The sequence below is a fragment of the Pseudonaja textilis genome, chromosome 1, assembly GCF_049901715.1.
Source record: "Pseudonaja textilis isolate UNSWEBS1 chromosome 1, rPseTex1.2, whole genome shotgun sequence".
Lineage (NCBI taxonomy): Eukaryota > Metazoa > Chordata > Lepidosauria > Squamata > Elapidae > Pseudonaja > Pseudonaja textilis.
The window spans coordinates 148597436-148717106 of record NC_141990.1 but is presented as its reverse complement, the minus strand read 5'-3'; the positions used below and the strand labels follow the sequence as shown (position 1 = coordinate 148717106).

The 119671-nt window shown below is 38.3% G+C and overlaps 2 protein-coding genes across 12 annotated transcripts; one reads left to right on the top strand and one right to left on the bottom strand.

The window, feature by feature from the left end:
• The first annotated feature begins 7273 nt into the window (after nucleotides 1-7273).
• Nucleotides 7274-57769, top strand: TASP1 (taspase 1). Of its 7 annotated transcripts, none has more exons than XM_026710382.2 (14): nucleotides 7274-7504; nucleotides 8852-9065; nucleotides 11470-11537; nucleotides 14666-14734; nucleotides 18787-18907; nucleotides 19901-19985; nucleotides 21813-21892; nucleotides 26729-26835; nucleotides 32703-32822; nucleotides 34847-34925; nucleotides 40900-41010; nucleotides 48752-48862; nucleotides 49562-49635; nucleotides 56905-57769. In XM_026710382.2, the coding sequence occupies exons 2-14, from the start codon at nucleotides 8924-8926 to the stop codon at nucleotides 56995-56997; spliced, it is 1260 nt and encodes a 419-aa protein (XP_026566167.1). In that variant the 5' UTR covers nucleotides 7274-7504; nucleotides 8852-8923; the 3' UTR covers nucleotides 56998-57769. The 7 variants fall into 7 exon arrangements, with proteins under 7 accessions (XP_026566167.1, XP_087775395.1, XP_026566166.1 ...); XM_087919269.1 differs by lacking the exon at nucleotides 7274-7504 and adding an exon at nucleotides 7534-7781 and having other exon boundaries at nucleotides 49565-49635; XM_026710381.2 differs by lacking the exon at nucleotides 7274-7504 and adding an exon at nucleotides 7534-7781.
• A 22843-nt stretch (nucleotides 57770-80612) lies between these two features.
• On the bottom strand, nucleotides 80613-119392 carry ISM1 (isthmin 1). Of its 5 annotated transcripts, none has more exons than XM_087919235.1 (7): nucleotides 117842-119392; nucleotides 100618-100857; nucleotides 93227-93500; nucleotides 92529-92672; nucleotides 86926-87015; nucleotides 81949-84844; nucleotides 80613-81918 (listed from the first exon to the last, which is right to left on the bottom strand). In XM_087919235.1, exons 1-6 carry the CDS (start codon nucleotides 117962-117964, stop codon nucleotides 84327-84329), a joined length of 1389 nt encoding a protein of 462 aa, XP_087775361.1. In that variant the 5' UTR covers nucleotides 117965-119392; the 3' UTR covers nucleotides 80613-81918; nucleotides 81949-84326. The 5 variants fall into 5 exon arrangements, with proteins under 5 accessions (XP_087775361.1, XP_087775355.1, XP_087775368.1 ...); XM_087919229.1 differs by having other exon boundaries at nucleotides 81953-84844; XM_087919242.1 differs by having other exon boundaries at nucleotides 80613-81902; nucleotides 81955-84844.
• Between the last annotated feature and the right edge of the window lie 279 nt (nucleotides 119393-119671).

The window sequence follows — 119671 nt, the reverse complement described above, 5'->3', positions numbered from 1 at the left end:
GTGCAATCCAGGCATCTTTCTGGACCCTCACTAGTTTTGGTTAGCGCACAGTTGGACTACTGTTTGGTTCTGCATAAGGTGCCCTCAAAGACCATTTGAAAGTGTCAGCTGATCCAGAACGCAGCACAAGCAGTGAAGGGCAAGCCTCACTTTATCCATGTAACAACCCTTCTGTGTGAGCTGCACTAATTGCCAATTTGCTTCTGGGCACAATCTAACATATCGGTTGTTACCTAGAAAGCCTTATATGGCATAGGATCCACCTATCTGAAATACCATCTACCTCGCATAATGTCGGCCTATCCCAGGGGTCTGCAACCTGCGGCTCTGGAGCCACATGCAGCTCTTTTGGCCCTCTGCTGCAGCTCCATGTTGGCTAACCTCATCACTGGCTGGTCCCTCCCCATCACTCTTCACCTGGCCTGAGAAAATAAGGGTTATGGCAGGGGATGGAGACTCGCTCCATAATCCAGAGCAGGTGACTGAGTGAGAGTGAGTGGCACCGAGTTAGCCACACACACCCAGTCATACCAGTTGTTAAATTATTGGCTCCAGATGTTTTTTTTCTGTGGGAAATAGATTCAAATGGCTCTTTGAGTGTTTAAGGTTGTAGGCCCTTGGCCTATCCTATGTGTTCTGATAGGATTGTCTTGCTCAGATTCCCTTAATGAAACATCTTCTAACGGAACCTAGAAGGCAAACAATCTATGTTGGGGCACTTCTAGAGATCCACATGGTTCCCACCTTGCCCATCTTTAAGTACTCTTTAAAAAACTGACTTTTCAAAATAACAGAATAACAGGGCTGGAAGGGACATTGGCGTTCTTCTAGCTCAAGCAGTAAACCCTATATTATTTCAGACAAATAGTTGTCTAATCATTTCTTAAAAGCCTCCCGTGTTGGAGCACTGCATGCCTTGGGCTAGACGGGTGGATGGGCACATGCATTATGAGGAATATGGGCAGAGGATTTGTGCTTTCTGAGTGATCACTCTTTCTATTACTGTGGTTGTTTTCTCCTGTATTATTTTAATTCTGTAAAGTTGCCTAGAGTCATCTGGGATGGGACAAGCCAATTCAATCAAACAATAGCAATACAATGCACCTCACTATAATTGAAGGACTACGAACAGCTACCCTACGTGCTTATTCACTCAGCTATTCATCTACTTCATTGGACTGGCAGCTTCAGATCCCCAATCATCACTCATTCATTCATTCGTTCATTCATTCAAGATTTTGTCACCTTTATACTTGGACTGACTTTCAACTGAAATTTCCTTCCAGTGAAGGGTGATTTTCCAATAATCCTTTAAAGGAGGGTTCAGAGAACCAGAGAATTCCAAATCTTGCTTGTCCCCCAATGAAAGCAGAGTAATGATGAGGTGAAAAGGACCTTTATGCTGTTTTCAGCTTGTCTTTCGTGCTTGGAAGCTGTCCTGCTTTTCAAACCCTCTCACAGATCTCTTGTTTATAACTCAGTACTTCAAAGCCTCATTAATCCTGCTTTAACTGAATTGTGCTATCAAAGTTAACCAATATTTGGCAAATAGAGGCAACATTTTGTTTAGCAGGAATGTTGTGCTTCTGTTTCCCTGTTGCTGCAGCCATAAAGCAGATTATTTTCTAAATTGAGGAAATCAAGAAAAAGAATAGCCAGATAGCTAATCAATGTTAAAAACTCAGTGAAAAGTAACTCTGAAAATGTGCATACTTGGGCATTTCAAATGTGATTTAGCATCCAGTCATTTCCTTTCAAAGTTGGAAGCCATGAACAGCGATGACTAAATATGTAAATCAGATGCTTACAGATGTTGTTACGGTTGGAACCACAAGAAGTTTTGATTTATTTAGTAATATAAAGAAAAAGATCAGACAAGCAGAGATAAATAGGCCCAGATGCTTTTTATTATTTCTGCCCTCCAAAATTAAATGTATTATTTCCAATCAAGTGCGACAGTTGGTTTTTATTCCCTATCATATTCTCACAGCCTCCAAAAACAACATGACAAAGCCACACTGACACATAGTTCAAATAAATAAGGCTACTAAAGAATGAAATGTAAAATATAAAGTGCTAAAAACGTTACGGGCCTTGCAACCTGGCTTTTCTGCTTAAAAGTTTTATTTGAGATGACTAAAATGGTGTTGCATGTTGATGTTAAATGTTCACACTTCATTTTTAAATAATTAGAGTAAACACCGAACACTAAGTGAATAAATGATTGCAGCCATGGCAACCAGCTGTAGCCACAGAAATGATATTGAAAGAACTGCATAATTGATTCACTTTAACCATTGTGGCAAGAAAGGTCAAAAATGGGGCAAAACTCACGTAATGACTGCCTTGCTTAGCAATGGAAATTTGGGGCTCAATGGTAGTTGTAAGTCGAGAACTGCCTGTAATTCAAAGAGCGTCAAAAAAAAAAAAAAGTGTGTGGAGGAAATTGAGCACGAAACGGAGCAAAGGTTTTGCATATTTGTTTAGGGGCACATTTCCTAAATAAATAGAAAATAAGGCCAAAAGAAAGACAGAGGGAGTTCATGCCTGTGGGTAAAAATTAAATGAAGAAACAAGACCCAAAAGCTAAAGTAGATCAAGCAAAGGAAGAACATGTGGATGGATTTTCCAAAGGATAGTGATTTTATCAGAGAATTTTTGCATGAATGGTTTGACTAAGCCAGGAGACTAGAATGAATATTCATGCAATGCCGAATCAGGATAGCACGAAAACTCCAGTGATCTATATCTTTCTTTTTCTTTTTAATTTTTCTTTCTGGTTTCTTATTTATTACATTTATATGTTGCCCATCTCCCCCATGGTCAACTCTGCATGGCTTCTTGGTTTCTTTCATTTCACATGTTGCTTGCCTGGCCAGAATGGTTATGCTAATTCACAGGTTACCATTTTGATTTTTAGTCCAGCAAGTCATTCCCAAGGCATAACAAAGGGAGGACTAGTGATCTGCAAGCAGCTTGATTTTGGGGGCCAGAGCAATATCTACCCTTCTAGACTCAACTTCCATAAATTTTTTCATTTGCCAGAGGGAGTCAGACTTTGTGTCACCAAGTTCTTACTTTGAATGAGGAGTATTACAGAAGTTCCTCCTTCATTTTGTCTACTGTATTAGCAATAAAAAATATCCTCCAGGAGCATTGTTGTGAACAAAAATAGTAGCGTGAAAGCTGAGCATTACACGTTGAACTGTTCGTGGTTAGAAGTTGAGGCATATAGCTGCTTTTGCTAAGGTTAGTGGACAAAAATAGAGAATTCCAGCCTTGGCCTTTATCATCTTTTGGGGTTTGGCTCTCATAAAGCTAAAATTGAGAAAACAGAATAAAGAAGGCCACATATTACTCAGAAACCCGCTGCAATGCTACTGAAAAGAATAGTGAGCTGGTGTTGGAAAACCAAGATTAAGAAAGAATGCTATTTTGGCTGATCTAGGGAAGTTTGGATGTAGCATTTTGGTCATGTCAAGAAGGTGATTAGCTGAAGAAAGCATTTTATGCTGGCAGAATATCAGGAAAAAGGCCCTTTCCTGTACTAGAGCATGAACAACTACTAACAGACCTGCCCTCCAGGTTTTTTCAAGTCACTTTAAAGGTTCACTTTTGACTTTTGGTGACAAGTGGGAGTCTCCTTTCCCGCTCTACTCACTCACAGTTGCTGCTTTAGTGTTTTCCTCTTGTCATTTTCTACTTCTGCCAGCTCCATCCCAGGTGAGCTTTCTCCTTTAAAACTGCAACCATTACACACAAGCAGGCAAAACTAAAAATATGTACTACATTACGTTACAATTGTTCAAAGCTTATGGTCGGCCCAGTAGAAGGCAGCCACATATACTATCCCAAAAGTGTTATTTTTAAAAGGCAACTGGACTTTGTTTTTCCATGAACATGTCTCGCTTCTCAGAAGCAAACTGAAGCAGTTACTTGGATGACAAAGTCCAGTCGCCTTTTGAAAAAAGCACCTTTGGGACAACCATGACCTGGATGACTGAGAATCTCCATAGCCAAACATACTACCGTGTTTCCCTGAAAATAAGACCCTGTCTTACATTTTTTGCCACCAAAAAAGGCACCAGGTCTTATTTTGGGGGGATGTATCCACTGACTAACTTCATTTGCGTACGTCATCCCCGGCCTCCTTTTCATGTCAGAGGCCTTCAGAAACTTCTTCTGCGGCTGGCAAGGCTTTCCTGAAGGCCTCGGCAGCCAATAAAAGAGCTCCGGATTGATCTGGGGCTGTTATCAGCTACAGAGGCCTTTAGGGAAGCCTTGCTGACTACAGAAGAAATGGGCCAGCAAGGCAGATTCAGGGTGTGCGAGGTCTGGCTACAACTGTCCAAAGGTAAATAGTAGGGCAGCTCCATCACCCCCATCTCCACCCTGGCTTAATTTTTACCCATGCACTCTGGAGTGGGTGGGATCTTAATTAGGGCCTATTTTGGGTGGATGTGTAAAAATCAAGCTAGGACTTACTTTCAGGGAAACAGGGTATATTTTATGGCAATTTTCTTTGCCTCAATCCAGTATGTAGATGACACATTTGTCACAATAAAAAAGGAACAGCTAGAGAAGATTTATGAAACAAAATTTTCAAAGGAATAAAATCAATCAACATACTATCTTTTCTCGATATTCTCATCAGTGGAGGAAATGGTGGCAAATTAGAAACACAAATCTATCAAAACCACCCAAAATACATGCTAACACTGTAGCAATCCAATTTCCCACAAAAGGAGCTGTATACAAATATTATTCGAATGAGCACAAACTCATTGAAGCAAGCCAGGGTATCAGAAAAAAGGAAAACGAACTGCTTATACACCTTCCAACAAAATACATACCCATCAAAAAGTGCTTACTCACTTAACCTACAAAAAACAACTAGCACAAGCTATGAAATGGTACCATTGCCATATATATCAAAAATATCTCAGAAACAACCAACAGACTATTATAACTACATGGCATCACCATGGCACACAAACCAACTAGTCTTCCAAAACATCTTAAATAAACTAAAAGATCCAGTTGCCTAAGAAGAAAAAAGTGGAGTCATTTATAGCATACAGTACAAATACTGTAACAAGCACCATGTAGGACAGACAAGCCGAAAATTAGCAGAGTGAATTCATGAACACCAACTAGCAGTCAGAAGATACCATGAAAACTTTTTAATTTCACATGAACAGATTTAACCATAATTTCTACTGAGAACTGTGAATATCCTAGACTAGCTAAAGCCAAAAACACTAGGGACTTCCTAGAAGCTTGGCACTCAGACAAATCAGTCATCAACAGGCACATAAAGCAATGCTTACATATCATTCAAAAGAAACAATAAAAAAGTTTAAAAGGAAACAAAAAGATCAGATGCCTCCTTGCCAGCAATCAATACCTGGATAAATTGGAATTAGGCCCAGGACTAACACCAGGCAATCAAGCAGTAAACAATATCCTAACCAAGGAACTACCAAGGAGAAAACAACATTTCACCAACCCTGACAGAACAAGCTACTGTATACAAACAGAGTGCAAACCCCACTTCCTTCTAGCACTGAAGATGTTTAGTGACAAAACATCTACAAACAATCAAGCTTGGTGAGTAGCAGGGACTCCACAAAGTGAAAATAGGATACCAAAGAATTAAAATGGATAATACTATTGCTGCAGGCTGATATGCTGCACATGTTAGCAGGAAATAGTTGGGATTCCCAGCAAAGGTTTGTCCAAGAAAACAAGATTACTATTTCAGTGACTAGGTTTTCAATGCAACTCATTGCAAGGGAGGAAACTGCTTGTAAGTATACATCACTACCTTATTCTCTGGAGGATTCCTTTCAGGTAATTTAGCATAGAATTATAACAAGTTCTGTTTAAGTTTTTTTCCTTTTGTGGCAAACTCTTTATGCAGTTTCAATAAATATACTTTTTCATTTAAGAATGATTGTAATCTCTTGAAATGGGTGTGTGTGCGTGAAATCCTCTAGAATAGGAATGGAATGGAATAGAATTCTTTATTGGCTAAGCGTGATTAGACACACAAGAAATTTGTCTCTAGTGCATAACCTCTCAGTCTACATAAAGCAACAAGTGCTAAATCATGATTATAGTCATCATAAAAATACATTCATCATAAATCATAAGATACAACACTTAATAATAATCATAGGATACTAAATAAGCAACATAAACCATACTAGGATACTAAATAAAACAATATAAATTGTAAGATACAAGCAGCAAGTAATAGTTGTAAGAAGATAAGGAGATAGTAATAGGATAATAGTAGTAAAGCCTTACTAGATACTTTGGCAGTGTTGTGGGAATTAGTTATTTAGCAGAGTGATGGCATGGAGGGAAAACTGTCCTTGTGTCTGCTTGTGCTGGCACGCAATACCCTACAGCATGGTCTTGAGGGTAGAAGCTGGAACAGTTTATGTCCAGAATGTGAAGTGTCTGTAGATATTTTCATAGTGCAGTACAAAGCATTTGAATCACTCTTTCTTAAGCAGACACCATGGGTATAGTCTATACCAGGGTTGTCAAACTCCTGACCCACGGGCCAGATGCATCACATGCTGGCCATGCCCACGCTTGGTTTAGCGAAGTGGGGGAAAAGTCCCGATATGTCACACGACGCTGCTGTGACAACTTTAGTTTTACACCCCTAGTCTACACAATTAACATTTGGATTTAGGGAACTGTGGTTCACTGAATCAATTTGTCTGGGTTTTGAGCACGCGGAACCTCAAACTAAATATCCCTTTTAGTTGTGTATTATGTCCTCCCTCCTTTTATCTCTTGCAAGAGATAGTTTAGGTTGTAAGCCTGAGCCAAGATGAGTTATAGCCGAACTGCTTCCAAATCCCCTTTGGCAAAAGGGCTGGGGGGAAAAATACTATCAAAAATTACTTGTTATCAGCAAATCTACTGACCATGCTGACACTAAACTTAGGCAACGCAAAAGCATGTTCAGCAGAAAGTCCACATGGGCTTATGACCCGAAAAGCAAGTATTGATCTATCTCCAAACTGCTTTCTTTAAAAAAAAAAAACAAATCAAACCCAACCTTTCCCAACAACAGTCCTGCAGAGAACAAGGAAACACACTCTGGAGCTGAAAAATTACTCTCCTCCTCCCTTTTCTTCTTCCTTTGGAAAAGAGATAGGGTCTGTTTTCATATATTAAAAGGGAAACTTTTTAAATTTCCCGCCTTTTTTTTCTATCAAGGAAAAATCGGGCTGAGATTGTTTCGGCTTCCGCCACTCTAGCTCTCGCACATGATGGAAACATTCGATTCGGAAGCGGAAGTGATCGGAAAATAGACTTGGTCGGGTTCCCCCCCCCCAATACAAAAGTCGGTGAAAGGCTGATGATAAATGCGTGGGTGTGCGCGCCCGCCAGCCCGCATCCAGGACGAGACGAGCTTTGTAACGACACCTGACTGGAGCGGATTGCACGAAGGAGCATCCCACGTCGGCAACGCAGCGGGGTATTTCCCCCACTCTCCTTGGGTGGGGCGATGACGTCAAGATTCGGGCAAAGGGGCGCGTTGGTGATGTGGTTAGAGTGCGACTCCTGCTCTTTGCCCGGCTGGAGAGAGGGGAGGGGAGCAGGCGGGACTCTCCTGCAGGATACCTGAGCCTGCAGCCATGTGGAGTCCAAGCATGAGGGTTGGGGGAGGCTAAAGGGTGTGTCTCGTCGCGGGGGATTTGCCTGCCTAGTCAAGGGTCCAACCTGGCTGTGAGAGAAGCCTCACGGAAATGGAGGTAGAGCTGGTGGCCAAAGCTTCCTCGTCTAAAGCCGGGAGATAAGGAGCCTTTCTTCTTAACTTGCATGCATTCTTCTTGTTCAGCTCTTAGATTTCCAAACCCAAACTGGGGATTTTGCGGCTCCGGGTCATCCATGTTTCTGGTTGCTATGACAATATTGGGGGACGAGTCCTTTGCTTCTCCCGTGTCTCTAAAAAAAAGCTTTATGGAGGAAGGAATGCAAAACACCCACCATTTTCTGGTGTTTTCTGATTAGAAGGGAGCCTCACCCTGTTCGGTTCTTGAGTAAGATGCTTATTGGGAACGAGTAGAGAAATAACAGGTTGTATTTAAGGTCTCTTGGGCATGAATGAACTTTCCATGGCCATATTCTGTGGCTGCAGACCATTTTTTGAGACACACTTTTAACACGGTCTCAGCAGACACTATATAGGTGTCTTATCAAGGGCATAGGATTGAAATCCTAATGTTAGGATTGATTTCAGTGCAAATATGAAATAATAGTCTGCTTGAGCTTCCCTAGTGCAGGCTAGTAATCGTTGCATGAAATTATCTGGAGATGAGAATGTTCTCAGCTTCTAAATGATTGCTTAGGATTCCAGTAATACCAGTATAGCAACTATTATTAAAATATTGTGAAAGAATAAAAGTTAAGAGAAACTAGGGAGAAAAGACACTTTTGGGGATAACCTTATTTTAGTTGTTAAAGGAATCATATTATTCTGCCTGGACCTGACTTTTCCTAATCTCTGCCAGTATGAAAAACTAATAAATCTGTGGAGGGTTATAAAAATTTAACATTATCACTAGTTCATTTTAAAGTTAAAAATTGGTTATGCAGCTTAATAAGTAGCAAATTAATACATGCCTATATTGTGTGTGTATATGTGTGTATGTATGAGAATATATGGACTTTTGTTACTGATAGCCATGGATGTGAAAAAAAACCTTACACCTGAGTAGCGTTTGGTTCCAACTCAGCTGCTCTGAACAGAATGTGTTTCTTGAATGGAATCCTTAGTCAGAAGTAAATAAAATGAGAGAGCTTTGCTTGATTTTATTTTCAGGAAGACTCTTTTCCCATGTTTTCCCTTGGATGGAAGCATGCTCTGTTCCACAGGAAACGATAGCCTTGAAGTATGATCATGGAAAAGGGAATAAGCTCAGTAGAAGTTCCTCCTGTGTCAGCTCATGCCACTGCAGTAAGGATGATGGTAAAAGAACACGAAGCCAAACCGGCTCAAAAAGTGAGACGAGTGGGATTTGTACTTGTACATGCAGGTACATGTCAGAATATCGCAACAGTAGATGGGCTGTGTTGTTAATATTTTAGAATCATATACGGTACTTTGGGAGAGGTGGCAAATGTGAAAAACATGTAAATTGGGGAAAGAATGGTGAATATATGTTTATATTTCATGACATGTTTCTTAGGCCAGTTGTGGCTGAACTGTAATCTGCTCATTTCCTTTTAGTTATGTAATCCAGTCAGCTTTTTTTTTTAATTTAAATTAGGCAATACAGTATCTCTGCTTGCTCTCATTTGGCAGGAAACAACTCATCAGAAGCCTGCCTCCTTTTAAAATTTGCCTTTTTGATGGATAGATATATAGCATGATGCATGAAAAACATGCTTTTAGAGAAAAAGACTTACCAGGCATTTAAATTGAAAGATATAATCCCTTCAACAGAAAACAGAGGTGCTGCTCTCTGAAGAGTGAATGTTATTGACAGAGCCAATTTTAAATATTTTCTTCCTTTCCCTTTTATTGAGCAGCATTGAGATATTGCTTTTACATTGCTCAGAATTGATCAGTTTATGGTTTGCTGAGAAGTTTTTTTTTTAATAAATGGTAAAACATTTTAAATCTTGCCATAGTTTGTCTAACTTGCTACCTTTGCTGAACTGTAAGTCATAGTTATCAAATTTTCATCCTGGGGATCATGCCAAATCTAACCATATTATTTTTATAAACCATATTATAAACCATGTGTTTATTTTTATATATATTCATTGATCAATAAAGTTCTTATCAAACAACAGTAAGCATTACTGCAGTTTAACCTTATAAAAAAGATACAATTTTCACTGTCTTTCTTATTTTAAGTCAAAATTAATAGCACAGAATTAAGGTCATAGTCTTTTAAAAAATTCACATTCTCTTTACTGAGATATTTTTTCACTTTGGGCCTAATATTTTGTGCTCATACTTACTGGAAATCTCCCAATACATTCCAGTCCTACCATCTGATTGGGAAAATTTTGTTACTAATTTTTAATTAACACTTTTGCCAAAGAATAAGCAGGAGTTGTTTAATATTCTGGGCAAGTATTATGTCATAAAGTATACTAAATGTTTTGCACTGTTGGGGGCATGAATACAAATATTCATTATAGATGAATATTATAAAGCAGTAGTACAGGAAGTGGAGAACTTAGCCACTAAGAAATAGTTCTGTAATAACTGTTTGTTATGGAAGATACTACCCCTTTATTTTAAACATAATAGCATACCTGGCTGATATTAGCAGTAAAATTTCTGGCATTCTTCCTAAAGCCATAGTCCAGTGAAACAGTCCATCAGATGCAAATGATGTAGTTCCACTGTTAGGTATGGAGAGACAATAATACCACTTAGTTGAAACTCCTCTCAGCGATGGATATGTGAATGAGAAGTTTAAATATATATGCATTTGAACAGTCTGTGAATTGAGACTGAATTTAACCATTTTGCAATGTAATCAAGGACTGGTGTAGATATAAATTGCACCAATTAGAAGGCAAAGTGCTTTACAGAAGAGTATTTTTCTGCTTGGGCCTGCTAGTATGTCTTGATTCGTTTAGCTTTTCTCAAAGGGTAATAGAATTTAAAAGGATAATATTGTATCATCTTGTTAAAAACAACTTCATACATCTATAGTTAATAAGAGATACATGGTCCATATAGTTCTCTTTATATTTTGATGTTTTATTGTGATTGATGTGATAATGAATGGCATGGTGATCTAGTGATGCTCACCTCCCACTTAGGGGATACTCGCCTCCCACTTGGAAGGTTGAGAGTTCAATCCTAGGTAGTGGCAGATGTTTATCATAGTGTAAAGAAAAAAAACATCTGCTGCAAACTCCACATGGAATCAGGAAGGGCAACTGGCTAGTAAACTCTCAGCTCCACCCAGTCACTCCAACTCTACCTTGAATTATAGAGTCGTAAAAAAGGGAGATTGTAATTGAGGTGATAATGACAAAGATATGGGCCTGCATTCAGAAAGGGACACCATTGTTGTCTTTGTTTTGTGCTACTTCAAATCCCATTTACATGTGCAGTTCCTCATTTCAGGGGTAGATTTTTGAACCAATGGTGCTTGCTATGTTGATGTCTAATGTACAGTGACGTATTGGTTGACATTCCCTTGATGAACTGATGATCATAGGGTTGCATGATTCACAATCAGATTCCCATATCCAATATTCCAAGATTATCCTTTGGAAAGACAACTTCGCCCAACCTGTTGAAAATGCCCTTGAAGGGGAGGAATACATGGTGGTTTGTAGACCTTACAAGGTAGATATATTTTTGATATGGGAAGGTTTTATTTTAGAAAAAGCTTTAAAACAAAATTATTCAGCTTACAGTACTTGTTTACTTTTACCTCTCTTCTCCTACATATTCCTTGCTAACAGGTGCAGGTTATCATTCTGAATCCAAAGCCAAAGAATATAAACATGTGTGCAAAAGAGCATGTCGGAAGGTAAGATTGTTAGAAGATAATTTTTAGAAATGTTATCTCTTTACTCCTACTTTTCAGTAATTCTTAAACAATACCTAATTGCACTATTTAAAAAAAATTAGGCCATGTATATTCATAAAATGCAGAAAGTGAATTACTTAATTGAAATGAATTATTTATTGCCATTTTACGTATATACACAGTATACATACAACAAAATTCACATAACACTCAGAGACCAGACTCAACATGCACATGCACATGACAATCCCCAAACACCTCCCCATCTGCCAAAATTCCCCGCCACCTAAAAACACACAAGTAGCCACACAAATTAACGAATTGTAGATAAGAAAAATTATTGTATCTGTATAGCATGAAACATGTCATCAGTACAATAGCAAGTTTGAACTTGTTAATTCTTACTTGTAGAGTTCAAAAGACACTTGGCACGTAGACCAGTGGGAACATCTTTGGCAGATAAACTATAGATTAAGAATGTCGGTCTCTTATAAAGAGAATTTATATAAAATGTTTCTTCTCTGGCACTTACCACCAGCGAGGTTAGCCAAAATGTCCCTTAACATGACACCCAATTGTTGGAAATGCAATTACAATCAGGGAACTGATTTCCACATGTGGTGGACTTGCCCTCATGCATGAACGTTTTGGCAAAAAAATAGAATTTGGATAGAGGAAATAACAAAACAAAATAAAATTCAAACCGGAAACTTTTTTATTAGACATGTTAGAACCAAATATGAAAAAGAAGTACCAATACTTGATTCTGCATATTATAACAGCAGCTAGAATAAGTTTTCCTCAAAATTGGAAATTGGCTATGACCCCTTTGGAAAACATGATAATCAGTAAGATACATGAATGTGCTGAGTTGGATAGACTAACTAAACTGCTAAAAGATAATCAAGACAATATTACAAAACATGGGATATCTGGTATGACTGTTTATAAAGAAAATATGATATCTGATGACCCGGTAACATTTTGAAAATAAGGGTGACATGTAAATAAATGTAAATTAACTATATCTATGCATATATAGAGTTTAAAATGAGAAAGGAGTTATGACAATGTATAACACGCTATCAGAAGGAAAGTACAAGTGTATCTATTGCTCAAACAATGCTGTAAAATTTTGTGTGTGTGTGTATGTATATGTATATGTATGTATGTGTGTGTGTATATATATATATATATATATATATATATATATATATATATATATATATATATATATATATGGTTTTAGTTTTACAAATGTTGAATAAATATTTTTTTTTTAAAAGGAGACACTTGTCACTTATTAAAGAAATACTTATATGTATAATACATATACAATCTTATATGCATTACCTGAGTTTAAGTCCTGCTGAATATAATGAGACTTACAGTCGCATAAGAATATGCAATAAAGAGATTTGCACTATTAATGGTTTTGGTTAATGTTTTTCGTTATGGGTTTTGTGTAATACCAGTATATGTCATATAGTGTGATGTATTATTAATTATAACCTGCTTGCCTTAAATTGTGAACTTCAGTTTTATCAGTATATAACTTGTAATTATTAGATTTTGTAAGATTCTCTGCTATGATCGTTTCATCTCAATATACAGTATTTGTGTAGGATGACAGTCTAAAATCTAGATAGTGATGGACGGAAACTCTCATGGCTTGTGGTCTGGAAAGAACACCAACTATTTAGTCCAACAAATTCTGGCTGGTGGTTGGTTTCTTATTCTTGACTTAGAAATAACTTTGACTTAGTTGTAAAAGTGCTTTCTTTAAGAAGTAATCTTGTATTGCTTATTTTGCAAGTCAAGCATATCAAATGAAAAAATTCCCAAAATGATAAATAATATTTGAAAATGTACTGCTTTTACTGCCTATAATTAGAAGGCTACCCTTTATCAAACTGTAGAAATCCAACTGGATATGGAATAGAAAATGAGTTCCAAGTCATTATCAACATTTTAGTAGTATCTTCAGTTGCATTTTCCATACCCTGGAGATTTAATGAAGATGTTGGGATACTGAAGTAAAATATTCCCAGGGATATCTCTCTCCATTCTATCAACTGTCTTAAAAATTTTCAGCTTCTGTACTTGGAATACAACATAGTTGCCTGCTCAGAAGATAGTACAAACAAATGTCAAACTGAAGAAGACTCCTGCTGAATATTGTGCTACCATAGGTTAATGCAGTGAGCTTGGTAAACCAATCAGTTTGTGAACAGAATGTACTTGAAAAACATTAATAATCAATTAGTAATTTTCTGCTTTGCTTCCTATTTCGAGTAATAGAAAATATTTGCATTTATTTGGTGCAAATACAGGATATGATTATTATTCACATCCTTTTTAAAAATATACTTTTATTAAATTTCTACAAAATATATAAAATATAAAAAACAAAAAAGGAATTAAGGAAAAATATGGAAAGTGTAAGGGAATAAAGAAAGAAAAAAATAGGAAAAAATATAACTTACCTTTCTTCAATATAATTACAAATTAACATACATTATCCTTTTGATCTAACATTCAATAATACCTGGTATCATTGCAATCATGAACAATTCTAATCATCATGCAAATCATCAGATCCCAAAATTACTATTTCTTACAGTTTTCAGCAAAAAGTCCAAAAGTGTTGCCACATAAAAAAAAACACCCTATGTGGGTTAGACAAAGACTTTCCTTTAATCAGGGTAGTTACTTTTGCCTCTTAGCCAATTCCATCAACTTCAATTAAATTAAATTCATTAAATTCAGTTTGATATTCATATCCCAACACAATTTCTTCTTTTAAATAAAGATGTTCACAATGTAGTCACATACCTTAGATCAGGGGTCTCCAACCTTAACAACTTTAAGACTTGTCAACTCCCAGAATTCTGGGAGTTGAAGTCCATAAGTCTTAAAAGTTGCCAAGGTTGGAGACCCCTGCCTTAGCTTACATGACATCACAAGTAAAGTGTGGTTTGCCCAAGAATAGTCATTATCCACTCTTTGAAACTTGGAACAATTCTCTTCTGGGATCAAATGACTCACTGGGTGTTATTGTGTAGAAAAAAAATAGTATGTGAAATATTTAAGAGGCAGTACTTTATACCTAAAATTCTGTCTTCTAGGCAATTGAAAAGCTACAGGCTGGGGCTCTTGTAACGGATGCAGTGACTGCAGCGTTAGTTGAACTAGAGGTACTTACATTTATTCAAGTGTTCTTTTGGTGGCAGTTTAACTGTATTTTTCTATTCATCTTGTCTTTTATTAAATGCATTAATTGATAATATATAAATTTTTAATATGTAAGAAGGTTATTGAGCCTCGATTAGCCCCTCTCTCCAGGGGGTCTGTTCAGGGCTAAATATTCTGACTTTTCAGTGGAATTTAATCAGGAAGAAAGTGTCCTTTAAAACAGCGGTCAATGGAATTTTTTTTGATGAGCTGCAGAGAAATCTCACCCCCAGAGCACCCCCCCAAAGCAATTAATCCAGGCTGCGCATAAACACAAGGCTGTGCCGCCCACATGGCCCGCAGGAACCCACTCACTCCTTACCCAGCAAACTTGCCTGCTAAATTGCTGTGTTTCCTTTTCCCGATTATCAGCTGTTTAGCTATGCCGGGAGATTTAGATTAGCTAGGAAGCAGGAAATCGTTGAATTTCTTGCTTTCTAGTTAGTCTTTAGATCTTCGGCTCTGCTTTTAAGCACAGCCAAACCTCCCTTAGGACTGAAGGTTCTATTATTCAGTGCGAACTCATGGCAAGCAAATTGTATGTCACAGACTGAGCTAGCCGATATCAGATAGATGGATCACTGAATGATTCTGTGAGCAACTCAATCTGCCTGCCTGCTTTGCCTGATTATGGGTAAAAATTGCTCTTTTTTAGTTAAAAATTCAATATTTACATACACAGTGTGTTGTGAGTTAATTTTATAAGTTTGCTTACAAGTAAATTTTATGTGACAGACTGAGCTAGCCGATGGCAGATAGACATCTGAAAGAATCTGTGATTCTGTAAGCAACTCAATCTGCCTGCCTGCCTTGCCTGATTTTGGGTAAAAATTGCTCTTTTTTATAAAAAAAATCAATATTTATATAAATATTTATAATATTTACATACAGGCCATGCCCAGCCAGTCACATGACCACCAAGCCACACCCACAAATCAAGCCACATCCTCATAACTGGTTAGTGGTCCCTGGGATTTAAAATTATGAGTTTGGTGATCCCTGAGGTCCAAAAGGTTGGCGACCCCTGCTTTAAAAAGTTCATGATTTTGTACAGCAAATTACAAACATACTTGAAGAAATGTTTCTGACTATTAAAAAAAATAGATTACCCGTGTTCATTGGATGGATAAAGGAAGAGGAAGAGAAGAATTAAGTTTTCTTGGCCCTTGTATCTTCTAACCTAGTCCCCACACTATTCAGGTGTTAGATAATATTCCAGAAAATAAAAGACTGGACAAAAGATAGAATTTGTTCTTCCTATTTTATTTGTTCATGATATTCTGATATAAGGTAGGTGTGTGTGTGTGTCATTTTTTAGAGTGAAAGTAAGTAACCCCCCTTTTTTTTACAAATGTGTATGTCAGTTGCTGTGCCATTAAGGCAGAGACAGCAGTTACTGTACCAGTTAATTTGAATGACTGCTCTATCTCTTACTGTGAAAACAGTTGATGCTAAAATAATAAATTGACCAGATGGAAGCACAGTTAAAATATTTTACCTTTCATTACATGGGAAAAGATAATATATTCAAATACTTAAGGAAACCTGGACAAAAATGACTCTTCATAATCCTGGTAAGGATTTTATGGCGATTATAAGTACCCCAGGATATATTTCATACTGTAGCTTACTTCTGGGGACAATTGACCTAGATTTTGGAAATGGTTGTTTCAAATGTGGGTTTTTTTCCTTCTCAATCAACACCTGTCAGTAATTAAGGGCCTTGCTAGTATGCAATTAATTATGGATTTACAGCTTGTTGATTTAAGATATTTTCTTTTATTGATCCATCCCTGATGTAAATATCTAGAACAGGAGTGTGTGTTTATGTACAGATATAAGAGACAATGTATAGGGAAAGAGTAGAGATTCTGATTAGGTTCTAACAAGGTACATTCAGTTGTATACTTAATGGCTTGTATTAAATTCCTTTTAATAACATTTGACCATAGGTCAAACTTTGGATGGAAAAAAGAATTTAGAACAGTGGAGTAAATTTTCCTTTAATTGAGGGTTTATATTAACAACAATCTAGACATTTCTTCTGCCTGCTGATAATACAAATTGCAAAATGTAATTTCTACTTCCAGAATCAGTTTCTGCCAAATCTTTGACTTGTAGCTTGTATTTCAATTTTAGTTTTTTACAAAGTTAAGGGAGACAGATTTGAATGCTTCATCTTTTACTGTAAATCTGAATGAACACACTAAACAAAGAAACAGCCTTTTTCATAGAGTTTGGGAGGCTTTGTGCTTTCCAGTGTTCTGTCCTTTGGTTTCACAGTTGTTAACAAGAAACTTTGAAAACCCTAATCTTAATTCAGCATAAAATGGAGAAGAGCATAACAGTATTAAATAGGATGGGTCCAACTCTATCTGCACAATTACTTATGAATCAGGGAGGAAGGATGTTTTCTTCTGGCAGAAGTTGCTCATATCTCATGGGTTGTCTCTCTGAAGGGTTTCAGCCCACTAGGGAAAAAGCAATTTCAGATGTATCTGTATGTGTGAAGCCCAGTGTGCTTTACAAAACATCCTTCTTCCCAGATTTGGCCTATTATAGAATTAAAATCCTTGATACTGTCAATGAAGGTGGAAGCAGAGGTGGGCTGCTGCTGGTTCACACTGGTTCAAGTGAACTGGTTGTTATGATTCTATGCAGTTTGGCGAACTGGCAAATCTCACCACTGGCTGGCCCCGCGCCCACTTGTTTTTCAGTCATTTTTCGGGCCATTTTCAGACTGGTTTTCAGGCCAAAAACTGTCTGAAAAATGGGCAGGGGCGAGGCCAGCCAGTGATGGGATTAGCCCCAATCGGCTGAATCCTACCTCTGCCTTTGAGGTGAGTAGCTGGGAGGCGGGGCTGGGTATGATGAGTGACATCACCCACCCAGTCACATGACCAATCGGCCACACCAGAGAATCAGTTGTTAAGTTATTCAAATCCCACCACTGGGTGGAAGAATAAATTGAAACCCCCTGACGTGTAAATGGAGCAGAATATAAAACAATGAAGATTCTAAGCAATATTTGCATCTTCAACCAAAAATAATCACATTTATTTTGTACAATGCTCTCAATTCCAATTTACATTGGATTCTAACTTTTGAGATATTTTCTTTCATGCAATGTCTAGTATCAGACATGCATTTCAGAACAAATCCGTATACTTTGGCAAATTTATGTATGTAAATTATTTTATGTGCATATATGAAAATTGTTTTCATACCTATATAGATCCAAAGGGGATTGCTTGAATATTTCTGTTTCCTGCTGACTATAAAGAAATTGGGGTTAGATTTCATTTAGCAAAAGCCATTTTTTAATTTTGAAATTTCAGTAAGCAGTTAGAGTTTCCTTTTGTTTTCTTCCCAGGCACTTTCTGTATATTGTAGATGTGTGTCTCATTTAGGAAGGAGAAATTGATGTGTGCATGTGCACACAGGTCTCGGAACTACTTTCTCTATATCCAGTACTTACATACAATTTCTGACTATAGCCACATAGTGGAGTTCATAGGATAAAAGCTTGGATTTTTTATACCTCCTTACCCATCCTTGTTCCTCCTCTTGCTTTTGTGTAGTTGTTTGGCAGTTACTGTTATCATCCGGGAGGCTTTTCACCTGGTAGCCTCTCCCTTAACTTCAATGTGTGACAACAATAGGGATCTCACTATCTATATGGCTTAGATGAAAATGGAATGATCAAAATGGGTTTTTAAAGAAAACTCAGAGCATACATCTGTAGAGTTTATATCTCAGATAAATAAATATGTATCAATTCAAAACATCCTCTCCCTTTACCCTCTTTACAGTTTTGCTTTCACTTGCACTCTGTTTTTCTCTTTTCCGCTTTTTTCTTCTCCTATCCTCTTCTGTTTCCTGTAGGGAATCATGAATTCAAATTAGGGGGCTGAGAATTGGCAACACATTGGCTCAATAACAATAATTTGACCCGTTGTTTGTTGTGATAATATAGACGTTTGTTTATATGTTTTTTCTTTAAATTTCTTTATAGGATTCTCCCTTTACAAATGCAGGAATGGGATCTAATCTAAATCTCTTAGGTGAAATTGAATGTGATGCCAGTATTATGGATGGAAAATCACTCAATTTTGGAGCAGTGGGAGCTCTCAGTGGTATGTAGATTAGGCTCTCAAAGATGTAATATTGATACCAGAATGATCTTTGTGTATCTTTGTGTATTTACTCATGTCACAACCAATCTCACTTTGAGGCCAAGATAAGTAAGTTGATAAAGGATAGAAATATGAGCCAAGTCACATACTAGTGATTGTTATTGTTATTGCCAACTGTTGCTTAATTTTGAATTTTTGTACACTGCCTAGAATCACACTGTTCATGTTCGTTGGCCATTTTTAAAAAACAAACAAACGCATTTGAAATGTTTTTGGCAATGATTCATGGTACTTGAAATTTCCTGAATATGTATGCTATAATGATAGAGACAAGCAGAAGAATATAGCAACCTGAATCTAGAACATGGAAGAAATATTAAATCTGTGGAAAGTTTCCCATTGAAATAAGTGTGACTTTAGATAATCAGGATGGCAATTAGTTTTTCTTTATTTTGACTCAATAAACCTGTTTTGGGAGCATAGTAATATTGTAAAAGGGTCATATTACAGTTTTTTCTGTATATCTTTGAAAACAAATACAGAAAAAAATAGATAGAATTCTTGAATATGTATCACCTGAATAGTATATATATGTAAAACTTTCTCTTATAGCGTAAATTAACATGGGAAACATTCTAAATTGCAGTATTCATTTGAGGAAAATGATATTTGTTCATATGTGTATGATTGTGTGTTCAGTTTGTTTTAAAAAAGAAAATTATGTTCTGATCTTCAGTATTGACAAATGAACCCATCCTTTAATATCTGTTGCTGTTGAGAAAAGTGCCCCTAGTGTGGGTGACATGATTTGAATCATCATTTTAACATAGGATTCAGTCAATAAACTCTTGTCTGACTTTTTTTCTGATTAGTTAGTATCGGTTTCTTTGTAACACCAAAATTGGGGGGGGGAATTAAGGAATATGTTTAATGTATTGCAAATTTGTCTGTAATGCAGTGTTGCAGTTCTCTTAGATGAACTGTGTTTTTCAGGAATCAAAAATCCTGTCTCCGTGGCAAATAAATTATTATGTGAAGGGCAGAAAGGAAAGCTATCTGCTGGCAGAATTCCGCCTTGGTAATTACTTTATTCTGCTTTTTCTTGTTATTGTGTCTTCCTCCTCCTTCATTGTAATGCAATTTTTGAAAATTATTCTTATTGATAGAAGCTTGTTTAAAAAACAACCAATAACATGCTAACTAGATTTAAGGGTTGGGTTACTTTATTGGTCTTGGAACATCTTATGTTTTCACTATGGCTGTAAATAGAATTGAGAATTAAGGATAATATTTCTACTTATCATGTCTTTCATTGTGGTTGTGTGTGTGTGTGTGCGTGTATATATTTACACAATTGAAAAGCAGATGTTTGAGTCCAGCAAATGCCAAAACTAAATATTGATTTAAAGACATAGATTTCTTCATCTCCTTTTGCTTCCAGATTTATAACATGTTAACATATGATTCCATTTAAGAGTATAGACAAAATGGAAAATATATTTCATTTTGAATGCAGAACAAAATAGCCCTGCTGAACATTTCATCAGAACATTCTCTATTGGCTGTGTTTGACACAGTAATGAAAAGGTTCAAGTATTCCACAGAACCAAATTTGAACACCACCATATATTCACATCAAAAATAATGGGTACCAGAACAAACTTACACCTTTCACACCTTAGGGCCCAAAACCAAGTGGATGACAGTTACCCAAACTTGATCAAAGTAATCTATTTAAATTGAGATTGGGGGGAATAAATATTAATAATTCTTTTCAGGAAACAAAAAAAAAAAATCAGTCCGTACCTCAGAATCTTTTAAGAACTTGTGGTGTTTATGCAACATTTTAACAAGGTGAAATAGCTACAATTTCAGCCATTTTCTGTTTAGGTGACACATTTTGGTTTGGAGATAAACAGCCATCTGGGCAGACAGAAATTATATTTTCTGTATTCCTTCCTGTTACATTTTTAAAAATACTCAATCCGTTGGTCATTTTCTCTGTAACTTTAGTGCAGAAAGTCAGCATAGACTCCTTTACAAGCAACAAATTTGGCAGATTTTTTTTTTTAAATTAGCATATTTTACCTTGGAACAAAACTCTTGGAATACATGTTTTTTTGAGCTTGGAACATTCAAAGAGGCTATTCAAATGTTTCAAGTTCAAAGCAAAACACATGTTTCAAGAGTTGGCTGGTTTGACATTGGAGTGGAATATGGTTATGATAATTTTTATTCTGGAAATAATATTTTCAAACTGATTTAATTTTCATAAACAATTGAACATAAACTATATTTATGCCTATTTTCTACAGAGGTACATAAGGAAAAAATTTTCTGAATATCCAATTCTAATGAGACTGCATTACAGATAATCTACAAAAATGCCAGCTATTTTACTGTAGTAGTGGAAAACCTGAAATCTATCTGCTTTATCAATGTATTGAAAGTTCTTGGTAGTCCCAGGGAATCACTATGAGCATTAAGTTCCTAGATTTTCTAGAGATTTCAATAAAGATCTTATTTAAAGATTTTTGGAAAGCCAGGAAGACAAGTCATGTGAAAGCTGCTCTTCTCAACATTAATAAAATTTAATTTGCATCTCAATTAAGTATCTTGGACCTGCAGTATTTCTTCACAGATTCAAAAATATGGCTTAGATTGTGCAATTATTAAAAAGAATAGATGCCAAATGATACTCAGATTACTTCTAAAACAAACCTGCTTAGGATGGGGTTGTGCATAATTTAACACTTTAAAGAATATTGTGTTTTCTGTTGTTTCCTGCTTTGACTTAATTAGAACAATTTTATGAAATAGTTTGCTATTATACTGAAAGTTATGAAAATATTTCCTGTCAGAATGTCTTCTCCCAGCCACTTGTTTGTTCTCTCCTATTTTGTAGTTTCTTAGTTGCTGAGGGAGCCTTCAGATGGGCAGTGGATCATGGGATATCGGCCTGTCCTCCAGGTGTTATGGCAACAAGTGAGTATCTTTTTATTAGAAATTACTATTGAAAGTGTTAAAGGGACACTCAGAAATCAGTGAAATGGAATTGTTTAGGTACAATTCATACCATAGTCACATCAGCCTTTTTATAGGGACATTGCATCATAACTATTATTTCAAAGCCATTATAGTGATATTCATAAGGAAGTTTTTGAATATTAAAATTCAAGCTGCTGGTTGCGACCTATAAAGGCCTACATGACATAGAACTTGGTTATGTGATGGACTGCTTGCCTGCCATAGTATCTACCTGATAGTATGGCCAATTTGATCTGGCAGAGTTGGTTTGTGCTTCAGGTTCCCTCAATTAAACAATGCCATTTTTCTGGACTCTGGAAGCCACCTTTGAAGTAGCATCTGTCTTCTGGAGTAAAGTTCCTCTGAGATCCAAAAAGCCCCAGAGAACTGGTAATTTAAAGAGTCCTGGAGCTCTGGGTTTTCACACAGGGCTTTGATGAGAGTAAGCAAAAACATCTTTCCCTTTTTTCCCATTTGGATTTGTTACCTCACCATCTTCGTCCTTTTTTGTTTTATTCTTTATATTGTTTTTAATGATAGTTAAAAGTTGCCCAGAGTCTTTGGGAGTTGGGCGGCATATACATTTAATGAATAATTAATTATTACAATTATCACTAGTAGCCTTTTATTTGAGCAGAAGTGATTTATTCAGCTTGAAGTTTATGGATAATATAGAGTATACTTTTCAATTACTATCAAGAAAATGTTTGAAGTTCATGGGCTTGCAAGAGTAGAAAGGGAAAAAACACATAAGCTTTACAGTTGTATGTTATAGATCTTTAAAATACTGCAGGTCTGAAGATTAAATGTCTACCTTAAATTTGTTTGATATTATACACCACTTAGAACCCTTTGGGATGAGACAAGTGACAAGTGTTTGGGAAATTTTAACTTTCGACGACAATAATAATGATGATTTATTTGTATATAATTTGTATAATTTATTTAAACCATATATAGAACTATTTTTAAGTTGATATAGAATATATTTCTAATTTATGACTGCATCTTTTCTGAGTATTTAAAAATCTCCCTTGTAGAATGTACCATCTCAATAGTATTTAACTATACCCACAACATTCTGCATAAATAGATATTAGCTGTTAATTTTCTCTTATAACTTCCTTTATTATGTTTGGTCTTTCCACTTTATCTCCTTACATCATGGTAATTGTATTAGAGAAGAGAAAAATAAGTTATTGTTTTAAAGTATTTCTTGCATTAAATTGTATCTTCCCTGACTTTCCACTGTAAATCGAATGTGATATTACTCAAATAGTTAAGAATCCTTCTCTGATTTGCTGCATCAAAAGTTTTGAGATTGGAATCTTGTCATTTTGGAGCCAGCTCACTGAAACCTTAGCAACAAGAGTATCATTATATTACCTTAAAATATTTAAATCTCTCATTGATACAGAGGCATTATGAGTTTATGGTTGCGATAAAAACATTTGTTATTGCATTAATTGTAAAGTAACTCTCATATATAGTGTTTTCTATGTAATTCTATTTCCCCCATTTCCTTTTGAAATAGAATATCATATTATTTCATCTTCAGAGCCTTTCAGTATACACCAAAATGACTGCCAGGGGGTGCTCTATGATTGATCTGCTTTACTGAGGATTAGATATATGGCCCCTTTTTTGTGATTACACTTGATTTTTAGGGCTTCTAAGATACTTTAAATGGTTATATTACACAACTCTAGAAGTGTAATTGCTTTAATGCTGTTAATAAAATATGCAGAGTGATCATTATTTCTAACATTGTTAAATTTATAATTAAATTTCTTCTGTTAGATTTTAGTATACTGCGGATAAATTAATCTAAATTGCATTTCTGAACATTTATTCAGTTGAATGCACTGAAAGTAGAGGGACACAGAAAAGTATATATTGTTTCAAGTATAAATTTGGAAGATAGCACTGCTAAGAAAGATCAAGCAAATAGAAGAAATAGCAGTTGCAGGCTGCATTGGCAGAACCTTTAAACTAAATCTGGGACAAAATTAGGCATCATCGTCTTCCCTTTAAGTAGGAAGGTGCTGAATTCTGTTCTCAAAGCGGATGCCAACTTTTCACACACACATCCATATAGACTGTGATGATCTCTTTAGGAAAGCTAAGACTGATGATATGGTTCACTTCACCTTTTTCCCACAATGTATTAAAAGTCCACCTGTCCTTTTATATTGCCCTATGTATAACGCAGGCAGATCTAAGTTACTGTCTCTCCTTGAAACAGACCCTTCTAGACCCAATGTTAGTAATTTGTTCTTACATTGTCTAGGGGATGGATCCTCATACATCAATTTTCAGGTTTCCAAATTTTTTTTAAGAGCTGTTACCATCAGAGGAGAACGCTGTAATTCTTAGTCAAGTTTTTGGTGACCAATTGTTCATGATTAATTTTCCCATGTTCTTCTTTTGTTGTACTTGTGTTTTGGTCTGTGACCGCAAATAAAGTTTTATTATTATTATAAAGTCTACCTGGCAGCTGGGTGGGTAAACAATGAGAAATCTCAATATAATAGCATCTAGAAAAATAGAAATGGCACCCTAGCAGACACCAATTTTCCATTGAATAGAGTGCAGAGAAGATGACACCTCCTCTTCAAATGAGTTAAGCTCTGTGTATTTGGCATATGAGGCTGGGAGCAATATCGCAAGACAGCCAGCCTTGGTAGGAATGCAACAAAAGCAACTGAAACAAGATGGAAATTTGTTCAGAGAATTTCTTGATCAATTTCCTGAGGCAAAGTAATTGTTTACACAACTCCTCAACCTAAAACATGTTCCCACTAGGCATAGCAAGCTTTATGACAAGGACAGAGGCATTAGATTCAAAGTTGCAATTGACCCAGATGTCAAAATCTGTATATGTACCTAGGCAATACTCTTACAGGACCACTTAGTAACTGCTGAGATCATCAAGAGCTTATTCTCATTCTCATTAGTTACTGATATGAGCACTAGCATTTGCTAGTTATGCACCTCTTCCTTTATATAGTACAAATAGTGTGCAAAAGGATAAATTAATATGAATTGGCACCAGAAACAGCATTCAAAAACTAATGGAAAACGTATCATCTAATGACATCCTCAAGCTGATGTTAATTGGGCTTGAGGATCTTGGAAAAAGATTGCAGCATGAATTAATCAAGACATAAAGTTCCATATTCTGTAGTGAAATAATAGGCTTTTATCTCACTACAAAGATTTTGTGTGATTGTTTATTTTTCACCAAAGGAAAAGACAATTTTCCAAATTGTTCTATTCATTATAAAATAAAATGTTTGACTTGTTTATATCAATAAAGCAGTCAGTGAATACCTGAGTTTAAACAGCAAATCTCTTTTCCAGAGAATCATTCTTTGATGGTGAAATGACAACACTTTACTCATGGGGGGAGGGAATGCTCCTAAAATCATTTAAATTTCATGGTTTATAGTTATTACAGATTAATGACTGTTACTGAAAGTTGCATAAAACTGCAATGTGGTTTGATTGCTTGAGAAAATAGGAAACTTTATAGGGAGCAGCTATTCATGTAAATTAAAAACCTTAAGTTTGCCCCAATTCAAGGACATTGCATTTTAAGGATTTTATTAACACCAGAAGATGCTGACTCAAAAAGACTACACAGGATTGTTCACCTAGATTAAGGGGTGTCATACTCAGGGCCCACAGGCCAGATCTGGCCCACATGGTACTTAGGTCTGGCCCATGGGACTACTCTGGAAACAGCAAAGGATCAGCCCACAGTGCCTCTGCCAGTGAAATAGAGCTCCCTGGGCTCCGTTTTCACTGGCAGAGGGCTGCAGGAGGCCGTCGTGGCCAAAAACTGAGCCTGGATGAGTGAAATCAAGCTGGGCACTCCCACCCTCGGCCCCCCAGATCAAACACAACCCTGATGCGGCCCTCAATGAAAATTGAGTTTGACACCGCTGACCTAGATATTTGTGAGAAAAAACTGAACGTGTTGAGCGAAAAGATGAAAATTCTTATTCAGTAATAAAGAAAACTTTGAAAAGTCTCCACTGATCTCAAGGCAGCACCTGATGATGCATGATGACATATGCTGAGAACCTAGCAAAGAGGGATCTCTTCAGTGTCTAAGTGGTAGACTGCTTATGGTTCCTAGCTAAATTTCTTTGGTTTTTGATAGGAGAGAAATACTTGAGAAAAGATAAACAGTTGCAATGGCATGTACACATGATAATTTTAGTCTAGGAAGGGTTTCTCTAAAGAGGGCAAGGTAGCAATTCAGATCCTTAAAAAGTTGGCAGGCAATCTTGTGTCTAGTGGAAGTGACAATTTCTTAACAGCCCTGTTGAAATTGCAACACTCAGATAAATGTCCCTAGTTAGAGCTGAAAGGGTTATTAGAGATTGTCTTTGAGAACATCCATTTACCATTTCAATGTATGAAGGTTGGAGAAGAAGAATTCAGGGTCTTGCTAACCAGTTCATTTCATTGCATTTGAGGTTGTGGTTATTATCTGCTTAATTAACTTTTTTTTCTTAAGTGTATCAACTACGGCACTGTTCATGTCCTAATTTGATGAAATTACACATATCAGATCACATGTTTCTTTCTCTTTTTTTCTGATAGTTTAAAGATGATGTCTCTTAGTTAAAATTGTGTAAGATTGTATTGCTAGTTAAGGAATATTTAGATCAATAGACAGATGCTGAATATATGTTTGAGTTTGTTGGGTGAAAGACAGAAGAATTTATTAAAGTTAATAGCTTTAGTTCTTCAGAAATGTAAATGCTATTAAATATTTTACAGGACTTAGTTTAGCAGCTTTTAAGAGGAACAAGAGGAAACTAGAGCTGGCTGAAAAAGTAGAAACAAATCTTTTTCAGCTGAAGAAAAGACGACAAACAAGTGAAAAGGTCAGTATCTGTGGAGAAAGATGTTAGTCATTCTTAATACTTTAGCAAAGTTCAAACGTTAACAGCTCAATAAACTGAAACCAATGTTGTAATGTGTATACTTATGTATGTGGCTTTTCATGTACTAGAGTCTTCCGATTAATGTTTCTTTGGAGTGTTTATTTCAGGAACTATCGGTCAGATTGTATTTATGAAAAGTCCTTGCATACCTGGACATAGGTTTAGACACTATAATATGTGGAATAAACTTCCTTATATTCTTATACCTGTGTCAGTATGTTCCCTGTAAAATACAGATACTGTAACAATATGTTGGTTTCCAAAATAATTCCTAGGCTAGATACTTAGTTTGGGATTACACTGAACTTTAGTTATGCTTGTAACCTATTAACCAAAATAGGTCTGACCACTACTCTTTTTACTCAGTAGGAAACATCACAAAATCTATTGTCTAGTCCATGTCACTAAATCCTGAAGCCCAATGCTGCCCAACAGATACCAGCTGTGAAAGTCTATATCAATATTTAAATTTAACTATATTTTCTCATGTCAACCCTTTCTGCACTCTGCATAATACTATTAACCTTGAAAGTGAGTATTGTGATGTGATGTGTGTATGTGTGTACGACTAAATTTGAGTAAGAGAAAAGTGAAAAAAATGAAGGAAATATGCCAGGGTTAAAAAAAATCGTGTATGTGAATAGATCCATTAAAACATGTGCACTTTAATCATAGCTAATTTAAAAGCCATTGTTGCGATTAATTTTAAGTATCGTTGATTTTACTGAGCTGCCATTATGCACACATTTGAATCCAAGCCACTATTTTATCTGAGAGCAAGTCTGCTGCATCATTATAGCTTGATGATATATTTTACTATTTTCACTTTTTCAGAATGTGCATGACAAATGCAAAATGAAAAGATAAATATCTGTTGAAACATTTTCTCCAGTTTAAGATTTTGATGAAAATTTCTCAGTTTAAAGCATATTCTGTGGATCTGGAAAGGGCTGAAACCTTAAATATCAGGTAGGTAAACATGTCTGGGCATTTAATTAGCATTGACTGATCCAGAGTAGTCCTCTAGTCAAAAGGCATTTGTTTACTAAGATTAATTTCAGCAGCCTGGTTTTCTTGTTGCTGAATATAGCTTTTGAATATATATTGAACATATTTTGCCATGAAGAATTAAAGATATGTGGAGAACATCTGCAAAACACATTGCTTTGTTACCTCCTTTTGTGGGGAAGTTGATTCAGAGAAAAAGTTTACATATTAGTCAGGTATTTATTTTGGTGTTGTTGTTTTTAAAAAAACAATATCTTAAAGAAAACAAAGATACTTAAAGTATTCCAGGAAGGTTGATAATGGTATCATTTCATAATATAAAGGGCAAGTCAATGCTTCCAATATGCCAGAACATGAGCTTATCAACCTGTTATTTAAGATTTCAAGTATCTTGTTATAACATTGAACGGGAGAATGCCACCTTCACAACTGAATTGAGAAATGCTATAAAATCTGAGTTCTGTGTAGGATTGCAGTATCAATGTACTTGATATGTCATGATTCTGGTCTGATACCTTATACCAGGAGTTTGAAATTCAAATGAATCTGAGGTCTATATTGCATAAAATGAGTGGGCAGTATTCAAACGTATGCAAAATGCAGTAAATATTATTTTATTAATAATTAACACTATTTTTACAAACAGTTCAAAAACTAAAGGACAGTAAATTGTTGCTAAAAGCAAAACTATGTTGCCTACAATAGTATAGTAAAATGCTGCACTGCCCTGGTTGCAGTCTCCAGGCTGTTTGTTCTCCCATATCTCATTGCTCTGTTCCTCTGTTTACAAAGCTATAGGCAGCTAGCACAGACAAATGGTGACATCACAGGCAGTGTTTACCAGCACAATCATCATGGGCTCGCATGGCACCTGCACATGGGACAAGACAATGAGGCAGGATGGGTTCTTAGTAGTGCCTTCAAAAGACCTCAGTGGTCCAGATGTGGCCCACAGGCCAGGTGTTTGAGACACCTTCTTTATAAAGTACTTCCAACAATGCTTTGGGTATGTCACCTCTTCATTTTATAATAATATCATTATTTCTGGAGTCATAGATGGAGAGATTTGAGAAGGCATCCCGGAAAGCAATAGAAGCCTCTTCTGTAACTTTGCCAAGAACAAGTACTTGATAGCATTTTCACCTCTTTTATGGTTTGATGCCAGATGTTGAAGTTGACATAGAACAACACTCTAGTCATATCGCTATGCTGCATAATTAAATGAAAATCTGGATCTGTTCTGTTTTACTTGAGCAGTTCATAACAAGTAATATACAGTGAGTTTTACAGTGCATGGATTAAGTTTTATGGCTGCTGAAATACAAGTGATTTCTTAGCTAAAAAAATTTCCCCTTCCTCCCCTTTAATTGATATGAGGAAGAAACTGAATTGCTATTCTGCAAAAGGAGTAATTGCTTCCCTTTGCAAAAATGTAGTTTACTTCCCATTACTGTTGAAGAAATTAGGAAGAAATGAAATTCCAGAGAGAGACAGTTTGGCATAGTGGTTGGAAGACCAGACTAGAAACCAGGAGACCATAACTTAGGTCCTTCCTTGTGCACAAAAATAGCTGTGTGAACCAGTCACGTTCTCTCAGCCCTAGGAAGCAAGCATTGGGAAGCTATTTCCAAAACCAAAGGGACTAGTCTAGGCAGTCACTGGAAATTGACACTGAATCAGTGGCTTCCAGAGATAACTTTTGTCTCTGTTCCTTAGGTGAAATCCCCCCGCCGCCCCCCCAAAGATTGGAATCTTTAATACCTCCAGAACATTTTTGTAGTCATTGCAGAGCTGCTCTGAGAGAAAGGAACGAACAAAACCTTCTTTTTGCTGTTTAATGTGTCCTACCTGCCAGAATCCCCATGAGTTCTAATCATGGGGATTTTGGATCTAAACCACCAGATTGGCATCCCTTATTTAGATGTTGACATGGAAAATACATGATGGGTATCTGTATAAATATACATATCTTTTAAATGTTATTTTGCAGACAACTCTGACTGCTAATTTTAGAATGGGTTATGTTGCCTTTTTACTTTCTATTGAGATCCAATGTATTTTTATATAAAGGGTTAGAACAAGGTATGAGAACTGCAAGAAGCATGGCTAGTGATGTCATTGGGATCAACAGGAGATAAATATTGAACACTTTGGAGGATTAGGGGAGACTTTTACAGGAATTTTCAAAAGGGGCAAGAGCTGTGGATGGATTGATACATCTATATACGTCACAAATTGGAAAGTTTATTAAATGATCTAAATTAAAATATTTAATAATTGTATTAGACCATTAAATCAGTATGATGTTAAAAATCACAACTGCCAGATATTTGGCGCAATATTGAATGACTGCAGGAGCCTTAAAAACAGGGCCATTAGATACTTGTAGTTTCAGAATGCTGAGGTTCCACTGAAGGGTTGCAGTTTAATAGCTGTGAGCATTTTTTTGGTGTGTGGATTGGAGTATTCTTATTGTCCTCCCTGCCTCAGTTCTGAAGTTTGGGGATCTTAGGAATGCATAGATTGTGGTTCCTCTTGATATTAGAAATACAAGCATCCCCTTCTCTATTTTTGCTTAGTTCTTTGGTATTAGATCCATTTATTTTTAATTTCCATATGTGTACAATAAACTTGGTGTCCATGGAGTGATTTTTAATAAGGATTTTTTTTTTTTTAGAATGCCATAATGAAAATGATTTTGGAAAAAAGTCACTTGGAAATAAAAGCCACCATGATAGAGTGGTTATAGTGCTAGATTAGGGGTGGAAAGGGACAGGTTCTAGTGCTCCCTTAAAATGGAAAGTAGTGGGATGATCTAAGGTCAGTCAGCTTCAGCCCAAATCTGCATCCAGCTCCAAGCAAGAAGGCTGATAAACAAAACTGTTTGAGGCATCACACATTGGTAACTTTGCCTTAAAAACCGTCATTCTTTTGAATGAAAAAAGGTAGATTTATCCAAAGCTACGACGGCTTTAAGTAAAACAAGGCTTCCAAGAGCTGCACTTAATATTTTTGGGCAGATCAAAGTCTATTAATAGATGAGATATCATTGAAAAATAGATCGGCTCATACCCCAATATTGAAACAAATGTTATTCTCCTTGGATTTCACAGGGAGTTGCAGGGAGGGGAGAAGACTTCCACTGCAGCTTTTATCTGATTCTCAGTTCAAAATGGCAGGAAATGGTGTTTCCGTTTTTATTTTATTTGCGGCATTTTGATGAGAAAGCTAGAGGACTTGCAAAGCAAGAGTTTGAAGGCCACAAGAGCTCCGGTAGGGGCTCCGGTTGTCCAGAATAGTCTATCATTGCTTCTCATATGTTTTCATAATAAACACTTTGTTTTCCATAACTTATTTGAGCTTCTGCGTGGCAAAATGGAATGAACTAGGTTTACAACTTTTATTCTTTCTTGGAACCAAAGTCATTCAGATTAAAAGAGGATTTATGAGGGGCTTTGGTTGCTTCTTAGAGTGCCTTTGTTCTAAGGGCTTTAATCTTCATTAGAATGAAGCATATATACAACTCTTTCCACTGTATTAATTTGGATGGGAAACTCATGTGCAGTGCTTGCTTGTAATGGGAAGAACTGGCAGAAGATCCCTTGAAAGTCCAGCTGATAAATAATTAGTAAAATGATGGTTGGAACATTAGTCTTTGTTTTTGCCAGCAGGCATAGCATCTAAAAATAATTACTTTAAAAACAAATGTGTACTTGATTATATCAGATTTAGGAGTAATCTTAATCTTAAAACAAGGACAAAACAAGATAGAGACCCGGGAATATATTACAACTTGTTCAGTTATTAATGAATGTATATTTAGAAAAACTTAGTCCTGAGTAAAGATACTTAGGGATAAATTGTAAAAAAGCCACTCCTTTCACTGCTGACCTGTCTGGATCTGCATTGAGCAGTAAGTTTCATTTGAGTACAATAGAGCTTACATTTCATTAAAAAATACATTTCAGGACTGGGTAATTTGCACCCCATGACTTAATTTCATTTGATCTTGAGCCTGATTCTGAAAGCATTTTGGTAATGATTAATCCAGACCACTCCTACCTATCTCATCCCTAGTACCCTGTTATGTAAAAAATAGACAGCAAACAATATCCAAAAGAGGAAAAAGAAAAAGAAAAAAGGGCATCAGAAAGAGAATAAGAACATTGCTTATTTCAACCCTAGTCACTACTAGCAGATTTTTTTTGTGCATTGTTGTGATGTACTTAATGTTGTAAAAGGCATTGCATAAGTATCTTCGTGCTACAGGTAACCTCCAGTTTAAGAATGAATTCCCAAAGTCCTGTCCCTTAAGTTGAATTTGTATGAAGGCCGGTACAGTATTAAACTACCGTACAAGTAGTATTGTGAATTTAATTTGAATCTTTGTGTATTTAACTGGAATTTTGCTACATAGACTCCATTCTTAACATACTGAAACTGTAAGATGTCCTTAAATTGGGACATTTTTAACCTGGAGACCTGTATACGTTTTGAGTAAAACCCTGTCTTATTTTGCTTATTCAGAGGAAGAAAATACTTCATTAGAGGTGTTTCGTTGTTAATGAAGTTTTATTCAGAACAAGCTGGTAAAAATATTTCCCTGACTAGCGCCATTTTAGATAAACTTCAGATGCAAAAACTGACCTTAGCAATGATTGGATGTAGAGTCAAGAAAACTAAACAGTCTTGTCCTCCATTTGTAGTTATTTGGCTCTAAGCTCCCGTATGTCTTCAACTGCAAAATATCTCACTGCTTAAGAATACCATTTCAATATCTTTGTTTTCCTGTTATATAGGAAAATGAGTCAGAAACATTGGACACTGTGGGAGCAGTTGTTATTGATCAAGAAGGAAATGTTGCTGCTGCTGTGTCCAGTGGAGGCTTAGCTTTGAAACATCCTGGGAGAGTTGGTCAGGTAGGTTTAATCTGATGGTGCATCTTTACCTTTTTGAACCAAGCTTGTTGTCAAATAGAGAGCACATTCTTCAACTTGATGAAAACAATGCTTGTTCAGGTTAGACATTTATATGATAACCCATTCTCGGTAGGTACCTACCAAGCACTTAATATATTACATTTTAGTTTTGGGCCTTGGATATTTGAAGTTCTATTATTGCATGGTCCTACTTGCTTCTGAAAATTTGATTTCCTATTCTGTGTTTTTCAAATACCTTCTAGTTAGCACTGACTTCTGGCAATTGTCTAGATGGGTTTCTTCAGTTTTGTAAGCAAAGATTTTGAAAATGATTTGCCATTGCCTAGGGCACCCTAAGCTGCCATAGGGTGGTGTGAGAGAGACTGGCTGCCCTAAGGTCACCTAACTGGCTTTGTGCCTGATGTTTTATCCATAACTATTCCATTACTTTCTGAAATACTGTTGAGGTTATGCAAGGCAGGGATTTTGTTTTATCAGACTCCTGGCAAGGGAAATCTCATGGCTTCTCCGTATCAATGTTGTATAATGACTAAGATGCAGGACCAGGGATCTCAGATTCAATTCCATCTCAACCATGAAAACTCACTGGATGATGTTGGAATGGTCACTCTCTCAGTCCAACATAACTTACATGGTGAATGTTGTGGAGATAAAATCTCCATGTGAGCTACCTTGTGCTCTGGAAGAAATGGAAAGATATGAAGTAACAAATACATTTATAAATACACAATATATAAACCTACAGACTGATATTGTTAATTTGCTGAGTATTCATGATTGATGAAAAAGGTTTTGGGATATAGACTGAACAACTAAAACAGAAATGTTGGGAAAAACTGATAATTTTGCAAAATGATGAAGCAAGCCTTGGAGCAGCAACACAGACTCTGCCTCTTTTATACATGATTGTAATATACCAATGCCTATATAAAAATGGCAGAATTTGTGGCATGGCACTCATTTTGTCATTTTCCCTCTTCCTGCAAATATCTTTGAATTGAGATTCACTATAAAAGACAGTGAATGGAATACTCTCCCATTTTCTTGTCAGCGTTTCAGCAAATTTGCTCTAAAATTTACACCATTCTTAAAATAATTGTGTGACCAACCTAAACAATTCCTTAAATGACTTTGATGGCAGACAAAAACAAAACAAAACAAAACAAAACAAAACACATGGATCAATCAATGTGGGAAAGAATTTGGCAGAAATAATCCTACTAAGCCATTCCTACATTTGTTAGAGAGAGTTCTTTGAAGTTAATTTATAAATAGTACTGTACTGCTGTATGTATAATAGGTTTATAGAATATATTCCCAAAATGCTTAGAAAGGCAATGAAAAAGAGGTCTTTTAGATCTTCTGTGGAGGTGACTGTGATAAACATCTTTTGGAATATGGAGAGGGGGGTAATTACCAATATTAATCCCAAACAATTTTGTAGAAGAAAAATTATGCTTCTGGGCAATCTTTTCTAAGAACAGTTTAAGAATGTTATATGTTAATTGCCTGCTGATAATATACAAATGTTGTAAATTATATTGAAAATGTATCATTATAAAATAAAAGTATATGTTATCAATGGAAAATTTAATACAGAAGAGTATTAAAAGTTATTCAGAACCAAGAGGTTTTTATGATATGTAGCATCATTTTATGAATTTTATTAGTAAAGATCCTAAAAATTACATTTCTTAGGACTATACAGTAATGTATTCTTATCCAATGTTTTAGCTTATATTTTGTATCTTTATTGTATTTGTTGAGTAATATTTTTATGAGTTATTGTGGATTTTTCTATTAAAAAAAAAAGATTCAGCTTGTCTTCTGCAGGGAAGCTCTAACGTTCATGGGTTCGTGGCTTAGGGGAATACAAAGAGTTTGCTTAGAAATAAGAGACCTTGCCAGATAATATGCACAAGCCTAGTGTTCGTATTGAAACCTATTTTCTAACACTTGATTAAACTTTGTTTTTACATAAAATCCTCTTACTATTCTGTCAGGCAGCTCTTTATGGATGTGGTTGCTGGGCTGAAAATATGGGATTTCAGAATCCTTACTCTACAGCTGTGAGTACCTCAGGTATTTGCTATTCTTATAAATATTTGTCTTAATGCTAATTCTTGAAATATATTGATGCTGTATATCTTGAAATGTCTACATATTTCTATTCAAAAACTTCTGCTTTTGTCTGTTTGAATCCAGTTGCTCAGTTCATTCCAGTCTGAATGGTCATTTCCTTGTATGTGACTGAATTGTTTTCCTAAATAGTTACTACCAAGTTTGGAAATATTGATGGGTGCCACTTTGGAGTAAAAGCTCAAAATACTGCTGGATAGTAGATAATGGTTTTAACACGGAGAGATGAATTTCTCTGCATCCTCCAGCAACTCTGCTGCTGTGGCTGATCATTTATTTAATAATAGTTCATGCACTGTAACTTGCTGCCTAGCTTCCTTCTTTTTTGCATGTGGCTTGCAGAAAGAAGCCTGGCTTTTCATTTCTCCTCCACTCAATAGGAGTTGCTTTCATGTCTGAAAATTGAAAACGTGTGTTTTTCAGTGTGGTGTATGAATGCAGATGCCCTCTGTCACACCTGCTTCTAATTTCCTGACTTGAAAGGAAAGCTCATCAAAAGAAACAGAAACAATTTCTTTGACACACTGTTCTGAAATGCCTCGCTTTACAAAAGTTCTTTGCAATGCCATCTTGGTTCCATTGGTAGATGACTCTAAGATGCTGGGCTTGAATAATAAGTCATGTTTTACTTTGCTCAATACTGTGGGTTTTTTTTTTTTGTTTAAGAAAAAAGACTTTTTTGAGGTTATTTTAAACTTTTAAGAAATCTGCTTAAAGGGGATTTGGGTAGGTGCTAGGCTTTGTGATAAGCTGAAATGAAAAACATTACATGTAGTAGTAACCAAAGGTCATGTAAACTGATAAGAACATTAACACTCAGAGCCCTTGAAGTTTTCAAGCTTTTCATGTTTAATTCTAACATTCCAAGAAGAATGCCAGCACAAAATCATGCACCTCCTAAAAGACTTCCTAACCTTGGAGTACTACTGTAATGTGCATAGATGCTTTTAAAAATGTTTCTTAGCTTTAAAAATAATAGTACAGTGAAAATATGAGGGACCTAATACAGGTGGTCCACAGCTGAAGCCTGCCTTCCTTCCTTCCTTCCTTCCTTCCTTCCTTCCTTCCTTCCTTCCTTCCTTCCTTCCTTCCTTCCTTCCTTCCTTCCTTCCTTCCTTCCTTCCTTCCTTCCTTCCTTCCTTCCTCTTCCCTCTCTCCCAGTCAGGGCAGGTAGTTTGATAGGAAAACTGATTGGGAGCCCATGGGTAGGAAGTGAACCCAGTGGGGGAAAATAGGAAACAATTTGATTATTTTTTATATAGTCCAGTTAATATTGATTATTTTTGAATGTGGACCTTCTCAATCATTGGAGCCACTAACAAAGAGCTAACTGCTCTGTCCTATAATGTTCTTCTTCTTTCCTGTCCTCAACATTGTTTTCCCTTCCTTGTTTTCATCATATTCCTGTCACTCTACAAAAAAGGCTAATGGCAAATATAGTCATGATAAAAGGCACTCTCATACATCCCTTTCAGCCCTTTCAAGAGTGAGTGGCCCTTGGCAGACATCCAGTTATGTCTGTTGCCTGTCTTTTCATAGGATCTCCACTGATGGCAAAAAGATTCCAGATTTGTTTGCCCAGCCCCAACACTTCTCCCACACACACCATGGTCAAAACAATCAATAAGCACTCCTCTTCATTGAAAGTTCTGCTTGTGTAATAATCTATGATGGTAGAGAGGGATGAGGCTAAAAGACTAGGTTTGTGCATGGAGACTTTTTTGTATGGGAAAATGTTCAGACATCTGAGCTTTTACCTAAAATGGTATACAGATGATATACATCAGTTAGAAGTATTTAATCTTGTCGATAATCCTACTGAGGGCTACAGAGAAACTATCAGAATATTTAAAGTTACCACAATATGGATTTACTTATAGAACTTTTAACAAATTTTTAATCAGCCTTACATTTATAGAGGGTGGCACGATGATTCAGCAGTGGGCTTGTTGACTGGAAAGCCGACAGCCCAGGAGGTTCAAGACCTCAGCATCATGAGATGGGGTGAGCACCTGTCTTCACCCTAGCTCCTACCAATCTAGATGTTTGGAAGCATGCAAATGCAAGTAAATAAATAGGTACCACTTCAGTGGGAAGGTATCAACACTCACTGATGTCATGCTGGCCAAATGACCATGGAAGTGTCTTCAGACAGTGCTGACTCTACAGCCCTTGAAAATGGAGATGAGTACCACCATCTATAGTCAGCAACGACTACAGATTAAAACCCATAGGAACTTTACCTTTACATTTTTAGGTCGACAAAAGTCAGTGAGCTGCCAGTGAAATCAGTATAGCCTTATTGACAAGCTGTCTCCTAAACAATCCCAACAAAACTGGAGGAAAAGAACATTCACCTGACATCTTGAAGTTTAACATTGGTTAAATTATCTGCGATTTTTCTTTGTTTGCATATATAGTTCGAGAAACACTTTTTCTTTGAGGGTGGGCTTTAATAAACAGTAAGTGTTATATAGCTCCTGTCATGCCCCCTGTCAGAATCTGAATCCACTCCGTTGGCTGTGGAGGAAACTGGGGAAGAGCGAAGTCCGGCTGGGCAGAGTAGGGAAGAGTTAGAACAAGGGAGAGGGAATACAGAGGAAGACCCAGGCCCACCCCTTCTTCATCCTAGGGTATGCAGGGAGGAACAGAGAAGAGAGCAACGTGGGTTCTGTGGCTTATGAGGGAGGAAAGAGCCCTGTTTCCCTTCATTAGCCACACCTGGGAAGGGGGTTTAAAAGAGATGCATGCTGGGTGCGGCATCTTCTGGGAACAAACATGAGTTCATTTTATGTTGACTTTGATTATCTGTGTTCCTGGTGTCTTCCCAACCGTGCTTCACGTCTGGAATTTCTTCTCTTGCTCTGCCGGACTAATTACCTCATCTTGCCTTGATTGGACTTAATAATTACAGTTTTTGTTGGCCGCATTTTGGACTTGATTTTCTGCAGCCAAAGGCTGCTCTTGGGAGAGTTTTCCTCCAGCCCAGAAGGTAACCAGGACATTGGAGGCAAAGTTGGAGCTAATAAAGGGACTCCTACTGATTATCTGACTGTGTTGCCTTTGTGCCACGCTCCAGGTCATGACAGCTCCCCACAGGTCTATTCATATCGAAGGTATCTGCCTCCTTGCCCTTTTTTAAAAAAAACATTGGAACAAAAATAGTGGAAATATCTATGGTTCTTAGTTAGCAGCATGTAGTAGTACCGTGTTTCTCAGAAAATAGGGCCTTATTTTCTTTTGACCCCTGAAAAAATGGCTAGGCCATCTTTTCAGGGGTTACTTAATTTCTCCTCCCCCGCACACCCTCACCTAGAGCGCCCCACGGGCAGCCATGCCTTGCCACCAGCCGTTCCTAATGGCCGATCATGGCAGAGCGCAGAGGGCTCCCTACCCACACCAAGCACCTTTGCTGCAGACCTGGGCTGGCTGCAGGCTGGGTCAGCGGGCGGGCGGGGGCGGCATGGATGTCGGCTTTGGCGGCGGTGGGGCACCTTATGCCTCTGCCGCTTCTTCTGCCACTGTCGCTTTCCCTTCTGCCCTCGCCGCGGCTTATGCCACATTCGGACTGCTGCCATTAGGAAAGACGCAGAGGCCGGAGTCCGTGCTGGACATCACAGTGTGGCGGTAGCGGAGAAGTGGCCCTTCCAGTCGGTGGAGGAACGGTTTGAGTGCATTCCTCCACCATCAGTGTTTCAGCCACTTCTCGGGCGGGGGAGCCGCCTCTGTAGCTTCCACGGTTCCCGCCGGCAGTGGGGCCTCTCTCGCCAGTGCTGTCTCCAACAACAGCAGCAGCAGTGGCAGGACAGACCCCGCTGCCAACAAGAACCACCTGCCCTCTCATAGGGGCATCGCTTTGCTTGACGGCGGCTGCATCGACAACGCTCTGCAAGTCGGTGAGTCATTTAGGCTTTGGTGGGTGGAAGCGATGGCGGGAGGGTGATGCCATCGTTTCTCCCCCCCCCACGCCTCGCTTTGCTTCCCACCCCAGAGCTTTGGGTCACAGTCTTGTCCCCTGTATGGTTGGGCGCTTTCCTCTTGCTCCAGCCACCCGAAACCCCCCTCCCCGTGGACCTTTTCCCGCTCTTTAAGTTTTCTTTACTCTCATTCCCTCCGTCAGTTCCCTAAGAATACAGACTGGCCGAGCAGCTTCCTCCCCACCCCTCCTGGTAGTTTTAAAAAGGGAACCATCTATCCATTTTACCCTTCGAGCCGAGGCAAACCTTCCAATCCAAACAGAAGAGAAAGGGAATCACCCTACAGACCCTTAGCACCAAGCTTCCCAGAGATTTTCTCCCAAAGGATCCACCCCAAAGGAGGATTCACCCCCTTAAATGCACCCCCACCTTCATCTCCTTGAATGGCAGAAATAGGATGGAAATCCACCTCCTGGATTTCTCCTGGCAAATCCCAAAGACACTCTTCTCTCCCTCCCTCCCTCCCTCCTTCGTTCCCTGCCAAGCTTCCCAGAGGGTGAATCCTTTGGGAAAATCCTCTGGGAAGCTTGGCAGGGAAAGAAGGAGGGAGAGAGGGAAGAATATTTTTGGGATTTGTCAGGAGAAATCCAGGAGGTGGATTTCCGTCCTACTTCTGCCCTTAAAGGAGATGAAGGTGGGAAGTGCATTTAAGGGGGTGAATCCAAAGCAGCTGGTGGTGAGACGTGGCTGCCTGCGGGCTGCTCCTAACGGCTAGTTCCACCCTCCCCCCATTTCACATGTTTTAAATAGGCCTAAATTTTGGGGAAGGGGCTTAAGTTCACCTCATGCCTAGAAAAAATGCTGGGCCTTCCTATGGTGGCGGGGGGGAATATTGTTGGAGAAACACGGTAGTACTGTAAACTATTCCAGAATGAAAAATTTAAACTGTTTGGTGTGCAGGAGTCGGGGACTGCCACCGTAAAGGTGCTAGTCTGATTTCAGCAAGATATATTCTGAAGTGACCTTTTAGCACTTTGAAAAGATGGCTGGGGCAAGTGTGATCCTTTGTTAAGTACTGCACCGTTGGGTTAACATCTGTTTATAATAAAATAGGTTCTTTGTATAAATCTCTACAATAAAATATCTTGACATGATGTCTGTAGTAGTTAATGTTGGTGCTTTCTTTTCAGAGAATGTAGAGAAGTAAGCTATGGTTGATCACACAGTTTTCCCTAAGTGTGACGGAAAAAATGACAGGATTCTTTGGAAATTCAAAAATAGTCACCAAAACAAAAACTTCACTGAAGAGACAGTACAGAGTATTAGACATATACTCTGTCCTGACTCTTCAGTTAAGTGTCTGTTAAGAGGAAGAAATTTTTTAAAAAGTATTAACTTGAATAATGATTTTTATGTAATACTATTTTTATGTAGATATGCAATGCAGGAATAAGCTATTTAGTTTTGTTAATTACTGAATATGTTAATAAGTGAATATTGTTCTTATAAGTTCAACCCCAAAGGTTAAAAAAAAAGATAAACTATGTTTATGAGTTTGGCTTTGGTGTTTATATGTCATAACGTTGTTCTTTATTATTGATTTATAATATAACACAAGTGGCTTCAAATTTACATAAGCATGAGTGAGAAAACATTGTGAAGGCCCCTAAGTGTTGCTAACTGAATCTTAAATACTGTCTTTTTTTTCTTACTGTAAAACCAATGGATCATGTTTGAAATAATAAATTTTACTATATTGAAAATCATCCTGGGAGACCAAATGGTGAATTAATACTCTGTTCAATTCCTAAATTATGGGTTCTGATTCCTCCCCCCCCCCGCCCCCCCCAAGTTCTTCCTAGTTCATTGGAATCTTTTGAGATTTGTACTCAGAGAAAAGTACTATAGCAGTTCCATACAACTATTAGTTGAGATAAATATATTTTTCTGTTTTGCACATGTATATTAACCATCCCCATATGTATATGTCCTTTATGTAGGTTGTGGAGAACATCTTGTAAGGACATTACTGGCCAGAGAATGTTCATGTGCTTTGCAGAATGAAGATGCTCATCAAGCTCTGCTAGAAACTATGCAAAACAAGTTTATTAGTAAGTACAAAATTCAATAGCTGGCTTCTAATTTTTTCTAGCCATATTTAACAAACAAATTAACAGAGTTAGAAGGAACCAACCCCCAAGCGGGAGACCCTACACCATTTCTGACAAATGGCAGTCCATCCTCTTCTTGAAGGTCTCAAGTGATGGCGCTCCCACAACTTCCGAGGGCAACTTCTGTCCCACGGGTTGATTGTTTTCACTGCCAGAAAATTTCTCCTTATTTCTAGGTTGGATCTTTCTTAGATCAGTTTCCATCCACATTGATGCAGTGACAACAAGAGTTCTGTGCTACTTTGTAGGCCGGGACATGATTTTTTTTTAAATCTAAAAAGGATTGTTGCCTAATATTTTTGCTGGTCTTTAGGGTGCATTTGGTTTCTTTTAACACAAAGGTAATTCTGTTGCAGAATAATACTTTTGGTATCTTAAGAGTCATGTGGCACCATCTTCTGCCTGAATAATAATCATATATATGAAATGCTTTGGTACTAAGAAACAAATGACTTGATAATACTTGTATGAGATTTCATCAGTGTACTGTTTCTTCCCCTGTTCTTTGATAATGTAAGCTTTGCTCTGTTGTTTAATTAATACCTTGTTGCTCTACTTATTTTGTTGTTGTACTCGAGATAGCTTAGAAAATAAAGTATAAAATGATGGTAATATAATTAGGCTTAAATTCAAACTTATAACTTGATTTAAGATTCAAAAACTTGGGAAAAGAGGGTATTTTTCCATTTTCTTAAATATTGGTAGAATATGTTTTCTGGTGATTTGTTTTTTAAAGTGCAGGTACGGTAGTTGAAGGAGAAACCTTCTGCACAGTTGAAGCACCCATTAATTTTCATTCGGTTATTTCTGTCCTTTTGTTTTGTAAACTGGTTCTTTTATTATAGATATTTAATAAGTAAATGTAAGTTTTATGCACTAGATTTTAAATGAATCTTATCTTGTTGGAAGTATTCTTTAATTCGTAAAGCAGAGGAGGATTCTTTCCAAAGTAGCTGGTATTACATATATACCCTCTCTTGCACGTGCACCATTTTAAAGAGCTTTTAATTTTGTGTGTGTGTGTGTGTGTGTGTGTGTGTGTGTGTGTGTGTGTGTGTGTAATGCAAAAAGAGAGAAGGGAAAGCAGTGATTGATAAGCTTGTTTTTTAATGAAGTGAAACAGTTTGCTAGAACTCTCCAGTCACAGAGTGAATGGATGTTGTGTCTTTGCTGATCTGTTCTGTGTTAGTTCTGACTCAACTGAGCAGGAATGTTTTCAAGCCTTTGAAGAGAGAGCCTAGGTTTTAATCCCTCCTGATTCCGGTACTGCTTCAGACAAACCTTTCTTCTGATCCTTATTTTAACATTCAAAACCCTTTCCCTAAATTCTACTGTAATCCACTGCTTTGCAACTCATTCCTTCATTTAGAAGTCAACTTACATTTTTCATTTTTGGAATATGGTTGCTGCCTGTGATAATGTCATGCAAAATTAAATATAGGCCATTGATTTCTGTACATCACAAGATGGCTTGCTTTGTATGAAGAAAATTCCTTACAATTCCCTTTATACACCCAAAGCAGTTCAGTTTTATTATAGACATTTTCTATAGGATTGAAGTTCATATGCTCAATAGACAATATAAATTAAGTCATACTTTTGTAGCAGTGTAAGTAAGCATGGGCATGACAGAGGGAGGCCTTCCTTGAGGCAAATTATTTCCATCCATTTTTAATTTTTTTAATTTTTAATTTATTTTAAAATGAAGTTTATTTAAGTTTCATATATTTAAAACATTTAAAAAGAAACAAACAAACATATAAACAAATAAATATATATATATATAAACAAATATGTGTATGTATGTATGTATGTGTGTGTGTGTGTGTACACACACACACACACACACACACACACACAAATATATATACATTTTGCAGCAGGTATTGAGCATTGGTTACATTTTTCTTTTCTTTTTTTTCTTTTACCCAATAACATTGACGTGATCTTCCTTGTTGCAATACCTTCCTCCAATTTTTTAAAATGCCCAGTAGTATATTTTTCCAAACTTTCAGCTCGTGCTAGAGCCCATCATCACAGAACTTCTCTCCCTCCAGAATATATACACTGGTCTGTTCTATGTATTGTATTTATATAGTTCCTGGTTGTGTGTAGCTTTTTTTATTCATTTGTTTGTTAATTAGGATGTTCATGGCTGGCTATTAAGTTATTAGTTGTTACTTCCTTGTATCGCTGCACTCTCAGCTCCTAAGAACCTAATAGGCTGGTGATAAATCAGCTATTGATTGACAAGGAACCCATTTCCCAAGCTTCAGTAATTTCTGTGGTTATTTTGTCCCTGCTCGGCCAACAATAGTAGTACCGTAGCTATGAAATTGAATACATATCCTTGTTCATTGTAATGTGAGGCTATCACACTGTTTCTGTGTTGCTTACCCATGATCAAAGATAATGTTCATTCCTACTTTGTATGAAAACCTGGCAGTCATCATTCCGAGAAGGGTCTCTGCCTACAAATGCTTTCTTCTTAAATAGTAAGACACTTATACTTGTAGATTACCTGGAAGGTAGTGAAATGAAGGTGTGAAGCTTCAGATTCTTCAATTCACATTTGCTGAAGGTAAGTCAGTCAACCACTCAGAATCACAGGGCTGGTACACAAGTAGCAGCCAGATGTGTTTAAATGAATGAAAAATTCACTATAAAATCTAAATGTTACAAAAGGATTAAATTCTAAGGGCAGTGTTGGAAGAAAATGGAAGACTGAGGGATTGAACTGTATGTTTCACATTGTTTATATCAAAGTCTTAGAAAATTACTCGAATTAGTATAGGAGAGATGAAAAATCTAAGCATACAAAGGAGCTTTTAATACAATATATATTCATACATAGACATCTGTTATCTTATTCAGTGTCAGAATAAGCAGGGTTATGCAAAGTGCAGAAAAAGAAGTAGTAAACAAACAAAAGGCAATAGATAAAAGGAAATGGAACTAAATCTTGTTTACATCAACGTTATTCATATATTTTTCCATAATTTTCTATCCTTGTCAATTATTCCTGCTTTTACCACGGTTGACATATCAATTCATCCATTTTTAAAAAAAAAAAACTTTTTGAAAATCTCATTACCTCTATAATCATAACCATGACTTTCTCAGTCTTCCTTTCCCTTATATGTTTTGCAGTTTGATTATTTTACATTCTCTTAATATGAACACAATCGAAATCAGTATTTTTTTTATTGTTGTGCACTGAATGCACTTTTGGTTTTGGTTCACAATATCTGTTCATTCTTGATAATACAATGTATCTAAATTCCCTATTCCCATTGCATTCAGCTTACTTTAACATTTATCCTGATACACCATTTTCATTTCTGTACAACAAAGTGGGCTACACAATACTCTTACTTTTCACCCAATATTTATTCTACATGATAGACTGCATACTGTTTTTCGAACAGCATTGAAATGCCTTAGCATTTCTCATATTTTCATGTACAGGTTTGTACAGTAACACTGAGATACTGTACATCATTGCTTTACCCTATTCAGCATTGAATCATTCCCAAAATATTAAATTTACTGTCACTTGCTTCACTTCCATTTTCTGTAAAAAGTTTGTAAAAAAGCAAGTATTCTGTAAAAAGAGGGAACAGTTTTCTAGGCGGAGGAGCTAAGAGCAATCAAAAGGTATAATATGAGTGTGTGAATTATTTTATCTAAATATACTTGTTCTAATAATCTAAAATCTATGAAATATCAGTTCTCATCTGTAATCTCTATTTTATCCACCATCAGTAGTAATTGATTTATTGGTCTATAGTTAAAGTAATTGAAGAGACATAATTCAAAAGATACAACAGTGCCTTTTTAGTGTGCTGGATTATAGAAGTGGTAAACAGTTAAAGCAACTGAAATGCTTAAAAAGATTGTTTTATGCATAACATCGTTCAGTATTAATGTTTTTAAAGACGTGCCAACTGATCCAAAAAAGCCTATATCTATTGCACGGGATTTTGTTAAGAGCTGTCAGATCTCAAAATCAACACCACATTTTGCAAAAGTACACCTACATAGTAATGCAAAAATGCTGGGCATATTCTAATTTTTACTGATAAGAGTAGTTGCTTGAACTGCAATTTATAGTGTAAATTTTACATCTCTGACAAATAACCATGAATAAAGTAGGTTAGTAGCCTGCTCGTAACACTATGACTTTTGTTTTCTTTATCATCAGAGTTTTATCTATCTCTCATCTACTTATTATCACAACATAACACTTCCCAGAGTGGCACATAAATATTCCTTCTTACTTGGGAATACCTGAGTGGGTATTCAGAATTTGATTTAAAAGTGCATGAAAGACCACCCTAGTAGCCGCTGTGTTTTCTTCCATTTTATTTTTATAGCTAATAGATCATTTGACTTAAGTAATGGTTGGATTAGAAGTGGAATACATGAATTATGCTGCTTTTGTGTAGGTTACCTTTGGTTTAATAAAGATAAAAGATGGAATACACAACTGTGATGTAGAATGAAAATAGTGTTCTGTAAACATAAGTATCTTTTCAGACAGAACAGAGGATTTTATACCTCATCTATTCCTTTCAAATTCAGCCAAGTTTTGTGGAATGCAAGCTTCTCAGTAAATGTTTATTCTATTTGCAGGCTGATTTGGGAGCCTAACCATTGAAATGTGCGTAGTACTTTAGAACTGCATGTAAAGTATTTTCAAACTTTTAAAAACCTCAGCTATTTTTCTTTAATAATGCATACATTTTTGATAATCTCTTGCATATGAATTAAGAGTGGAATATTCGGACAATGAAAAAAAATACTCATACGTCAGGTTTCTTGTTAATAGATTTCCATATGCCTAGATTAGAAGCTTTGAAAAGGTGAAGTACTATAGAGTTCAGAGGTAGATACATTTTATATATTTATATATATTCAGCTTTCGGGTAAGCGTTTACTCTTGATGGTTACTGGACTAGTCTTTGCAGATTGCTATGTGGAACTAAACTTTGCAATCTTCTGGTTTATAGCTTGATGCCTTAACCACTGTGCCAAACTGGCTGTCAAAGATTGTGTCTTTACTTATGTAAATACTAAATATCTAAACAACATTACTATGGCAATCTGAGTGTCTTTGTTTCATAGGTGTAATAGTTTATAGTGCAATCCAGAAATGTTTAGTAGCTTAACTTCCAAAATAGTGTTTATAACCTCCTTAGACCAGAGTCTACATCTATTGCATTCCTATTGTTTGCGGGGAAGAGAGAATGAGATTATTTCCAAAAACAGTTCATTGGTTATTTCTAAAATTGATGTCAGGTCATCTTTTCGTACCAACAGCTTGTTTGATGACCACTTGAAGTTATGGCAACACTGAACAAATGGCCTCTAAATTATGGCCAATATAGCACTCCAGGAATCATGTGATGAAAATTCAGGGTCTTGGAAGCCCTTTCATCAAATAGAGGTCTGGGGGATGGCACTGGCAGCTGACTGAGAGGGCTAAAGGCCTCAAGCCTCTACTTCAGTGCTAGCACCATTGGCGCTGCCATCACCACTATGGCCTGATGATCACAGAATGGCCAAATGAACACAAATGGAGGTGGGGAGATAGACAGGTGGGAGTTCAAAAGAAGGTAGCCTTTCAATTTTGAGGCTCGGGACTAGGGGGTACCAAGCCAAGAATGACTTGGATTGGGATGGGACCTTGCCTAATGACCAATTGGGGATTTCTGTCAGTAAGAAGGCAATCAAGTGACATTGTGCTTTTCAATCCCGTCGTTTAGCAATGGAGATTCCTGTTCCAATTACCTTTGTTACTTAAAGACTACCTGTATATGTATTTCTGCAGAGGATCAGAAATAAAATATCATTGGGTAATAGTTATAGCTTACTATACTCAGTTCATAAGCTACTTAAGTACAGATTGTGGGGAAAGAATTGTCCAGTAGGCCTTTGAGGAAACCTAGCTGTTCTGAAATGTATGGGACTTTTTGCAAATGTAGATGAAATAATTAACTTACAACTTTTGAAATGTTTAAATGCTACTTTTACTAGAAACTGAGTATATTTGAAAAACTAGGTTAACAAAATACTTTTGAGTTGCTGCTAAGTTTCACTAAACTCCATAGAATATCACTGTTGTTTTGTCCTCATTCTCTCATGTTCTGCTATGGCCTTCTGGTAGCCTCTTTTCCCGGTCTCTTAATGCACATTTTACGGTTGTAAAATGATGAAATATTTCCTTGCTTAGCAGCACATTATGAAAGTCAAATGTTTAGCACATCCTTCTGTTGTTTTAAGTAAATAACATCAAACAGACTGTTTTGTTTGTGTAGCAAAGAAAAAAAATACATCACTGATACTACAGTATAAAAAAGTACTTACATTACAGTGATTAAAGCAAATTAAACATAAGGAGGAAAACAAACACAAGAAAAATACAATTTCAACACAAGATGAATTCTAGACCATATTGAAATATATTGCCTATTTCAAAACTATAAGTACAACCTGACAAAAATGTATAGTTAGTTAGCAATAATTTCATTGTTGCAGTTATCTGATATAAAAGAAAACATTCTGTGAGTTAAAGGGCATTTTTCAATTTAACCACTGCAGGTAAAATTAGCTGATGGAGTTGAAGTTGGTTGTAATTTAAAAGTGTCATTAAAATCAGTGGAATATATATAGTCTTTCACTATTGTTGGTTGATATGCAGGCAATAAATATTTAACAAATGTGACATGAAAGACTCTCTGCCCTTAACCAACTTGTTACATTTGCATTTAATCTTGTGCATCCATAAAAGTCTTTCCACGTTTTAAAATATATGATATTAATTTGAAACTGAACCAAAAAGAAAAAGTGGTATGCATAAGTTTTAGTTGGCTAATTTAAAATTAATTACAACTTCTGGTGTAGCACCTTTTAAAAGTATGTTTCAAATTTGAAAGCAACATTTGTGAAGCAGTTGTGTTTTGCTCATTTTCCAGTGTTTCAAAGGGATTTCTCAGCATAATGGACAGGGACATTACAAATAGCAGTAGCTTTGGGCAGCTTTCTTTGAAGTTCGCATTGTAGGCCCAGTATATTATGGCAGATTGTTTAATTTCAGATGAATTGTCCTTTTTGTGGTATAGTAGCTATCATCTTCACAAGATCATAATTTTTGAAAGTAGTTGAAATTCTTCACTTTAAATGTTTGTGTGATCCATCATCCTTTAGTACATCTGGACAGGAGAAGCTCACTTTTTTGATACTATCAAATTATACTGATTTATTATACTTATTATATACTTATATTTATTATACTGATTATACTAACTGGCAGTATTTGATTCATACCTTTGAAATAGGTAAATTAAACACACGGAGGAAAACAAAAGACAAAATATTGCTATGATATTTTTTATCAGAACATTGTTATGACAAGATGAATTTTAGGCCATATTGAAATATCTTGCCTGCCTTAGAACTACAGCATAACATAAAGGTATGGTTAGTTAGTTTGCAGTTATCTGATATAAACAAAATATTCAGTGAGTGGAAGGGAATCTTTAAGTTTGATCCATAGCAGCTGAAGTAAGGCAGGTGGTTATATTTCTTACATTTTATGCATTTATGGGAGACAGCCAGCATCCATTAAAAAAAAGATTAATCTTCTATGATTTTTCCCTTGCCTCCCAATTCTCCATAGGTTCACCTTTTTTAGCCAGTGAAGATGGTGTTCTGGGTGGAGTGATAGTTCTCCGCTCTTGTAGATGTTCTGCAGAGCCCAACTCTTCACAGGATAAGCAATCTCTATTAGGTAAGTACGAGAAGTGAGCATCAAATAAGTTATCCAGTTATCATTAAATGTAATAATTAGATTACACCTCTGTGACTTGAAAAACCAAAATAAAAACAGGGCAGAATTTAATTAAATACACCAGTCAATGGACTATTAACTTCTTTTCTGAAGAAATTTTACTACATTTAATTACATCTAGGTTTCTGAAATAGGTATAGAGGTTCAGCTACAATTATGAAATTGCCTGGGGAAGACTGTAATTGTGAGTCACGTTTCTAAGATAAAAATCATTCCCTCTTTCTTTATAGGGGAGAAATAAAAGGAGGGACAGCCTGATGATTTTGAGCAATTTCTCATTAAAAAAAAGGAGCCATGAGATCTTTTACTTCCAGCAAATAAGGACTTGCCCTCCCTCCCTCCTAGATGCGAATGCAGACAAGCAGAAACATTTCCTCACTGTCTAATGGCACAGGGAAGGAAAAACACCTTTGTTGTTTCTAGCATTCAAGCACTGGAACAAGGAACTCGAGGAGGTTTTCATTAGCCAATAGGCCAGTTTACATATTTCTCTCTCTAATAAATTTGTTGCCTTTCAAACAACCATCCAGTTTTATTTCAAAGAAGAGGTTCTTGCTTCTTATTTTTCAGCACTTTGTTGGGAAAATAGACAGGATACTTCAGTTAGTAAATAAACACTTTTTTTTTTCCTCCTCATAGTAGAGTTCCTGTGGAGTCATACAACAGAAAGCATGTGTGTGGGATATATGTCAGCACAGGATGGCAAAGCTAAGGTAAGCCACAAAAAGTAACGTGAAAACTAGTTGCCACTTAAAAATGAATTCCTTCCTTTATTCAACAGGCTGGTTTTAAGTTATTCCTATACCAAAGTAAAAATAAAGTAGCCGAAGAAAAGTTAATTCCATTGTTTAATTTGTCATGTGGCTTCCCATGGCCACAAAAACTCTTGTGCAACTCAGGTAGCATGGCCAGACTATGGTTTATGTCTGTGAGGTGCCAAGTGGCTCATGCTGTTTATCCTCTCTTTCATGGTTGTGCCCACAGAACACTCCAAGTTGCCAAACCATGATGTTTGAACTGGCCTGTTTTCGATAGCATAATTGAAATAGCTAGAATAAACAAATGGAAAATGAACAGCTAAAAAGCTTACGTTAAAAGGATTCTGCAGAAAACGTCTTTTTTTTTTTTTGCCTTTACTACTTGCTCCAGTTCAAACTGCTCCAGAACTTTGACCACAAACTATGCTTTGCATGAGAGGGAGGAAATGCTATCAAAAGTTAGATGCATAGCTGAGGTGAAATTGAGGTCATGAAGTTTTAATGAGCTGGATGACAGTGGATTGGTGGAGAAAAAAAAATTAGACTTGCTTTCAGAATGGCTAAGAAAAATAAACTTGTCCACTGAATGGCCCATTAATCAGGCCATTGTGGCCAGGTTCCTTACAAGCATGGGGTATACAATATGTGGCTTCCAGATGTTGCCAACCACAACTCCCATCAGTCTCAGCATAACTAATACTGTGGCTGCTGAAGATGTAGTTCAGCATCATCGGATTGTGGGCATGCCTAAAGCACAATCTGGTATTTTGTAAGCTGATATTTAAATTACTGAAGCTGCAAACTAGAATCATTTCAGTTTCCAATGGTTCAGTTTGGTCATCTTGTTTGTTTGTACTATTGTACTACAATACGGTAGGTGGTCCTCAGCTTATGACTGCAATTGAGTCCAAAATTTCTGCTTGTGACATAGTTGTTAAGTGAGATTTTCCCCATTTTACAACCTTTCTTGGCACCGTTGCTAAATGTATTACTGTAGTTGTTAAGGTGAATCTGGCTTCCCCCATTGACTTTGTTTGTCAGAAAGTCACCAAAGGTGACATGACCCTGGATACTGCAGATAAATGGGAGTCAGTTGACAAGCGTCTGAATTTTGATCACATGACTGTGGGAATGCTACAATGGTCATAAGTGTGAAAAAGTCACTTTATTCAGTGCTGTTGTAAATTTAAATGGTCACCAAACAAACCGATATAAATCGACGACTACCTGTATAGAGCTTCTCATGCAGGCACCTGCCACTTTTGGTATTCTTAGCTGGGGTTTTTAAAATAATTTCTCAGACACTCAGAAAACAGAGTTTGCATTTCACATTCTCCCCATTATGATTTCCTTCAGTATTTAATGATATAACATCTTTATTTTAAAAACCCCGTTAACTTCAGAGCATCTTAGGTATTTACATGCTGTGAAAGAAAAGCATTAATATTTTACTGTCACAGAACTAAATTAAATATTAGAAGTCCTGCAATCCCCCTAAAGTTTGTGTTCTACTTGTATCTGTTTTGATGATGCTCACTGCGTGACCTAAATGCTAAAAAAGACTAATAGCTCAGGGTTATGCTCAGAGATCTTTTATTTTCTTACTTGTGGAGCTTTCATTGGACATCTGGTGTGCATTGTTTTCATACTGCTGGCAAATTCTCCAGCTGGCCAAATTGATTGGGCTGAAAGATGCAGCTGCTCTTCTTGGTTCACTTTTAAATTATGTTTGTGACCTTCCCTCAGCAGTGTTAATCCCTCTCTCTCCTCTTTCTTTGAACCCATGGTTGCAAATGTTTTCTTGAAACACAAATGCTATGCTTGGTCCCTACGAAGATCAACAAACAAGGTGCTCTTGGAGAAGGTAGAATTCTGTGATCTTGGAAGGTGTGAAAACTTAGTAATAACAAGGAAGGTTCAACTTACCCTGTACTATTTTAAAAACCCTGAACAAAAACACAAAGTGAATACATCAAGATAAAACAGAAGCATTAGGCCACCTGCCCTAATAATGCTCAATCGTTTTTAGAACATTAATTCCCATTGCAACTAAAACATAACTGTGAAACAGACAATGAACCTATATTTTTCATCGTTCCATATTTCGTGTGTGATTTATATTTGAATAAACTTTCCTACTGAAATAGGAACCTATTTGATTCTACCATCCATATATGTGGTACATCTATTGTACTTTTTAACACCTCTCAAGTTTCTTAGACAACTACTAGCTGGACTCCTGACAATTTACAGATGGAATTTTTATTTTTAAAGTGATATTTAGTTATTGTACCAACATGTCATGGGAGTATTAGCCAAGCTAATGTTTCTTCGATATATTTTAGAAGAATGCATATTTCATTCTGGAACTGACTGGGGAATTTTAGGAGAAAAATCTAGTAAGTTTTGTATGTGTCAATTAACAAATTGTACTTCACGTATCTATTGATTTTTCTTTTTCTTGAATGCTTACTATACTGTCACTTTATTTTCAAGTACCTGCTTTCTTTATCTTTGACTAACCACCATAGTTGGCAGTTTCTCCCTTGACAATAATTGTTTTCCAGGAAAGTGTAAGAGAACACAACATCAAGAGTTGCTTGATTTATAAATGGTTCACAATCATGGTTTCACTTAAAATAATAACTCACAGAGTTTGTAAGTGTAACTATTGTATCTTTTCCATCAACCATATTTAGGCAGTCTTAAAATACACTTTTGAGGAGGAAGATGGGAAATAGCTGGTTGGAAGGAAAGAATTTATTTGCTTGTAGAAATGTTATTTTGGGCCACAGTTCAATTTAACTCATTTGTACCATTCTGTCTTTCAATGTGATGCTTCCTAAAATTAGCAGTGTGTTTCTTTGAAACCATATTGAAAAAGCAATGTAGAAAAATCTGTATTCAGATCTTCTTAGAGATTATAGAGAGACTTAAGTGAGTACTTGAGGGAAGACTTTGTAGTATAATTTCATTGTGGGTTTATGTATGGGTGGTAGGAATGGAAGTACTTATTATTGTGGGGTACACACTCTTTTGTTTCTCAAATGCTGTACATGGTTGCCAGAAGGAAAATCGCTCATCGTAATGGAGCTAACTCAGTTTTATCTCTGCTTTAATGCTTTCTTGGAGTTTCAGTCTTAACTGCATTTATTCAGTAATGGCTTCACTAATTCTAATGGTGTTTATTTCTAGATGTGTATTGTTTATAACTTATACTTTGTGCTTCAACTGTAAACCTTGTTTAGTCAAAGATGAGATAAATTTCTAAAATCCATGTTAACAACATCATATTCCCCTTGGATTTTTATATTTGGTTTTCCAAAACTGATACTCTCTAGAATTTTAAGTTCTAAACTAATTAGAGTCTAATTTTTGAGTGTTTAGTTACTAAAACTGGTGGGTTTCTAAATGTAATTGCCAATTTTAAACATATTTCTTATTTTTTGAGATAATGCCACAAATCCTGAATCTGTCCTTAGATTTTGCTAGTTTTATGTCACGAAATGTATATATTTTTCCATTCTTCAAAACAATTTTAATATTAGACTGTTGAAAAAATTCAAATTCAAATAAGGACAACTTTATATGCCACTGTGTTTGCAGTGGGGAGCTGTGTATTCCTACAAAGAACTGAAGATCATCCAAACATGTGAGAACATGTCCATGAAAAGAAGAACAATAATGTAAGCGCCAAAGCTAGAGGTGGACAAAATGTCCACTTCCACTAAGAGCCCTACGGCCCAGTGTTCCAGTAATGTTTAATCATCAACTTTTTGCTGATTAGAATCATCATAGGGTTTGGAAACTAAACCCTATGAGGAAGGTTAAAGGATTTAGTTATAGTTAGTCGAGAGAAAGGGTAATTGAAATACAATAGCAGTCTTCAAATATCAAAAGATCCACACAGGAGTGGATTGAGAATTTTTGCCTTAGATAGCAGGGTTAGAAAAAGTTAAAAATTCAGGGGAGGAGGTTCAGATTAGATATCAGGAGAAATGTCCTGATCACACAAACTGTCAGCTATTGTAGCAGGTTCCTCAGGATGTGTTATGTTCCCCTTCACTAGAGAGCTTCAGAAAGAGCCTGGATGGTGGTCTGTCAGACGTGCTATGGTGAGAAGGGTGCTTTGTAAAGTCTCTTCCTACTCTAGAACTTTGTGAAAAAGGAAATGTTTCAATGACAACAATGCACAGATCATTCATTCTGGAAGTTTTATACCTGAGATTGGCTTTATGAGTACTCTCTAACATTAACAGTTTAGTTTTGGTAGTTTATTATTGAAGGGCATTTGTATTATCCAAATATTCCGAAATATTTTCTTCAATGTTCTTTGAATGCCTTAAGTGCAAGATGTTCTAAAGTACTTTCATTTGCTGATGTTTATGGCTAATGCCCCATTGTGACTACACTACAGTTAAAAAGCTAACCACCCAAAGTCTTTGTTTTTCTGCCTGTTTGCAGGTAACATAGTGCCTCATCTTTCAGCAATTCATTGGCACTGGTGTACATGGATACGTGTTGTACTTCTGCTAAAGTCAGCCAAAACACTTGTCTGTCATGAAGTAGTAAACATATTTTTAAATGTGCAGAATACATGGTTTACATTTCTACCATATGTCAAGTTGCACTGTATTGTGTAACTTTTTTGTCCAGTGCTTACTTTGATAAAGCTTGCATTCTTTTACCATATTGTTATAGCTTAGAAAAATAGACATTTAAAGTAAAAATTTATATAAAATTCCACCCCACTCATATCTGTATTTATAATTCTATAACAATATTGCTTACAACAAATAGTGTTGTGTATGTGTGATCAGCTTTTTTTCAATTAGCTATATATAATATTACACAGTTCATTTGTAACATGCTGACTCTAAACCACTTTAAAGAGGCCTGTAAAGCACTGTGAAGTGGTATATAAGTCTAATGTCTATTGCTATTTAACAATCATTGTTCAATTCTAAAACTTTAACATTCTGTATTAATGAATAGGAAGTACAGTTCAGAACCTTAAATTTATCCTTTTGATTTCAAATCATGTATGTTCCTTATTTATTTGCTAACTTTGTATTTAAAATGAACCTTTAAAATGATTGCAATTTATAATTGCACACAAATTTACAAAAGGCATAATAAGTAAATGTAATGAAATAAGCAAAAGGCAGACAATAAAAACATTAACCTCTAAAGACCCGCTGAATTTTTTTTTTTACACATCTTTAGGAAGCAGAGAAAGTTGGTTCTAGAGAGAACGCATTCCTCAGCTTGCAGCTAACGGGATGGAAGGGGGCCTGTTTTTATACATAGTACATGACATCTAGTAGCAGGAGCAACGTTTGCTCTTTAGGGCAGAAGGACACTCTAGAGATGTTAATGTCTGATAGATCATACTAGAAAACCATTGCTTTTGTAGGTTAATACAACTTATACTACAAAGCTATAGTAACAAAATCAAAAAGCCTAACTGTACTTCCAGCCCTTCTTTCATTCAAATTCATATGAACCAGGAAGCGACCTGTCCAAAATGTTTAATCATATTGCCTTCTTGCCTGAGACTCAGGCTGCTTTTATCTGGCCATTGCTCAGATAATGGCTCTTCCTCCTGTCCCTCGTGCCATTCCCTCTATGGTGGTGCCTCAGGTAATCGTTTAGGTTTGTAAAGTTTTAACATTTTAAATTGCACTTAAAAGCCTCTCACAGCCAGTGCTGATATTTTGGTGCAGCTATTTTGGTCACCCTGCAATCTCATAGTCTCGCTCCTATATTTTTCACCAATTGCAAGTTCTGGATACTTTTCAGGAATAGCCCATAGAGAATGCATTGCAGCACTCAAGACAGAAAACAGCTTGGTCATGGGTAACTGCTATGCAATCAGACCAGCTCAGGAATGGTTATATTTTGTATGCCAGGTACAGTTATGCTCCTTGTCATAATTCCTTTGCTATCTATCAAGTTAGGGGCTGAGGATCAAATTGCATTCCTTGGCTGTGGTCCTCTTTTTGCAGGGGAAAATGCAAACCTATCCAGAACAAGCTGAACTCCAATCCTTTAACCTAGTTTCCTATTGACCAAAGGAATCTTTTATTCTGTTTGGATTACATTTCATCTTATTTTCCCTCATCCAATCCACCACTGAATTTAGGCATTGTTAAAAAGTATTCAATATTGCTCCAGAATTAGATGGCACTGACTTCAAAACTTAGAGAGTCAAGTTGGAATTTTAATGGGACTTTGTAAGCCAGTGACCTAGTTGCTAAAGAACAGTCACCCAGCATCAGTTTCTTGACACTACTTCTGATATCAGGACTGAAACCATTGGAAAATTCTTAAAGGAACATACTTCAGAAGAATTGTCAAACCGTGAATGATTGGCAAACTCAGAAAACTAGTACCATTTGGATTTCTGGACCGGTCTTGTTTTGCTAGTAGAGAGATGTAGCAGAAGAATTCTCCTGCACAACTTATATCTAGTGTAATTAAGGTGGCGTTATGATGACTATCCCATGCTTCCCCCATCCCTTGAATTCAAGAGGCACTTCCATAATGACCTTGTTCTCCCTTAACTATCAGGGTGCCTTCTGTGTATCTCAGTGGTGGGATTCAAATTTGTTACTACCGGTTCTATGGGCGTGGCTTGGTGGGCATGGCAGGGGAAGGTTACTGTACAATCCCCATTCCCTCCCCACCCCACTAACCTGCTTTCCAGCTCCATTCTCCTGTGCAGGGCAACAAAAGAAGACCCAGCCAATCAGATGGGACTCGATGGGAGGCAGATAATAGATGGGGGCGGGGCCAGTCAGAGGTGATATTTGCCGGTTCTCCAAACTACTCAAAATTTCCGCTACTGGTTCTCCAGATTTGGTCAGAACCTGCTGAATACCACCTCTGGTCTATCTCCTTTTAGGCATTCCATCACCGTGATATCAGAAGCTGGTTTGTATTTACTACAACAGGCAAAGATGGTCTTGCCGGTTCATTTATCAATAGAAGTCACTCATTAGGTGACCCAATCCCCTATTCCTCCAAATAATTGCCCTTCAAGTGCATCTAGAATTGTAAGGCAGCCTCATCTCAGCCACTTTTGAGTAGAATAGTGGAAGTTACATTGCATATTTTAAAATGTTGGCTTATTCTTTGATTCTTGTTAATCAGTATTTTTGTTTTTTGTTTTGGTCCACCTTTACTTCTTAAGCTCTCAAATTCTCACATATTTCTTTACAGACTCACATTTCCAGGCTTCCACATGGAGCTGTGGCAGGACAGTCGGTAGCAATTGAAGGAGGAGTTTGTCGACTGGAAAGCCCAGTGAACTGAACCACTATGTAATGGGTCAGCACAAATGCTATTTGTATAATAAGATCCTTTGTGTTTTAAGAGAGAATGAGATTTCTATTATTTTATATACTTTTATTGCAACCACATGCACTCCGACTTGAAACAAGTGCTGCTGTAGCTTTAGATTCTAAAATTTTGTTTGAATGTATACGGGAGCACATCTCCCAGGAGAAAAGAAATTCGGTTCTCACTTGCGTGAAATGTTTTAATGTTAGAAAAGATTTTATGAGTTACTTGATCAGTCTGTAAGATAATAACATCCTGAAATTGCCAGAAAGAAATGGTTTTAAAAAATAGAAGGTATGCTGATCACAAATGTTATATTGGGAACATACAGAGTGAGTTGAAATAAATAAGTGTCAGAATGTATTCAATACTATTTGATAGTCTCAGGATGGTTCTATGATTGCTTATGCATACCCTGGTTTTCCAATGGGATATAATAATTTCTTTCTAGCAAAGAGGGATTGATTCCAATGAAACAGGGCAGGGTTACAGCCAGACTTTTTATGTTCAGTTTTTCAGTTGTGGTACTTATTTTGGTTTAAATGTTACCTAGCTTAAAGTGTTTATGTATTATGAAAGGCTCTGTAAAGATAACGTACAGTCATGAAGTCTTTACTTTATGTATAACTGCATATTGGGATGTACATAAGAACAACATTTATTGAAAGAGTTAGCACTATTCTTTGGTTTAAATATATTTTGAGAGAATAATATAGAAATAAACTATTACTGGATAATGCAAAATGTATTAAAGTGGTGATGTAGAGGAACCTAATTCTAGCTTTCTTCTGTTCCTTAAATTCCAAAGTTAAAATAAATGGGTATGCATGTGTGCAATTAAATTTACATGTAATGTAAGTGGTGTTACAAGTGGCCTTTTAAATGATTTTATGCAGTCAGAATCTATGGATGGTCAATATTTTCATATGCTGTATGTTGTAAATATGGTTAGATTTTTTTTGACAATTGTTCAGATTTCTTTCGATATGTACTTGGGTGTAATGGCTGTAAGACAATCCCTTTTTTAAAAAAAAGTCTAGCAAATGAGCTATTTGAATAGTGTCAGAAGATTATATGGGCATTCTTTAGAAGTACTTGCTCAACAACCTGCAAATTATTCTTAAACATCTGCACTGTACTTGTCTTCTCTAGCTGAAGTGTCATCGATCAATTTAATATCGTAATTAGAAGAAAATACTGTTTACAACTATTTCTAGTTTCATGAAAAAGATGATCTCATGTCAATATCTTATTTGTTGATTTCTCGATGTTTTTTTTTAAGCAATACAATTCACTATGATCTCTAGTCATTTCCGCAGAGGCACAGATGGCTACGAACTGTTGCCACAAATAGCTGTCGTGAAATACAGTATATCCATAAATTCAACATTTTATCACTAGACTCATTTGAAAATGTATATTGCAGCTGTGTCACTCATTCTTTCAATCATTCATGCCTCAGAGGTAGTAGTTATTTATCGTTTGAGAAAAGCCAGTTTTGTGGGGGATGGGTGGGAAGATTTGATCTATTGGGTCTATTTTGATATTGATGAAAAAAGTAGCTACTTTTAACACACCCTTACATATATGTAGATGGCAGACAGGGAGAGAATTATATACTATGCTACTTAATGTACTATGCACATAGTTTGGACTTTCCTAATAGTAGCCCTTACCTCCAGACCAAAAACTATGATGCACACTGTATTTGTTTGATTCTTGCATCATGACTTTATCCCTTGCCCAATAACACATTATATGAAGACAACTCACCATGGGGAACCTGATCCAACCATAGGCTCTGACTTTGATGATAATATTTCTCCTCTAATAATGGCAAATAAAAAAAATATTCAGTATCATAAAAATATTGAAAATGTACATGTTGCTACCAGGATGGTATAGTCATCTGTTTTGAGCACTTTGCTATGTATGTCATTAAATTATACTTTTAACGTTGATATAATTTGATGTGTTTATAGAATCATGTAAATAGCCATGAAAAATGAATGGTTGTGTTATCAGAAAAAGTTACCAACTGTAGGTGGTAGGATCCTATCCCCCTCTGCTCATTAGTAAACAGATTATTTAGCATTGAACTAAAACGTTTGAAAAAAAGCAAGAAAGTTAAATCATTATAAAGATTGTAAAATTTCAATTTCTGCTAAAGAAGAAATGAAACTAGTAATTTTAGACCGCCTCCCCTTCAGAATGAATTTAGGTAAGGTAAGCCTAAAGAATAGTCCTGGTGCTATGATACATAAAACTTCAACTGGAAAATGAGTAAAATTACTGCTAGTATTGTTTTCTTAAGTTAAAGGGTCTAGGGGAATGGGACAACTTGCCACGGCCAACTCGCCATGGCCAACTTACTGCGGGACAACTCACTGCAGGACAACGTAACAATACTGTTTAATTATTTAAAATAAATAAAAAATAGTTTATGCCATTCACATTTCATTCTGTCCGTTTGCATCCTTTCTTTATTCTATTCTATTGCACCATTTTTGATATTAGAGTAACTCTTGTCCCGTGGCGAATTGGCCATGGCGAATTGTCATAGACCGCCCCGCCCCCCAGGGATTGTCTTTTAATTTTAATGATAGACATATCAAAGATGAATGAATTCCAACAGAAGGGAGTTATATAGTTTCTAATAGCATGTCATTGTTTTACTCTAAACAAATAACATGTGATTCAATGAAAAATTATACATAAACATTGAAATGCTAAAGGAATGACAATATATGAAGTTGCATGCAAATACACATTGTAAACTGTTGATCTAGGTTAATCAAACAATTGCATTGGTAGAGGCAGTGGACAGATCGGAGCTGTCGCGTTCTATTACTTTTTTTTTAACAAAAATATAATCATGCTATTTCATCTACCGTAAAAATGTATGTGAACGTTAAAAAAAGAAAACAATATGAAATTCTAAGGAAATCTCATGGAATATATATTAAAGTTTTTAAAATGTAAATGATGGATGATAGTGTTTTAAAATATGTTTGATATTTGTAACAGTGGGTATAATTTTGGGGGTGTTGATGCACAGAAAAAAGATGTTCTATTTTCGTGCGTGTTTTTGAGATTATATTATATAAATCTTCCCAACCAATGAATCTCACATGCCAAATGTTGTGCCCTGATGAAAATACCTAATATGGTAATGAAAAATTCATCTCGGAGAGTGTTAATAACAAAACAGACCAGTTCTGAATATTACCTATTATGTACTATCATTACATAGTTCTGGTAAACTTTTAAAGCAAAACAGTTATGTCATGTTACTCTAAAATACTGTGTTCTCCCCTGCATATAATTTGTAGCCTGGAATTCCATTAATATCACAAACATCTTATGCAATAGAATTATCAAGTTATCTAATCCAGCACATATCATATTAAGCCAATGCAATTTTAAAATTCCATTAAATCATAACATTTATTGACTTGATGTATGCCATTAGAATACAGTTTGATTAGCTGAAACTTGCTGAATTGTCATTTGCTGTAAATTCCGTCTAGCTGGAAGCTGAATTTCCATAGGGAGTTCTGGAAGTTGGAATTTCAGCACATCTGGAGGTTGGAGGAATTACATTTTAATTTTCACACCACCTTTTAAATGTTTGATCCAAGAAGTTAGCCTCAGTCTATCCCAGTTCAAAAGATATATCATTCTCACTTTTTGTCTGGACAAAAACAGTTTGCATTTTCGCTGGGGAAACCAATTATATTGGGATGGGGAGACAACAGGATCTGCTTACTTACACCCAGCCAGAGGAGAAATCAAGAAAATCATGCTGGCTCTAATGTCTGCTAGAGGAGGAAGGAATAAATAAATATAAAACTAAGAAAGGAACACACAGAAGAATTAAAATGTCAGTGTTCACAGCCCTTTAGAAAACTAACCTGTTTCTCCAATACGGCCTCTCCCAATAGGAAGTCCCAGCATGTTTTATAGGCATGAAATGAAATTAAGCCCCTCCCCCAAATTAAGGCCTATATTAAAACATGCGAAATGGGGGGGGGATGGCGGGGGGGCTTGCTGTTAGGAAGTACTTTTGTTGCACACCCGGATATGGTGCTGCCTGCGTTGACCCCGATACGAAGTGCCCCACCAATGCCGAGGTCAACATCCAAGCCGTCGCCGCCCGCCCGAAGATGCAAGGGGGGGGAATTAAGTCACCCCCGAAAAGATGGCCTAGCCATTTTTTCGGGGCTCAAAAAATAAGACCCGGCCTTATTATATGAGAAACACGGTAGTAGCCAACCTGAGGGGTGGTTCACTATGACCAAAGTATAATGACTATGAAAAGAAGGTGACCACAATGGAAGGGGAAACAACTGCAGTTGCTGAAAACAAAGGGGAGAGAGCCAATTGAATGAAGGCTAACCATTTACTACTGTATCTTTTGAAGAAAAGGTGTTCTCTCAGAATTATAATTAACTGGAGTATTTGACAAGGCCCTGGAGAGACAGCAAACGTGTATAATCTTCTTGACATCCACAACTGCTAAGAGCTCTGACAGTATACAATTAGCTCTGAAATGTTTTTGATATTTCAATGTTAAGATGTTTTGAAATGGTGTGCCGCACTCCTAAGAGAGTGTAGTTGTATACTTGTCACTTTAAAATGACACCTTGTCTTGATGCACAGTTTGTGGCATTCAGTGCATGACAAGTAAGAATTAAAACATAGAGGCTGATAGGTGACTCTGCAGTTGATCCATGGATTTAGAAGTGTCAAAAAAAAGTAATATTCCAAGGAGGTTTATAATCTGTGGAGCAGATATTGATGATCATGTGGATGCATTGCTAGTTATCAGTTGTGTTGATTAGCACCAGTGATAGATTGCTACCTCTAGACGTGCTTGGTTTGTAACTTCCAAAATTACCAGCCAGTGTGGCCATATTTTTAATCCATTAAATCTATGAGGATGGGCAGTTTGGCAAAAACTTCTTAGTTAAGGGGAAAACATTCTTCAAACTTGGGTCCCTTCCAGTATTCATTTTGTATTAACGAGAGCCATATTTTCATTTAGAAGCAGTTTTGCGTAGAAGTAAAAAGGTGGCGGGGGAGACAGTAACTACATACCAGATGATTCTACTCTGGCTAAAACCTAAAAAAATAAAGATTAATGGAATTGAGTGGGGGAAACAAATCTGTTTAAACACATTTGCCTGTCCTCAATTGAACTTTCCCCTTGAGAACATCATATTCCCTTAATGAGGATGGTTGCAGAAAGCTCACATCTGGAGTCATATATTTGAAAGACATTTTCCTCATTATTTCTTTATAAAAGCAGAGGCACCAACTTTAATATAATAAAATAAGCCAATTACAAATTTTCATCTCCTACGCAGGATCTTTTGTGTGCAGATATTAAAATTTAGCCAAATTGAAATACTGGCTTTACCTCTCTTTTTTTTCTGGAAAGCATTAGGTTTGACAAAATTAATTTAGTCTCAAACTGCACTTAACTACTACAATCTGTGTAGGATTGGAGGTCTGAATCATCCTGATTTTGTGGGCGGATTCAGTCAGTCACTAAATTTCAAGGCAAACACGTAACTTCTAATGAAGTTAAGTAAAAGCCGTCTAATTCTCCAGAATCTGCACAACATAAAACACAGGGGTCCCAAATATAGTTTAGTTTTGGTGTTGATGCCATCTAGAAATAGCAGTGTTTAGGATGTAAATTGCTCTCTTTAAGCTAAACATTGTTATATGGCCTCTTTTTGCTCTATCATCAGACTTGGCTAGCTGCAACAAGTTAAACTTAGTAGCAGTCCCCCTTTGCCCTTTCTAGGACATTGTTGAGTATGATCCTTGCATATTTTTTTACCCATTTTTTAATATTATTTAAAGATAGCACATACTTGCTGCCTGTGGGCTGGCAAACCTGTCTACTAAGTATGTGAAGAACATTCTCTCCAGACACGGAACACTGCAGAGAATTCCATTCTTCCAGATTACACCAATTCAGGCAGTTTTCTAGAAGCAATGACATTATATATGAACCATTGGAAGATTTATTTCTTAATCAGGAAGTAAATGATCTTTTTTAAGAGGAGCGTCAATTGTTCAGAATGATAATTTGGATTAATCCTTGAATTTCCCCTGACCTTGGTCCAGCACCTTAACCACTATACTATGCTGGTTTCCAATAAATTAAATAATAGTTTCTGGAAGTGTGTTTAATTTATTCAAATGTTTAGCATGCAGTCTTCCAAGATACATAAATTCATCTACATGTTTTAATTTTTCTCTTATCTAGATATAACATACAATTGTTCAGTCTATTTTCTGTATCAACTTGGGTACTTCTGATACAAGTAGTTTTATTTTCAGTGTCCTCATTTCATGATGCAATCCACTGCAAATCATACAGGCTCTTAACGGATGAAATAACTGATTACATATTAAGGTATATCCACTTTTATGTCTTTATGTCTTTAAGTACCTAAAAACCAAGGAGACATCATACACCATTCTACTTTAATGTTAACATTTCCTAAGCATTCCATTAGTTGGGTGTCAAACTGGCGGCCTGTGGGCCAGATGCATCAAGTGCAGGCCACGCCCACCCCAGCTCCGCGAAGGGGAAAAAATCATGAAACGTCATGTGACAGCAACATGATTCGGCGAGTTTGACATCTGTGTCATTAATCTTAAGATGTACCTTATTTCATTGTATACCAAGCATCAGGTTTAACAACTAGCCTAGCTGCAAATTTGCACAAAGCAATATAGAATTCATGTCTGTTTTTATCATAACGCTGTTTCTAAATCAAGTAACATGCAGTAAACTTTCTCATATTAATACATTTCTCGGAGAGCCAAAAGTTCACCTTTGATGCCTGCAGAAAGCAGTAAGTTTTATTAGTTTTCATTTTTCATTTTCTTTCCATGAGACTTCTGCAAACACTTTCTCAGGCAAATTTAATAAATCCCCCGGAAGTTTGTGTGTTCACTCTTCTTTTTCCCTATATATACATAATCACAGCATTTTCCCCATCTTTACGGACGGAAGTCTTCCCAAACAAATTACATGGCACTCCATGAGCAAACTACAATCAAATTTTAAAATTTCCCCAATTGTACCAGCTACATTGTCAGTGTTACAATTTTTCAGCTTTCTCCCAGCATTTATATTGTCTTTTTCATCAATGTCTTGGATGCTAACATTTATAATATTTACTTCAGCTCTGCTCTTGGACATATCACTATGATTCCATACGTGCCACTAGAATAGTCCTTCCAGCATTCCCTCTCTTAGTTTCACCCCAAATTATTACAAGTAATCCTCAAGCTACGTTCACTCATTCAGCTATTGTTCAAAGTTCAGAATCTCCCTTGTTGGTTTCCCACAAGCAAAGTCAGCAGGAAGGTTGTAAATTGCTCCATTAAATTGCTACCATTTTTTTTCTCTTGAGGAATTCTACTACAGAGTATGAGATTCCCAGGATCTCGTACTCTGCAGTACCCCTTGTTCACTGGTACTCTAGTACATGCCTACCCTCCATAGTGTGCACCTGTCCAAAATACCCCACCCACATATATTCCATAGTACCTGTCCACTCACAGCATCCCCACATCTACCCACAGTTCTTACCAGCTGGCCTGCACTTCCTGGTGTTCACCCACTCAATCTTAGGAATGAGATAATCGCAAACCATTTCGGAACTACCTTATATTGATCCATAAATCTATAGATAGAATCAGTCCTTGCTTAATGGCCAGTTGCTCAATCACCAAAGTTACGACCTGTCCTCAGAGTTACGATTACTGCACTACCCCATGCTCATTTGGGGGCTTGGCAACCAGTCACATTTATGACTGGTTGTCATGTCCCATGGTCACAAGAAGACAACAAAACAATGCCCATTGAATATGCTGAATTTGCCTAATAATGTGGTTTGTTTAACGATCGTATCATTTGCTAACAACCATAGTGACTTATTTAAAGGCCATCATAAAAACATTTGTAAAATTGAGTCAGGTCACATGGTGAGCAATTAAGTGACCACAGTGATTTATGAACAAAAATTGCAGGGTCAACTTTGATCATTATCAAGGACTACCTATAGATTATTGTTAATATTTTTTTATGGCTGGCTACTTTTAATTTATTAGGATTTTTTTTAAGTACACTGTTTTTACTTAATACTTTTCTTGGCACCTACTGCCCCCGTGAAGTGTCTTGACTACAAGTTAGTAAAATAAAACTCATCATTTCTATTATTTCATTAGGTCTGCAGGTAGCTACTTCTATAGATCCACTTTCAAAACAATATTTTTATTTTGGTTAAAACCATTCTGCATTCATTGACATTCTGCATTTTCATTGCTTCTTTTAATCTTTGCTGTTCTTTTCCTCCCCACCACATTCATAGCAACTACCCTTTTTTTTCTTTATGTAACTTACCCTGTAGCTTTGTCTTGTCCTAATTCTTTTTCAGCAATTATATTCTTATATCCCCTTCTCTTCATAATTTCACCATCAAACATCCTTTTTCATTAGTAACCACAAATTTATGTGCCCCTTTATATCATGCTTTTGCTTCAGAGGTGGTGGGTACGACGCTTTTAAGAAGAAATTGAACCACCACTTGTCTGAAATGATATAGGGCAGGGGTCTCCAACCTTGGGAACTTTAAGACTTGGGGACTTCAACTCCCAGAGTTCCTCAGCCAGCTTTGCTGGCTGAGGAACTCTGGGAGTTGAAGTCCCCAAGTCTTAAAGTTCCCAAGGTTGAAGATCCCTGATATAGGGTCTCCTGCTTGAGCAAGGGGTTGGGCTAGAAGACCTCTTAAGGTCCCTTCCAACTCTGTTATTCTGCTTGATTCTTAGGTGGCTTCCACATCATCTTTCCTTATGTGCACTTTCTACTTATTCTGTTGAGAGAATCTGTTTCAGTATCTTTTCCACTTTTACATACAGGATTTGTACTACCTCTTCACGCAGTTCTTAAGCTGTTTTGTTCTTATCCGTCTTGTTCTATTCATTTTTCTCCCCCAATTAACCCTTAGTGGCCTGTATAGTGGCCTGTACCACATTTGAGAATCTCCCATCACCGTTATATCCATGACTTTCTTTCAAGCTTTCATCGTAACATTACATTGCCTCATCAGGCGGGGAAGGTATGTTGTAAACCCTGTCAGTTAAATAACTTCGACTGCCATTGTGCCTGCCCTGTGAAATATCCAGAGGTGAGGCAGATTCCTGACTCCTCTGGCTGTCTGAAAAGAAGTCAGAACATGACTGCATGGCCGCGTGTGGGGATCCCAGAGGACCACGCAGTTGTGGGGCTGGCTAGGGCCTTGAAAAAGCCTTCCCTTCGCCTTTTAACTAATTTTCTTCCCGATTTAATTATATACCATTAAGCCGATGTCATCATGGACAGCCACCGTTTTGTCTGGTAATTAAGGCACTAAGCTAGAAATGAGACTGTTTTTAGGCATGAAAGCTAGCTTAATGACTTTGGGCTAGCCACACTGTCTCAACCCATGACGTTAGGCATGGGCGATAAGCCAGTCAGTCCATTCATATTGCAACCAATGAATCAACACTTGGTTAATTTGGGGGGGAAAAATAGACCCTTCACTAGAGTGGAGTAGAGTAGAGTAAAATTGATTCTTAATGACCATATAGATTTTCTCCATGATGATTGGGTCCTTCAGATCTTCTAACGTTGCACCCATCACCACTGTATTTGAGACTAATCTATCTTGTTGCTGATCATCCTCTTCTCTTTCTTCCCACCTTTCCAAGCATTAGAGTCTTTTCCAGAAAGCTAGGTATTTGTCTACTGTGTCTAAAGCAGGATCATTTGAGCCTGACCATTTGGGCCTCGAGTGAAAACTAGGTTCAATTATTTCATGATCGATTTGTTTTTGTTTTTTTCAATAGAAGTCTCAGCAGTTTTCTCCAATGTCAAACTTCAAAAGCATTAACATTCACTCTAATGCTTGCGTTTATTTTAATTTCACAAACCCACAGTGTACTTATTTTCCTTTCATTCATTCATTCCTTGTTTTACTATGTATTTCTTACATTCAGAGTCAATATGCCATGGTTATCAACAATCATTAATATCTAATTTCAATAGCCATTGTAGCTTTGCTCAATGTAACACCCAATAGTAAAACAAGAGTTCGGTGACCATTCTTGCTATGTTAAAGACACATTACCAGTCAACTTCAATTTCATTTTCACAAGCTCAGTGCCCAGTTTTACTCCTAATATACTTTTGCCATTCTAGGCAAGTAGAAACTTAAATCTAAAACCAGTTTGGTCGAGTGGTTAAGGCTAGAAACTAGAAGACTGGAGTTCTAGTCCCGCCTTAGCCATGAAAGCCAGACAGATGACCTTGGGCCAGTCACTTTCAGTCCATCTCACCTCATTGGGTTGTTGTGAGGAAAACGGGAGGACGGAGTATTAAATATGCTCACCATCTTTGATGATAATAAAGGCAGGATACTAAAATAGATAAAAGATTTTGCAAGCAACATGCTATTTCCTGCATCCTATCAATTAGAATAGCCATGCAGTATACTGGCAAACTTAAGAAACAAGGTGGATGAATTATTTTTATAAAAGGCACACCTTATTTCACAGCCAAAGTGGATTATTTCTTAATTATTAAAAAAAAAAACCTGGAAGGGCAGATGGTCATGGACTCCCACACTTTTTGTTTGGAGTAAAGCTTTAACAAGTACATATACTGGCCTTGTCCAATGCTCATTGGTGCAAACAAAGCCCTTTTCCTCAAAATATTAAAATCAACCTTTAAAATGTCCCATGTGGCAGGTTCAAAGGCTGCCCTCTGCAATCTGCATAGGAATGAAAACACAGCTGCTGGCAGTCCCAGTAAAAGTGGTTGTCGGGGTCATGGTATAGTTTAGCAGGGGAAAGATATGGACTGGTTTCAACTGGAATCAACAATCCTAGATAGGCAGGGTGGCGAAGCCAGCTGTTGACCTGGATTCTTTCCTTCATATTTTGTTTTTGGGGAGGGCTCCAAAGAACAAACAAAATATTTTTTTCCCCTTTGGGGAGGGCCCTGATGTCTTTTAGGGGAATTAGTTACAGGGATACTTTAACAATAGTTGGTTTGATCTGATTCACTTTAAATAATAATTAACCAAGCAAAATCAGCCACAGCCTCCAGTGAGTTTTCATCAATCCCTTAAATACTTTGACATTATCAGCCAATATGTAATTAGCAGCAATCTGGTAAACGTTGTCTTTTTGGCCATTGAAACATTTTCTCATACATTCTCTCTCCTGAAATTCCATGGTCCTGAAATAAAGACTTCTTGTGGATCAGTATTTAGCTGAGAGACCAAAAGTGGAAGCAGGTGAAGTTAAGAAATGGGTAGAAAGTAGTTAAGAAACAGTTTTGATAATGTCAGTAGTGTGGGTGGGTGGGTGTGTTCCAAATTACACCAAGCTGAGTGCTTTTGGCTCATTTGAACCCTTGCTAAAGGCACAAGGGCTAAAGGTGATGCCCAATGGCTTGTTTTGCTTATCCTTGTGCAAAGGAACATCTGGGGGAGGGCGGGTGAAAGCGGCTCCTGCGGATGAAGCTAAACCATGCACCTCTGGAATTCAGGAGCCATTCTAGAATGTAAGTTCTGCATTGAGATTGGAGCCACTTCTTGCTAGAAGACACACCTTGAAGGAGTGAGATGGTGCTTGGTAGAGGTGGGGGAATCAAATACCAGAAAGATGTGGCCATTATTAACATACAAGCAAATTTTAGGACAAGGGAGAGACCTTTTAAATTCTGCGTTAAGAATGCGTTTACCTTTCTGGATGATTTTTCAAATGACACTATTCTTTGCATACATATATAAAATCTGATTATATACAACTGTGTTCAGATAGAGAGGCCTGAACGCTGGGGAATTGTAGCAGGCTTGGATTAAACACCAGGTGTCTCCCTTCATTGTGCCACGTGGGTCGGAGCTTGCAGGATCAGAGAACAGTCAAGGAAAGATCTTTGTTGAAGCCATAGCAAGTCATGTGTGGAGGACAGATGACTGCCATCACCTCATGATCTTAATCATCTCCGGCTGGAAACGGTCATGCTTGACAGATCCTTCAGGCAAGATTTTTTTTTTTTTAAAAAAAAAATCCTGCTCCATGGCTTCATGTGTTTATACAAAAGCAAGATGCCTAAATGCAGGCAGCCTTCCTGTCCCCTTTTCAGTCTTTGGAAAGTCCTTTTGCAGGCAGCCATTCTTACCAAGTCTTTCAGCAGATGCTGAGATCAGAATGTTGGATTTCTACACTACAAAGTGATGCCCCTCCTTTCCCGGCAAAAGTCAGCCAGTGGGATAAAAGACCATTGAATGAATCCATTCATCTTCACTCCATTGACCAACATCTTTTCTGGAGTCTGACCCATCTCAATCCGGGCCTGTTTTTATTACTGTATGCTAATCCCCATGCTAATACCTCTGTTTACTGACTTTAAAGAACAGTTTAGATCATTTGGCAATGGTTCATGGTGGCTTAAAGCCAGCCTCTTAGTACAAAATCACTCTTATTGGAAATGTAAACATTCCCAAATGATTAACAGCTGGAAGCTCTAAGACATAAGTAGCAGTTCTCGCTTAACTCAAGGAAATGGGCAAGATGCGGTGGGTAGTGTATGGGAGAACAATACTGCAGGATGGGTTTATTTCTTCTAGGGCAGTTTCAAACAGTTGTCGTGTTGCTGTACAAAAGGACAGGTCTGTGGGAGCTAACAAAACATCCTTCCCATTTTGTTTTTGAATGAACTCAAGGTGCCCTGTTTACCAAAGATTGGTTTTCTTTATCAGCTGAAGAAATAGTAATTAGATGCTTTCTGAAAGACTAAAACTCTTGATGTTATACTAAGGTATTAATAGTATAATATGTATCACTTAGGAAACTTGACTATTAATGCCCAGTTGGATGGCCCACCTCTCTTTCCTAGGCATCAAACTTGCCAATGTCCTTCCTTCCATTCACATCCCATTCTGTCTGTGTTGGAGGCACTGATTAAGGCTTTTGAGTTGAAAGGATTAGCCGGTGGCATTACTGTTGCTCAAGGGATGCCCATGGAGGCTCCTTTCATGTCCCCATCAAGGGGCTGGACAAAGACGGGACCTCCCCCTGCCATACAGCAGCATTCAGATCTCAAAAGTAGGCTTACTAACATCCAACCCACATCCTAATCATGTGAGCCACCGCACTCCTCCTCTTCCATTTGCACTGTGAATTGTGGTTGACATTGAGTCTATTCCAGTGTTTCTTTTGTGTGGCCTCTCTTGTTAGGAATTGGCCATTTTAGATCACTGCAAACAGAATAGCAAACCTGTGTCCCTCTAGATGTCTCAGCCCCAACAAACATTTGGGCTCCAACAGAAGTTTCAGGCCCTTCTTATTTATCCCAAGCTGGAGCTTACCCACTTCCAGTATTTAAGAAACCTATCTCCACCTCTGCAAAATATTGCTCACCCTGCTTCTGTAGCCAGAAGGGCTGTGTAGGGTTGCTCAACGATTAAATCAGCTGTGTGCTTGGAGCCATGACTTCATCATAAATATTTCATTGGAGCAGCAGACATCGCCTTTTAAATGTGCGGAGACTTGTCCTAAGAAGTATATTGGTCAGAATTATTTCACTAGCCCCATGTTTTCAAAAGCATCGCAGGGAAACACTGGATATCTTGGTCCATTCCTCTGTAGTAAATGGAGCTAGAGACTGTATTTATTTTGTTCATTGAGATGTTAATCTCCAGCAAGCCCCATGAAATGGCACTCATCCAAAATTCTAGCTCTCTTAAAATATATTTGGAAGGAGAGTTCAATGCATGATTAAATGACATAATGTATAATAACTTCCCCTGCATTTACCTCTTAATGGAAGTAAGTTTTAAACCTTCCCCACTTCTACAGTCTCATTCTCATTTTACCGATTCAGGCCCCTGTTGCTTGTATTCACTATACTGCCTTGAAAATGCTGAAGCATAGTGTTGTTTTTTTTAAAAAGAAAAAACAACGGTAAAACTCTTTTGGGGGAAACAATATATGCTTGTGCCAAAGTCATATTGAAAGTGCAGTTGCCAAGTCTTCAAAGGCTATTTAAGCTGTCAGAGATCAGCTGCTCATAGAAACAAATCTAATTTGGAGATTTTTTTATATTTAAGCCAATATTTACAGGGTACATTAAGAATGACACTCTCCCAAATGCAATTGTCTTTCATGTTCCACACTTCCTGCCCATCTTATTCTCCAAATACCTCCCAGTGAGTTTCATGCTGAATGTAGAATTTAATTCAGGTTATTCTAATCTTACTAGACACTTTGATGTTACATTACTCTGTCTTCCGTCATCTGAATGTTCCTTGCTTGAAATGTGGCATGATGATAGGTGTGTGATTCCGGGGAAACCAAAGTCATTCAGTGGAGGCTCCATATTTATGCAATTTTGTTTCCACAGAAGCCTACTATTATCTTCTAAGAAGTAGCCAAATGGTAGTCTTAGGGATATATCTGACCCCCAGGCTAATATCAAGTGGAAGTATTTGCCTGTAGTAAGCAAATTCAATTAGATCTGTTGGTTAAATGTCAGTTTATCTAAGCAAATTATTTAGTTCATGATGCTAATCCTTTTGGCAATCAAGAGTAAGAATGTGACCAGTAAACTAGCTGCAGAGCTGACTCTGTCATGAGGTAAAGTGGAATAGCTGGCAGATCCCGAGGATGGGAAATGGTACAAGAAATGTGCAACGATCCAAATTCCAAGGGTTAGTGGTGAATCACTGTGTAGGTGGTCATGTGTGTCACACCTTTGGCAACTCCTTAAAAGTAGTTGTGTCTTTTCCTGGCATGCGTTTGATTTAAGGAAATGCCAATATGTGTGCCCACACATGCTGTGAATCACCTCTTCCTCTTGGAATCTAGATCAATGCACACCCCCTAGTAGCAAGCTACTGAGGAACTGTGTCAAAAGGATTACATCACAACATCTGATTCTCCTCTAAACTTTTATGATGTCCTGGAAAGGATATTATCCCACTGTGGATTTCCAGTTAAATTTCAATAATTAGTCCAGTCAGTTTTGGTATATGACAAGGGCAAATATATCACCACCATTGAATACATCAATATTGGGTGAATACATCGCCACCACTGCCATTATTTCCTCTCAGATTACAAAAACGATCTAAGGGTTGGCCCTCATGAGCTCTTTCTTTCAGATCGTATACTAATACAGTGTAGCTCAAAGACCAAGATCCAATATATCTCTTAGGTATGGGTAAAGGTTCCCCTCACACATACCTGCTAGTCGTTTCCAGCTCTAGGGAACGGTGATCATCTCCGTTACAAAGCCAGCGCTGTCCGAAGGCATCTCTGTAGTCATGTGGCCGGCATGACTAAACACCAAAGGCACATGCAACGCTGTTACCTTCCCACCAAGGTGGTCCCTATTTTTCTATTTGTATTTTTACATGATTTCGAACTGCTTGGTTGGCAGAACCTGGGACAAATAATGGGAGCTCACTCTGTTATGTGGTGCTAGGGATTCGAACCGCCGAACTGCCAACCTTTCTGATCGACAAGTTCAGTGTCTTAGCCACTGAGCCACCATGTCCCTTAATAATATATCTCTTAGTATGACTTAATTTGATGTTAATTTCAAATCAGGGCAGTCTGAGTTATTCCAAATGTGTTGGGACTGTAAGTCACCCTATTAATCTGGGTTCTATAATCCCAATATATCTGAAAGAAATGAATTAGGGAATGCTGAGATGAAATTAAATTGGGAGCAGATAATTATACAGAGTTCTGTAATTATACAGAAGAAAAAAACAATTTAATCTGAGTTGATAAAGCTTATAGCTTTTAGTTGGATGTTATTTCTTGACTGATCTTCGGCTGGCATGATTTTTTTCCCTATAGACTCAACATCTGTAATGGCAATTTTCAGAAGTTTCTAAGAAGATGAAATTTTCTAGCGTAGGATGTGTCCTAGGTTTTTCTGTTGGCTCAGAGAAAAATCCAAAGCTATTTATGCCCCTTCTACTTTGCATGCACTCAAATAGACCAACAAGAAAATGCTATATAACTATAACTCATGAAGTAAAGGCTTGTCTGTGCCAAAAATAATATTTGCACTTGGGAAACATGACCTACACTATATGAAGAGTAGCCTCTGTGCGGCCCTTGAAGTTTCTTTTGGCTGGATGTTTCTGCGAATGGTCTTTGCTTGTTCATTCATGTAATGGCTGTGGGGCCATTGAATGTTTTTACATGGAAAGACTGGAATACCTCAGGTTTTATTATTTAGATCTGTGTTGAATGCAGTGTTCATTGCTATACCAGGTAGGGAAAGGAGGAGGATGTGCAGAGTGAACACAGAGCTCCAATGGTTTAGAACCAGTGGGACTTATGTATTTCATCCGATCACACAAGTGCCTCTTGAGTTGTGTGGTTTCAGCTTAGTTTTCCAGTGTCTTGGACTCTACGGGTGATTCCGCTCTCCAAGCCCTTTCTGATGCATGATGTACCTTTGGGGTTGCCAGAACTTAGATTGGGAGAAAACACGGTTGGGGTTCTGGCATTGAAATGGTGCTGTGCTCTTTGATGATTAATTGATGAGTAGCCTAAGAAGATAACTTTGCTTGAGGGGAAGGGGGACAGCAATATTTGCCACACATCTAGAAACAAAGAAGAGAAACATTTACTAGAGTCAATCTGTCCAGTACTGAGACTTCTGAATCCATTCCATGGCACAATCACCAAATTTTTACCCTGGTGTTATTTAGTTAGTTAGTTAGTTAGTTAGTTAGTTAGTTAGTTAGTTAGTTAGTTTACTTGCTTACTTACTTACTTACTTACTTACTTACTTACTTACTTACTTACTTACTTACTTACTTACTTATCAGTCAGTCAGTCAGTCAGTGCTGCCAGATTAATTTTGTAATCTTGTAATCTTCCCCCTTATAATTTTAGTTGCTGTACGTTTCTGCATGATGGATATTCCAATCTAATGGTATTTTTGCTAACTCAAGTAATTTTCAAGCTGTAGAACCTGTTTTGCAACAATTTCCCCAAGTCTCCTTTGACTTCAGAAAGGAATAAATTAGGAAATCAAGCTGAATTTTTCCCAGAGGTTTTTAATGACTAGATTATTAATCTCTCTCTCCTGGCCATTTTTTGTATGCTTCTGTCAGAAAACCCTACTCCATTGCTTGCATAGGAATGTCCCTTTCCTGCATAGATAGAAATCTGGATAGTGTTAGGAGATGCCCTTTCAACTTAATGCATTGAAGAAGAAAAAATACTTTAATGCCTCTAAATTGGCAATGATCGCTGGGGCACTCCACTGGGAGTGATGGAAAGAACGGCAGAGCAGATAATTACAAGTAAAGTCAGGTATAATCATGACAATGGAATTGACTGGAATCAGAGACTGCAAGAAGCAAGTAAGTAAATTATGATTATGTAGCAGCGGATGAGGTGTCAGCACTCTGACCATATACATCATTATAAATGTGTTCTTTTGAGTCTCCCTTCTTTTGTTCAGACAGAATGCGTCGAAATAAATCTCATGTATAAAGAGCAAAGAGAGAAACTCGGAAAAAGAGAAATAATGAAATAATGAACTGAGGATTAAGATACAGATCAACAGAGTTGGAAGGGACCTTGTAGGTCATCTAGTCCAACCCCGCACCCAAGCGGAAGACCCTACACCATTTCTGACACCGGATTTATGTCTTTCAGGAACATTGCTACTAAATGTGCTATGATTATTACAAAATTTCCAAGATTCCAAGTTAGAAAGAAGAAGAGGAAGATTGGGAAAAATAGTAGGGAATGGGGTCCCTAGCACATTTCCCCCACACCCTTCTGCTTCCTGTATCATATTTTTCCTGCAGAAAAAAACAACTGCAGCCAGCCTTCCTTCCATAGAAGACCTGTATATTGCGCAGGTCAGAAGGAGGGTTGAGACCAGGTCGGAAGGAGGGTTGGAACCAAAATATCTCACATCCTGGACATAAACTATTTCAACTCCTCTCTTTGAGTTGCTGTATAGGGCAATTATATACGGGGACAGTGTTTTCTCTTGTGCCATCACTATGCTGAACATCGAATCCTCACAGTACCGTCTAATGTCTATAATGTTGTATAGCTGTAGTATTACTAGTATCCTTCCCATCTTCTTTACTACCCCTCTTATTGGTATCATTGCTATGATTATTATCGTTATTCTGTTGCTTTGCATGTAGACTGAGAGCTTCTGCAGCAGAGACAAATTCCTTGTGTGTCTAATCACACTTTGGCAATAAAGTATTCTATTCTATAGGGAAATAAATGGCTCTCTGAGGTTCTAAATTGCCAGCATCCTTCACCATTGCTGGCTTCTCGGGAGCTGTAATTGGCAACATCTCTAAGATCACCTCCAGTAGCCCTTCTGATCCAGGAGCCTGATCCTTCCCTGATTCTTTTCAGCAGTTCAGTATTAGCTTCATATAGGGGCTGTTTTGTATGGACATCACTGGAACCTGTGCATTGAAAAATAGCACCAAGCAGTGCCTTTTGGGAAAGAACCATGCAGGACATTAGCACACAGGGCTTTTGCTTCTGATGTTATGTTGTCTGGAAAGTTTTGCAATTGTGCAACTTTCTTTTGGAAGAGCCTTCGATGTTATTACTAGCATTTCAGCCAGGACTATGAATAGAGTGGTTATTTTCTTTCCTTTAAAGGAGGTTCCATCCGGTAGCTGTGCCAGCTTTGTTCTTCTCACGTTCTTGTATATTCTACTCTTTTGTTCCAGATGGCATTCTGCACATTAACGTAAGCTTGCCAAAAAATCATCAGAAGATACTTCTCCTCAGAATGCCAAATAGTTAAGAATGTAGCCCTGGGTCCAGGAATGATTTCATCAGAAGTGATTTTCCAGCCACTCCAAAGCCTTTCATGTCTCTTGTGAAATAGGCTTTCTTCAAGCAAATAAATCCAGGGCCAGATTATTGTCATAAATACTCAGATATTTCTGCAACTTAACGGGGGGCCTCAAATGTTATCAAAGCAGACCATGTGATTTTTATAACTCTTACTGGGTATAAATACTAGAACGATGGTCATGCTGTTTGTTCTCTAACAACAACGACGGTCTTAACACTTTCAAAGTTACAATTGAAAGAAATACTTGAATTATGGGGACCCAAACTGTTTTGCTTAATGCTGAGAATATTTGCCCCCCTCCAAACAAGACGTTCAGTTTAGTTGAACTTTGTTTTTCAGATTTTGGGAGTGTGGGGTTAGGAGAGTTGTAGGCGTAGCATGTGCAAAACCTTTGAAAGGAATAATTAAGTTCATGGATAGATGAGAATCTTACTTGCTAATGAAGGAAATCAGATGAAATTTCAGGAGATCCAGAAAACGTTGGGTAATAAATTCTTGGGTCTGTTTGCTTAGAAAAAGGAGGGTGTACCTGTGGCCTTCCAGATGTCTCAGAACCATACTCGCATCAGTCCTGGCCCGGCAACCTGCTTGGCCAGAACTAACTGCATATACACCAACCATTTGCTACAAATACAACAAAATGCAATACAACCGCGAGAGCACTGAATATAGCCACAAGGCTAAACAACGCAGCGCTCTTCTACTTAACCCCGTAAACGCAGGTGGGCTTCTCTAGATAACATCGTCAACAGTTTACAATCCTTCTTTTCGGCTCTGCTTCAATGATTTTCTGACTTGCATTGGCACAAACCTGGCTGTGCACTTTTTTTTTTTTTGTCTGTGCCTTAATTCAGTCTGGAGAACATCTGCACTCCCTAGAATTGCCAATCAGGTCTGCTGGCATGTCCCTTTCTCTCCGATGGCAGCTCTCTGTGGCCATTATAAGAATTTAAGAAGAACAAGTCAAAAGTAAAACATGAATCTCACCTGTGCATCGTAAGGCAACTCTTAGGAATTACACGGACTCCTTCTATAACTCTGATAAGTGATGATCTAAACCTTCAGGTTCATCATTACCAATGTTAAGCCAACCAGTAGCTGATCAGAAAATCTGGTGAATCATTAGACTTTCCTCACACATGGGTGGGCCAGCAAAATGGTGGATTTACTTTTAATATCATTAAATTGACCAAAGTTTTTCCAGTTTTCATTTCAAGGCCCAGGAACAGGAAGAAACAAAACTGTAGGGAGGGGTTTTGGAGGGGGTGGGGGGAGAGGAACAGGATGCACCAGATAGAAAGGTAGCTAAATGAGGGAAATCATCAGAGGGGGTGGTGGTCTCATACAAAAATTCTTAACAGTAAAAATCACAAATCTTCAAACCACGAGCAACAGGAAATGGGTTTTATCCTTATTGGGATTTGTCATAGATACATAGCTAGAAATTCTTTTGAGGGGTTCAAACTCTCTACCAAGAATAGACCTCGTGGACCATTAAACTTGTCCATTGCAATTCAAATTTTGCCACTTTGATTCAGTCATCCATTCATCCTTTCCCTCCCCTCCTCTCCCTCCTTTTATAGTTATTATTATAAAAACATCCTGAAGTGTAGGACCCAACCCTTGTCTGTACAACCTTTGGGAGCGATTGTGTTTTCATATGTTTGGCAACAACATTACTTGCAAATGGAAATAAGGCGTAGGACCAATACAATTTTTATATAGCAGCAGATGGCATCTATTAATACTTCGACCCAGGAAACACGGCTTTGATCAGGAGGGTAAGAGAATAGTCCCTCTCCTCTATCAATGTCTCCCGTGCTTAGGAAATGGAAGCCTAAGCCCAAATTGCTTGCAAAAGAACTGGCAGGTTAAAAAAGGAAAGAAAGAAGCAACCATTTTCCATTGTTTCCCCTTTCTAGTTCTAGTGCTTGTAAATTATTTCCAGGGACAAAAAGTTCAGTTCAGGGAAACAAAGGAACAAAAACAAGTGTCTTGCCTCATGAAAATAGTTGTGAACTATACAAGTGGTGGGAATCATGTCTCTGTACTTTTTGCTAAAAGGCTGTCTACCATAGAGAACTGTGATCTGTTTAGCCTCCTAGACATTTTTACAGCATTTTCCAGCTCAAGCATATTAATTTCAAGCATGATCAAAGAAAATTTAAAAATTTAATCCCCTTAAGGAAGGTTTTTTTGGCATCACCAAGAACTTGGCTTTGACCTAAATTACAGTTGAGCTATAGCGCAAGTGTATTTGTTTTATTCTAGTAAAGACTTTCAAGACGACACATCAAACTGAGACTGTTTGGAATATAGAGGATCATTTGACTAGGAATACAGACCTTTTATTTGGTTAAGTCCCATTCAGCTTAATCATAAATACGTGCTGAGAAGGATGGACAGACTTTAAAGACTCTTCCCAATGGCTTGGGGATTTCAAAAGTGAGCCATTAGTTCTCTTTTGAAGATGTAAAACCAATGTCAGTAGCATTGATTGGTATGTTTGCTCAAGTTACCCCATTCACAGCAACCAACAATACCTTCCTTACACCCTCCTGTGATGGGCTACAAAGCTAGTCTGACTTCTAAAGTATATGAATTTTTAAAACAACTTTCAGACTCAAAGGGAGATTTTTTTTTCATGCAGTCGTCTCATTTCCATGTTAGCTTGACATTCAAGCAGTTTTGTCAAAAGTGTGCCACTGTTATTCCTTGGATAATAATAACAATAACAACAACAACAACAATAATCAAAAATGAGCATGCGAAACTACTGTGGGACTTCCGAATACAGACTGACAAAATTTTGGAACACAATACTCTGGATATCACGATTGTAGAAAAGAAAAAGTGTGGATCGTGACATTGCCATACCTGGTGACAGCAGAATTGACGAGAAACAACTTGAAAAAGTCACCAGATATCAGGACTTGAGAATCGAACTGCAGAGACTCTGGCACAAACCAGTGCAGGTGGTTCCAGTGGTACTCGGCACACTGGGTGCTGTGTCTAAAGACCTAGGCAAGCACTTAAAAACAATTGGCGCTGACAAGATCACCATTGGTCAGCTGCAGAAGGCCACCTTAGTGGGATCTGCTCGCATAATCCACTGATACATCACGCAGTCCTAAACACTTGGGAAGTGTTCGACTAGTGATTCGTGATACGGAACCCAGGATGGTTATCTCGTTTGTTGTGTATACTGTCATTTTTGTGTATAATAATAATAATAATAATAATAATAATAATAATAATAATAATAATAATAATAATAATAATTGTAGTTGTGGCTACCTTGTGGATTCTCCAAGGACTTCTAACAGTATTGACATCTGTGAGAGAACTGAAGAGTGAATGACTGAAAGTTTTCCTGTCTTTATTTACATATGTGTAGGCACAGACATGGACAAGTAATTACTATGTCAGCCCCTTAATTTTCCTTCTACCTTGTGGGAATAGTAGAATGGAAACTGCCTCAGCAACTTTCCACTGGGGGAAAAAAAAAACAAGAATTATAACCAGATACAAATTCACTTCAATAAACCTTCTTCTTACTCCTTTGGAGATGGGGAGAGTTAATGAGTATACATTTTTCCTCCATGCTGAAAAATACCTTCAGCTTATGTCTTTAGCCAGTTAGTGGGGGGTCAATGCAACAGGCCTTCCTTATCCTACTTTTATCTTCGGTATTAAGGCAACAGAGCTGGTCTAAGGTTATTTGCTCTGCAGTGATTTATGTCTTCAATTTGGTTTTGTCAGTATCTTATTGGTTGTTTTGTTTTGTTTTTGGCCATCACTCAAACAAATAATCTCATTAGGCTGCAGCCTAATTTTCCCAACTGGGTTAGTTAAGGGCACTGCCCTAACCCCTGCCCCACGCTAATCACCTGCAGGCCCAGAAATTTCAGTCAAGATTTCCCTGTCACGTGGCTCATTCCATACATTGGAATCCCTTTAATCTAGAACATTCTGGGCTGTTTTTTTTGTTTTTTAGAAAAAGGAGTAAAGGAGGAGACATTTTTCCATAACTTTCGCATATACCTACATCTGGATCTAACCCGTTGATCTAAGGAACTTGTAACAGCCAAATCCACTGGTCTAACCTGCGGGGATAGAGCAAGGGTGGGTGGGTTAGCAGGCATGGAAGCAGGTAATTTGTCTCTCTCTTTCCTTTCCTGCTTCCCTCTTCCTGACATTCCTTTTCGGGCCTCTGTCTCTCTCAGTTTGTGCTTGCTCGTGTTCGAAGCCGATTGCTTGTGGAGAACTCTTGGAAACAATCCAAGGGCTGTATATAGCTTTAGGACTGTCAGCTGCCCAACCTAGTGTATAGTTTACATGCTAAGTAATCCTGGAAGTCTCCTTGTTTTTCTCCAGACTCCAAGTCTTCCTCCCTTTTCTTCTCGCTATATCATTGCCTGTTTTGGTAATGGGCTGCTCAAAATTCCTACGTGCATCTTGACCTTGACCCATGACAGCGACTGGGAGATTGATACACTGAAAGGCAGATATTTATGGCAAGTGGAAAAATGCACATAGCAGGAGTATGCAATTTGTTGCTGAATGTTTATAAAGGAAATCCACAGTTGGTTCAAAATAGTTAAGTATATAAACTCAGTCATGGCATAGACAATTAAACACCAAGAGACACAGAATTTATTCTGAGCATAAAAATGGCATATGAAAATTTTGAGTTAATGACAAATATGTAAACAAAATCCAGCATATAGGATAAACTCACAATTGACAAGAAAGTGGGGTAAGGGTGGGGTGGTAGATATATCTACTATTTTTTTCTTTTTTTTGGTGCTCAAGAATGAAGTTAAACAATATATTGGAGAAATAAAGAGGAAATAATCTGAGGGAGGAATACAATGACCATCATAAACAAAATCCTGAAAGACCAGGATACTTTTAAAACAATCAAAATAAAGAACACTAAAAAAGCATTTTTTTTAGTGTTAATATATAGTTATGGAGGCTGGATTTTGAGAAGGGCTAAAAGAAAGATGCTTTTGAATTGTGGATTTGAAGATAATTCCTAAAAGTGTCTCTGAATCCAAGATGAAGTTAACATTGACTGTTGGCTGTTCGGGAGGTGAACAGCAAGCAGGGGTTCACACATTTTTGTTGAACTAGACTAAAAAAAAATAGAAAGTTTAAGAGAAGTCAAAGAGGAAGACACAACGCGTAAGGGGAGGTGGATAAAATTGATGAGATTGCAAGAATACCTTTGGAAGAACTCTGTATTACTGTATTAGTCGGAACAGGGAAAACTGAAAGGCAATTGTCAAAACATTTGCCAGGCAAGGCGTGGACCTGACTCGATGGCATATCACTATAACTGCAGTTTCCAGAGAGAGGAGTGAAGCATATTATCCCAGGTAAATCTCCATGAATTGGATACTACTTGATATGATGGGTTTTCTAATGCACTTATGTAACAAAAGATCGTATTACATTTATACACAGGCTCACACTTTATTGCCTAAACCTCCCGGAGTTTGGGGTATGAATTTAATCCTGCAAATTGGAGTAAAGAGTGCAAGCAGACTACATTCTGTTACATTAGTCAATGAGATACTAAAAAAGAAACATCTAGCAAGCTAAAATATTTTTTTCCAAGCGAAATCAGTAACTATGATATTATTTTGAAATATAATCACCAAGGACCACAGATGGAGAAATAGTTTTCTTTTTAAAATGTTCCAGAACTAGTGTGGAAAAAGCAGCAATGATTTTGAAAACATACTGCTACAGGCTGCCAAAGGATTTCTGTCTTGGCAGGTTAAATGCCCTTGGATTTCAAATAAATGAGGTGAAAGATATGCATTAAAATAATGTCCTCCATTTGTCCTCAATGAGTCTTGTTACAGTAGGTAGAAGTAATAGTATGTTACAGAATTTTTATTTTTTATTTTTCCTTCTTTAGCTGTTTGCTATTAAAACACACACACAAACACACAAACACACACACACACACACACACACACACACACAAAGAGTAACATTAAGAGTGAAGCTATTCTTGCATAGATAAAACTTGGCCATGAAGTTACTCTATCAAGACATATTCAGTGGGCTGGTTCTCACAAATTCTGCTGGATTTCTTCACTGGAGCATTTTAAAAGAAACTTTTAGCACTGACTTAATGAGAACACGAACTAATGGATGTTTCAGAATTTCTTCATTTGTAAGTTTGCTTTGGATTGTTATGTAATTTCATTATGGAACGGTCTTGGGTTACCAGAAAGTTTCTAACTTTCAAATTTAACTTTACAAATTCTTATTAACTAAAGATGAATAAATATGTATGCTACAAATGTAATATGCTTAAATTAAGGGATTGACAATCCCCACCCAGAACTGATTAATCTTTTAGAAAGATAAGGATAGTTTCTTTTTTTAAATAACACATTGCATGTATTTGCAATATAATAGAAAAGCAAGGGAGGGCAAGAGGTTTAAAATCAATTCTCTTCCAGAAAGATGTCCTTTCAGGTGTGCTTATACAATTAAACCCTCACAAGAATTCAGGTTTAAATTGTTCCCTGCAATAGATCTCCCTAAACCCCAAGCAGCATGTGTATGGCAGGCTCTGCAGTCAAAGGGGCCTTTTTTAAAAAAATACTAGATCTATGAATGCATCAGAATGCCATTTAAATCCCATTGCCAGCGGTACAATTTGTATCTACTGAACTCAGCTTTGCTGGCCTACATTGCAGTGGCATAGAGAACATGTCTCTGCACTGCTAGCAAAGAGGAATTTAAAGCACCTTTAATAGAGGGGATGATTATCATGTACACAGATCCCAAATCAGAGGATGAACACAGAAACTGTTTATTTGTGAGCAGTTAGGGTGGAGGAAACAAGCCCTATCAGCCATAAAATGACACGTCATCTTTTCACCAAATACTTTTGGAGGCCGAAACCCCTTTGATGCTTTCCCAATTCGCTAGTCAGATTTGCGGTGTACTGCTATTCCAGATCCTTTGGATGTGAACCACAATTTTGTTCCACACTCTGGGGCTTCCTTAAAACCGTTGCTTATGAATGCATCTACCTGCTTCTCAAATAACAGTCTTCTGCCTTCTGCCCTTAAATAGGTCTAAACACATTTGTGTGTGTGGTGTTTATCCATATCTATCTCTAAAGAGATCACTTAATGAACACATTTGTATTTTAAAAAATGTTTTTTTAAAATTTCTGCTGCTCCTTGACTTCGCAATCCTATCTGATAGGCACACATATGCTTTTGGCAGGATAAGGGAGCCCTGTGTCAGGTAGACTGTAGGGGTTTATTAAACTGTCATTGTTTGGACTGAATGGAGAAGAGAGGGGAGGACTTGTTCCTTTCCTTGGCTCCAGGCTCAGAGACAGTATTGTAATGTCAGAGTGGGTAGTTTGACACTGGATCCTCGTTTCCATCACTCCCCCAACCTCTCTGTTGTTTCCAATGTCAGAAAACCACACGGGAAAAAGGTGTGTGGCAGCAGGCTGGCAGGGGCTGAGAATACAAAGGGTCCACGATGCTTTCAGTCCTCATCCTGCCTCTTTACAATCATGAAGCAAAATTACACAGCTCTACAAACACGCCTTCTTCCTCCCAGTGCTTCCAATAGATAGGAACAAAATAATAATAATAATAATACTAGTAGCAGTTAACAGCTACTCCTTTCAGATCTTGGTCCTGCTAATCTCATGCTGTTGTTGGGAGGACTTTGGAATAGTCAAAAGCCTCTAATGTCAAGATGCTCCAGCCCAGGATTTCTCTGAAAGTCAGCCACAAGTTTCGGCCTTTTGATGCAAAGCAAAGGCATAATTTGACTTGGAGTTAACTTTCATCACATCTGCAATGAATCCGGTCACTATTTTCTTAAGTGAGCCAAAACATTCTCCTCAAATGCATTCCTAAAAACCCCATTTCAATACTAAGAGGTAATTTCAATATATATGCTGATCTTTCTAATAGCAAGCATTTATTCTGAATGGCTGAGGCATTGAGAAGCAATGTTCATGTGAAATCCAACGATACTCACTTTTAACTACAGGTAATGTAGTCTCTATGGGAGTATATGAGCGTAAATTCATCTGAATGGAGTATCACTTTATAAAGGTTTGTTGAGACACTCTCATGTCTGTGTACAAAGGTGAGGGGGACTATATGCCATATCTACATGTAAACATAAATAAAATACTTTAGAAAAAATGTATATTTTGTACAACTATGTACAGAAAGTGGGGAGACAAACCCCATTTTCAAAAGTTCATTCACTGGAGTGTCCTCTTCACCGCCACTCATCTTTCTGAAGTTTTCAAAGAAATCGGCTCCTCCCACGCTCGTTTTCAGTACTCTCTTGCTTCCTGAAATTGTTTGTAATAGTCCTCGTCCGAAGGATTTTCTGTACATTTCTGACCGTTGTTAGGTGGCCGGGCTTCATTGTACCTACTCCAGTCTCCTTTGCAAACGATCCAGGGCAAAATATCCACTTTGTAATGAAGTTCTGCAGAGAACTCGATGCTGATCAGGTTGGGGGTGCCAGCCCCTTTCCCTCGGGTAATCAGCTGCATGCTGTCGTCATAGCAGCAGTGCTGTGCTGCCAAGGTGGTACTCTGCAAGGACAGCATGGACCGGATGCAGTAGCGGGCACTGGGCTTATAGATCTCCAGTTTTTCTTTCGGCCCGCTTGCATCTTTCCAGCGAAAGTTCTTCCTTTTCAGACGGTCGTAGATCTCTGCAGTGCTATAAGCTACTTCGGTGGGATATGTGCAAGGACAAGCGGGAAGATCGTTGACTACTTTGTGCATGTACTTCTTTAAGAATTCACTTTTGCAACTCATCCACCTTTCACAGCTATCCGTATCTGAAGAAGAGAAAGGAGGACACAAGGAAAAAAAGATCAAACTCCATATTAGCGCATTGTAAGTGTATGATTTACTGATTGGTTTGGAATCTGTTGCCCTCTCGATGTTATTAAACTACAACTCCCAGCACCCAGTGGAGGTGCTAAGGTTATGTGATAACATCGGGAAGACCACCGGTTCTCCTTCTTTGTCTTACTGTATCTCCCAAGTGTCAAAAGACAGGTTTTAATGATGGGTAGCTCTGTTACATTTTAACAAAGAGTTGCTTCACTTTTTAATAAAGTAATGTTTTCCCCCAATTTCTTCACAAGGATTGGATGTTTATCCCTTTAGCACAAGCTTCAAATCAGCACAAAACAATGCTTTTAGCCAAGAGTTATGGCAGCTTTTTTTCTTATTAATTGATTGATCTTTAACTGTTTCTGGTTTTAAAGTCATAAACTGAATTAAATTATTTCATACAAGTATTCTTTATTGCAGAAATAATTGATAAGCTGCCTTATAAGGACCTGGCCCCCAAAGGCTATTTAAAATATTTAAAAGTAAATCAATAAAGTAATATATAAATCCAGATGCTTTCAATATTATTTTCAAAGAACACATTCTTGAGCCTCAAAGCAAATTTTTTTAGAATCAATGTCAGTGACAATTTGTATCTCTGCTATCCTTTCTCCTTGAATGCTTATATTCTCAAGTTTTTATTGCCGCTGCATGTGCAAAATAAAAGTTGGATTTGTCTTTGTCTATTATACACTATCTCTTTTTTACAAAGTAGCTGCATTAAGTCCTAATTATTATTCTCTTTTAACTGATATTAAAATAGCCTCTTATAACTGAAACCAGAAATGAATTGCATTCCTCTTATAATATTTGGTAATTTAGAAAGAAATCTGGCCAAGTCAGGATGTGCTGTTAATGGAATGGTCATGAGTTATGAGGTGGTGAATATGTATCTAAAGTCCAAATATTTTGCAAATTTCAGGGAAATCCTTGGCTTTCGCCTGCACTCCTAAGTGATCCTTTGACTTAATGATGTCTTAACCACTGTGGATAGATCTTATAAAGCTATTTATTAATCAAGAAGACTTCCTGAACTTATTATATTCAGCTGTATTATTCAGATCTTGCCTTTTGTCTTCATCTTGTTATTTAACTTGGAATGCTCATGATACAGCTGGAAACAGTCACTTTTGTTAGAATTTCCACATTGGAAATCACAGATCTGGAAAAGGTTGATGGAGGCTCCAATCAAAACCTAGAAAATATTGGCAGGGTGAGATTTGAGAACGCACTTCATACTAGGGACCCTTTGTATACAGAGCCACTTCCTGTTCACATATACAACTGAGTCTCTAACATACAATCTGAGGTAGGTGTCTTAAATGTAGCACTGCCTGGATGCTTTCAATCACAACTTCTGCCCCCCTCAATCAATGTGTGGTGGTGTAGATTATGACTGTCAAAAGATCCTGAGGGAGTGAACTTGGGCCTACCTATATTCACCTAGGCCAGTGGTGGCTAACCTTTTTGGGCTCCTGTGCCAAAAATTGTGCACGTGCTTGCACGCTCGCACACGCATGCCAGCACCCAGAAGGCAATGCATGCCCCCCACTCCCTTACACATGTGCGCATAATCCCCACCCACCAATACTGCCCCCTTACTTGCACTGCACCTCACAGCTGATTTTTTGGCTGGTTTGAGGCCTTTTTCGGCCTCCCAAAGGCTCGAGGAAGGCTTCTGCAGGCTTTTGCAGGCCGAAAACTAGCCCAGTTTTGTCACTTCCAGTATTTTCGGAAAAATAGGAAGTGATGAAATGGGGCTAGTTTTTGACTTGCAAAGCCTGCAAAAGTCTGCAGAAGCCTTGCTCGAGCCTTTGGGAGGCCGAAAAAGGCCTCAAACCGGCCGAAAATCAGCTGCAAGGTGCGCACATACCCAGTGAGGTAAGTTTGCCTACAGCTTAAGTGCCGGCACAAATGGCTCTGCATGCTACCTGTGGCATGCTTGCCATAGGTTTGCCATCACGGACCTAGGCTAAGTTTAAGCGGGGGAACCGCACCCTTTTTGCTATTATCTGCTTACCAACTTCAAAGAGCTTTGTGGCATTGAATTCTTCACTTCCTGCAAGTAAGCTCACTTCTGTGGCTGCTGTTCTGAATGTGTCCTCAAGACCTGTACAAATTATTTGGAAGAAGGAAAACACAGGCTTGTTTCAAATAGTCCCACTGTACTCAGAGAGAGCAATAGCAGATGCACCACATGCATTTATTTTACAAAAAGAGTATTTATTTAACATTATTTACAGCCTCTGGGAAGGGTACCACAATGTCAAAAGAAAGCCAGCACATTAAAAATCAGACATATGTAATAAACTCATGAACAATGATTGCTTGCCAGTGCACCATAAATCAGTTATAAACTCAGCGTTTGTGTACTCCGATATTCAGAACGGCCTTGAAATGAGTACAAGGTTTTGAAGCGCTTTTCTTTTTGGTATTTTGAAGTCCGCTTTTTTCAGGCATCATTAAAGATTACAACCATTTGGATAAAGACAAAAACTACAAAGTAGTGAAGCTTTTCATTATTGCATGCTTGAAGTGCGAGTGGATGAAGGCTGTGCATTCCAACAGCATTATTAGCAAATCATTATTTAAAAACAGGACGTGCTCTTGATGTTACGGCTTATTAAAACAATGTGACTGAGATGTTTGGCAGGGAAAATATTGGGGATATTCATCTTCAGCTTTAAAGAAACCACCGTTTTATGAGAGGCCTCTTCCCAAGGATGTACAAGTAGAGAAGGTGGTGGAGGAGGCCATTTTGGGATCCACACTCATGGAGGATGCAGACTATCCTCGCTGCCAGTCTTCACAACAACAACAATCCTAGACATAGTAGAAGCTTCATTCCTATTAATTTTAAAGTTTCTTTAAATCAGAGGTCTCCAAACTTGGCAACTTTAAGACTTGTGGACTTCAACTCCAACTTGCTGAAGTCCACAAGTCTTAAAGTTGCCAAGTTTGGGGACCCCTGCTTTAAATGTTTTTAGGTTTCTGTTTTTATCTCAGCGTAAGCCACCCAGAGTCACTTTGGATAGTGAGAGGGGCAGCATATTAAATAAAGAAGAACATACACGGTAGAGAAATAGCATGGAAGGAAGCAAAGGGCATGTCAAGAAGCACCAATCTTATCTCTTCTTTTGCTGCCATTATTCAACTCGTCAGCAACCATAGTAGCAGCCCATGTCCCCTTTATCTTCTCCTTGTTCAGGGATCCAAGGAAGCGAGACAAACCCCTCGTAAGATTCCGGTCTATTTTGTGGCAATGCCAGGGAAGAAACAGCAGTAGGAGTCTTTCTCCTGCTCCTGTGTCTCAACTTTTTCAACATGACGGGCACCGGAGAGGATGCTCTTAGGTTCTTGATCTAGGTAAGCAATGGGCTATTTCCCCTCAGAACACTGTTCCTCAGCTAGGAAAGAGGAACTGAAGTTTGGCTGGTCCAGCCGGAAAATTGGAGGAAGGAGTCACCTTCTTGCTTTACAAGTGTATGCTTTTTTTTTGTCATTGTGTATTTATATTTATATACAATAAATCCTCAGCTTATAAATCCACAAAAAAAATCATGTTGCTAAGCAAGGCAATTGTTAACTGAATTTTGCTAACCACCACTACTTCCTTGAACTCTGAGTAATTTACAATAAACCCAAAATATTAAAATATAGCAAATACTATGATAGATTGGGGGGGGGGGGGAATTCACTTGAGAACTACAGGTAGTTCTTGACTTACAATCACTAGTTTAGTGACAGTTTGAAGTTATAAAGGCGCTGAAAAAAGTGACTTCTGACTGTTTTTCACACTTATGACTCTTGCAGCATCCTCATGGTCACGTGATCATACTTCAAATGCTTGGCAACTCATTCATATTTATGACAGTTGCAGTGTCTCAGGGTCATGGGATCGCCTTTTGTGACCTTCTGACAAGCAAAGTCAATGGGGAAGCCAGATTCACTTTAACAACTGCAGCGATTCGCTTAACAACCATGGGAAAAGAGGTCGTAAAATGAGGCAAAATTCAGTTAACCACTGTCTTGCTCTGCAAAATCAATTTTCAATTGTGTTCGTGAGTGGAGGACTATCTGTAGCCTCAAGGCAACGCTCACACCGTTGACGCCCAAATACAATGCAGAATAGCATATTTCCTGACAGCCAGGAGATTCAGAGGAAATAATGAGTTCCAGAGTAGGTGGGCAGCTCCTGAGAAAGCATGCCAGGGGTTTCCCTTCACCACATACATGCAGGGTGAGAATCATCAATTCATGCTTCCTCCACACAAACACACATGGCTGAGCCAAAACTTGTGAAAGAAGTTGTGTAAGTACTCAAGCTATGGAAGACTATAAAAGGCAGTAATGGTCCTGACAAAGATCGTGTAGGAGGGAAATCAGGACTGTTCCCTTCAGAGGGGTATCAGCAGGTTCTGACCAGTTCTGGAGAACCGGTGGTGGACATTTTGAGTAGTTCGGAGAACCGGCAAATACCCCCTCTGACTGGAGAATATACAGTATCTTTCCCTTGCCACGCCCACCAAGCCACGCCCACAGAACTGGTAGTAAAAAAAATTTGAATCCCACTGCTGGTTCCCTTCCATATTCACATCTGGAACCTGGCTAGAGGAGATCTAGGATTGTCTGTAATTAAAGCCCCAATGACTTCTCCAAAACCGTTCTTCAAACGGAAGGTTGGAGATTGCCTAATCATTGCCTAAAGTGGCTGGATTGAGAGAGAAGATCCTTTCAGAAGGAGGTTCAGCATTGCCTCCTTAAAGATAGATGGCATCCCCCCCTCACCTTCTTCAAAAAGATGTTAATTAACTACCTCTCAAGTCCAATCCCTTGCCCCATCTAGCTGCATGAGTAAGCCAGGTGGAACATGAATTCTTACAGGTGACAGAGTACAAATCCATATCTGCTTTCAAAGATCAAAAACTGCTTGTAGTTCATCTCGCTATTCCCTGCCAGTGTGCTATTGTACCCATCTCTAAGTAAATGAGAATGATTTTATTTGCAAAGAACTTTAATACGTCACATGGGCCTTCAGGAATATCTTCACACTTGTCCCTTCTCCAGGAAGGAATATAATCTTGAACAAAGGTGCCGGATATAAATCTACAAAAAGCAGTAGCAATGAAGAAATGTGCACGACTTCACAATTTTTATATCCATGTTATTCTCGCAAACACGGGAATGCTGCATATTGTGTGATTACATTCACCCTTTGTTTTCTTCCATCTAGGTGTCTTTTCACCTCCTTCATCTCCCGTAGCATCTCACTGAAAACCCTCAGGAATCATGAAGGGAGGGCAATCTTCTCCAGGGGCAATGCTTTTGCTCCTTTCAATTCCAAAAGGGAGCAAGAGGCTGGGCAGAACTGCCCACAAGATAGCTGGGTAAGTCTCCAAGTGCCTCAGAAAACGCAATGGGTCCATCAGTTGCATGGGGCAGACCATCTGGATTGGTCCCCTCACCTTTGCAAGGGTCCAGTATGCTAACAATGGGTGCATACATCAGAAAGGGATCTGACCAGTGGTGGGATTCCAATTTTTTTTACTACCGGTTCTGTGGACATGGCTTGGTGGGTATGGCAGGGGAAAGATACTGTAAAATCCTCATTCCCTCCCCACCCCACCCCACTAACCTGCTTTCCAGCTCCATTCTCCTGCGCAGGGCAACAAAAGAAGACCCAGCCGGTCAGCTGGGACTCAGGAGGCAGAGAATAGATGAGGGGCAGGACTAGTCAGAGGTGGGATTTGCTGGTTCTCCAAACTACTCAAAATTTCCACTACCGGCTCTCCAGAACTGGTCAGAACCTACTGAATACCACCTCTGGATCTGACTACAAAGTACAGATGACAATATCTTGCATTTTCAGATTATTTTGAATCTACCCGTGAAACAAAGACCAAGTCCCATGCATTTATCAGGCTTGAGACGTCTGGGACTGGCCCATGGATAACATGGAAGCCATGAACCCCCTGAGTTCACTCAGATCCCATCCCCCAAGGAACAGGAATTAAAGTCCAAGTACTTCCAATAAGAAGTAGGTAACTTTTAAGGCAGTCAAACCCTGCCCCTACTCAGCGTTCTGCAGTTTAGATTCTTCGCACTGCATTGAGAAATTTGAAGAAACAGCAGAATGATTTCTTCTCATTTCCATGTATCCTTTTCTGCATTCTCCTTCTTGAGTTTGCCTCATGCAAGCCTATTCTTTGAAGCTTTTTAGAGCAACCAAATTATAAATAATATCAGCAACCTGCATTTTCACAAACAGAAATGTGTGAATGTCGTACTTTCTGCCTAACCAAGAGATTAGACTCAACTCTAACTCTACTGCTTGCATTAAATCATAAAACAGCCATAACCATGTTTACCTAGGACAGTTCAAAATTCTGAATGGGGATTAATGGGGCCACCTGAACATTTGCATTTGGTTTGCAGAGAAGCACGCAGCGGGGAAAGTCCCTGCTCTCTTGGTGGAAAGAGAAGCCAGCCAGCAAATCTACCAGAGTTGGAGTCCCCACCCTCCCTTCAAAAGTTGGCCCATCCTGCTATTACCTAATAAGTAAGCAGCATTCTCCTTTGTGAACTGCTGAAAGATCCCCTTTTTAGATGAGTGCGTGCTACTTTCTGGGAAGCTATTGTTCAGTACAGCAAGTGTTACAGTCTGAGTCACAGAGGAGGTTCTCTAATTGCCTTTCAAACAGTGTGATGGGGGTGTGAGAAAGAAGTATTAGAAAGGGAGCACTGCAGTGGCTGAACTCATCAATGGTTACCAGAAGGCTTCTGTCAGAGTTAGGAGCCTAAGACAGCACAAAGGAGGCATGTGATATCTTGATCTCAGCCGCTCTTCCTTGAAAGGCACTGCAGAGTATAACTTTTCTTAGTGCTCTGAAATCTGAATTAATCTTAATATTGATAAAAACTCAATAACGGGACGAACAATTAGAAAAGCCATGAGATTCTTAACTCCAGTACTACTCCATCTAGTGTGTTTTGCAAGAAATGCACTTTTTTCTTGCCAACTATCTGTAGACCATACTGAAAAATGGAAGGTACTTTAATAAAAAGTGTGATTGAAGAGCCTTTTGACCAGTTGTTGGATTCAATTTTTTTTTACTACCGGTTCTGGGGGCATGGCTTGGTGGGTGTGGCAGGGGAAGGATACTGTAAAATCCCCATTCCCTCCCCACCCCACTAATCTGTTTTCCAGCTCCGTTCTCCTGTGCAGGGCAACAAAAGAAGACCCAGCCGATCAGCTCGTACTCAGGAGGCAGAGAATAAATGGAGGTCAGGACTAGTCAGAGGTGGGATTTGCCGGTTCTCTGAATTACTCAAAATTTCCGCTACCGGTTCTCCAGAACTGGTCAGAACCTGCTGAATACCACCTCTGCCTTTGACTTGAGGCAGGGAAATACTTTATGTCATTCCATGCTTTACAAAGATACAAGCAAGGTAATAGTTCCAGATACCTGACCAGCTCCTGCTTGTACTACAAATGATTTGGTCTAGATACACACACACACACACACACACACACACACACACACACACACACGGGGAGGGTGCATATACAGAGCTCATGGCTATGAGCAATTCTGCTCTTTATTTCCTTTCTTTATTTCCTACCTGGGCAGTTTGGTCGGTCACATGTCCTCGATTCAGTGGCTGTGCAGGCGTATCCACAGGTCCTGGTGCGTTTTTGATTGCCACTTCCACAGGTTATACTACAAACTGACCACAGACTCCAGTCTCCTTCTCCCTCTATGTAATCTGAAAGGGAAGAGACGAAAAAAATTAGGAAACACAGAAGGGGCGGGAACAGTCGGGTAAAAATCAGACTCCAAAGAAAGGCAAGTGGATGTGATTCTATCCACCAACATCAAGGCTTCTGTACTGACAATGAACTCGTTTAGAAGCTGTGGAACTTTACAAAGTCAAAATGGTACCACCCAGGCAGAAAAAGGATGGGTTAAGCAGGGTTGTTGGAATTTCTCCAGAAAGAGAAAGACGGGACAATGCTCAAAATCAAAGCAAAACAATTTAAGCTCACAAATTATTAGAAAGGGTTGAAAAACAATTAAAAGTGGGTAGAAAAGGGCATGACTGACTGGAATACGTTTAGTAGAAATCTGCATTGCAACATTTTGCTCCAGGGCTGACTACAACATACATAAATGTCCAACCAGCAGCATGCGCATAGCAACCCAGATTGGGCCTACTTTCAACAGCCAGGCTTTCGTGGTGTTCACTATCAGCGTGCACAAACCTTCTGCCCTTGTTATGTTTTGTCCACACATTTGCCAATGAGGCTTTCGCTCACTCACCATATTCAGGCTGCTCCTTTGATTCAAACATCCGATGACTTGATGGATGCCTCTCCCATCCGCCATTCAAGGGGTTTAGGAAGTTGCTGTCTTCAGTCGTGCTGTCGTATTTGTAATCCTGGTCACCACTACTCATGCGAGTGATGGAAGGCGCGGATCTTTGCCACCAGTTTCTCCAGTTTGGGGATGGGACAGGCCAGCTGGTTTTGCTGCTTTCTCTTTGAAGACCTTTCTCCGATTCAGACTCTGTTCCGTCAACAACCTCTATAGTGACCTGGAAAATTCAAGAGGAAACAGCATTCAGGCCTCAAAGGCTGCCTTCCTTCAGATCAGAAAAACTCTTAATATATTAATTTAATAAATCTTATAAAGCCTAGAAGACAGCTTCAAACTGGTAAGGAATACATTGGAGAAAAAAAAGTCTCAGTGCAAATTGGATGAAAAGTTACAGATGCTAGGACGTGGAACACTTTTACAATTACGTTTGTGATTTGTATAACAACGAAAGAGTTGTATATTTTCTATCAATAACCCCCCTCTGCAATTTGTTATGGTTATTTTAACTTTCTTAAAACTTTCATAACAGATAGGTATGTTCGGAGATTCCCACATAATTACAAAGTGGAAGCATGGCAGAATGAACAGATTAGGAAGAAGAAGGCACAGAACAAGGATATGTATAAGGCAGACAAGAGGAGAGATGAACAAATGAAGACTGGATCCAATGGAAAGTCAAAGGAAATAGGAAATACATCATTAACATTCTTTTTCCATAGACCACTCATTTATAATCGTATTAAAATTTAGATGTTTGGACCACAAGGTAGCTCTGAATTTATTTTGCTTTTTTAAATTATTATTATTTCTGCTGTAAGTCCCAGGTTTATTTATCAACAGACTATTTAGTATTGGTGTATATTTGCACATATTATTATGAATTAAAATGCTGCCTTGGCATTTTTGACAAATTATCTTGAAATACTGTATTATAATCAGTTTCCTAAAACATTCCGAGTGTGATTTCAGCCTCAGTGATGACATTGCTGTTAGGTACTGGGGTGTTACGGGAGAGCAGGCGGGAACATGGGAACACACCTCTGATGTGTAGCATTGGTGTTGTGCTCTGTCCCTCTGAGCAAACTCCAAGCCCCTAGATAGTACACCCCTGGAGGCCTGGGAGTTTGACTGCTCCCAGCGAATGCCTGGTAAGTTAATAATAAGCCAGCACTTATTCAAGACCTTATTGATGAGGAGCAAGCCAACCTGGCATCATCACAGGGACCTGGTAGACTCCAGAAGGGGAAGGGGTCCCTCTCAGACATGTGCCCAGTTTGGTTAGGTTTTTATACCACCTGAGACCCCAGGGCAGAGGAGGTGGGGTGGCAGTGGTCATCTGTCTTGACCCTCAGAGGCCTTCATCCCCAAGTTTCTGCTTGTGAGACACTGTTTCTGAAGCCAGGTTCATGGGATCCATTGGGATTGTTGCTGCTCTATCAGCCTCCCGGGGCTTGGCAATCTCTTTGCCTGAACTGCTGGAGACCATCTCAGCGCTAGTGATGGAGTTTCCCGGACTTACGGTTCTAGGAGACTTCAACCTGCCATCCCTGAGTATGGCTTCAGAAGTGACCCAAGAGGAGGCCATGGGCCTATTCCAGATCATCTTGGCTCCAATTCAGGATATACGCCATATATGATCTTGACAGACCAACAGCAGTGTGATTTGGTAGGGGATCTATCATTCTCCCCCCCTGGATTGTGGTTAGATCCTGCCCTGGTATCTCTGAGATTCTCTCATGGCCCCACCAACATAGGGATGCCGTGCCCATTTGAGCATGCTGCCCCCAGTGACTGATGAACCTGAATAAGTTCCAGAAGGTATATCTTGGAGGCTTTGCTTCATGGTCCTGCCATGAGACTCTGGTCATGTCCAGAAGAAGAGCATTTTCTGCTATAGCTCCTGCCCACCCAAAGTGATAGGCCTTGAGGCCATGACAGTGCCAACTGGCCTGGGGCTCCAATGAGAGTGTGGCGGCTTTGGAGGTGGCTAATGGAGTAGAGAACACCCCACCTCCTCCTTGTACTCGCTTTATTCCTGCCCTCTCCATCCTGGTGAGTTTTATTTTAGGCTTCAATCTGAGTCGGTCATCAGGACCTGAAATTTTGTCTTCTGAACTTTTGGACTCGTGCTGGAATCCACCTTATTCTGACTTTTATTGTTTTATCCAAATATAAAATATAAAGGAAAATGGAAATTGGTGGAAGGAAAAAAAGAGGGGGAAAGAAAATATGGAATATAAAGGAAAAAAGAAAAAAGTGTTGACTTCCAACTCTTTTTAGCACAGTAGAAGATAACATTACAGTCTCAACTTTTTACTTTTACGCATTAGTACATACTAGCCATTCCTATAACAACTAATCTAGCTAATGGGCAAAACCAGAGTCAAAGTTTCATTTTTTTTAATCACCAACACAAAATCTAGAAGTGATTTCCAAATTTTATTTATATACCTCTTTGAATAAAGCAATGAATTTAATCATTCTTGCCTTTTCTTCCTTGCTGTGGAAATAAGATATATTTCTATTTGCATTTCATATCACCATTTATATTAACAAAATTCACTGAATTCTTTGATTCTCTAATATTAAAAGGGAAAAAATACTTTCTCCCCATCTATTTTAAAACACTTTTTTTTCTTTAAAAACATTTCTAAGATCAAAAAGTTATAATACATTTTTAAACTTCCTTTTAACATACATCCCTCCAAGTTATCCTCATATCAAATCACTCCCTCCAAGTCATCCTCATAAAATCATTTTTTCTTCTTGTATACATCATTTTTAAAACTCTAAACTTTTCTTTAAGCTAATATTTTTTTTCTTTAACTTTCTCTTAACATATTTTCAAATACATTTTCAGTAATATTTTACAAGCTTTAAGAATTACTTAAGCATTATATATAATGGGGAAAAATGCATTTTCAGACCCACTTTACATTAATACTTTATTTCAATTCCAAATATCAGACTGATAAAAATCCACCCTAATGCCAATTGACTCATTAAGTTTAAGTCACTCCTTCCAACTTATCTTCATGAAATAAAATCTTTTTCTTCTCTGGAATGTTTATCAAGTAGTTATAAACTTATTTTTTTTCTCAAGGATTTCTCAACCTTGTTAGTGTCCATGAAGAAAAAGTCCCATATTTGTCATTTTGAAAATTGCAGATTTTCTTGGAACTTTTCATTCAATTGTGTTGGGACTTTTATATTTAAACCATCATAATAAAGATTAGCTCCCGACCAAAGTGGTCCCTATTCTTCTACTTGCATTTTTACATGCTTTCGAACTGCTAGTTTGGCAGAAGCTGGGACAAGTAACGGGAGCTCACTCCATTATACGACGCTAGGGATTCGAACTACCGAACTGCTGACCTTTCTGATGGACAAGCTCAGCGTCTTAGCCACTGAGCCACCGTGTCCCCTAGAGTTGGAAATGACTAGCATGTATATGAAAGGGAAACCTTTACCTTTAATAAAGATTGGTGTCAGGTTTATATTCCAAAATTGCAATTGACTCCTCTACATTGACAATGTAGAGGTGGTTTTGTAACTTTGTATACATATTTGCATTGCATTTCTGAAGTAGTTTTTTAAAAAATATCTTCTTAACTCCCACTTTAGTCAAAGAGTAGCTTTTTTGTAAGTTACTGAAGAATTGCTGGCCAATCAGGAATCATAAAAATCGGAAAGTTTTAGCCACCCGTTGCAAAGCAGACCAAGCTACAATAACCAAAAATAATAAACTAGAACCACAAATTTCTACCCTTATATTTCTCCATCATTTAAAAAAAAATATATACTCCCCATTTCCTTATTTTAGCTTACCTTAAGAGCCTTCTTCTTGTTTAACTATGAAGAAATCCCCCAAATGGTACAGATCTTCAAAAAGGAATAACAGGCTGTGACTAAATATAACTTCTCTTAGTTTGATAAAGATTAGTAGTCCTTAAAATGATTAAGAAATGAAAGGCACAACTTATTGTCTGTTTGAAAAATAAATGCCAAAATGGCTGCTTCTTCAACAACGAACTGATTGCAGCCTTCGGCATGCCATGTGCTTCAAAGCATAGCTCCTGGAAGATTTTGTGAGATGATTTTAGGACTCTCCCTAACCCAGGAGAGTCATATACCTTCTATTGGTAAGTTGAAAAAGTGACAACCAGGGTAAAACCCTTCTGGGATCTTTTCCTGGGCATGTTGTTTAGTTGGCCATCTTCACCAGAAATAGGCTGGAGTCCACCTTCAGGGAACTTCTCTCTAGCTCCAGATTGGATCCTGCTACATTATCCTGGGACGCATATGTTCACCTTCATTTGTGAGTTTTATCTTAATTGAATTTTAAAGTTATGATCCTTATTTATTATTTTAATGTTTCATAGTGAATTTCAGTGGAATATCTGTATGCGACCTAGAGTTGCCTCTGGCAAGATGAACAGCATACAAATTTCAATAAATAAATATATAATATACAACTATTTCTATTATCCATAGAATTTTATCTGTACAATCAAACCACTGATCCATCTACTCCAACATTACCAGTACTAGAAGTGACTCTTCCCCAGTCTGCTCAAACTTTGGGAATTATAGACCCACCAATCCAAAGGCATCATATTGGGTAAAATTCCTCAAGCACACTGATGTACCATTGTGTGATGACTCAGGACATGGCACAAAGGCAACACATTTAGTTAATCAGTAAGAGTCCCTTTATTAGCTCCAACTTTGCCCCCAATGTCCTGGTTACCTTCTGGCTGGAGAAAAACGCTCCCATGAACAGAGAATCAAGTCCAAAATGACTACAGAGAATCAAGTCCAAAATGTGGTCAACAAAAACTGTAACTATAAGTCCAATCAAGGCAAAATGAGGTAATTAGTCTGGCAGAGCAGGAGCAAGAATTCCAGACATGAAGGCACAGCAAAACTCAACATGGTTGGAAAGACGCCAAGAACACAGATAAGCAAAGTCAACACAAGATAAAACTCATGTTTGCTCCCAGCAGCTGCTGCATGCAGCCTCTATTTCTTTTAAATTTTCTTCCCAGGTATGACTAATGAAGGGAATCAGGGCCTTTTCCTCCCCTATAAGCTAAGCAACCCACGTTACTCTCTTCTCCGTTCCTCCCTGCATGCCCTAGGATGAAGAGGGGGTGGGCCTGGGTGTTCCTCTGAACTGCCTCTCCCTTGTTCTACCTCTCCCCTGCTCTGCCCAGCCAGACTTTGCCCTTCCCCAGTTTCCTCCATAGCCAATGGAGCCACACTCCCACTCCCTGTCAGCTGTTCATCTTCCTCCTTGGATTCAGACTTAGACAGGAGCATGATACATTGTTTGTATTAACATCACCTTCCTAATTTCCAGTAATACCCTATACATTTTTCACTTCAACTGTATTTCAGTGCAAAAACTGTGCATGTCTATGCATGTTTTTACATGAAATAAAGAAATTTACAGTATATTTACACGTACACAGACATCTGATGAAGAAATTATACCATACAGTGAGATCTACCTCTGCCTAAAGAGGAAACACGTCAAGCATAATTGAAGAAGGGGACTTTAATTCATGAAATCCTACCTCATACTGTGATTTGGTTGGCCTTCAAAGTGCAATAGGTCATATTTGGTTTTGTGGCAAATGGTTATTAGGACTCCCTCTATGAAAGCATGGGAAATAGTTACTGAAAAACTGGAAGAAAGGGAACATTCAGGTCAAGAAATGAAATATCAGATCTAATTTCAGGACCTCCTGGAACTCAGGCGCTATTTAAATAGGCTTGAAAAGCAAAAATGTACATAAAATGACTTGGCAGCCAAGTCCTTTTGCTTACACATGACTTCCGTTTCTTTCTCGGGGAGAAGAAAATGAACCTGTTGCCCGGTGAATAGCCCTTCTATGCCAGCCTGACTGCATGAGTTGGCATGTGTCAAATCAGTGCCCGTTAACAAAAGAGCTTCTCAGAGGGAAAGAAGGGGCAATGCTCCCCAAGGAAATATCTTTAAAAGCACCTCATTTTCAAGAACTTCCTGGGAATTCGTTTACTTGAGTGCAGTGGTGCATTTGGCTGCTGATTTGGCAATCAAATTAAAAAAAGCAGCTGTAGCACAAAAGTAACAGCTGCTCGGGTTACCCTTTCAGATGATTCCGAGGAGCTGAATATTTTGTTACTGAAACAGATGCAGGCAAACAATCAGTAAACAGATAAGCACTATGCTCATTTCCACAGGCAGTAGGTGAATGCAATCCCAGAAAATCTTTCTAAGCAGTGGATGATTGCTATTTTAAAGTGGAAATAGTGAAGCTGCCCTTCCTCAGTATCCAGATGTATTTGGAGTGACAGCTTCCAGAATTCCCATCTGGAATTGCCAATGGGCAAGGCAGGCATAAATAAATACCCATTCACATTGAGCCTAAAATGTGTATAGAGAAGACAGAATAGGAAGAAATGGACTACTTTACATGTATCTACTTGAATACATGTTCTGGACCATCAAAGAGAAGATTGCACAGATATACAGTATTCAGTTCTATTCACAGGCAAACCTTCTATTTTAGAATACTGGAAATATTCTAAGGGATGATACCAGAAGAATTTGCTTGAGGTCTAATGGTGACTCTAAATTTAAGATCCCTGATCTGGCTTACAAAAATTCAGATGACCATGAGACAGCAGCAAAGGATAAAGAAATCTCTTGTTTGTTGCTGCCAATTAATGGTTATCCTATTTTTTTTTAAACCCAGTTATGATAAACTTGAATAAAGATACAAAGTTGGTTTCCAAAGTTGGTCTAAAAGATTCGTTCTGATTTAGTTGTGGTCCAAAATCCTCAGGAGAAGTCAGCCAATTTAAATTAAAATTGAAAGAAACTGTGCCTTTATCTGTATACATTTTACCATTAAAGATGCTGTGGTGAGACTCCGTTAGTGATTAAAAAAAAAATCATTCAAGAGAAAGTCAATCAGTCCCACACTAATTTCCACTTTCCTTTTCTGCTGTTCACATTACGAGACAAGTTTGTATGTAGACTGTTTGATATTTACCAAGGCTAATAATGAGATTTCAAGTCAATTAATAGTCAACAAGGTGCATTATTTAATTTAATACTGATGTCAGCTATACCACAAACCAAAAATACAGGAATTTAACAAAACGTCTACCATTTTGATTTTTTTTTCACATTGTATCCAAATATTTAATAGGATTTATGCAATATTATTTATTTCCTTTATAGTATGAAATGCCCAATTATTAACTTGCTTCCCCTCCCCCCCCTTTGTTCCTGATATTTGAAAGTGTTTTTTTTTTCAAAGAATAAAACAGAAATCCTTTACCTGGATGTTAGGGTTTTGCCCATTGATATCCGCTTTTGAAAAGTCGGGAAAATTTGGAAGATCGAAGAGGAAAGACCTGGGTCCATCTCTTTGCAAGGATGTATGCCCATTCTGCTGCCTGAATCGCTGCTTGGCCAATGACCGGTGTGCTGCTTGGTGACCAGGATAATTCTGTCCATCTTCTGGATCTAATGTGAAGCTGCTTTCAAGAGATGAGAGGCTCTCTGTGCGGAGGATTTCCTAGGAGGACGAAGAAAAAGAGGAAATAAATTCAATTTTTGTAGACCCAAGAAAGATATTAGGCTGGATACAGCGAGGTTTAGCAGAAGTAATTCTGTTGTGGACAGAACTCTGTGGGTAGAGGAAGGCAAAGGGGAAAATGACAAATTGTGTGTGAAAGTTTATATCACAAATGACACACTATGAAGGAGCCCTGCACCATTTGTATGACATCATGACATCTAAGTCATTATCTGGAACTCACTGTGGCTTGCTATACACCCTACTGATACTGGCCGTAGTGCTTGGTTTTGTACATTTCTGCAAAAAGTGGTGAGATGTTGTACAGTGAAAGATCTCGTGCCTTGTGGAATGCTTTGTGACCTTGAACAAGAGACTTCATAGGGGTTTCAGCTCTATTAGGATACAAAATCCTGGCATTAAGTTGGAAAATATCTTTCTGAGTGCAACAGAATCCTTCAATCAAAGAAGAAGGGCACCAGTGCATCCATCTTTCAGAGTGGCTTCCATTAAAGCTATCAAAAGCTTTGTGCTGGTGAAAAGAAAAAGAACAAGCAGAAAAGAACCAAGCTCGTGGCCTTTGCAATGGCATTCCTACAATCAAGAAAACACGTCCATAACATTTACAGTATATATTCAAAGATACTACAAATTTTGGCACTGATGGAAAAATAAAGCTACAAACTACATGTCAAACAGTACAACAAAATTTCCTATCACATACACGGTCTGGAGAAGGCAAGAGAGGGGAAATAAAATGTGCATTGTGATGTTGATGATGGAACAACTTCCTATTATAGTTGATTTATTATGTTGCTCGCAGATATATAAGGTGTCAAGCTCGCTGTCTTATTGTGGCATCCCAACACACATATTATTTCGATGAAATCTCTGCACATACCTCATGTACCATACTACACAGAGTGCACTGCTCCTCAGTATGTCCCAATCCTATCCCTTCACTTGATGTTTAGCAATACGAGAAAGAAATTGGCAGTACATCTATATGACTTTTGCATTGGCAGGGCAAGGAATTAATAGAAAGTGGAAGTGGAAGTTTCACCCTTGCTAGTTCGCTGGTGTAAAACTTGGAATTTTTAACAGCTGGACCCAGATGTTTTCAGCTGCCATCTAATATGAGAGCTACATTCTTGAAAATACGAAGGTTAAATTGAGATGCAGAAAGTGCCAGACATTATTAAGAAATCTTAGTGCTTGTATCAGAAGCTATGGGGTGCAGAAAAGGAAACGAGAAAATCCAAAGGTTCAAACTCTGTCAATATTCATTTTTGAAAATAGTGAAATTTACTTCATGGGCACAAACGTAACGATCAGAATGGGCAGTGTGCCATTATTTCTAATAAACATGTTGCACTGTTCTCCTTCTCCAATTTGGAGCTGAAAAGCAGGCACAACTTTGGGGACAATTGCCCTCTTCTAAATTCTGTGTTTGGGTGAAAGCTGGGACTTTAAACATACTCAGAAATCACAGGAGACTAATACAATTACAGAGATGGACCAAAACTAGAGAGGGGAAAGTTATATATAACAAATTTGTGCTATGTTTTAAAGATATTTCCAATGAACAACACATTTCTTTCTAAAGAGCAACACATGAACAAGAATGAACAATAATCCATAAACATCTGTTGCATGATAGACATGGTCCTAATGATAAATTTTGGCTCACTATCAAAGTGTGTACTCATATGTTTACATTTTAGCTTGCTTCTAGAGGTCTCGGAATGCCAAAGTTTTTTCCTCTAGATACTCACAGACAAACATGATAAAATGAGTTGTCTAATGAATAGTGGCTCAAGATCTGTGAAGGTCTTTTTGATTGAATAGAGTTGAGCTTGGATCTCACATGTACTAGTATAATTTAATCTCAGCCATACAGTATCTCTAAATCCCATATATATTTTGGACTAGAGCTCCTGGCCATTGGCTATAGAAACTACAGGTCACAAAGCTTCCTGTCCTCACTTTGTGACCCACCAAGCATCCTTGTGCAGCCTACTAGTGTTTTTTTTTTTTAAAACTGAGACTAAATGTTGCTGCTGCCAGGAAGGATCTGCTGCTACTCCATTTTTCACTGCCACCTCCTCCCTGAAATACATGCTACTGAATGCTTGTCACATCTCCAGGCCTCATTGACACTGCCAGCCCTATTGCTGCCAGCATTGCTAGCTACCCGCCAGCTGATTGGCAGCCAGCTATTCCTTTGTGTCTTGCAATGTAGCATGTAACAATGTGGCATTTCGTTCTCTATGAGTTTTTGCTGCTCAAGTATACTGTCACTGTCTAGAACCGTGATGGCGAACTTATGACACGCATGCTGGAAGAGGCAGGCAGAGCCATCTCTGCGAGCACATGAGCTGTCACCCCAGTTCATTTCCATTGCACATGCGCGCACCTCCCGCTAGCCAGCTGCTTTTCTGGTATCTGTCATGCATGCGTGGGGGGCGGGGCACATGCGGGAAACGTGTGCACAAGCACGGGGGGCGGGGGAGCATGGAGTCATGCATGGATACGCAGGGGGCGTGGGGAGCATGGGGGGGAATCCACAGGCATTGCATTATGGGTGCAGGCATGTGTGCATGCTCTCATGCACACACATGTACACTTTCGGCACGTGACAACAAAAAGGTTAGCCATCACTGGTGTAGAACCATCTTTCCCAAGCCGTTGCTCTCCAGATATGTAGCATTATAATCCTTGTTGGCTACTCTGACTAGGGAAAATGAGAGTTATAGTTTAATTAATAAGGAAGGCAGTTTTTTGAAGATCTAGATGAAGATCTCATGTTGATTTCAGTTGATCTTTTAATGATGGCCATGAAAGTTAACAATTTGCTTTAAATCCATGTGGCCTATTTCTAAGATTTCACACAGCTGTTTCAGGTTTCTAGCAGACAGATGTTCTGTAATCATTTTTATTTTTCCTGCCTATCTCTTAAAATATTCAACATCTTGTTCCAAATTTATTTCTGGAATTATTATCTGCCAAATAATATTTTGTAAAAAAAACATTTTGTTTATATGGTTTACAAAAAACAAGAAGAGTTCACTATTCATTTAGAAGCTAAAAATAACATTAAGTATGCAGTAGGAAAAATGCTACATTTACAAAAAAGGAAAGAAAAGGAACAAGGGACAAGCAACCTGTTTAAGCAAAAGATACTTTGCCTGACAAGGAAGTCTCATAGGTGGTATTCTTCATTTAAAGTTTGACATAATTAAGCCTGGAAGCAAATTGAAGAGAAATAAAATTTGTTTCCGAGGGCTCTAATCAAGATCTCAGCCAGGGGTGGGATTCAAATTTTTTAACAACCGGTTCTGTGGGCAAGTCTTAGGTGGTGGGCGTGGCTTAGTGGTCATGTGACTGGGTGGAAGTGGCTTGGTGATCATGTTATTGGCTGGGCGTGGCCAACTCAATATCACTCACATTGAAGCACGGATCTCCTCGCCTGGCATCTCCTGAGTGTGGGGATGCTGCAACAGTTGTTAAGTGTGAAAAATGGTCATAAGTCACTTTTTTCAGTGCCATTGTAACTTTGAATGGTCACTCCACACAAGCAAAGTACCAGCAAAGGAGGGGAGACAAACTCCAGAGAAGTTCCAGAGACAGGAAGTCTAGTCCTGTCAAGAATGTAATAAGGGTTAACGGAGAGGCAGTTTCTGTAAGCAACACCAGAATGTTTCCTTCCTGCCTTCCTTACAGGATTAGGCCAGTAGTTTCTTCTAACAACCGGTTCTCCCAACTGCTTAGAATGTTAACAACTGGTTCTAGCGAATAAGTGCGAACTGGTAAAATCCCACCCCTGTTCTAAGCCAGAGAAAATGTTCCATTTTTCATGGTTAGGCCCCAAATGCCACATTAAGAGAAAACAACAATCCATCACAGTGTTGGAGTGAAATGGTTATTTAGAAAGGTAGAGGTAGAGGCAGAGATAGATGGATGGATGGATGGATGGATGGATACTGGTAGATAGATAGATAAACAGACAGATGATAGATAGATAGATAGATAGATAGATAGATAGATAGATAGATAGATAGATAGATAATAGATAGATAGAAGTAGAAGTAGAGATAGAGCTAGTGATAGGGACCCTTCCCTTCCAAAGCCTCTATAAAAACACAATGAGGACAATTCTTTTTATTGATTTGCATAGGCATAACATAATTGGTTTGCAAAATTCCAGATGATACTAGAAGATAATTAGAGGGACAGAACTACCAGTAGTAGCCTTCTCTTGTTTAGATTATGCTTGTTATTGTACAATGTCATTCTGGTTTTATTTAAAATTAATTTTCCTTGTACTTTATTTATTTATTGGTTGGTTGGTTGTTTCAACTGCCATGTCTAGTACAAAAGTTGGATATAAATCTAATGAAAGAAACAAGTAAAAATATTCCATATGGTTGCAGAGTTTTCATAAAGCGGTTTTTCCTTTTGCTGGTCAGAGCTTTTCAATTCTTTTTCACTCTCAACTCTTTTAACCTCTTTTTCACTTTTTAGCCTTTTGCATCAAACTATATACAAGAATTCATGCTACAAATTCAAAATACATTAAGATAGGTAATTCTCTATATTCAATACATTTTGTACGAGTAATTATCCTGCTTCCTGGAATATATAAAATATAAGAAACCATCCTTACGATCCCTTAGCATAATTTCTGAGGCTGAACCTACATTATCTTGAATAAGATATCAATTAATTTAAATTCCCAAAGTAGCTGTCTAGTGAAATAAATATATCTAGCTTTGAAATGTTGTTACAAGCGCACCTGGATTACTTACTCCTCTGCCATGTATAGCAGACTATCAGACCATTGAGAGGAGAAACTGTAGACTTGAAACCTTTTTGAAGCTAATAATGGACTCTAAGTGATAGTCCGGGCTTCCAGAACACCTGGTTTATAATTAAAAATATTTAACACAGAGGCTTCAGATGAAAGTCTGGAAGAACTGTAATACTCACAGCACACGTCTAATTCCTGCAAGCAACAAAGCATAGAAGCCTCTGGCATGAAAATTAATGAATGCAGCCTCGTTTCAACATTGTTCAAGCCCTCACCCTCCTCTCTGCCGATGCTCTATTGTTACAACTTCAAAGACCAACTGCTGGCTCAGATACAGTCAATATGAAAAGAGAAGAAGGCCCCCTAAATTTACTGCTTGACTGCATTCTCTTTAAATGGATAGCACCGTGGTCCTCTTTCAAAGGAGGTATCCCAGACATAGATCATCTTTATAGGACATCACATACAATAAAACAAAGCTGTAACTTTACAAAACCCAGAAAAACCAACAACCCAACCCAACAACAAACCACGTGAATCACCTTTAAAGATTCCCCATGAGGTGAACATTCCTGTTTTTTAAAAAAATATCACTGTGGCTACCAGTTTGTAAAATCTTTGGTGTATTCCAACCATGGTTCAAAGCATATTAATAATGTTACTTAACCATTTTAGTTTTTAAAAACAGATTTATAATTTAGCTGGGTTTGCATTTCCATGTTTGATATTCTGAAGTGTATTTTTTTAAAAAAAAAAAACACACACCAGATAGCCTTGAAGTATTTAAATCTTGGAATCATTTACAAAGGCATTTCTATAAATTTACTCACTGAAAAAAATAAAATTGTATTTTTAAAAAACCCTTCCCAACATTGTTTTACCTTCAAATAATTTTAATCATGGCATATATCTCTGACCTATAAAGTAGGAAGTGCTTTGCTGTGAAATAAAACTTACCCCCACATTAAACTGTTTTGTTTCCAACCTGAGCAATGCATGTTTTGTAAACTACTTGGTCCAAATAAAGCTTAAGATCAGTTACACATAATGCCTCCAAAGTCTACTTTTTCATTCACTACAAGAAATTTAATCCATCCTTGTTACTGAGCTATTTTAATGTTTGCAGATGCTACAGCTATGTTAAAAATGGGACTGTAGTAGCTCCAGATAGGAGGCACACTATAGATGGATGAAAACCACATCCCCAGAGTCAGAAAGGGCACAATAGTATTGATTTACTTGATCAAAAGTAGTCTTTTTTTAAAAAAAATCACAATAAAGCTTAAGCTTAATAAAGATTAAGTCCATGATCAACTAAAATCTCAATCAATAATGAAAACATCTTCATGTTTTCCAGAAAGTATTTATTCAGAATGTCAAGCAAAACATGGTGAACACTAGATGAATATGATGCAAGGGGGAAGACAAATATAATATTCTAAGAGTTAAAATATATATAAAATACATCCGAAATAGTTTGGATATAGAGTGCTTGCTTTGGAAATGAACAGCTTTATTTTAATACAATAAACGATGCTGACATTTCTTTTATCATATGCAATAACTTCACTACCTTCCAACATGTTTTGAAATAAGCTGGTCTCAAGTTATCAACTTTCTGCAGGGAGAAAGTTGTCTCGCATAGCCCTGGTATTCTGAGTATGTGAGGACTGCAGTAAGAGAAAAGGTGAAGAAAAGCTAAAAGATTTCCAATTATCTTTTTAGATTAACGGGAATTAAATCTTCCAGGAATAATATGGTACAACTTGAATCAACTTTGCAAAAAGCTGGCAAACATCTGGAATCTTTTCTACATGTGTTCCCATGTGTCCCCACTAATACTATGACTCATCTGGTACTTCAACCAAAACACCTGACTCAGTTTCTGCTCCCCAGAGAAAATGTATGATTTTTTCCCCCCTTGGATTTGTAAGCAAGCTTCCCATTGGCAGGAATTCCCAGCAATTTCTTCTTTTCTCTTGTAACCCAAAAGTTGTTGCCACAATCAATATTTCTCAGAGGACAGCTTTGCCTCTCCCATCGCAAAATGGGGAACGATTGTTATTTTATTCCCCTTAGGGAATAGGAAAGAACAAATGTGGGAAAGGAAAAATGAAAGAGTTAACATTTTTGGTGCCCTCCCACTGCCCCGTTAAGAATGCTGGTAAATTCTATTGAAGAATGGATACAACAAAGAGAGATGTACATATGATGCAAAATGTTGAAGAGAATTTCAGCAGCTGCTTGGATGTTTCCTTAGAACAGGCTTCCCCAACAAAGCATCCATCATATGTGCCAGCTTTCATGAGAGCTACTACTGCAACACGGGAGATTTTTGGGACAGCTGTTCCAAAATAATTAGCATTTCTAAGAACATGCTGAATAGAGATAATATCTCAGCGAGAGAGAAAAAATCTAGTTTTTAAAAAATCAGATGCTCCAATCTTAAGAAGTCCTGATAGGAACAAATCGTAGCATTTACTTAAATTTTCTGACAAGAAGCCCTTTTACTCCCTATACCAAGATTCTTTATATGAACTTCCAGGTGGCTTAGCTCTATTGTCCCAAATACTCACCTTCAAACATTTTCTGATCAAAATACTTCTGTTCTTAAAGCACTTATCTCATAATGTTATATGTAGCACACAATTTTACTATCCTTTGTTTTTTTCCCCAACATGACGGGCATATTCTGTTTATATTTTTCTAGCACAATATTATAATAAAATATATTGACTGTTTCCTAGTATGATTTGATTGCTTATTGTACCCTATGACTATTATTAAGTGTTGTACCTGATGATTCTTGACTCTTGATGAATGTATCTTTTCTTTTATGTACACTGAGAGTATTTACACCAAGACATATTCCTTGTGTGTCCAATCACACTTGGCCAATAAAGAATTCTATTCTATTCTATTCTATTCTATTCTATTCTATTCTATTCTATTCTATTCTATATAGTAAGAAAGTTTAAGGGCAGAAGTTAAGAAGCCAAAGATGCTCAGCTGCCTTATATACCATTGGGCCCCAAGGTGGAAACTTCATGTGCATATACGCATACAAGCATGCAAGTGGGCATACACACACACAAACACACACATTCACACACACACACACACACACACCATGCTGGATTTTATAATGAACAGTTTGCATTAGACCCCAAAACATTGGAAGCAGTGCAGCTGTTACACAAGTGAGTCACACAGTTCATAATTAGCAGCCCCGATAAATAGTCTGGCCATACCATTTTGAACTAATTGAAGATTCCAAACCAGAGGTGATTATTCAGCAAGTTCTGACCAGTTCTGGAGAACCTGTAGTGGAAATTTTGAGTCGTTCGGAGAACCGGCAAATCCCACTTCTGACTGGAGATTTTACAATATCCTTCCCCTGCCTCGCCCACCGAACTGGTAGTAAAAAAAAAGGGGATATACTTAAGGCAATGGTTGCTACAGAGATATTACTTGTTCCTAGCAATATATGGATTTGGCCATTATACTTCTCTGTGCAACTATTCTCAATTTCAGATTCAGGCTGATGTCGACACTGCAAACCTGCCTATTCCAAAGGAAGCATAAGTTCATTTCAACACAGGTAGCGTTCCTATTATCTGATCCGCAGTTTCCAATAACACGAATTCAGTTTTCTGTTGTCTCTCTTGCATAAATTCAGTTTTCCATCTTTCCTCCAGGCCTTTACAAGACTCTGTTTATGGCTTGATTAGCTCCCATGGGACTGAGATGAAAGGAAGAGCTTTCATCTCAAAATATTGGTGCCACTGAACTCAACAGTGCCTGCAGCAGTTTCATAAGCATGATGAATACTATGAGATTTTTAAAATTCAAAAGGGTGCCATATTGCGCCAATAGTTATTGTGCCAGATCTCAAAAGCACCACCTTCTGAAATTATCTATCTATGACAAAATGGAATTAGATAATATATCTCCAGCCATGACTTCTTTTTCTTTTTTTAAATTCTTGCATAATACCTAGGTGCTTGAAATATCTCATACATATTTAATATTTAGACCCTAATGTTAGCCCCTCCTCTAAATACCTGAAAGAAAGTAGACCAGAGAACATATCATTTGGTCATTATGTCATATCAATGTACTGTTTCTAAATGTGTGTCGATCATTATTTTAAGGAAGTTCAATGCTATCATGAAAACTGACATGATTTCAATGCTTCAGCTTCAATTAAAGGTCAGTGCCTTTTGGTAAATTACAACCCACTGGGTTGGATCAGAAAAGAGCTGAGTTCTGTTTTTAAAAAAGGAACCGATAATTTTGATCCAATACGTCATTGATAGATCAAGAAAAGAGAAGAGGCCAGAGGAGTAAGGGAACATTGCTTAGATAACTTAGATGTCTCAGATGCCTGTAGAACAGGGTTGTCAAACTTGCGGCCCACGGGCCAGATGCATCACGAGCTGGTGACGCCCACACCTGGTTTAGTGAAGGGGGGGAAAGTCGCAATACATCACATGATGCTGCTGTGATGACACGAGTTTGACAGCCCTGCTGCAGAGTCAGGCACAACAAAGGTAAGCGGTACTGGTCTGAAAACAAAATCCAAATTCACTGTTGGGAATTATCTTCACTTGAACCAACAAAAATGTTACCAAAAAGTGTGCACAGTTTCTGGTACTCTTTCTTAGGTTAGGTGATACAAGCAGCAGCTTTGGAAGAAAAAGCAACAAAACAGAATAGGAATAGGAATAGGAATAGGATAGGATAGGATAGGAATAGGAATAGAATGGAATAGGAATAGGAATAGGATAGGATAGGATAGGAATAGGAATAGAATGGAATAGGAATAGGAATAGAATAGAATAACAGAGTTGGAAGGGACCTTGGATGTCTTCTAGTCCAACCCCCTGCCTAGGCTGGAAACCCTACACTACTCCAGACAAATGATTATCCAACATCTTTTTAAAAAACCCCATTGTTAGAGCATTTATAACTTCTGGAGGCAAGTTGTTCTACTGATTAATTGTTCTAACTGTCAGGAAATTTCTCCTTAGTTCTCTGTTGCTTCTCTCCTTTAGTAGTTTCCACCCATGGCTTCTTGTCCTTCCCTCAAGTGCTTTGGAAAATAGCTTGACTCCCTCTTCTTTCTGGCCACCCCTGAGGTATCAGAACACTGCTATCATGTCTCCCCTAGTCTTTCTTTTATACTAGACATACCCAGTTCCTGCAACCGTTCTTCATGTGTTTTAGCCTCCAGTCCCCTAATCATCTTTGTTATATGAACATATCACAAAGCCATGTGCTACGATAATACCATATGAACATGTAACAAGCCATGAATCTCATTTATACATTTATATAATTCATGTATAAATATGCTTAGTTTTTCAACATAATAGCAGCGAGCAAAATAAGGAAAGGGAATTAGATATACTCAGATTCCATTTATAATCCAAAGGCAAAATTCCAAACTAATGAAAGAGGACAACAACAGAATTGGGAATGTTCACTTATTTGGATCTGAGCTTCATAAGTTTAAAAAAAGTGAACAAGAAGTTACTTGTTATAAAAACCTTCTCGGGTCTGGTATCCTTCAGGTGTGTTGGGATTACAATTTCAAGGATTCCCAACCGTCAGACAGAAGACTGGTTTATATGTACAAGGTCTGCTTCATTTTTAGCATCTTTATATATAAATCTCTATAACTTTTTCTTCTTCTTCTTCAATCTGTACTATCTTGTATAGATGGGTAGGTATTAAAGCTTGCTTTATTTCCACTTATTTTCTGGTTTAATGTTTCTATTGTGAGTTTGATTTTGGCTTTATAATTGTGACTGTTTTAAGACTACAAGGTGGTCTTCAAAGTACAATCATTCGTTTAGCAACTGTTCAATAACTTAGGACTGGCCCTGGCACTTACAACCATCACGACATCCTCATGGTTACATGATCAAAATCTTGGCGCTTTGCAAATCGGTGCACGTATACAATGTTTGCAATATTCTGGAATCATGTTGTCATCATCTGTGACTTTCCTTGGGGGCTTCACACAAACCAAGTCAATGGGGGAAGCTGTACTCACTTAATGACTGCACTATTCAATTAATGACTGTGGCATAAAATCAGGTGTGACTCATTTAACAATTGCATCGATTAACAGTGGATGTTCTGGTCCCAACTGTGTTTGTAAGCCAAGAACTACCTGCAGCACATTGTAAACTGGTGGGAATCACACTGTTTCAGTGATATATTAGTACAGTAAGAATGAATTTTTTTCAGAATTCCAAAATAAGGGTACAGACAGATAGCAACATAAACCATGATATCTGTTTTGGGAAAGTCTGAGGGAAATAATAGATGTTAACATAATTACTGTCTCCTGGATTAAATAAATGAGTGCTGATTTTTGAGCATTCTAGAACTCTGAATTTGAAACCTATTATTTATTATTTGAACACAACAATAAAACAATCAGATAGAATGAGAAGCATGTAGTTGAAATTTATAGTCTCAACTGTAATTGACTAATTACTAATTGTACCACCAATTGTAACTGTATAACCTTTGAAGTTTGCTCATTCCTGCAGGAAGATATTAGAATTATGAAGTTATCACTGGAACTTCTCCTTTAATTAGACATACTAAAAATTAGACAATCTTTTAATTTTATTTTAAGGTTTCTTAAAACCCAAACTACTTCATTCAGATGCATCCACTCAAAAAAGGGAGAGAAAGGCCTGCCATTTTTCCAAACACTTGCTCCATGTCGAGTAACCCTTTAAAAGGGCTGCAAGAGACATGCATTTCCCAATACTATGTAAATCAAATTGAGTAGCATCTCAGGTGGAGAACATTTGCCAACCAGCTAAAACCACTGCTCATTTGATTTACTGTCTGCAAGATCAAAAATGTTTCTACAAATGTTTTTAAAGAAACATTCCAGATTAGCACAGTTGTGACATGGAACAACAAGGTAAAAGGAAAGGTTTAAGAAAGTGGTAAAATCCATTAGGGCAATATCTGAACAATTAAACTAACAAAAGTTTCCAAAAATCATTAATTTATTTTGTGTTGTAACATATAGATCAAATATTTTACACTTCCACCTGTTTAACTGCTCTTTAACTGCTTATTGTGATATCCAGTCTATTTTTTGCCCTTAATGTTTTCAAGTTTCAGCTTTTCCAAAATTCAGAGCTGTAAAATCAATTAAGTTAGGAAGCCCGTAACTCTGAATTGCTACACATGGCAGAATATATGAATATATGAACATCTGGATCAGATGTTCAAAGCTGTTTAAGGGCAGGAGGTCATTTTAATAGAAACTGTTATGAGAAAGTGGGGGAATTTCATGAAGTCAGAAATCTGTGTATACATCCTTGCGTTAAACAGAACGTGCATTTAGAACTAGATAATCAGTTTTTCTAAGCTTCTCTTGTTGATACTTACAAGCAATTCTTTCAGGAAGTAACTTCATTTGGACTTTTCATTAGCTCAGCTGTATCTCTCCATTAAGAAAGGTAAATACAGAAATATCCCAAATACCTTATTAAAAAAAACCCACACGATCATCTTTAGTTCACTCTTTTATAAATATTCATAAATATAATAAATAAATAAATGCTAAGCATCACAGGATAGAAAATTCTTAAATCAGGAATGATGTTACGGTCGTACACAAGGGCAAGAAATCCTTCGAATGATTGCTGTTCAATATTCCTATCCCTGAAGTAAACAGATCTTAAAATTCAATCATGGGATAAAGGCTACTAAGAGGACAGAAAACTCTTATTTCTGAGTTAGAAGATCATGCATAATGGAGCAGCAAATTTTGTAAATCCGATAAAGTCATTCCAAATAAAGCAGGTGTTTGTCAAATTTTCTTCATAAATACTCTTTCTTTATATATGAATCAAATGCCTGGTCTGTTAAAAATATGACGAACTTTGTTCAATAGCCTCGTCTCCATAAAGAAAATTGGACTAATTATATATATGTGTATTAAGAATTTCCCTTAAATCAATCAAAAATAAGAAATATTTATTTTGTATGGGGTTTGTTTTGTATTCTATCTTCCAACATGAGTCACCGAGAGATGTTTTTGATTCGGGTGCATACAAATATATTTAATAATTAAAAGCTTTCTAGCTACTTTCTTCCATCTGCCTAAAGAATTTGTTGGGAGTACATTTTTACAGGTGTCTTTACTTCCTATGGATGCACCTGATTGGTAGATTCCCTTTCCTCTGCTCATCATCTTCTATGCACAACAAAGGGTTTTGAAAAAGCCTTCTCCAATTCTGTTTCCCTTAGAATTTTGGGTTTACCAATTTCACACGCTCAACCATCATGGTCAGTGGTTTGAAATTATGGAAGCTTTCAACCAAGACACCTGGAAAGTCACAGACTGAAAAACCCTGGCAGTAAAATATGGATCTTTTGCCTGTGAACTCCCCCACCCCCCTCCACTTCATATTCCTTGTTCTTTGTTTCTGTTATGGAAATAAGCTGTAAGATTATCTGGAACAAGTAACTCATTTTTATTCATATTAATTTGCAGCCCTAAATTTGTCTGTGTGTTTCAATAGCCAAACCTCTGTCTTAAATGCGCAGGTAACATTTTCTGTCAACATAGTTTACTCAGGAGGAAAGAAGTTCTGCTGTACTAACGCACAGAAAAGGCACCCATATATTCCTTTTACAATATAAAAATTAAAACTTCCACGGAGATCAGCAAGCTTGCTTTCGTGGCTTGAATTATGGCAGGCAATAGTAGCCTAGGGATTTGCTAAGTGTAGGTTGGGCTCCTGAAGCTCAGTTCCCCAATATTTCACTCTCATGGGCATCTCATACATTTCATCCACCAATAATACCAACTACCCAGAGAACCCGATGCAGAATGCCGGATTGGTATAAGAGTTCTTTGCATTTACAAAAGATGAAATATTCAGTACTTAATGAGAAAGTAATGCATGTCAACAGAAGAAGTGATTTGTTAACATTCAATGGGTGTCCTAATGAATGTAGGAAGGTTGAGGAGATGCCAGTTATCTCCATAAGTCAGTGGTGCTAATTCAATTTTTTTTACTACCGGTTCTATGGACATGGCTTGGTGGGCATGATTTGGTGGGCGTGGCAGGGGAAGATACTGTAAAATCCCCATTCCCTCCCCACCCCACTACCCTGCTTTCCAGCTCCGTTCTCCTGTGCAGGGCAACAAAAGAAGACCCAGCCAATCAGCTGGGACTCAGGAGGCAGTCACGGGGCGGGGCCAGTCAGAGTTGGGATTTACCAGTTCTCTGAACTACTCAAAATTTCCGCTTCAGGTTCTCCAGAACTGTTCAGAACTGACAACCGCTTCTGCCATCAGTGTTCAATGCCCTATGCATCCATTGGGAAACGGGTTTTAAAAAGTCAATTTAGTGGTCCCACCTATATGACCAAAGCCTCATCCATTTTGTATATGTATCATCATCTTCACACACACATGGCTCGAGATCAACCATTTAAAGGTCGTAACTGTAGACTTTTTGACACCCTCGACCCTGGTCCACCCACAGATGCCACTGCTTGTTGCCCATCTATCATCCATGGATGTTCCAGCAATGCTGTGCTTTGCAGCCAGAGGCACAAAGATGTTCCAGAGTACCTGACATTCTGACATATTTGCAACTCTTTCAAGAATTATGTCTTTTCCTTTGATTGTGTAGCTGCCCTCTGAACTCCTGCATGCTCTGAAGTAGTTATTGGACTTTAAATCCAAAGAACTGTACAGCTCTAAGAGATACTGAACAGCTAAGAAAGAACTCATGCCCAATGCACAACGGATAGTTTCTAACACTTTTCCTTTTCTTCATTTTAATATTTCAGCTGAACTTGGACACAGTCTCCTGGGTTCATTTCTTGGCCATAAATCAAAAGCCTAGAACTGCTGCAATCTGAAATCGGGAAAAGAACCTTCTCTCTTTCTCAAACATATTTATAATGTCACCAGATTAAATGTGTGATTTTTGAATGTGTTATAACTAGAAGACCGATACCAACTATCCACCTGCTCTGTGCTTAACAGAGGTAACAAGGGTAAAAGTCTATGAAAGAATATAGAAAGCTATTTATCCAGAGATTGTATCTTTGAGAAGACGCGGTTCCTAACCCAGCACATTATCTGAAGTTAATCGTCTTTAGATTCTTAAATCTGAAGTTCATTCCTTTCAGAAGAAATATTTTTGCAGCAAAAATTTATTCTTAGTTAACATTTCTCCAAATGCTTCTAAGTGCAGAAGAGAGTAGAGGATATTTGGGTTGGGGGATATAGGCATAGAATAAAAAAACAACAACCTTGGGTTCATTTTCTTTTTTAGCCTTGTGGATTTATTAAAATCAGTCACATATAATGACATGCCATGACTTCTGTGTTATTAATTCAAATTGCAAACCCACTTTTCCCCAGCCAGATGACCCCAAGATTTGTTTTTTTTTATGTATTCATTTATTTATGAAATGCATTGGCCACACATCTTACCTCAAGGTAATTCTGGGTGGCTTACACTCATTTTTTAAAAAAAGTAGACTGGAACTACAATTGCCAGAATTCCCAACCAGAAGGGGTCAAAACAGGTCTCCCTGGGAATTCTGTGACCTTTAACCCCAACAACCTGGAAGCTTTGAGAACACTAATGTAAACAATGAAGCTAGTAAACAGACAAGTATGACGTGGCATGATAGGACATTTAAAGTTATAGTTTTTTATGTGCCCAAACAGCCCCCAACCACAGCTTCAAACCAGGATATATTCTTGATACATTAATAGTAGCATAGCCAGCCATAATAAATCACGATCTCATGTTTGGGCATCATGCACAGTTTTGTCTGCCTGGTTTCCTCATCTGATGGTACAAAGGATGAGTGGAAATAATCCCCATGCTCATACATGTTCTAATATAAATACTCTTTTTAGCTTATTGTTAAATGTGAATTTGGCCATTATTTCATTAAGACATTTGGTCTATACCGGATGACGGATGCCATTTACTCATAAAGTATGTAATTTGTTTACCCTGCAATGAGTAAAAAGCATTAATCAAAAGGTGCTTTTAAAAAGTGTGCACTGGGTCCTTTTCATTCATTCAGTAACGGGTTATGGGGCAGCAGGACAGGAGAAAAAACGTGCTTCAGGAAGACAAGGAAAGTTGTGAATAGAGCCTTCAATGGGTGAAAGAAACCTCAGGCAAATAGGTTTCAAACTCAGGAAAATCTGAAGATCATACATGGCCTAAGCACACAGTAATGAAATGATGGTTTTTGTTACCAGACCAAAAGTCCCAGCATCTCTCCTTTGGCCACTCTATATGGGCCAACAGCATGTCAGAGGTGCCAATTCTCTACCCCAAGAAAGGTCCATAACCTGTCTTTGGAATGAGCATGTGGAGGTCAGATATAGGATCAAAAAACAATAAGCATTCAATGGAAGGGTGAGCCACTTGAAACATACCTGACCAACTAATGTAAGAAAAGAGAATTGTATAGGACTGAAAATTGGTCAGGTTTTGTGCACAGGGCCGGTGTACAGTTCAGACCGTGGACCACACACTATATGCTTTGCGCACACAGATAGTAAGGGACAATCCTGAAGGATTACACAAAAGGCACAAAAGAGGATGGGAAAAAGATTCTAGGGGAATCTTTTGCCAGTTTTAGACTTCCACCTCAATTCGGTCTAACCTGCACAAAAATGTGTGTGTATATGGGGGTGTGGGGGGGGGGGAACTTGCCTTCAATTCTTGGCAATCCCAATTCAACAGAGCCATAAGAGGGAAGGGGAGAAAAAAAAACCCTCTTAGGAGAGAGTTGGGTTTACTCTTCCACATTTCCCAACCCGTACGGCCCTTGATGGCTGGGAATTCTGGGGTGGCCAAGCAGGCAAAGGCTATCCCGAAGCTAGCCAGCCGCTCCGGGCGTGCTTGGCTGGAGGAACTGTTGAAGGCGGCTTCCCTCAGAAGGCGCGCTTTACGAATGTTTTTGGGACAGCTGGACGCTCGGAGGCGGGATGGCTCCAGGGAAAAGAGGGACCGGGAAGATGTAAAAAGCCAAAAGATGGCTGTAGATGTAAAAAGCCAAAAGACTCTTGGGGGGCGGCCCTCAAGAGCCTTTTGGCTTTTTACATACCTACAGCACAGCCTCGCTCCGCGCTCTCACCTGCTGACGCTGGCTGTGGTTGCCCGGCGGCGCTCCGGGATCGCTGCCTCGCAGCACCGTGATGTGCAAGGTAAGCAGGAGGAGCCCCAGCAGGAGCAGCAGCTCGGCCGCTAGACGCATCATCCTCCTGCAGAGGACGGCTTTAGGGCTCCGCGGCGGCGGCGGCGGCGGCAACTGAGCAGCAGGAGGAAGAGAAGGAGAAGGAATAAGAGCCGCCGCCGCCGCCACCGCCGCCGCCGCCGCCTGCCCGGCCGCTAAGGAGTCGAGAGCTGGAGTTCCCGCGCTAGCAGCGCCGCTCTCGGGGTCGTTCTGGCCAGCAGGAGAGGAAGCGTCGTCGCAGGCAGCGCCGCCGCCGCCACCGCCGCCGCGCCGCCGCCACCACCACGGCGGAGCCACTTCGGGATGGGAGGAGGTTTCCGAGGCGGCGGAGAAGGACGACTGAGGACGCTCGGGCGACGGCGACGGGGCGGGCTGCAGGGGTCGCTGCTGCTGCGCTCGCAGCCCTGCGCTCGCATGGGGTCTTTGCCTGCCTTGCCAAAAATATAAAAAAAAGCGGCCGCGCGCCGTGGCTGGGGGCTGCCGGGGTTTTCTCTCCCGCGCCTTCGAGCGCGCCCCAAGAGACGTGGCCGGGCGGCCCTCGGGTTAAAAGCGGAGGGGGGCGGGGGGAGACGTGCTGGGCTGGCGGCTCGGGAGAAATTGGGGCGCTGGTGGTGTAGATGCCCGGCCTTGTCTGCAAAGGCACCGTGAAAGGGGTCGGCCGCCGTCCGCCCCTGCTGGCGCCGAGCGGGAAAGCCCCGCTTGGAGGAGTCGGTCCCGCTCCTGCGAAGTCTGTCGCCTCTGGCTCTCGCTGTCCGCGCCAGGAGGGCTGTTTTCTGCTCTCCGCCTCCGGGGTGAATTCGCCCCGACGTCTCTCAGGAGAACCAGACCCGCCACCCGGGCCCTTCAGAGAGTCCAACCCCCCGCTGTCTCCTCTCCACAGCAGCCTTCGGGAGCCTTCGCGCTGCCCTTAACTCGGGTGCGCTTTCAACCGCGGGGCGCTTTTCTCCTCAGCCCATGAAGCCCTGACGAGCGGCTGGCTGGCTGTCAGTACGGGCTCGGCTCGTGTGTCAGTCGGGAGCCCCGCGCGAAGTTTTCCCGCCTTGCCTCGGCTCCGTTTGAGGGCGAGTCCCGAGCCTCCTTTTATTTTCTCCCGGACCAACTTTCACCCCCTCGGGTCTCCCCGGCCTTCCCTTTCCTCCTGCTTCTTCTTACGGCCGCGGCCGGTCCGAGGCTAATTCCCAGGCAGAGAGGCTGCGGCTCCTCTCGGCTTCTTAGTCTCCCGCGGGGTGTGTGATCCGCCGCCGAGAGGGAAATCCAGTCTGAAGGGACGGTCGAAGTCTTTGGCTGGGAGCCTGGCGGGGGGACACTCGAGCCCAGCCAGTTGGGATGGCGAAGCGAGGGAGCAGCGCTGGTGCCCGCGCTGAAAGGCGGGCTCCCCTTCTCCGTCCAGCTTGGCTTTCTCCTTGCGTGTGTCTCATGCTTTTATACGAGGCTCTTTTCCTTCTCTGCTGAGCTGTTGTCCCCCCCTTCTCCCTCCCCCCCCTTTTAAAGTTTTCTTTCTTCTGATCTCATCACAGCCGCTCTTTTCTCCCCTCCCCTCGCGTTTTATTCCCTGTGGCTAACTTCTTGTTTGCCCCTCGCTGCCATCCTGGAGCGTTACAAGCCAGATCATCAGCAGGAACCATGTTCCAATTTCCCTTGCATTTTTAATATAGTCACTTGTGGCCCCTCTTGAATGGAACCAGTGCTCCCCATTAGACACTCAACAGTTTTTTTTCCTCCTTAAGGGAA

Bases quoted from the DNA above. Each gene is read 5' to 3' on its own strand.
- TASP1 (XM_026710382.2), top strand. From the start codon at position 8,924: ATGATCATGGAAAAGGGAATAAGCTCAGTAGAAGTTCCTCCTGTGTCA. The intron at 11,538-14,665 runs GTAAGATTGTTA...TCTGTCTTCTAG, and splicing joins GCAAAAGAGCATGTCGGAAG to GCAATTGAAAAGCTACAGGC. The intron at 18,908-19,900 runs GTATGTAGATTA...TGTGTTTTTCAG, and splicing joins AGCAGTGGGAGCTCTCAGTG to GAATCAAAAATCCTGTCTCC.
- ISM1 (XM_087919235.1), bottom strand. From the start codon at position 117,964: ATGATGCGTCTAGCGGCCGAGCTGCTGCTCCTGCTGGGGCTCCTCCTG. The intron at 100,858-117,841 runs GTGAGAGCGCGG...TCGTCCTCCTAG, and splicing joins ACCACAGCCAGCGTCAGCAG to GAAATCCTCCGCACAGAGAG. The intron at 84,845-86,925 runs GTAAGCAGATAA...TCTCTTCTTCAG, and splicing joins CACAAAGCTCTTTGAAGTTG to ATACGGATAGCTGTGAAAGG.